The 124336-nt window shown below is 41.2% G+C and overlaps 3 protein-coding genes across 6 annotated transcripts; 2 read left to right on the top strand and 1 right to left on the bottom strand.

The window, feature by feature from the left end:
* The first annotated feature begins 10047 nt into the window (after positions 1-10047).
* Tbc1d23 (TBC1 domain family member 23) lies at positions 10048-67964 on the top strand. Of its 4 annotated transcripts, XM_051150078.1 has the most exons (19): positions 10049-10256; positions 24946-25057; positions 27256-27361; positions 29491-29695; positions 34319-34442; positions 37161-37285; positions 37381-37427; positions 37936-38039; positions 44725-44847; positions 46346-46438; positions 48812-48982; positions 53416-53458; positions 55008-55114; positions 56444-56583; positions 58083-58127; positions 61430-61518; positions 65152-65287; positions 66365-66559; positions 67838-67964. In XM_051150078.1, the coding sequence occupies exons 1-19, from the start codon at positions 10204-10206 to the stop codon at positions 67917-67919; spliced, it is 2100 nt and encodes a 699-aa protein (XP_051006035.1). In that variant the 5' UTR covers positions 10049-10203; the 3' UTR covers positions 67920-67964. The 4 variants fall into 4 exon arrangements, with proteins under 4 accessions (XP_051006036.1, XP_051006035.1, XP_051006037.1 ...); XM_051150079.1 differs by lacking the exon at positions 58083-58127 and having other exon boundaries at positions 10048-10256; XM_051150080.1 differs by lacking the exons at positions 10049-10256; positions 24946-25057 and having other exon boundaries at positions 29496-29695.
* Positions 67965-71275: 3311 nt separating this feature from the next.
* Nit2 (nitrilase family member 2) lies at positions 71276-85851 on the top strand. The gene is made up of 11 exons (XM_051150073.1): positions 71276-71364; positions 72457-72575; positions 74538-74658; positions 75580-75668; positions 77514-77607; positions 78060-78134; positions 79159-79237; positions 81028-81126; positions 83768-83823; positions 84142-84270; positions 85725-85851. Exons 1-10 carry the CDS (start codon positions 71358-71360, stop codon positions 84231-84233), a joined length of 831 nt encoding a protein of 276 aa, XP_051006030.1. The 5' UTR covers positions 71276-71357; the 3' UTR covers positions 84234-84270; positions 85725-85851.
* A 2010-nt stretch (positions 85852-87861) lies between these two features.
* Tomm70 (translocase of outer mitochondrial membrane 70) lies at positions 87862-123904 on the bottom strand. The gene is made up of 12 exons (XM_051150072.1): positions 123560-123904; positions 108358-108531; positions 106610-106736; positions 104872-104981; positions 103288-103436; positions 100827-101034; positions 99023-99157; positions 97896-98003; positions 95837-95953; positions 93210-93307; positions 90797-90919; positions 87862-88920 (listed from the first exon to the last, which is right to left on the bottom strand). Exons 1-12 carry the CDS (start codon positions 123887-123889, stop codon positions 88767-88769), a joined length of 1833 nt encoding a protein of 610 aa, XP_051006029.1. The 5' UTR covers positions 123890-123904; the 3' UTR covers positions 87862-88766.
* Between the last annotated feature and the right edge of the window lie 432 nt (positions 123905-124336).

Raw genomic sequence — 124336 nt, 5'->3', positions numbered from 1 at the left:
GAGTGGTATTCAGTCACACCCTTAGTACACACTTTAATCCCAAACAATGAAGGTCAAGTTAGTTTGGTAGAAGGAAGCATCTATGTTTGAAAGTAATGTCTAGTTGAGAGGCAGACAATGTGACTAATTAGAGAAGTATTTTACACACACACACACACACACACACACACACACACAGAGAGAGAGAGAGAGAGAGAGAGAGAGAGAGAGAGAGAGAGAGAGAGAGAGTGTGTGAGTGAGCAAAGAGCAGTTTTACTGGGACAGTTTTACAGAAACATTATAAAGAGAACAGGCTAGACACAGGTGAAGACAGAATGAGTCAGAGAATGAGAAGGAGCCAGAAGATTTGAACAGATTGCTAGAGTTAGTTTGAAGCCAAGCAGAGCAACCCAGTCAGAAGCTGAGAGAAGCCAGTTTGAGTCAGTCAGCTAGGAGAGGAGTTTGAACGAGAACAGCTGAGTTGAATCAGCCAGCCAGAGCTCAGAAAGAACTAGAAAGGGTGAGCTTATTCAGCAATAAGTCTCAGAGGTTGAAAACATTCTAGGCCTAGAGTAGATTGTATGGAGGCTAGAAGCTTCCAAGACTAGGCCTAGGTTAGCAGACAGAAGCAGCAAGCCTCAGAGATGACAATTCAGGTGAATAAGTTCCTTTTATGGCAGGAGCAGTGGCAATAGGCCTGTAATCCCAGCACTCAGGAGGCAGAGACAGGTAGCTTGCTGTGAGTTTGAGGCCAACCTGGTCTACAAAGCAAGTCTTGTACAGCCGATGCTACACAGAGAAACCCTGTCTCAAAAAAAAAAAAAAAAAAAAAGACACTTTTTACAAGATTTTGCCTTTTTCAGTATGAACTTCATTATGCAACAGGAAGTAAGCTGGATCTCTGAGAAACTGTTCTTGTGATTAAGGATGTACTCTGAACTCCTGCCCTTCCTTTCAAATTATTTGTATGTCTTTGTTTTCTTTTCCCACTTAATACAAACACAACCATCATTTCTCTTTTTAAAGAAATTCTTCTTAAGCCACGAGAAAATGTCTCGGCTGCTTTATTTACTTGAGGTTGGACTACATATTCATTCATTGCTGTTATCAGCTTGTTCACAAGATTGTGTGGGTTAGCATTTAACATACAGTAATTGCTGGGCAAGTGTTTACAGAATGCATCTTACATCCCTTCCTCCATTCAGCAAATGATAACTATGTATCAGGCACTGTACTAGGCTTTGGCAATGTAAAGATAAACTAGTCCCAAAGATATCATGTGTAATGGGGGAAACAAATGTAACCACATAATAAACATAAGGTCGATAAACAAAGTAATTGACGTATATTAAGAGATAGTGGTAGCAAATGCTGAAGTTGATTGGCTTAGGCAAAGGGGCAACAGAGGAAATACTGCTCAGGTCACACAGGAGCAGTTAACTGAGTGAGAATGGCAAGGAGACTGCAATGTGGCAGAAGGGCGAGGCTACAACAAACACAAAGCCGTGGTGTACCAGGGCACATCTGGGGCGTTTGGTGCCCGGTGGCTTATGTGAACGCTGAATGGGTAGATGGGAAAATACTTGAGTCGGACTGCAAGAGCATTTTTATCATCGGTGAGGAATTTGAGAATTCTTTCCTGGAGAATGCCACATCACTGAAGGATTTAAAGTGCACTTTCATCCTAAAACATGTGCAGCCATCGGCACAAATTCAAATACCTCCACTGAACGGAGCAAGTGACAAATGTGTAACTTGGGGTCTGCTCTAAGGCGATGAGGGGATGTAAGAGGAAGAACACTGAAACATGCGTGGAGACAGTCAGGTGATGGAAAACGATATGGTAAAAAAGCACTGTGGAAACTGGTCCTGAGGGCTGCACGTTTCCACTAGATAGAGGTCGTGTTAACTGCACAGAATGTGGAAGAGGGGAGAGACTAATTAAGGAATTTGTGTAAGGCACGATGAGGAAAAAAGGCAGCATGGGTGAATAGAAGGACCCCACAAAATAAACATTTAGGGGGAAGAAACTCATAGGGCTTGATTATCTGTGTGACTGAGAAGGAAAGAAAGAAGGCAGAATGGCAAACAATGCACACTCCTCAACAGTGTACACACAGCAGGAAGAGCCTCAGGTAAGCAGACAATGAATTTTGTTTTAGAAAAGTTAGTTCAGAGCATTTGTGAGCCACCCAAGCACATCCATAAAGCCGATGGCTAGATATATAGGGATAAAAAGCACAAAAGAAAGGCAGAACTGGCCGCCAGCGCCAGCGGGTGATGGCGGCACACCCCTTTAATCCCAGCACTCGGGAGGCAGAGGCAGCCGGATTGCTGTAAATTTGAGGCCAGCCTGGTCTACATAGTGAGTCCAGGGCAGCCAAGGCTAACAGAGAGAGACCCTGTCTTGAAAAACCAAAACCAAAACCAAAAAAAGAAAAAAAAAGAAAAAAGAAAAAAGAAAGAAAGAAAAAAAGAAAAGCAGAACTGGAAACACAAATTCAGGGGCTATCAGCTAAAAGAAGAGAATTAACAGGAGGAAATTTTTAGTTGTTGATTATCAGAAAAGTTTCAAAGATTTATTTATTTTCTGTGTATAAGTATGTCCACGTGTATGCATGTGTACCATGTGTGTGCCTGGTTATTGAGGTCAGAAGAGGGCGATGGGTCCACTGGAACTGAGTTCTGGATAGTGTGCTACTGTGTGGGTGCTGAGAACCAAACCCAGGTCCTTAGCAAGAGCGAGTGCTGTGTCAGGTCCCAAAGAAAGCTGGGACAAGGCTCGCTCAGTTCCTGTGGCTCCTCCCAGCACTTCTCACCTTGAAATATCTCTCCAGCCCATGGGCTGGCCTTCCCACCCCCAGCTCCCCATTCCTATAGAAACCTGTTACTTCATCCATGTGCTTTCTTGGTCCTCAGCTCCTCTCTTGGTCCTCTTGACCCCTCTCTTTTTCTCCTTCCTTTTCTTCTCTCCTCCCCTACCCCACCTCCCTCTTCTCACAGCGATGTTCAGTCTGGACCCTTCCAGATATCTTTGGCTGAGCTCTCCCTAATATCTACAATAAAATTCTTCCCCTTAACCAAACCTTGGAGCTGCCATGTCCTCATTTTCATTTGCTCTTAACCTCTGAGCCATTGCTCAAGGCCAGAGAAGAAAATCTCTATTGAAACCGGAGGTGTTCAACCATTTGACATTGCAACATAAAGTTCTCATATGCAGATGCGTTTGACTGCATTTGTAGCTGTTTTGGACCAATACAAGTTTTGCCCCTCTTGTTGTGTTTGTATTCATGATGTCTTAGGATTTTCTTTAAATTCTGTATTCTTTTCAAACAAATGTAGAATGTAGACATGATAGTGATAAGCCATCCAATTCAGCATGGACATTAAAGAAACAGCTTATAAATAAGCATATTTGTAGAAACTAGGGCACATTATTTTAAAGGCACATATCATATAATTCCCTCAACCTATGTTTGGCCATTCATTGATAACTTTCTTATTTTGAAGAGCATACACCTAAAAGGAAGGGTGTCTGGGATAAATAAAGACATTCCTTAGATACATGTATAATAACAACACAGCCATGTCCTATTTACAAACTATGTATCTGCAGAGGTATTAATTCACAAAAAGCCAGAATTTAACTCTTAGAGACAACTTTAGTTTAACTTGATACACTATTTACTACTGCTGTTCCTAACCAGGAGTGACTCAACCCCATGAAGAGGAGCATTTTGCTTAGAACACTTGGGAACACACTTGGGATAAGGGAAGAGTGAAACAGGCTCACACATTAAACACCCCGCACTCCAGATTGGGTCAACCTCTTCCCAAACGTCTCCTTTGGGTTCATCTATAGAGCCTATTAAAGAGTCGACTTTATTTAGAAAAGTCAACTACTAAAGACATAATGAAGAAGTATTATGGCTTCCAGCCTTGTTTTAATCACTGTTTGTTTAATACTTTTAACTTGATTAAAAGCAGATGTTGAAATTGCTGCCAACTATTTATTTCTCATCTGTGAATGGAAATTAACTTGTTTTTGTTCATCATTAAAATTAAACGTTAAACTTCAGTAGTTTAAAGTCTTGGAATTTCAATCCTTGATGGGATTTCAAGGTTACAAATACTTGAAATTCTTTTGACAACTGTGAAAACATTTGTCCTTATTAGATAAAAGGAGAAATTCCTGGAAATGTTTAAAGACTTGAAACTCCCACATGCTATCTTCACAAACAAAAATAAGAGTTTTGTTATGTAGCAAGAATGTTGAGTAACATCTATACTTTTAGCTTTGTATTTTGTGGCACTGGAGTCTAAGAACTTATAAATGGTTGGCTTTTTTCTTTTTTTTTTTAGAGGTAAATAATTCAAGATGCTATCTTACAAAATAAAATGACAAAGAACACAGAATGCTGTGTATGCCCAGAGGAAAGGTGTTGCTAAAAATCTTTTACAAGTATGGAGGAGGTAGAACATAAAAAAAAAAAAAAAAAAGGCTAAGATGATATGACCAGGGACCTCAGTAACAAACCCGAAGGGACAATGAAGTATGTGCAAAATTTAATGAGCATCTGGCCTTAAATATGGGGATTCTCATCTTTGGCGTCCAAGCCTCAGGTAGTTTTCCTCGGCACAACAGAGCTTATAAATAGGAGGTTGTGGGAGATAAATAGGATATAATGTGACCCTGACATCTAAGGCTAGAGCATAAACAAACAAACAAACAAAACTTGATTTTGGTTTCTTCTATTCAATTCTTTTCTTATTTTTTTTTATTACATGGTGTGTGTGTGTGTGTGTGTGTGTGTGTGTGTGTGTGTGTGTCAGAGAACCACTTGAGGGAGTTGGTTCCCACTTTCTCAGCTCAAACTCAGGTTGTTAGGCTTGCCGGTGGGCACCTTCAGCCTCTGAGCTATGTTGCCAGCCCCTCTGCTCAGCTCTTACTCTTGGGGACAGCAGTTGTCATGTAGAAAGGATATTCCATCAGGCCATGAAGAAGATCACATGTGGTGGGCTCCGACTTGTCAGCTGTGCAGCTGAGTGAGTGACCACTTAGCCTTCCTCTGACTTCATGACACCTTGTGGTGTCTTGATTGTGACTTCAAAAGACCCTGTAATCCCAACACTCAGGAGGTAGCAGCAGATGGATCTTTGTGAGTTGGAGGACAGCCTGGTCTATGTAGCCAGTTACAGGACAGCCAGGGCTACACAGTGAGACCTTGTCTCAAACAAAACAGAACAAAAACCCGAGCCTTAACATGCAGCTAAGCTGTCTCTAAATTTCTGATGCACAGAAATGGAGAGATAATGCTTCTGTCAAGTATCTGAGTTCTGAGGTAATTTGTTATGCAGAGGTAGACTACTATATGTTATTATGTCATCATTACCTGAGAGTGTGTATGAGTCACGAAGCAGCTATGTGAATGTGAGGTAAATGATCAAGGGTTGTAATTCATATATCCCCTGACTACACACACACACACACACACACACACACACACACACACACACACACACACGCACGCACGCACGCACGCACGCGCACGCACGCACGCGCACGCACGCACGCACGCACGCACGCACACGCACACGCACGCACGCACACACGCACGCACACGCACGCACGCACGCACGCACGCACACCCCGAATATGCTGTAATACTACAATGGAAAGTAAAGAATGCGAGCGTGGTAGCATGTGCTTCTATTCCCAGCTCCCCAGGAAGCTAAGGCAGGAGAATCAGGAATTTGAGGCGGACAAGACTTCATTTCAATAAGCAAGTAAGTAAACAAATGAATGAATAAATAAAACGAATAAATGAAACTACCATATAATTCAGTAACTATGACCACATAAGATCAGTTTATAATCCTAGTTGTTCTTGATATCAACCAGTGGTTTAATGGCTTTGTCTATTCTAAACATACTTTCCCAAATCCCTCCCTTCATTTAGCAAATATTTACTGAGGCTTTTCTATTTGTTGTAGAAATCATACGTATTAAGTATATATTACATAACATAAATCACAATTATATGAGCCCAAAACCAAATAGCAGATAAAAATATTTTTAAATGATTTATTTATCTTTATTTTGTGTGTGTTAGTGTTTTGCCTGTGTGAGGGTGTCAGGTTCCTTGGAACAGGAATTCCAGACAGTTGTCAGCTGTCTTGTGGGTGCTGGGAAGTAAACTCTGGTCTTTCGGAAGAGCAGCCGGTGCTCTTAACCACTGAACCATCTCTCCAGCCCCCAGCATTTTTTTGTTTGGTTGTTTTTGTTTTTGTTTGAGATGGTTTCTCTGTGCAGCCCTGGCTGTCCTGGAACTTGCTTTGTAGACCAGGCCGGTCTTGAACTCAGAGATCCACCTGCCTCTGCTGAGATTAAAAGCATGTGCCACCACACCCAGATGATAAAAACTTCTTCATGTTTTCTATCATTCATGTAGAATACTCTTTTTAAAAAATAAAATTTGATTTTATCCAAGGATAATGTGAAAAATGTTATACCTTTTCTTTAAGATGTGAGGACTACAATTAGAGGCATAAATTCAGGCTAGGGACACAACATCCCCACTGGATGGATGACGTTGTGACTGGACAGCATTATGCCCAGGTCATTACTATCAGTTCCACCTAAGCATAGTGCCAGGTTTATGAGAACAATAGAAAAAAAAAACTCTACACCCTCTGCTCCAGATAAAGAAATAGAAATGAAATGTTATAGTTAACAGAAAAAAGTGCAGTTATATGATTTCATTGTGAAGTCTCTTTATCTTAAGAGCTTTAGCTTTGGTTTGGTCTGAAGCAGAGAGGTCATTTATTAGAACTTAATACACTCTTTTGTCATTTCCTGCTAATAGTTTATGAGTGAGTGAATGAATGAATGAATGAATGAATGAATGAATAGTTATGGATGAAACAATCCAGGTAACTAGAAGGACCATTTCAATAATGGAAAGAACACTCACACGCGCACGAACACACACACACACACACACACACGTGCAGCCAATTAGGCAGTAAAAGCATTGTCATCTAAGGGAATGAAGCATACTGGGGAAAATATGGGAAAACCAGAGCCAGGGCAAAAACAAGGCCTTATGACAAGAGGACTCAACAGTCAGAGCTAGCCACACTATCTCAGCGATTTGGTATTTCAGAAGACCAAGCAAGGTGAGGAAAGATGTCCATGACGCCGCCCAGAAAGAACAAAAGGAAGTCAGAAATGGCGGAAGTCTGACTTACCGATGAAATGTGTGCTAGCTCAGCACTTTGGATGTTAACAACCCCAAAGGAGACAAACAGCATGGAGAATGAATCAGAGGGACCTATTTAAGAATGACAACCAAGGGCTGGAGAGATGGCTCAGAGGTTAAGAGCAGTGGCTGTTCTTCGAAAGGTCATGAGTTCAATTCCCAGCAACCACATGATGGCTCATAACCATCTATAATGAGATCTGGTGTCCTCTTTTGGCATGCAGGTGTTTCATGCAGGCAGAATACTATATACATAATAAATAAATAAATCTTAGAAAAGAAAAAAAAAAAAAGAATGGCAGCCAAGAGCATACTAAAGTGAGGAGCTGACTTCAAGAACACTGGAGGAGATGGGGTTCAGTATGAAGATCATGGTCTCGAAATGAAGAATACGGCAAACTTGGTGTGGGTAGATGAGCAATGAAGAAATGTCCTTGACATATTATTACCAAAGAGAAGCTCACTCCATTAGACATTAAGATGCCATCTACTTTATCTAGCAGCAGCTGTCCTAGTTGTGAGGACTGAAATTGTGCAAAATGAAAACAAGAAGACTCAGCTAGGTATGGCACCCAGGCCCTTAATCTGAACACTTAGAAGGCAGAGGCAGGTGGATCTCCGTGAGTTCTAGGCCAGCCTGCTCTATAGAGTGAGTTCCAGGACAGCCAAGGCTACACAGAGAAATCTTGTCTCAGAAAACAACAAAATAAAATAAATCAAAAACAGGAAAAGACTCTTTATTCCTAGTATTAATTTCAAGATGGCAGCAACAGATCATTCAAACAAGCAAAGTGCTTATCTAGGCCTGGGTTTTAGACTTGCACAGGTTGGATGCCTGCAGAGCTGGTTGTGGACAGATTTGAAAATATTAAATAATATATATATAATTCATTTAAAATATAAAATATAAAATTGTATAATATTATATATTTACTATCTTTAAAATGATAATTTTAATCTATATAATATGATATATATTTACTATCTTTAAAAATAAAACTTTAAAGTAATGAAAAATATATAAGTATATTATGTATAATTTTTTGGCACAGGGTTTCACTGTGTAGCCTTGGCTGTCCTGGAACTCATTCTGTAGACCAGTGTTAGGGTTACTTTTATAAGTGTACATGTTGCAGTTTCTCTCTTAACCCAGCTGCTCTTTTCTCATGTCTCCTGGTCCTCTGCCCACCGATTTCCCTACTTCCTCTCTCTCCTCTCCTTCTCTCCTGGGGCTGGCAGGAAGTCCAGTCCTATTCTTTCCCCTGCTCAGTGATTGGCTGTTAAGCTGCTTTATTGACCTATCAGGGGACAACTGGGTACTGAAGTTCAGACTGGAGATTCTCAGAACAAGGATTGCAACCAGATATTGGGTGGGGGAAGGGGGCAGGAGGACACAAGAATCTTTTTTTTTTTTTCCTAGACAGGGTTTCTCTGTGTAGCCTTGGCTGTCCTAGACTTGCTTTATAGACCAGGCTGGCCTCGAACTCACAGCGATCTGCCTCTGCCTCCCATGTGCTGGGATTAAAGGTGTATGCCACGACACCTGCTCAGCATTTGAATCTTTACACAATATGCAATAACAGTATACCTACAGACCAGGCTGGCCTGGAACTCAGAGATGCACCTGTCTCTGCCTCCTGGGTTGGGATTAAAGGCATGCGCCACCACTACCCCCAGCATTAGTAATATATTTTTAACAGGATATTTTACTGCACAGCCTATAATGCAGTTACTAACTTGGTTACAATAAAAATGATCAGCAACTGAAGGTTACAATCACCTTGACAGGTGAAAAATTCCTTTCATGTCACCGACTGAGTAGTTTTTAAAAAATTTTATTAACTTATTGAGATTACAACTCAATTGTTATCCCATCACTTGTATCCTCCCGTTCTTCCCTCCCTCCCGCTTTCCCCCTATCCCCCTCCCGTAGGTCTGTGACTGAGGGGGACCTCCTCCTCCACTATATGGTCATAGGCTATCAAGTCTCATCTTGGTAGCCTGCTTATTCTTTCTTTGAGTGCCATCAGGCCTCCCCACCAAGGGGAGGAGGTCCAATGGAGACTGAGTAGTTTTTGAGCCATTTTTCTGAAAACCAAAAAACCACCAGAGGAAGAAAGGCCTGTGTGTTATAGTGATGATCTAACCCAGTTTCACATTTTTAAAAATAATGGCTATCTACAGCCGCATTTTCTGTAAAAAGGAATCATTTGCAACGAACAACTGAACTTTACACATCAATTACCTGAGTAGACTTTAACTGCTTTCTTAAACTGAAACTTCAGTTTCAGAATCCTAACTAGAGTTGATTCTCCTGGCTGTTAGAAGACAATTTTACGGTAGAAGGCTAAAGCATGACTTTCTTTACTGAATAGCTCAACTTATAACTTTCAAGTATTCAGACATAAAGTATGTTGCCCTTCGTGTATTTTTATTTTCTTGTGGCCCTGGTGATTGAACCGAAGCACTGAGGACGTGGGCATCTACATTTCTGGACCTTTTTTTTTTTTTTTTTTTTTTTTTGGTCCTAACAAATGAGGGGTCTGCCCTTTCCTTATTTTCCATTGGCTCACGGACCTCGCCAAGCCAGGATGCTTTGGACTCACAGTGGCGCCTCCGAGCCCCGCCTTCTCGCCGTGCCCCGCCCCTCCCTTAGCCCCCCCTCGGGGCCGGCCCACCTGAAGCACCACCTACAACCTTTGTGCTCCGCCCACTCCCTTCGCGAGCCCACGGGCATCCTGGGATTTGTGGTTTTCTACAAGCGGCTGCCTCTTGCAAGACCCGGGCTCCGCCTTTCGCCCTAGAGACGCAGTGACGTTGCATCCTTCCAGTTCCTCGCCTCCTCCCTCTTTCGCTCTTGTGAATCTCTCAGACTTCATAACTCCTTTTACGACACTGAGTCTCAGAGACAGTCTCGGTGCCAGGTCCACTTTTCGGCAAAGTGACGTGGACGTCAACAGCAATGGCGGAAGGAGAAGAGCTTCTGCCACTGTCAACGTCGGGCGGGGACAACTGGTGAGTGCGAGCCCAGGTTTAATTCCCACTGGCCCCCTCTCTTCCTGTTCTCTATCCTTCCTGTCCCGGAGATGCGGTCTGGCGGGGCGTAGAGCAAAGCACCTGTCCTCCTCCGAGTCCCCTGCCCCGCCCCCTCTGCCTCCAGGTCCCCTCTGCCAGCGGGCTTGTGAGGCTGGGGCAGAATCCCAGGGACTCAGGGTTTCGTCCTGGATCTGCACCTAAGTCAAGTCCTGCTGCTTGGTCCGGCGGAGAACGTGGCTTCAAAACTGAGTTCGTTAAATCCCTAGCCAGGGAGTTGGAGTGGGCGTACTAAGGAGGAAGTTCTTGGAGAGCTCAGACCATTTGACAAGATCTTGAAATAACCACCGCGACCTTTGACAGTGCAGAGGTTATGAGATACACCCAGCGGGGTTCCTCCCACCTCTCACGTAGTTCAGTAGATGATGATGATGATGATGATTTGTCTCTCAACAGTTTCCAACATTTGTCTTTCTCAAGTGTTATTTTTCCTTCACACCACTTGACTCACAACTTGGCTTCATAGCTTTGGATGTCGTAGTAGACTTTGTTATGTTTCTCCCAAGATTTTGCATCTCTCTCTGGGGGTGGTGGGAAGAGTCTGTTCTTTAAGGGACTCATGGGCTGGCCTCGAGGCTTTCTGGGGGTGGCTGAGGATGACTGGAAACTTGTCGTGCACTTGCTTTCTTCTCTGGAGTGCTGGGTTATAGGTGAGCTCCCGCTTGCCTGGTTTATGGCGTGTTGGAGATCGAACCCAGGGCTTCATGCGTGCTAGGTCAAGCTCTCTACCAACTGTGACATATACATCCCCAACTCTGCCAATACTTTTTTGGTAGGGAATTTTTCTACCCAGGGTCATTAATTGTTGGCGATGGCTTCTACTTTTGAAGTTGTTGTGTGTGTGTGTGTCTTACAGCTGATCTAAGTATATATGTGTAATTCTCATGGATTTTTTTTTTCTGTGCACACTGTTTATATATCGGTCACTGGCACTGTTTACCTAAACACAATGCAAGGCTTTGGCAGATATGTACTTTACTGATTGAGGAAAATGGAAGTAGTAGGACGAGATAGATAATGCAGTATTGAGATGTTCAACTTAGCAGGCATCAGCATCTATTTTTGTTTTGTTTTTTGTTTTTTGAGACAGCGTTTCTCTGTGTAGCCTTGGCTGTCCTGGATTTGCTTTGCAGACCAGGCTGGCCTCGAACTCAGAGATCCGCCTGCCTCTGCCTCCCCAAGTGCTGGGATTAAAGGCATGCACCACCACACCCAGCTGACATCAGCATCTTAGTGCAAGATTTCTTCAAGGTGTAGGAGGAAAATGTAAAGCTTGTTTCTTTCAAGCATCTTATGGGACTTGGGAGACCAGGACAGGTACACAAAATAACAAGATAAGTTAATTTTCTTTTTTGAGATTGTGAGTAAAAGTGTTATGGGAGTTCAGAAGGGACAGAAACCTCTTTAACATGCATTACAAAACCTTCGTGGATACACTGGTGTTAGTTAGATCCTGAAGAATTAGTAAGATTTGTCTTAACACTGTTCAAAATAATCAGTATAATGTGAGCTACAGAAGTAATTAAAATGTTTTTCCCTTTGCCTTATTGAAAAAAAAAAAACAGATTGAACTTTTTACTGTATTAAAAAATATATTCAATACCAATATATTATTTGAACATGTATTCACTATTTAAAAACAGCTTTTCATTTATTTATTTATTTTGGGGTAGGGCCTCACTGTGTAGCTCTGACTGTCCTGGAACTTGCTATATAGCCTTGGCAGGACTCACAGAGACCCACTGACCTCTGTCTCCTAAGGGCTAGGATTAAAGGCGTGTACCACCACAGCCAGCTTCAGTTTTTAATTTTCACCCATATGAGAAACCCCAAGTACACTTTACATTTATCCTGAATTTTGGTTGTTCTAGCCACTTTTAAGTATTAAGTACCAGCCATGCGTGGTGGCACACGCCTGTAATACCAGCACTCTGGGAGCCAGAGGCAGATCTCTGTGAGTTTGAGGCCAGACTGGTCTACAAAGCCAGTTCAGGACAGCCACGACTACATAAAAGAAACCCTGACTTGAAAAACCAAACCAACCAAACAAACAAAAACACAACCTAAAAAACCAAGAAACCCAAACCCATACATGGGTAGTGGCTAAATACTGCATAGTACTTTATATGTACATATGTATATATAATGTAATGTACATAATGTACATAACATAATGTACATAAGTACATAAGTACATTATGAGACCAGAGAAATGGCAGAAGCAGAGGCATAGGCAAGACAACTGAGGATTATTTGGAAACTGATGACTAGAATTACCTGACTTAAGAGAAATACAGGTCTGGGAAATCAGTAAAACTTTTTTTTGAGGGCTGGGGATTGGTGCTGGGGAATCCCGCTAGGGTCTTGTACCTTGTAAACAGGTACTGTTCTTACACTGAGCTATATTGTCAGCTCAGTAAAAAGATTTTAACCCGTCATGGAAACCTTTTAAAAACCAGCGATACCGAACTTTCTAGAAAGTGACCTAGCTGGTTATAGCATGGAGTTTACAGTTTGGGAAGATTGCATTGTTATTACAAACTGCCTTTAGTCAGCTGACTGAGGACAATTGGGGGGGCGTGTTTTTCTGTGTTAAAACATTGTAAGGAAGTTCTTAGATTGGGATGCTGTGTGTGTGTGTGTGTGTGTGTGTGTGTGTGTGTGTGTTTGTGCGCCGCGTGAGCGAGCATGCGTGGTTGTGGGGCAAGAGCATGCTAGTGGACAGTTGCTAATCTTAGCATTTATTTTCTTAAAGATTTCTTTAAGGTCTGTGTCTATTTGTTGTTCTGTTTGTTTGTTTGGCTGGTTGTCCTGGCCTCAAATCCAGAGAGATCCATCTACCGCTACCTCCCAAGTGCTGGGATTAAAGGCTTACACCAGCACCAGGCAACTTGGGGAGAGGAAAGGGTTTTTTTTTGACTTACACTTCCTTTCCTTGTCATCACTGAAGGAAGTCAGGACAGGAACTCACACAGGGCAGGAACTTGGAGGCAGAAGCTGATGCAGAGGGCATGGAGAGGTGATGTTCACTGGCTTGCTCTACATAGCTTGCAGAGCCTGCTTTCCTGTAGAACCCAGGACCACCAGCCCAGGGAATGGCACCACCCACAATGGGCTGCTCTCCCCCCATCAATGTCTAATTAAAGAAGTTCGTTACAGGCTTGCCTGTAGGCAGATCTTACAGAGGCCTAAGCTCTCGCCTCTCAGGTGGCTTTGACAGGTATCAAGTTGACATAAAACTATCCAGCACAGTCTGTATATGTGGTGTATGCTCCCACTTTTACTTGTTTTATTTCCCTGAATGGAGGAGCCCTGACATGTTCGTTGGGATAGCTAGTGTCCCTCCATTCTCCTGTACTGGTTTTTCTGTTCAGTCCCACTCTTCCCCTGACAAGTTTCCATACAGTCAGGAAAGACCTTGGCGTTGGGAGCCACGGGTTAGAAAACCCACCTTTATGGGATTGTTACAGAACAGCTTTTATTTTAGCTGTCATGTTTCAATCTTTTTTATTTTATTTTATTTTATTAATTTATTCATATTACATCTCAATGGTTATCCCATTTCTTGTATCCTCCCATTCCTCCCTCCCTCCCATTTTCCCCTTACTCCCCTCCCCTATGACTGTGACTGAGGGGGACCTCCTCCCCCTGTATATGCTCATAGGGTATCAAGTCTCTTCTTGGTCATGTTTCAATCTTAACCTTTTCATTTGTAAAGTTTTTCAAAGTATATCTTGCTTGCTACCACCAACTTTAATGATTAAGGGTTATTCAGTTTACAAAAGGAGGTGTGTAAGAATAAAGCTAGCCTGGATATGGCCTAATCCCAGCATTAGTCACTCAGGAGACTGAGGCAGGGGAGTGGGTACAAGTTCAGGGTCAACCTTAGCTACATTGTGAATTTCAGGGCAGCCCGGGCTGCAGAGTGAGACCTTCCCTCAGAAACCACAGCTCATGAAATAGCTAAAGTGAGGGGAGGAAAGAAAGGGGTGAAAGAGGTGGGATGGACGGGAGAGGAGGAGAAGGAGGAGAGGGAGGAGAGGAGAGAGAACAACTTAGGCCCCTGTCCTCCAGGAATTTATGATCTAGATCAGAAGGCGCTTTTAAGAGCATCACCTAAATTGGGCCTGCTTGGAGCCCTGTGCCTCTGTGGGTTTGAGGCCTTCCTGGTTGACACAGTGAGCTCTAGGCTGGCCAGGGGTACATAGTAGGGCTCTGTCTCAACAAACAAAACAACAAAAAGAGCATCAACTTACTGTAACGCAGTGAGGCATTCGGGCCTTTTGTGTAGTTGGTACAGTAGATTAGTGTTGTTTTAAACAGCCTAGCATTACCATACCTTTTTCAAGCTGCTTTTTACTGGTTCCCCTCACCCCCACCCCATATTTTCCCTTTGTGGATAGTGAAATAGTATTTTCCAGTTTCCTTCCTAATAAGTGGAACTAGATAGTTGAGCTTGCTAAAAATATGTATATAGTGTTTAAAGGGCTCAGAAAGGGGCTTAAAGTCTTTTTTAAGGGGTTGGATTGATGGCTTAGAGGTTAAGAGCATCTGCCACTCGTGAAGAGGGCTGGATTCACTTCAGAGCATCCACAAATAACAGCTTTAGGGAATCCAACACGCTCTTCCGGCCTCGGCTGATGCTGGGCTCCACAGGGTGCACATACACACAGCAAACAAACATTCATCTACACAAAAAGTAAAGATAAATAAACCTTAATACATAGATTCTTTGACACAAAATTTACCTATTTACTGGTTTTCGGTTATGTTTTAAATCACTAGTTCTTCCTAAAATTTAAATATGTATTGGAATGACCTTAAAGCTTTAAAATATGGACACTGATTGAGCAGATGTTAGGTGGGATCTAAGAGTTCTTATCTCTAAGTAGTTCCTGTGTGATATCAGCTCTGTTTGTTCATGACCTGCACTCCAGCTAACAAAGTATGAATATTATATATCTCAGAATGAGTAAGGCAGAGGCATTTATCTTTTTGTATTATGTTATATTGCATAACTTAAAATACTAGGCTGTAATTTACACAAAGCTATTATTTATTTACTATTGTGTGTGTGTGCACGTGCATGTGTATGTATGTGTCCATGTGTTTAATTTATTGAGTGCAGTGGGGGCATGTGGAAATCTGTCAAGAATCTCTTTCCTCCATGTGTGTTCCGGTTATTGAACACAGGTAATGAGGCTTGGCAGTAAACACGTTAACTGCTGAGGTGCCTCACTTATTGCTGTGGAGATAGTGAACTTCTCAAGGGGGAGTGGCTGACAGCAGGTAACTCAGCCAGTGTTTGTTGGGTGAATGTATCTATGAATGAATGCCACCGTTTGTGTAGCCATGAGCAATGCATAAACTATTGTCTCATTTACGTTTCCTAACACGCCCGGAAGCTAAGTGCTGCCTAGTGTAATGCTCAGTCCCTTTAGACAGAAAGGTGATCAGAAACGGTTTAAGGCCTAGACACCCCCACCCCCCACCGCAAACTTTGGCCATGTGAACACAGAAAGTGTGGTGCAATCCTTCACAACATTTTTATATAAAATGATCTAATTTTAATTGAAAAACTAGTCTAGAATTTGGATTGATAAAATCAAAGTTAGGTTTTTGTGGTTGTTTTGTTTTTCATGACAAGGTTTTTCTGTGTAGCCCTGGCTGTCCTAGAACCCACTCTGTAAACCAGACTAGCCTCCAACTTCGAGATCTGTCTGCCTTTGCCCTCCTGAGCACTGGACTTAAGGAATGTACCACCACTACCTGGATAAATCAAACTTAAATTCTTAAAATTCAAAAGTCGCTAGTTAAAGAAAGAAGCCTTGGTTTTGTACATAGGCTTTTATTTTCTGAGTAATTCTTTCTTAAATAATCTTAGTGATCCAAAGCCATAACTGAACTTTTTCTTTTAATTATATAAATGTTGGCATTCTGAAATTATTTAATTCATAAATTTTATTCCACATGCACTTTAATTCATGATTCTAATGTTTTGTTCAATTCTTCTTGGAGTATTAAACTTTTTTTCAGTTGTAAAAGGATCAATTTTATAAGAAACATCTCTATATACTGTAGTGTACAGCCGGTTATGAAGAGGACAATTTTGAATTGAGTTGATAAACAATACTTGGCAGAGCATTTCTGCCACACAGTGCTGAAATGTGGCTTCTGTTTGGTGTCGACCGAAGACAATACCCACCCTTATGTATCTGAAAGCAAAAGGGTTTAGCAAAGTATTCATGGCTCAGCAACCATCCACTCAATGCGCTTTATACTCAGGCCACTGGGTAAGGTCTTAGGGGTAAAATGGAAGCAGTATTAAAGCCAGAGCTATGTGTTGCTTTAATTTGTCATTCTGTCAGAAGGGATAATACAAAATGGTGCCACAGTTTGAGGACCAAGTGTTCCAATGTGAGCCTGTGAGAAAGCATTGCAGAGTCCAGCCATCTCAGATGACGTTTACGAATTTTAGCAAGGAAATATAAGAAATGTTATAAGCATTTGTGTAGAGTTTTTCTTTTACATAGCCATGCACGCGCACACACACACACACACACACACACACGTGCATCTTATACATATGTGGAAGACAGGAAGCTCAGAATCACGTTAATACCTTCTTGGAGGTGAGAGGATGGACTGAGAGTGGTCATACATCAAATCTTGTCCGTAAAAGATCTGTACGTAATTGATGTCTCCTCTGTAAGCCCTGTGTTCCTTCTGATAGTGATTGCATTCAGTCATATATGCCACATGTCCCTTAATCGACTCCTAAAGAAAGGCCTTATAAAAATGTGGGTCAGATGTTGAATTAGCTATATACTTTGGAAAGCACAGTATTCAAAGATGTACAGTGTTGAGCATATATGTGTATTGACGGTTTGTGGATTCTGTATAGATACAAGGGTACATATGAGCTGTGTATATCATTAACTTATATCTCTGAGAAGAGATAATTCATGATTGCTATGATAGGATAATAAGGAGAAATTATATATATTTATACTATTATGTATATATATTTATAGACCTTTATTTTCATAATGCTGTGTACTCATGTGCCTTCTCCAACTCTTTGTTTTTGTTTTGAGACAGGGTTTCTCTGTGTAGTCTTGGCTGTCCTGAACTCACTTGTCGACCAGGCTGGCCTTGAACTCACAGAGATCTGCCTGCCTCTGCCTCCCGAGTGTTGGGCTTAAAGGCATGCGCCACCACACCTGGCTCCAAATCACAGTTTTTGGTTTTGCTTTTTAATTTAATGTATGGTTACCTACATTATCCAAATAGAAAGTACATTTTTAAATATTATATATTAATAGATACATGTATATAGTTAGATAAAAACATGTAATGTATTTATATTATGCTGTGTGCTAATATAACAAGTAATCTCTCATGTATTAAAAGATTAGCATATCTTTATTTGTGGTAATAGGACATGTAAGCAATTATACTGCTTTGATGGCCTTAAGAGCTCAGCAGTTTTTCTGTTGCTTTCATTCAATGATGGGGGAATAAGTAACTTAGTTGCTTTAAATACATAGGAAACTATGTATCATTTCCCATGTAAAGAGTTTCTTGCCTGTATTTATTTTTTAATTAGTGTGTGTGAGTGTGTGTCAGAGGACACATTTGTGGGGTTAGGTCTCCCCTTCCATGTGGGTTTGGGGTTGCGCTCAGGTCAGCAGGCTTGTACAGGAGCGTCTTTACCTGCTGAGTCATCTTCATGACCGCCTTCTGTGTTTTGAAGGATAAAAGGTAGAAAATGCACCCTCTCATCAATGTGCAATTGAATACCAGAAATTCTTTTTTGTCTGTGACAGGGTCTAGGCTAGCCTAGAACCCAGTGTGTTGGCCAGGCTGGCCTTGCGTTGGCGGCAGTCCTCCTGCCTCAGCACTAGGACGATGTGGGAACCATCATAGCTAGTGCATACCAAAACTTCTTGAAGTTTGTTTTGTAAATCCCATTAAGATTTAACAACCAAGATGAAGATAAGTGAGAGCAAGAGAAATCTTGATCAGTGCTTGGAATCCAGTTTTTAAAAGTAAATTTGGCATGTCTTTGGGAAAGAGCTTCCAGATGTTGCATAATGATGTCACTGTTCTTCCTGCAGATTATTATTTTCTAAGACAATGTTTACAGGAAACACAATACTGTAAAAAAAAAATCATTGTATTTTGGGTAAATTAGAAATTTGTAACATAACTGGGCATGGTGGCGCACACCTTTATCCCAGCCCTTGGGAGGCAGAGGCAGGCGGATCTCTGTGAGTTCGAGGGCAGCTTGGCCCACAAAGTGAGTTCCAGGACAGCCAGAGCGGTTACACAGAGAAACTCTGTTTTGAAAAACAAAAAACTCAAACCAAGCCTAAATAAATAAACAATAAATAAATAACATTGTAGCAGATATAGGTAATGTCTCTGAAAGACCTTTGCCATTTTCATCCCATTCTTTATTCTAGGCAAACAATTTGTTCTGTTTTTAAATTTCCATGTAGACTGCATTGGTTGAAAACATCTCTGTGGAAAGTGGGCTAGTGACGTAGCTCAGCCAGTAAAGATGCTTGCTTGCAAGCTTGACTGCCTGAGTTCGATCCCCAGGACCTCTTTGGTGGAGGAGAAACCTGACCCTGCACATACACAGGTACACCAGTGAAGAGGTGGGTAGGAAGATGCTGCGGACTTTTGTCTTAAGGAAGCATGGGGAAGTGGGCAGCAGTATAAGGCTACTGTCTATCAATGAGAAACTCCTCTGCATCTCAGTATGGAAAATCTTACAGCTGAGATGGACACAGTCCAGCATTACACACACAACTGTTAATCACCCCCACCACACACACACACACACACACACACACACACACACACAAGTAGTAACTCCATGAGTTTTTTGTCTTAGAAGAGGAAGGGCCACCTTGGGTACCACTGGCACAACTTGATCATCATGGCTTGTGAGTAAAAAAACAAGTCCTTAAAAAAGTCTTAATGGCATTTATTCCATTTGTAGTTGATTTTTAATTTTATAGATCTAAGCTTTTGTGACCCTCGCATCCTTCCCTGTTGCTTAGTGATGAAATCCTATAGCTGGCACACTTGTGTGGGCTGTCTGACCAAAACAACTATATTTAGCACCTTCTTTAACTTGATACAGGATTCTGGGAGAAATGGAAATGGAAAGTGAGTGTGATCAAGTGCGTTGTATGACACTGCCAAATAATTAATAAAAGTATTATGTTGGGGGAGAAAAGAAAAAAGAGTTTGGTATGGATATCTCGTGAGCTGTATAAAAGGAAACACTCAGAAGTACAGGGCACAAATGAAGCCATGAAACAACTGGAAACAAGTGCTAGCTGCTTGCCATACTGTTTGTCAGTGCTTATAGCTGGTTGGCTAGGTTTTTAAGAAGTAGGGACAACTTGTCAGGACGAAAGCTAGCAGTGCTGTATACATGATATATGTATAGTGGTGATCTGTCTGTCTGTCTGTCTATCTATCTATCTATCTATCTATCTATCTATCTATGTCTGTTGTGGCTTAATCTGTGCACATGGTGCCTTACGTTTAAACAAATCTGAATGAACTACAAGCCAGTAAGAGCCTCTCCCATCTCTTTAGTAGATTTGATTCTTACATTCTTCCTCAGCTCCTTAAGCATAAATCATATGTTGTTTTTAAACAAACCCCCAAATGTCCCATTTTTACCAATAAAGACTCAGGAGCCAGATGCTGAGTGAAAGCCTACTAGCTCAGAGAGGCAGAAAAAGCACTCATCTGACCTTCCTGCTCAGCCGACGTCCCAGAAGGAAAAAGCCCCTTCTTCTCCATGATGTCTTAAAACCCCTTCAAACCGAGTGTTCATCCTTTCTCCGGACTTCCTCTCACTCTCTTATGTTTTTTCCTATGTTCACTCCCTGTCAACTGGTTGCTTGTTCCGCCTCTTGACCTACGGTTAACTTTATTTAATCCTGTTTACAGAAAGCTCTTGGATTAAAAATGTGTGCAAGGGTTGAGCCACACCACACCTACCTGTTTACAACAAACAAAGTTGTTGGATTGAAAATGTGTGCTAGGAATGAGCCACACCACAACTAGAAATAGGATTTTCCAGTACACAGTATTGGGGTTCACAGTGTGCTCAAATATCTTACAACAACTATACAGTTACCCAGTTGAATTCTTGATATTTATTTTTAAGTTTAGTAAGTAATCCTAACACCCAACTTGAAACAACTCAAATGTACAAGAGACATGATATATTCATGCAGTTGGAGATTATTTGGAAGTAAGGCATGTGCTAATACATAGACTACAATGCTAGTGGAACTTGAAAACACAATGCTCACAGGAGAAACCAGGCGTTAAAGGTCACGTGTCATGATCGCATCTTCTGTGGTGGTCTCCATTTGCCGTAAAGAGAGGCTACTTTGATGAGGGGTGACAGCTACATTTTTCTGTGTGTAGAAGGATAAGGCTTAGAATATTGGAAGGGATTATCCTGGTTTAGCAAAGTGGTGGTCGGAGATTCTTTGCCTAGGTCCATGACCCCACTATCCGCAGGAAGCTGCCTAGATTCCAGTGCCAGGCAAGATCTCCCTGCTGTTGAGTGGGCTTTAAGTTCAATTAGCCATTGACATGCGAGGGCCATCCATGGCACCTTTATGTACCTCTGTCATTCTGGCCATTGTCACACTTCCTAGGTGTTGCAGCAGGGTAGGACTGGTCAGCTGTTCCTCATCCATGGGTGTCTGCAGAATATTTATATAGCACATCTGGAACGTGGAAGGGGCCAGGAAAGAGGTCAGGTCAGATTGAGCTCAGATCTTCCAAGTCCTATGTCTTAAGTAAGGGCTCACCCTTGCCGGGCATGGTGGGGAGGCAGAGGCAGGCGGATCTCTGTGAATTTGGGGCTAGCCTGGTCTACAAAGCAGTAGGACATATTACACATAGACATCCTGTCTTGAAACCGTTCCCCCCCCCCAAAAAAAAATAAAAAAAGAAATAAAAGAAAAGGAAAAAGGGTGGGGATGCTCACCCTCAACTCCTCAAAGGCAACCAGGGGTTACATTGATAATCTTTATTGTGTTGGGAGTGACATTTTTTATATGATTCAGTGAGTGGCTTATTTTTTAAAAAAGATTTATTTATGTATTATGTATACAGTGTTTCGACTGCATGTACACTTGCATGCCAGAAGAGGGCATCAGATCCCATTATAGATGGTTGTGAGCCACCATGTGGTTGCTGGGAATTGAACTCAGGACCCCTGGAAGAGCAGAAAGTGCTCTTCACCTCTGAGCCATCTCTCCAGCCTGAGTGGCTTTTTTTTTTTTTTTAAACAATTACACAATTTCCAGTTGTATTTAATGATCCTGGAAGTGCTAGGAGTGCAGATGAAGTTTGGAAGTGGCTGGAGTTCCACGCGCTACAGCTCCTACCTGGTGGGAGAGGCCCTAATTCAGCTGGAGTCTGAGCCCGCATCTGCCTGGCTGGAACTGTAATGCAGCCAGGGCTGAGTGCTTTCAGGGGTTTGCCACAGAACATCCGGTGAGGGGAAATTCCATTGCATTTTATTTTGGATGTAGGCATTACTTTCTTTTCTTTCTGTTTTTTTTTTTGGGGGGGAGGGGGTTGTTTTTGTTTGTTTGTTTTTGTATTTTGAGACAGGGTCTCATTCTGTAGTCCAGGCTGGCCCTGAACTCCCACAATCCTCCTGCCTTTCAGTCTCATGATTCCTGAGCTCACGGGTGTGAAACGCATTGCTGGATTTCTATTTTGTAAGCATGCTATCGGTAGCTCACTGAAGCACCCTGTTGCGTTAGGACATACAGTTTCAGAGTTACAGAGCCAGGAGGGAGGTGGTTTTCCCTGTTTCTAATCACAGAGCCTGTGTTCGCTGGGCCTTGGACTTACTGAGCAAAGGGCACCATTACTTATTTTTATGAACAAAGCCTGTATTTTTCTATTTGGGGCCCTTGTCTGCTCGTAAAGTCAGTTTGTACCAACCTTTAGCTTGTAAAGTCAGTTTGAAGTTTCATACAGTCCCACTCAACCTCACCAGACCCAGTTAGATACTGTGTGTTCAAAGGCCGAGGCCTGAGCCTATGGAGGGCTGAGTGCTGTGCGGAGCTCTCTTGTCTGCGAATCCCTCCATCCGATCTTCAACTGTAGTGTTTGCAGCTCTTTACTGCAGTTACACATGGCTGTGCTGAGAGTCTGGAAACTGAACCTTTGGCTTCCTCAGAAGACTCCGTTATTCTTAATTATTTAGGTTTGTGAGAAGTGTCTTTTACTAATTCAAGTATAGTATTGTTTGGCCTCTACAGTACTTGCTTAGAGTTGAACTGACGCCGCAGATGGTGGTCTCCTGGGCACAGCACCACAGAATCTAAGCCCCAGCTGCATCAGCAGGTGTGCTTGGACTCTGCTGTGCTCTAAAGATACTTGGAGGAATGGGCATTTTGGCTAAACGCTAGCTTTGTTGCCTCGAATAGTAAAGCATTTGGCACAGCCACTTCAGGAAGAAAATAAGGTTTTGCACTAAAATATTAGAAAAATTCTAAGTTCATTTATGTGATAAAATTCCATGCCAATTAAAGGATATGTTAATCATTTCATTTGTGCATTTCACAGTCACATGATATTTATTCATCAGGCATACATTGTATTTTGTTAATTTCGTAGTTATAAGCACTAGGCCTGCGCTTTCAACACTAAACTTGAAATCTCTCATTCTTTTTCCTTTTCGTCCAACTTTTCAGTGATTATTTACAAAAGACCGAAGTATGTCTTGTGTGGTCACAAGCGTGTCCGTTTTAATTTGGACGCTTCATGCTTGCCCAATGCTTTGCTGTTGCTTATAGCAAGTGATTGCATGTTCTTTGCCTCCTTCGTGTTAAGAGAGAACAACTCAATGGAACGTGCACGCTTAAACAGGCAGCCTTAGAGCTGCATCAGTGTGGGGAGCCTTCAGTTATTCAGGGTGCCTGGTTTTTCTTTAAAGCTACAGAAGTGAGACCGCACCTCGAGTTTCTGATCCAGCCACTCTACCTTTCTCCTTAAGTTGCTTTAAGAATGCTAGAAGTGCTGGGCGTGGTGGCGCACGCCTTTAATCCCAGCACTCGGGAGGTAGAGGCAGGCGGATCGCTGTAAGTTCGAGGCCAGCCTGGTCTACAAAGCAAATCCAGGGCAGCCAAGGCTACACAGAGAAACCCTGTCTCGAAAAGCCAAAAAAAAAAAAAAAAAAAAGAATGCTGGAAGTTACCTGGCTGAATTATGATTTTTTAAACATCTTTACAGATGTTAATATATGCTAAAATAATAAATGACTGGAACTTTAACCTTGGAAATTCCTAGGGAATTGACTTAGGTGGTATTTGTAGTTACAGAACAGTTCATACCCTGTGACAGGTCTTAACTGACTGTCTTTATTGTGCACAGTAGGAAGATGATGAACTTTCTGCTCCTCTCCTTACACATGGCAGGTTGAACATAGTTGCCCCTAGTTTGCTTGATGATGGTTTGTTATAATTTTGCTTTAATGGAACCTTCTTTTTGTTGTTTTTCCACTGACATTTATGAGACAGTGATTGTGAGTCAGGTTCTGCTCTGGCAATTACAGTGGTGCTATAATTATGTACTAAATAGTCTCAGGCCCCAGTGCTGTGGACTCTTGCTCGAATTTTAGGGTTTCTCATTTTTGCCACTATTTAGCATAATGTTATGGGCATGCATTTGGGATCTAGACTGCTAAAATTTGACTCTTGGCTTTGTTATTAATTATAGCCATGTGGTAGCAACTCATTAAACTGAAGAACAGTGATTTGGGGGGGGGGGGTTCAAGACAGGGTTTCTCTGTGTAGCCTTGGCTGTCCTGGACTCACTTTGTAGACCAGGCTAGCCTCGAATGCACAGAGCTCTGCCTCCCTCTGCCTCCCAAGTGCTGGGATTAAAGGTGTGCGCCACCACCACTCAGCTTGAACAATGATTTTTAATATCATCAGCTGGTTACTTCAGTTGTCTCCTAAGTGTTCATGACCCACCTTTGCCTCATTTTGCATCATATCTGCAGCCAGCGATGTGTGTCACTGTGGTGAGGATTAAAAAGAACACATGCAGACTGGGATGGTGTGTGCTCTGCAATCCCAGCTCTTGGAAGACGGAAGGAGCAGGAATAGGAGTTTAAGTTTGAGGCCAGCCTCTGGCATAAGCTTCTGTCTCTAAACCAACAGTGAACATATGTAAATGCTTTAGAGCAGCACCTGGCGCATGGTGAGCGCTGCGTCAAGCCGCCCCTGCTTCCATGAATATGTTACTGTGATTTGCCCTCATGAATTCATGGTACTAGCAACATGCTTATGCCATTTTCTCTTTAACAGTTCTGATCAATAATTTGTGATAAATAATTTATGTGAACGCGAATGTTAACCCTGGAGCAGAGCATATGGACTCTTCATGAGCCTTGCATTGTCGCATTCTGACCGCTGAAAAATTTTTCTTCTGAAATGTAGTCTTTAACTGGCCATGATTATGATGAATGTTGAACAAGGGGGAAACTGAGTCAAGAGTAGTTTTAATGAATATCGTTTTATTTATTTATTTATTTTAGGGAAAAAGATCTTGAAGAAGCCCTTGAAGCAGGAGGCTGTGACCTTGAAACTTTGAGAAATATAATTCAAGGGAGACCACTGCCCGCTGAGCTGAGGGCCAAGGTTTGGAAGGTAAGTAGAAACTGATGAGTGAAATGTAGTCACTTAGAAGATTTTTAAAAATTCGTTTTCAGTTCTCTGAAATGACTAGTATGCTGCAACTAGAAAGTTGATCTGAGCAACGAACTGAACATATGTTGCTGAGCCAGGTACATTACACGTGCCTTTAACCCCTGCCTGCCTGCACTGGGAAGCGTAGACAGGCAGATCTTGTTGTGTTGGAGCCTAGCCTGGTCTGTATAGTAAATTCCAGGACAGCAAGGAAGACATAATGAAACCCTATCTGAAAATGAATGTTTCTATAATGCTTTTTATACTTAATAATAACGTTTACAATGGTAATATTTTTACAGCCACTAGATATGACTGTAATCCTTATGAAGATTATTTAGTGAGTAGTAACAAGTGGGGAAATAAAAACAGTAAGGAAAATAGAACACATACACACACACGGAATGAACAAATATCTATATTGGTTTTTCAAGACAGGGTTTCTCTGTGTAGCTTTGACTGTCCTGAACTCACTTTGAAGACCAGGCTGGCCTTGAACTCACAGAGATCAGCCTACCTCGGCTCCCCGAGTGTTGGGCTTACAGGCTTGCACCCCCATGCCTGCCTGGTATATTAAAGTAAATACATCTGTGGGTATTGGGGTTATGGTTTTTCTTTCTTTTGCTTTCCCACCATTCTCTAATGTATGTGGGGGTTTTGCTTGTTGATATTCACTTTTTTGTTTTTGAAACAGGGTCTTGCTATTTCACTGGCTAGCCTTGAGATCCGCCTTCCTCAATCTCTGTTCCCCAGTGCTGAGATGACCCAAGGGCACCACACACCTGTGGATGTTAACTAACCCAGTAGTGCTTTCATCTGACAGTGTGTCACATTTTGATCGTATTCACCTCCTCTCCCCTCTCTTGTCCCTGCCCTTCCCTGCTGACCCTGCTCCTCTTTGCAGTTCGTTCCCTTCTACTTTGCTGTCTTTTTTCCTTTTGATGGGGATGGTGACCCAGTGTTCCCTTAGGGTTACTTATAGGAGCATGGGCAGTCTGAAACAATGGCTCGACCCACTAGCCATTAGCCGCCTAGAAAAAGAAATCCTGTAGCATCGAAATAATTTCTTTAGTTGTCTTATAAATGTATTTTTATATGTGATTTGCAAAGACTACTGTTGCGTTTGGTTGAGTTGTCACTTGAGTCTGTTAATTGCACTCCTCTAAACCCAGCACTCAGGAGGCAGAAGCAGTCAGATCTCTGTGTTCAAGGCTACTTAACATGTTCCAGGTCAGCAAGGGCTATGCAGAGAACAGTAATAATCTTGCCTTGGAATGTAGCTCAGTGGTAGGGTGCTTGCCTACCACATGCAGGGCTTCTAAGTTTGATCCCTGCACTGCCAATAAAATAAAATGAAATAATATAATATAAATTAAAATTTAAAAGTGTGTGCTCTACAAAGTGAGTCTAAGACAGCCAAGGCTATTACACAGAGAAACTCTGTCTCGAAAAACCTTAAAAAACAAAACAAAACAAAAAACATGTGGTGGCCAACCTCATCTACAGAGTTCCAAGATAGCCAGGGCTATGTAGGAAGACATTGTCTCAAACAAACAAAGAAACAGTTTTTATACATACTTGAAAAAACTTACAAAACCTGCTTGAGCTGGGCAGTGGTGGCGCACACCTTTAATCCCAGCACTTGGGAGGCAGAGGCAGGCGGATCTCTGTGAGTTCGATGCCAGCCTGGTCTACAGAGTGAGTTCCAGGACAGCCAGAGCTGTTACAGAGAAACCCTGTCTTGAAAAACAAAAAGAAACAAAAACATGCTTGAAAAAAAAAAAAAAAACCATACTGAATAATACTTCCTGAATTCATTAAATATTCTTTATAATTTTTTAATTATATCTGGAACAGGTATATTTTTATTTGGCAATATCATATTCTTGGTTTTTACATTTCAGAAAACAGTTGGCTTTAAATAAAGCCATGTTTGTAAATATACAATTATTTTATAATTTATTCTATCCATGAACATGAAGTGGAAAAATCTAATATAGGAGTCTTTTGTCACGTGGCGGTGGTGGCTCTTGGTGGTGTGCGGATACTTAAGCTTGGAATTTTTATTATTGTTCCTAGATCCTTGCTTTCCTTAGTGCATATTTTACAGGATGGAGAGCTAATAATGATGCTTGTTGCATTTAACATTTTTCTTCCAGATTGCTCTGAACGTTGCAGGAAAAGGTGATAGCTTGGCATCATGGGATGGTATTTTAGACTTGCCCGAGCAGGAAACTATTCATAAAGATTGCCTAGACTTTATTGGTAAGTTTGATAACTATGAAAAAAGTTATCTTGTTATAATATGGGACATGTTAAATTTATAAAGGTCTTGTCAATAGTTTTGTCCTTTAAAATTTTTTTTGAGACACATAATTTTGAGGAAAAGCCCAGTTTTTACTGTTCATTTTATGTTACTGATTTTTCATGAATGTTTACAGTTTTCTTGTGCTCTTCACCCTGTTTCTCATATTATTGTAGGCCCTCATGGTTACATATAGCCTTAAATTAGAAGAGACTGTCTTCTGAAAGTTTATAAATTACAGATCACAATCTACTGTTTTAAAATTGTTACAAATTGTAGGTTCATGATACAAGTTAAGCTGATTTCGGGGCTGGAGAGATGGCTCAGCGGTTAAGAGCACTGACTGTTCTTCCAGAGGTCATGAGTTCAATTCCCAGCAACCACATGGTGGTTCACAACCATCTATAATGTGATCTGATGCCCTCCTCCGGCCTGCAGGTGTACATATATAATACATAGTAATATGTTACATAATAATAAATAAATACTCTGTATACATAATAATAAATAATAAATCTTTAAAAAAAAGTTAAGCTAATTTCATTTATACCTGTCTTTTCTAATTCATTTATAGTATGTTGGACTCTTGTTTTTTCTTTCTGTTACATCATAGTTAATGCATTGGCTAAATAGGCCTCAGTGTACTAACTATTTGGAAACCATATCTGGGATGTAGCTCAGTGGCAGAGTGCTTGCCTGGCATGCACAAGAGCCTGGCTTCTGCCACCACACTGTAAACAGACAGACAGCCTTTACTGGCAGTGTGAACAAAAGAAAGGGAATTTGAACCAGGGATTTGAAAACTTTACATGATGTGTATCATATATTTCTCAGGTTGCCTTGATTTTAATAATAATAATGGTTATAGTTTTGTTCCTATTTAATTTGCATTTTTTTGTGCTTATTTTGTTTGATGCTACCAGTATGAAAAGTTATAGGTAGTTTTTCTTGTGCGTGTTTGATTAGCTGTATTATAAAATAAAAACTAAGGTTTAAGACAAAGGAAGGGAAGGAATAAAGTACTGGATTTTATGGCAGAGACTGAGATATCCTTCTGTTTGCCAAAGCTGCACGTTGTAGAGCAACTGGTAGTCTTGTGAGGAAACATCCTCGGCTTTCCAGCAACATGGGCTGCACCTGTCAGCTCCCACTGCTCTTAGGTTAACATGCATATGGCCAATATTACTAAGTACTGTTTGTTAGTAAACTGTCTTCTGTCTTCCCCCTTCTCCCAGGGCCAGGTAAGAAAATACACATTTACATGAAACTGATAGTTGTTCTGCAATAGCTATCTTGCTTTAAATTAAAAAGAAGGTTGGGAGAATGTCTTCAACATACAATGTATCATTTTATGACAATGTCCTTATGTCACAGGACTATGTACAATCAACATACACAATGACAGCTTTAAAAATTGAAACTGGAGATGCTGGAGAGATGACTCAGAGGTTAAGAGCACTGGCTGTTCCTCCAAAGGCCCTGAGTTCAATTCCCAGCAACCACATGGTGGCTCACAACCATCTGTTTGTTCTGCCATGCAGGCAGAGCACTGTATACATAATAAATAAATAAATAAATAGATAGATAGATAGATAGATAAATAAATAAATAATTGAAACTGGAATGTCCTAAAGAACTCTGGGGGCTGGAGAGATGGCTCAGTGGTTAAGAGTGCTGCCTGCTCTTCCAGAAGTCCTGAGTTCAATTCGCAGCAGCCACATGGTGGCTCACAACCATCTATAATGTGATCTGATGCCCTGTTCCACAGCTAAAGCACTCATATACAATAAATAAGTATGTGTTTCCTTAGATTTTGCATCTGTGAGCCAGTGTCTCTTAAATATGAAAAGGACTAGACACAGCTCAGCAATAACACATTTACCTAGCATATGCCAGGCCATGGTTTGATCTCACTACTGCAAAAAATAAAAATGAAAAAGGCGATTATGAGAAAAAGTGCTCTCGCAATCTTACTGCTTCTGTCATAGTTTAATACACTCACCTGGCATTTCTGTGATGTGGCATGGCCAGTTGCAGAGCCTCTGGAAGTTCCTTGATAACTTTCCTTCGTTTGATGCTTTATTTCTAGAGCAGCTCTCAGTGCCAGAGGAGAAGGCAGCAGAATTACTTCTGGACATTGAATCTGTAATTACTTTTTACTGTAAATCCCGCAATGTTAAATACAGCACATCCCTGAGCTGGACTCATCTACTGAAACCACTAGTGTGTCTGCAGCTGCCTCGCAGCGACCTGTACAACTGCTTTTATGCCATCATGAATAAGTACATCCCCAGGTAACAGATGATTTGCTTGTAGTTATAAAGGTCTGTTTCACTTTGAAATAAAGTTTGTTAAGTTTTGTTTGATGGCAGCATAAACAGGGCCGAGTACATTTTGAGATTGCTTGAGGAACACTTGCTATCTGACTTTGTTCTTGTGACAGACACTTTAAAAAATTATTTATTAGCCAGGCGGTGGTGGTGCACATCTTTAATCCCAGCACTTAGGAGGCAGAGACAGGTGGATTTCTGTGAGTTCAAGGCCAGCCTGGTCTACAGATCAAGTTCCAGGACAGCCAGAGCTGTTATACAAAAGAACCCTGTTTCAAAAAACCAAAACCAAAACCAAACAAACAGAAAATTATTTATTTATGTGTATGGGTGTTTTGCCTGCATTCATCTGTGTGTGTGTGTGTGTGTGTGTGTGTGTGTGTGTGTGTGTACACACCACATGAGTGCCTGGTGTCTGAGGAGGCCACAAGGGGGCGCCATATTCCTTGAACTCAATTCTAGAAAAGTACACTCACACTGAGCTGCACTCGTCTCTTGTTGCGATTTTTTTATTTGGATTTTACAGCTGGCTGATGATGTTAAGGATTTTTAAAAGACATTTATTGTTAAGTTCTTTACCCTTTTTGGAGAAATGTTTAGCCACAAAAATAAATCTATAGACAAAAGAAGAGCTAAAGAAGAAAAAAAAAATGTTGATTTGGCCAAAAGATCCAGGAGTTTAAGTCTAAGTACACTAGACTCATACATACATGTTTTTAAAGCTACCTGGAGGTTATGCTTAGGCCAGATTGGTGAGCCTCAGTGCTGCCTTGAAGCCATACTCCTCTAGATAAAGAAAACGGGTCCAAGGACACTAAGGAGAAGGCCATGGTCATGACAAAGCCAAAATTGGGACTCCCAGTTAGGAGTAATCCCATCATACTACATGTGTGAGCTGCCTGTGCTGGATTACTTATGGCCACCTGTCAGTGTAACAGAGCTAGTCATAGCAAGGGCCATGACGCCGGCTGGTAATGGCACACACCTTTAATCCCAGCACTTGGGAAGCAGAGGCAGGCAGATCTCTGAGTCCAAGGCTAGCCCGATCTACAGAGTGAGTTTTAGGACAGCCAAGGCTATAGAGAGAGAAACCCTGTCTCACCCCTCCCCACCCCCACCCCCCGGGAGAAAAAAAAAGACATGCTGTCCCAGCATCAGCTCTAAAGAATGGTAGCAGTGACAAGAATACAGTTGTAATGAGATGTGTCACACATCACCTTGTCACATTCTTCCAGTTTCTTTTCCTGTGGGCTCTGCGTTTAACATAGCACTGGAGCCGTTGCTGGTATAGAAAGCATCAATCCTCATGCAATGCTTATGGAAGATTCTCTTTTTAATATGTTGTCTCGCTACTGCTTGGGGCACAAGATGGGTAGAATTCTGTCCAGCTCAAACCCTTGTAGTCAAGAGTAACGTTGCAGTGTACACTGCCTTACTCCCAGCGGTGCTCACTGTGCAGAAGATGAGACCATTTACCTCAGCAACTGCTTGTGTTCCCCGCACATTCTTCCTCCTCTGAGTTCTACCTTATCATTCAGTTGCTCTGCATTGACCCAGCTGGGAAAGTACTCAGACTCAGGATTACTCTTACCAGGATGAATCCAGGTCTGTCTCTGGCCTTCTATGTGCTGCTAGTTTGTAATACCAAAGGGGGGTAGATTGAAAGGTGGGCCTAGGGGCTGGAGAGATGGCTCAGTGGTCAAGACCACTGGCAGCTCATGCAGAGCACCCAGGTTCCGCTCCCAGCACCCCCATGGCAGCTCACAACTTCCTGTAACTCTAGTTTCAGGAGTCTGACACCGTGTTCTGACCCCTGCAGGCACTGCCTACACATAGCACATAGTCTTACATGCAGGGAGAACATTCAAACACATAAAATAAAAATAAAAATTTAACATTAAAAACCAAGCTGGCAAGCTGTGACTTGCCTGTAATCCCAGCACTTGGAAGGGCTCTCAAGAGGATTGCTTGTGAATTCAAGGAGAGCCTGGACTGCACAGCAAGTCCTCAGCTAACTGGGGCTACAGAGTGAGACGCTGTCTCAAAGAACAAAAAATAACAAGACAGTGATGGTTGAGAGTAATAACTAACTATGGCAGTGATATAAAACAGTATATTTACCTAGCGAATGTTCACTTATTGCCTTTGCATAGTATTTTTACTTTTATTTTTGCAGTGCTGAGAATTGAACCTATATCCTCATATGTGTCAAATATATGTTCTATCACTGAACTAAACTATCTCTAAATAACATTTTTTTTTTTTAGAAAATATTTTTTCCCAAGACATAGTTTTTCCATGTAACAGCCCTGGTTGTCTTGGAACTTGCTTTGTAGACCAGGCTGGCCTCAAATTCACAGAGATCCGCCTGTCTCGGCCTCCCAAGTGCTGGGACTAAAGGCATGTGCTACCATGCCCAGCTTAGAAAAAAAATTTTTTTTTTGTCTGTTTGTCTGTGTGTTTGCTTGTTGTTGTTTTATTTATAGAGTATTCTGTCTGAATGTGTTCCTGCAGGCCAAAAGAGGGCACTAAATCTCATTGTAGACGCTTGTGAGCCACCATGTGGTTTCTGGGAATTGAACGCAGGACCTTTGGAAGAGCAGCCAGTGCTCTTAACCTCTGAGCCATCTCTCCAGCCCTAGAAATATTTTTAATGATGCATTTTAAGTTTTTTTAAAATTACATTTGTTTATGTATTGTGAATATATATGTGTTCACATGCATTCCTCAGTATGTGTATGGAGGTTCAAGTACAGCATGTGGGAATCTGTTCCTGGGGTTGGATTTATGGCGTGAGGCTTAATAGCATGTGCCCTCGCCCACGAGCTGTCTTCCTGACCCTGACGACGCTTCCGTGGTAAAGCTAGGGTGGTCACTTAGTGGGCTGCTGTAAGTGGAACCTTTTACTTCCTTTTCTTTACAGTTTGCTTTTTAAGACTGTGCCCCTGCAAAAATAGCCCATTGAACTATGAGCTAAGTTTTACATATGGAAAGATGGCAGTGTTTCTTTAATAAGTAATTGGCTTTTATTACGATAGCCTGGGCTTTAAATAGTTCATTGATATACCAGAGGGCCGTCTTGCCTCGTTCCTTTATATGGGAATGATGCATCTCAGTACAAAAGCAGAAGCCGTTTATGGAGGCTGATCCTTGAGTGAAACCTCCAGGCCTAAATGAAGAGTGAGCCAGCCATCACTGTTGATGGTAACACCCAACTGTAACAAGCCACGGGGCAAAGGAACCAGATTCAGTGTCGCCTTTTGTTGCTGTCTTTAAGATGTAATGAGAAAGAAGTAACACTGTCCCTTCAGAAACCAGCTGTCTTGTGGTAGGCTATTTCACCATGAAGTAACTCCATTCCGTTTTGAGGTGTTGAGAACACAAATACACTAAATAAAACGTGATGACGCAAGTGTCGCCAAATCTTTTTGTTGTTGTTGTTGGTTTTGTTTTTTGAGACAGGGTTTCTCTGTGTAGCCTTGGCTGTCCTGGACTCACTTTGTAGACCAGGCTGGCCTCGAACTCACAGTGATCCACCTGCCTCTGCCTCCTGAGTGCTGGGATTAAAGGCATGTACCACAATGCCTGGCTCTAGTGTCACCAAATCTTCAGCACCCAGATGATTTCCATGAATGCCACTCAGGTTGGACTGAAAGATGTGGTTCTGTCTTCCTGTCAGAGACAGCATGTGGCCAGGCAGAAGCAACCCTGTCACCTGAGTTGTGAGCCGGCATGTTGACCAGTCTGGCCTTGCTCCAGGTGGTGCAGATGTGTGGGTACCTTTAGAGGTCAGGGATTGCGTGACCCCCCGAGGCAGATGAGCCTTCTTGAAGCTGAAGGTGAGCTGCTTCCTGAGTTAGCAGCCAGAGGCCTCAGGGGATTCAAGCCTCTGCACATGGTTCTGTCCTTTTGCATTGTCCTTTTGAAGTTTCTGCATAAGAATGTGATGTTTCTTTGGGAAAAGGCCTTGTGATAATAAAAATGGCAGAGTATATATATTTGGTGCCTTTAACTTTGAAACAGTATATAGACTTAAATTTTTCACCTTACTTGCATTACTACCCTTTGAAGCTGCACGGTTTTTTCCCAGAATTTACCCTGGGTACCTGGTACCCAGGCCGCATTGATGATGTCTCAGGCTGGGAGGCCACTATTCTGAAATGTCATCTGTAGTCTCCAGAATTATACCTTTGCTAAAAGACATTCCTGTCCGAATATGTAAAGTTGGTGCAAACTTGACGTAGTCCAAGGACTTGCCCCTCACTTGGCAAGGACGGAGGAGGCCGAATTCATTCTGGTCCCTTTAGATCTTTGGGCACTCTAACTGTACCACAGTAATCTAAGTGCCGTATTCAGTGACCCCCACAGTCCTCTCTCTTGAGTGCTTCTGGGTTTACCTGGAAAAGCTCCCTCAAGTGGCAGTGTCGGCTGTAAGCCAGGTCTTTTGGAAGGTATTATAACGGGCTCGGCCTGGGTCTCAGGTGGGTTTGCTGTGCATACTGGGGTGTCCTGAGGGTGAAGAGTGGAAACGGTTACTTCAGGAGGACAGCCTCCCAGCACGCTCACGTTTGCTTCTCGCTCTCATAGGGATTGTTCTCTGAAGGGGAGGCCATTTCATCTCTTCCGACTGCTCATCCAGTACCATGAGCCTGAGCTCTGTTCTCTTCTTGATACGAAGAAAATCACTCCAGACTCCTATGCACTCAACTGGGTAATAAAGTGAAAGTAGGAACATTTAATGAAAAATAGTTTATATAAAACTGTAGTTGGTTAGAGGCTAGGCTGGGCTACATAGGAAAACCCTGAGTCCCCCCAAAATCACATTAGTCTCTTGTTATATTATACATATGTAGAAATAGCCATAATATTTCAAATATATTAGTAAATATTATGTATTTATATTCTTACATATGATATGTGTTAAAACTAATATCTATATTTTTGTAAATATAAGATGTTTGTAATTTATATGTATATGTGAGTTTTGCTTAAAACTCTGTGTTCAAACTGTTGATTGTGTTGGTAAGAATTGGTAAATAGTCACAAGGAAAGCTGAAATGACTAGGTGTTGATGTAAAGAATGTGAACTACAAATGAGTGCTTCTTCCCTATATTTATATTTTCAGTGGGATGTCTCATTCTAGGTCTCATTGTTTTTTGAAATCTTTGGGTCTCAGAACCTTATATACTCTTAAATTTTTTGAGATCCATTATGTTGATTAGAAGCTACAGCTAAAGAATTTTAATTGGTTTTAGCTCATTTAGAAAGTAATGCTAAATCTATTGTGTGCTAACATAATTAGTGATGCTAAATCTATTGTGTGCTTTAAAAATGACTGCATTTCCCAAAAGTATGTAGTGAGAACAGGACAATTGCCTTATATTTTCGCGTTTCACGTGTTTGCTTAAATCAAAGACGAATAGGCTCAGGTAACTACTTCTAATTTTATTCAGTTTGTAATGTTGTCTTGTAGTCTTCTGAGAATTCTGCTCAGCAGTGAGGGCACGGATGTGAAATAGGCAAGTAAAAGCTGTAGGAGTTGTGTGCCAGTAGGGGTGTGTTGCTAATGTCCCAGCACAGGGTCTGGGGGGTCTCTGGATCCTCGGAGCATACTCGAGAGTGCTCCACTTGCTGACTTCAGATCTTCCTACAGCACCGGCTGCGTGCTGGAAGACCAGTAAGGAGTTAAACATGTCTTTGGTCATGTTTTACTGACCATTTCTTTAGGGAGCTTCCTGCTTCTGCCTCTTGGTAACTGTATGAGCCAAGACACTTGGCTCTGACCTCCAGTTTCTTTCTCTGTAAAACAGAGATAATAACATAAAAATGTCCCAGAGGATGATGGGATGCATTTAAAAATCATAGCTGGTAGTTCGAGCCCCTAACTGGTTTCACGTCCAGACATTTTAATCTCATGGCCTCTTCCTCAGCTCTCTTGCCAGGCTTGTCATTTTGAGTTAAATAACAAAATTGCTAGAAAATTATAGCATCCCTGTTTATACGTTGCCATTAAACCTAATTATTTTTATTAAAATAAGGAATTATTTCTTAAGCATTTTAATGATTAATCTTGGTCTCTGCCTAGGAAATTGCATCTCCATTGCCAGAATTCTAAATTAATCATCTGCTGTTTAGGGCGTCAATGTGCTAAAACAACTGGTTCCATCCAGCTGGTCTGCTCCATAGTTTGTTCTTGCTGCTAGGGCTGATGACATTCAAGGTTTTTTGGAGTTTGTTTGTTTTTTATCATGAACTAAGGCAATTACAGTTACCTCCAGAGCCAGTGACTGAGGAAGGCAGTGGCAGCTGTAGTTTTGCTGAGGTTAAGGATGGTTGTCTGTTGTTACTCAGTTTATAGTCCCCCCTTCCTGCCGGCATTTGTTGTAGTAATTTTTCAAACAAAACCAGAAAGCATTTGCAGCATGTTGTGCCTTAGCCTTCCGGGTTGATATGCAGGCCTGGGCTGTGGAAGCCTGGTCCTCGCCTAGTCCCAGCAGCACTGCTCAGCTCTGTGGACTCAGGACAGCTGTACCATCCAAATCCAGTCCTTGTCCAGGAGAGAGGCTTAATGTGAGAACTAATGATAGTTCATAAACAATACATAACAGTAATTTAGTGCCTGATACAAAAATCTGTACTAAAATTTTATGTTCCCTTTAGCCATGAGAAATTTTAAATATAATCCTTTAGATGTAGCTATTTCTAAGGAAACTTAGCCAGTGAAATTAGCTCTTCATGTGCTTTAAAACACAATTAGGTAGTAAAGAAAGTGAGAAATTAATAGCTGCTTCTTCTTCTTCTTCTTCTTCTTCTTCTTCTTCTTCTTCTTCTTCTTCTTCTTCTTCTTCTTCTTCTTCTTCTTCTTCTTCTTCTTTTTTTTTTGAAACACAAAACCCAGAGGAAGAAATGGAAAAATCTGGATTTTGTCTGGAATTTCAGTGATTTGTTTATAAGTAAGCTTTGGGAGGAGCAGTTGGGACTGGTACTCAGTTGAGGTTTTCCTAGCATGCCTAAGCTGCTGTGTGAGAACAATTACCTTTTAAGCAGAATACTTGCTGTAATTAGTTAATGATGTGCTAAAGGTCCAAGTACCACTTGGACTGCGATGGCAGAGATAGAGCTTGACTGTGCTACATAAGCTAGGTTAACTATCTCTCTTCTCAGTACTGGAGAAAAATGAGTATTTTTGTGTGTGGTTTGTTTTTGTTTTTCACAGAAGTAGAAATGGAAGCTTTAATAAAGTTAAATGGCATGCGTTAAGTCACCCAGCTAGTTGAGTGACCCCAATGTTCTACCTTTGGGTTTCTATGCTAAAGTTGCACATTAAATACCAGGGGCTGATGATTCGATGTGCTGTTGCTGACTTGTCTGCCTCACTCACTTGAGAAGGCAGCTCCAGTGGTTTACGTCTCTCTCCACTGACTGTAGCTCGGGAGCCTTTTTGCACATTACTGTTCCATGGAGGTCACCCAGGCGATATGGGATGGATACCTACAGCAAGCGGATCCATTTTTTATTTATTTCTTAATGTTAATTATCCTTGTTAATACAAAGTAAGTATCATGTTGGTTAGATTCTTTTTTTTATTTTCAACTTTTGATATGGTGCTTTAATATTTAACTCAAGTTTACTCGATTCCTTTTTACAGAGAAGTTATTTTAGCACAAGAGTCTGACAGCAAAGAAGAAGTTATCCGTAAGTAGTAGCGAATACTATTTGAGGTCATTTTATCTGTTACCTACTTCAGAATGTTGCAAGAGTTCTGAGGTTCCCTCTGGGTATCATACACTTTTTTATTTTTCTTGAAGATTTATTTATTATATATCTGGTGCTCTGCCTGCATGTACACCTGCAGGCCAGAAGAGGGCATCAGATCACATTATAGATGATTGTGAGCCACCATGTGGTTGCTGGGAATTGAACTCAGGACCTTTGGAAGAGCAGTCAGTGCTCTTAACCTCTGAGCCATCTCTCCAGCCCTGAAGGTCTTGTGTTCTTAAACCCTCTGGTTAACATAAGGCCCTGGGTTCAGCTCCCAGCACTGGGTAAAGATGAAAACAGCTCGGCAAAGAATCACTGCTGAGAGTTTATTTATATGTTGCTTATGTTGGGGCTGTTTTAGCTTTAAATTTAAATAGTGCTAGTTACTATATTTTTCACAAATAATTTGTTAAGTGCTGTCATGTCTGAAATCACCTTTCAGACTTCTTGGAAAGTACTCCATCCAGCTTGAATCTAGAAGATATAGAAGATCTTTTCTCTTTGGCTCAGTATTACTGCAGTAAAACACCAGCCTCTTTTAGGAAGGTAAAAGATGAGAATGGCCAATTGGTCTATGTTGCATGTTTTGTTTACTTTTCTTATTTACGTTGTAGTCGCTTTGGTTAAAAATATTTCAATTATAGTTCTCAAAAATGTGTTAGTTTGTTTTTGTGATCTTTTACTGTAAATTCTCTCCCTATAGAGAAAACAGATTAAAAATTGCATCAATCGTCAACATGACTGCTGCTCTGTGGTATGGTTAAGGTGAAGGCTTTTATTTTAGATATGAGAGAGAGAACAGCCAGAGACATCTGGAAGAGTCCAGATGAGAGAATAGTAGACAGCACATGGACAGCAGACTTGACCCAGCCCTGAAAGCAGGAGCAATGCAGACAGAGAGGGGCATAGAGAAAGGAAGAGTGGGGGTGGGGGAGAGAGAGGGAGAGACAGAGAGAGACAGACAGACAGACACAAACACAGAGGGAGTGAGGGAGAAGGAGGCATACACACATACACACACAGGGAATGCACACACACACACACACACACACACACGAAAGGGAGGGAGGGAGAAAGAGAGAAGGAGGAAGGAGAGAGGAAGAGTCGGGGAGGGGAAAAGAAGAGAGAAAGAGAGAGAGAGACAGAGACAGACTGACACAAGTACAGAGGGAATGAGGGAGAAGGAGAGACACACACACACACACACACACACACACACACACACACACACACACGAGAGAGAGAGAGAGAGAGAGAGGAGAGAGGAGTAGGAGAGAGAGAGAGAGAGAGAGAGAGAGAGAGAGAGGGAGGGAGGAGGGGGAGACAAAGACATGCGCACAGAGACCACAGGAAGATGGAGGAGGAGGAGGTGAACAAAGAGGAGGACAAAGAGTGAGCATGGAGCATAGCAGGGTTATGAGTAACTTGCAAGAGGGGAGCTCCTGAGCTGGAGGGCACTTAGGGTAGGGGAGGTGGTGGGAAGGGCTAGGATGCAAGTGGGGACTTTGAAATGTGTAACAGGTGCTTGTGGCACTGAGGGAGCCTGGAGGCCAGCTTGTACTTTAGTATGCTAATAGGCACCACAGACAGCCACATGTTCCCTCGCCAGTGATGAGTGAAGTGACTCCTTTTGGTGGAGGGGAACTGGCTTCAAAAGTTCCTGAGGGATGCTGGCTTTTGTCCAACTGCCAGAATTTGGGGAAATGGCATTTCCTTTAGACCTGACAAATATAATAGAAGGAAGCATCTTGCCTTTGTTCTGATTCCTAGTTTCTAGTCACGGGGACTTTATTGCCTAAATTAGTGCTTTTGTAACTTCAGGAATTCTCTGAAGTTACATCGGACAAAGATCTGATGGTGGGTCCATAGTCAGGTCTCCTTTATGTGGAGTTTATCCTTGCATGGCCCTATATATGCAGAACTGCCTTATTAATGATGGCAGGGTCACTGTACATCTTAGAGGCATATATGTGCAATCCTAAATCTGTAAGTACAGCCTGGTCAGACCACACAGTGTTACTAGTGTGTGTGTTTCAGGGCTGACCACTTGGCTTTAGATAATAGGTGTGCTCTTCCCCAGGGAAGATTGTCTCTGCCACACCCAGCATTCCTTAGTTGCATGCAGTTTGTTTGTTTGTTTGTTTGTTTCTTTGTTTGTTTAGAGTGGAGGCCTCTTGAGCTTTCTCCCCTTTCCATGTTAGCATGTCTATTCCTGTCATTGTTCAGGTCATGTCTAGGCACTCGTGTCGGTGAGACTTTATGGGTGTAACTTGTGCCGTTTCTAGGAAACACATTCCCACAGTAACCTTCCGGTGCTTCTGCCTCCTACATTCTGTCTCCTGCTCTTACAGGATCCCCGAGCCTTGGGTGTGGGAGTTAATACGCAGCACTTGGGCCTGGGCTCCACAGACGTTCTGACCAGTTGTCGTTTTCTGTAATGGTGTCTGTGGCTAACTGAAGTTTCTTCAGTGAGGAGTGAAAGGATACACACCAGCAGATTTTATGAGTTATTTTTCTTTCCAGCTGAATAGTACTCTGCAGTGTATATGTATCACATTTTCATTATCCGTTTGTCAGTTGAAGGACATTTAGGTTTGTTTCCATTTTTTTCTTTCCTCCATTTACTTATTTATTATTTAATCACTTTACATCTTGATCCCAGCTCCAGCCCTCCTCTCCTCCTAGTCCCACCCTCTACCCCCTCCTCCCATTGCCCCATCTCCTTCCTCCCAGAGAGGTGGAAGCTCCCAGGTGGTGCCAGTCCACCCTGATATCTCAAGTCACTGCAGGACTGAGCACATCTTCTTCCGCCAGGGAGTGACAAGGCAGCCCAGCTAGGGGAAAGTGACCCAGGAGTAGGTAGCAGATTCAGAGACAGCCCCTATGCCTATGTTTAGGGGACCCACATGATGACCAAGCTGCACGTTTGCTGCATATGTATTGGTGGAGGGGGATCTAGGTTCTGACCATGCAAGCTCTTTGGTTGGTGGTTCAGTCTCTGTGAGCCTTTGTGGGTGTTTCCATGTTTTAGCTGTTGCGAATAGAGCAGCAATGGCATGGCTGAGCAAGTATCTGTAGAGTAGACTGTCAAGCCCTTTGGGCATAAAGGAGTGGGTAGCTGAAGCATATGGTAGAATTATTTTTAGCTTTTTGAGAATTCTCTACATTGGGTTCTAGAGTGGTTGAAACAGTTTGCAATCCCACCAACAGTGAATGAGGCTCCCTTTTTCTCATCTCCTCTCTAGCACTTACTGCCATTATGGCTGGGGTAAGATGAATCTCAAAGTTTTCTTGATTTGCATTTTCCTAATTCCTAGGGATGATTAAATTTTTTTGAGATATCTCTTACCATTTTTATGTATTCTTTTGAGAACTCTCTGTTTAGATTCCAAGCTTTTTTTTTTTTAATGGGTTATTTGTTGTTTTGAAGCTTTGTTTTTTGAGTTCTTTATATATTCTGGCTATCAATCCTCTGTCAGATGTATAGCTGTATAGCTGACAAGTTCCCTCCCAGTCTGTGGGATTTTTTTTTATTTTATCTTGGTGTCTGTTTTGTTATTGTTTGCGTAGGAGATTATATTTTTTTGTTGTTGTTGCTATTTTTTTCAAGACGGGGTTTCTATGTGTAGCCTTGGCTGTCCTGGACTCACTTTGTAGACCAGGCTGGCCTTCGAACTCACTGAGATCCACCTGCCTCTGCCTTCCAGAGTACTGGGATAACAGGCGTGCACCACTCCCAGCTAACCTAGTGTTTCTTTCTTTCTTTCTTTCTTTTTTGGTTTTTTGAGACAGGGTTTCTCTGTGTAGCCTTGGCTGTCCTGGACTCCCTTTGTAGACCAGGCTGGCCTTGAACTCACAGTGATCCGCCTGCCTCTGCCTCCCGAGTGCAGGGATTAAAGGCGTGCGCCACCATGCCCAGCAACCTAGTGTTTCTTTAGCTATGCACAGCCTTAATTCTTGGGCAAATGAAGTCCTATTTAGAAAGTCCTTTCCTACACCCATATCAGATATGGGCCTGCGTATGTCTTCTTTTAGCAGTTTTGGTATTTCAGGCTTCACATGGATGTCTTTAATATGTTGAAGTTAGTTTTTGTGCAAGGTAATAGATATGGATATAATTAAATTCTTCTGCACGTGGACATCAGTTTTCCCAGCATCATTTGTTAAACATTCTTTCTTTTCTCCAGCATATATTTTTAGCATCTTTGTCACTGCTGAATGGCTGAAGCCACATGCACTCATGTTTGGCTTTATTCCACTGGTCTGGATGTCTGTTTTGTGGCAGTGCCATATTATTTTTATTACTATGGCTTCTTAATATATGTTGAGCTCTAGAATGGTAATCTCTCCAGCATTGTTCTTTTTTCTCAAGTTTATTTGGGCTCTCCAAATATGGTTCCTTATGAATTTTTTTTCTATTCTGTCAAGAAATGGGGATTTTGATTGGGATTCTGTTAAATCTGTAGATGGCTTTTGGTGGAATAGTCATTTTCACAGTGTAAATTCTACCAAGGCACGAGCATCATGTCTTTCCATGTCTGTCTTTTTCTGCAGAGGTTTAAAGCTCTCATTGGAGAGGTCTTTCACTTCCTTGGTTATGCTTATTCCTAGGTAGTTTATTTTCTCGATGCTGTTATCACTGGGAGTATGGCCATCATCTCTTTTTCCATGTGTTTGTTCACGGGGTCTCTGTGACTATCACTCCCAGCAGAGTAGTGACCTGTGGGAGTCAAGAAGGTAGTTCGGTTCAACGCTCCTTAGTAGCCATTGTTGGTTCTGACTTCGTGAGTTTGACCTGAGTAGTTTATTTTACACATAGTAAAACACAACACAATTTGGGGAAATTTATCCTGGTGATAATTAACTCAATGCTGTATGCATAGTAAACCTGAAGATGTGATGACATTGAAACTCTCTATAAAGTACATGTGACACCTTTGGTAAAGATGGGCTCTACAGATAGACAAACTCACTGTAAGAGTCCAGGGGAGGATCCAGTGTGGTGTTAGCCACATAGGTAGCACAAAGGCCACCAGACTATTAGCCACAGCCACTCCCAGCCTTCTAGGTAGAAAAGAGAGATGGCTCAGAGGTTAAGAGCACCATCTGCTCTTCCAAAGGTCCCAAGTTCAATTCTCAGTAACCACATGGTAGCTCATGACCGTCTGTAATGAGATCTGGTGCCTTCTTGTGGCAGGCAGGCACACATTCGGGCATAATAGTATATAAATAATAAATACATCTTTTAAAAAAAGAAAGAAAATAGGTCATACTGTAATACTGAGACTGCCCAGTGTAATACCAGATCGTGAGACCCCCAAAATGACCACCAGGACTTGATACTGGTGCAACATACACAGGCCCTATATTACAGGCTCGAGCTTGGGTCACAATCCTTCCTGACGCAGCAGGATAGGAGAGTGACCCAGAGCCTCAAGGTCAGTGGGTTCATAAAGGGAAACGGGGCCTGTAGGTCACAGAAATGTCGATCTTTAGGCAGGTTGGGTCCAGGAGGCTGAATGTCCAGGAAGTTGTTTTATCTCAGAGGCTCATTGGGAGTTAATTGTATCTAATCGTTCCGGTGGAGTTTCTGGAGACTGCTGGCAGGTCTAGTTTATGGCAGTGCATAGTTCAGTCACCTGGAGGACAAGTTCTCACAGAACATTCACAGCCCACAGCATTAGTTGCAGAATATACATTATGTATAGAATATGGCATTAATTTTGCCCTTACAATACATCTCTCCCTAGGAAGAGACCACCCATGTCTTTTAGCGTTCCTTGTTCCCCTAATGCTTATCTATGAAGATAAGAACCTCTATTCCTCCTGCGTTTGTTTTTGATGGATAGAAAAAGTACTGATTTGTGCAAGTTGATTCCTTATCCTCCCATGTTGCTGAACTCATTATTTTTAGAAGTGTTCTGGTAGAATTTGGGGGCTCTCTTGTGTGTGTCATCTGCAAATAGGGATGGCTTGACTTCTTTTCCTATTTGTAGCCCTTTAATTTCCTGCTCTTGCTTTATCACTCCAGCTAGTGCTTTGAGAACAAAATTTTGGTTGGTTGGGCCAAGCATCTGTCCACCTTGCTTATCTTCTTAAAGAACCAGCTCTTAGATTCGATAGTTCTTTGTATTGTTTTCTTTGTTTCTATTTCATTCATTTCTGCTCTGATTCTTATAATTTCTTGCTAATGACTCAGTTTGGATTTGGTTTGTTCTTGTTTTTCCAAATTTTTGTTGTTTTTGTTTTTTGAGATGAAATTTCTCCATGTAGCCCTGGATGTCCTAGAATTTGCTTTGTAGACCAGGCTGGCCTTGAACTCAGTGATCCACCTGCCTTTGCCTTTCAAGTGCTGGGATTAAAGGTGCGCGCTATCACTGCCTGGCTGCAATTTTTAAAATAACATTATTAGGTCATTTATTTGTGCTCTTTTGTCTTTTTAAGTATAGGCGGTTAGAACTGTAAATTTTTCTCGTATGACTGCGTTCATTGTGCCCCAGAGGTTTTCTTGGGTTGTTTTCATTTTCATTTAGTTCCAGGAACTTTTAAATTTCTTCTTTGATCCATCCATCATTGTCCTCTCCCCCAGTGCTAGGGTTTAAGCCCATAACCTTTTAAAAATCTTTTTTGGGACAGGTCTTGCTCTATAGCCTGACTGGCCTGGCACTTCCTATGTAGCCCAGGCTGGTCTGTAACTCCTACAATGCTCCTGTCTCACCTTCCCAGTTAACAGGGTGCACCAATGTACTAGGCAAATCCAGTGTCTTGAGCAAACTGGGTAAGCTTATTCTACTACTGGTGTTTTCAGCCCGGTCAAGATTTAATGTGGATCTTGATATAGAACTTTGTAAATTATTTTATTTTGCTTAGTCTTTTATTTTGTGTGAATTCTGACAGAGACTTTGACACACACATGTATCTTATAAAGTTTGAGATTATATAATATTATTAAGTTTTAAAAAATCAATTAGATAGCCAGGGATGGTGGCACATGACTCGGGAGGCAGAGGCAGGTGAATCTCTATGAGTTCAGGGTCAGCCTGGTCTGCAAAGGGAGTCCAGGACAGCTAAGGCCACATATATAGAAACCCTGTCTCAAAAAACAAAAACAAAAAATCAACTAGGCTTAGGTGGTAACAATTATTTCACATTTTATTAAAGTTTAATAAATACTTTTAGGGAGAACATTTTGATTTTTCTTTGTAATGTTTACAGTGTTCTCTTTGTGTAGGATAACCATCATCTCTTTGGTAGCACTCTGTTGGGGATCAAGGATGACGAGGCTGATCTGAGCCAGGCTCTATGTCTGGCTGTTTCAGTGTCAGAGATCCTTCAAGCCAATCAGCTGCAAGGGGTAAGCAGGAGAAACCCGTCCACAGGGGGGAGCTGTGCCCCTTAACATGTAAAGAGCAGGGGCTGGTTACAGCTCCCTGTTAGAGCTTGCGCTCTGCGTGCTTGAGGCTCTGGTTCAATACTTGCTGCCAAAACACATAATGAACATGCCCTCAGCGTCATCCATTCCGACAAAACTAGCTTGTCCTTACTTTGTCTTTGTGGACAAGTATATCACATCTCCTGTCCATATGGCCATTTTCAGCATCCAGCTTTTGTGTTATTTTTGATTGCCAACAATTATTTTTGTCTCTCTTGCAACCAGTTTTACAAGTTGGCCTTTTTCACAGATCATTAAAGCAACTAAACATAGCACCGTATGAAGAACTTAAGGGGGTATGCTTAGCCTCTACAGTTAAATTCTGGGCAGTTACACAGCTTGTTGAATTATACGGTTTAATGCCATAAAGCAAGCGAAAGAAAATTAGAAGAATATGTCATAGCTAGGCAGTGGTGGCACACGCCTTTGATCCCAGCACTCGGGAAGCAGAGGCAGGTGGATCTCTGAGTTCAAGGCCGACCTGGTCTACAGAGCAAGTCCAGGACAGCCAAGGCACACAGAGAAACTCTGTCTCAGGAAAAAACAAAACAAAAAAGTCAGGATTTTCTATTATGGTCTTCATCAAAATATGAATAGTTTAATCAGTGAGCTTTCTTAGTATGTGCTGAAATACATTGCTGTAGCTAAGCTTTGGAATTTGTGCTGTATTTCCAAGATTGTTCTTGGAAGAGGCTTAGATATGAGAAGACTACCTTTTACAGAACATCTGTTAAACTTCTTACTGTATTTTTAATTTTCTGTCCACCCTTTTAAATAATCACTCACATATTTCTTTTTATAAGTAACATTAAAAAGAAAATAAAGTCTAAGTTAAAAAGACACATATGAAGCAGAGTGGTGGTCCACACCTTTAATCCCAGCATTCGGTAGGCACAGGTACATGGATCTCTGTGAGTTCGAAGCCAACCTGGTCTATAAAATGAGTTACAGGACAGCCAAAGATACACAGAGAAACCCTGTCTTGAAAAACCTAGATGAAGAAAAAACAAAAACAAACAAAACACACACACACACACACACACACACACACACACACACACACGAACCTGGCTCCTCCATATACAAGAAAAATATTAGGTTCAGTTTGTAGACCTGAAAATAAGTTTATCTAGCATTGGGTTTAATGCAATGTCAGTTTCCAATATATTTAGTATTTTTGCTCAGATTGCCAGACTCTTGTTACATATTGAGACTTTCAAACTCATTGCATTAAAAAATGTATTTAGATCCTAAAGGTTGCTTTTTTGTATGTATACAAATTGGGTCTTCCTAATTCTCTGTGAAATTCATTGAAAAACAACATGTTACCCTTCTCTTGGTTTATTTTTATTGTTCTGTCATGTTATAAGAACTTCACGTCCTGTTCCAGAATATCAAATGGTGTTTGTTTCCCTTTTAGGAAGGAGTCCGGTTCTTCGTGGTGGACTGCCGTCCTGCAGAACAGTACAATGCGGGGCACTTGTCAACTGCGTTCCACTTAGACTCAGACCTGGTCAGTATAAGTGCAGCGAGTGTTGTGTGAGGGCCACAGTGCCTTTCCCCTTGGCTCATAACTAGATTGACATGACCCAGTGGTGACACTTTCCTTTTCCTTCTGGCAGAGTCTCTGCCGCTGGGGAGGGCCTGAGTTCCCTTTTCTCCTAGAGTCAGTTGTCATCATAAAGAGCCAGTGACACCTGTTAACTGTGGCTCACTCTTCCTTCCCATTGTTACGTCAGTGCATTCTGCACTTGCTGTGAGCTGTCTCAGAGGCCGGTCACTTAGCATCGTGCCTTGCACCTAGTAAGTACTGCGGACACATGAGCTCTTAGCATAATTGGTTAAGAATCCTAGAAATTTTTGCTGTAAGCCATCTTTAAAGCTTAGGAGTGTGTCTGTAGCACACTAATATGCAGGCAAAGTCATATCTGACATGTGAGTGCTCAGTTGTTAGGGTAATTTCTGATGGAGGAGTGGATTAAATAAATATGGTCAGAAGTGAGGTTTAGAGCTGTTGGTAACACTGAGACTGGCTCTATGTAAGCCACGGAGGTTGTTAGAGCCTCAGAGGTGGGGAGCAGACATAGGAATAGGGAGGTACCCTCCCTCCCCAGCCCCACCCCCACCCCCACTCACTGTCCCCACCAGCTGACTATGCAGCGTTCCATCCTCCTCCTCCTCTTGTCTGGAAATGTTGGTCCTGGAGGCGGGAGGCTGCGTCTAAGGGCTAGGTGGTACTGAGAGGAAACTAACGGAAAATGAAGGCAGGACTCCAAATGTTGACGTCATGGGTGAGAAGGGACGAGCTGGCCTGTTTGGGTCCTCTGTGTGAATGCCTGCCTCTTCCTCCTTGATTGCTTTCGTGCTTGTTCTTAGAACTTACGCGTGACTCATGGGTGCCTTTAGTTTCATGAAGTAACATTTCTTTCAGAGAATATTCGGAATCAGCGCTGTCACCGCCTGCCCAGTCTCCGCCTTTAATACACACGTGCATATTCCTTCTTTTGCCACTTTGCTCAGCAGTTTCTTGGAGACATTTCCATTTAAACACATTTCCTTTAATGTTTCATAGAGGTCCATGGCACAGATACTTCCATAGTTTGTTGTTTGATTAATGTATATTTAAATTGCTTTCAGTTTTTGTGTTCCAAAGCTGCTATTGGGAATTTTGTACATATTTTGTATAATTTTGCAAATAGTTCTGTAGACTCTTCAAAATAGAATTCTTGGGTTGAGGGATATGGACATACAAATTTTATTGCTCTTTACCTCACTACTGCATCTAGTTGCTTGCTTTGTATCATTAGCAAACATTCTTGGGTGTTCTTTGTTTTCTAGAATGATGGCTGAAAATAGAGGTATTCAAGTAAGGTGCAAACACCTTTTCCCTCTCTTTTTAAAGTTGCTTTTCCCGTGGCCGGATGTGGTGGTGCACGGTGCACGCCTTTAATCCCAGCACTCAGGAGGCAGAGGCAGGCGGATCGCTGTGAGTTCAAGGCTAGCCTAGTCTACAAAGTGAGTCCAGGACAGCCAAGGCTACACAGAGAAACCCTATCTCAAAAAATAAATAAATAAATAAATAAATAAATAAATAAATAAATAAAAGTTGCTTTTCCCTTGGGCTGGAGAGATGGCTAAGAGGTTAAGAGTAGTGCTGATGTTGCAGAGGACATGAATTTGTTTTCAAGCACCCCGTGACACCTGAAAACCAGCTGTAACTCCAGCTCCAGGGGGTCTGACCCGTCTTCTGACCCCCATAAACCGCTGCATGTGTTGGTGCACACACATACATGCAGTCACTCACACAGAGCAATCTTCAGAACTAATAGACGAAATTGATCTTTTCTCTGATCTGCCCATTTTTATATTGGATTTTTACTGTACTTTGTGATTTCAGTAATAAAAGCTTAGAATTTTTGTAGTTATTGGCATATCTAGCTCATTGGGGATAAGAAATGAATTTTGATCTTTGTTTTACCAATACTTAAAGTGAACGATAAGTAATGGTCTCTAGTGTTTCTCATGTCTTCGAAGAAATACATGGGCTGCCTTGTAAGTGGAAACTGAAAAACAAAGCTGTTTTGATCTGTAGCTTTTACTTACTCTGTTCAGAGCTAAACTCTGTCCGCCATCATGACTAAGAATTACTGTTGCTGGGCTTTCTTGTATGGGATACAATTTCCCCCTCTAATCAAGTAGTACTTTTCTCAGCCTTGGTTTCAAGGTATACATAAAAGTTTTGTCCCTGGAATTTTACTTACTTAAGCATTTTCATTTTCCATCCCTTTTGTGCTTGGTTTGTTAGTGTTGGCAGTTTGCTTGGAAATTCATTTCCGGTTTTACAAATGTATGTTTGCCAAGTTTCTGCTTTTTAAAAATCATCTAGATGCTCCAGAATCCATCCGAGTTTGCACAGTCAGTCAAGTCCCTGCTGGAAGCACAGAAGCAGTCCATTGAGTCTGGCTCCATCGCCGGCGGGGAGCACCTCTGCTTTATGGGCAGTGGGCGAGAGGAGGAAGACATGTACATGAACATGGTCCTGGCTCACTTCCTACAGGTACGCTGTTGTGACAGGTATGCTGGTGTGACGATAGGTATGCTGGCATGGCAGGTACGCTGGCGTGACGGCAGGTACGCTGGTGTGACAGGTACGCTGGCGTGACAGGTATGCTGGCGTGACAGTACACTGGCATGGGTTCTGCAGCTAGCCAGTTACTGCTGCCACCTTGAAGAAATCCATGGCTAATGGTCTTTTACTTTTATATGCTCTATCCAATTTATCTGTGTCTTGATTTTGGTAACAGTGTCTTGATTTTTTGTCTTATTAAGAAAGTTCTTTTGCCTGGCATGGTGGTGCACGCCGTTAATTCTAGCACTCGGGCAGAGGCAGAGGCAGGCGGATCTCTGCGAGTTTGAGGCCAGCCTGGGCTACAGAGCGAGTCCAGGATAGCCAGGACTACAAGAGAAACCATGTCTTAAACAAACCAAAACCAAAACCAAAACAAACAAACAAAAAAGTTTTTTTTTTCTCCTCAGTAGTTTTCTTACATACTTATATTAGTTTTTAAACTATCAGTATTATCAGTAGGCCCAGCTAGCAATCAATTAAGACATAGACACTTGTTATATTTTAGAATAGCCTTAGTTAATCTGGGCAGGGCAGACACTAATCTTCTAAATTACTTCCCATAGTAGGGCATGTATGGGATCTCTGCCTCAATCCCATGCCATCTGCTTCTAGTAATTTCCATCAAGCTACCTCCCATCCATAATCCCAAATACTTGCTAATGCTCTTCATCTGGGCCGGATTCTCTGTCCACGCCAGCCATGTGCTTCTCCTCCATCTAACCCATGGTGGCCTTCCTCTCTTCCCTCTTAGGACTCTCTCCTCTGGTCTCTTCTCCTTCCTTGTGGTGATAGTTTTCTTCTTCCCAGGATTCCTCTTTCTAAGTCCCACCTATCTCCTTTGCCCTGCCCGGGTGGGATGCCTTTTTATTAAGCAAAATGTGAGTCACAGAGACAGCAAGCAGTAATTAGCATCAGAATACATCAGACCATCCCCCAATATCTCCCCTCTTCTGCCTAAATAAAGAGACCACTTTTTATATGCAGTAAGTACAATTATAAAAAATTATAAGAACCAATAGGTTAAGACTTACATACATAATATCTAATCAAAAGGTATTTGGCAACCTTGTAGAAAATATTATCTATTTTATCTTGGTGAGTCTAAAGTTCTGAACTGAATCAATATCTATTAAAGCTTATATCTGTCAACCTAAAAATATATATGTAGACATAAAAGTATCTTCTTAACTCCTAAAATTATGTGGTCTTCAACCCCATCAGAGACTTGAGAAGGAATAAATTTAATTACCTGATTAAACAGGAAGTGCAGTTTGGCAGCTTCCAAAATGAAAAATATGACAGAGACAGTTTACTGCCTGAACAGACACCCAAAACTCTCTATAACATTGGAGCATCATCTTCAGCCTTCTGGCCCAATATATCTGATAGACATATTTGTGAAGCAGGAACCATTGAGGACTTGCTTACCCTGTCTTGGCAGAGTCTGTCTGTATCTAAGCTTGTCCATTTTAGGTAGAACTTTGTCTTTGGGAGAAATGACATTTTTGTCCAGTGGCTGTTTTGCCACACTCAAAGCCATCTCCACAAGGAAGTTCTTCAATGCTCATCATCTTCTTTATGGAGGCTGGGTATTGTCAGGAGTTAACCTGTCTTATTGTCAAAGAATCCTTAAAATAGTAAAAATACTTTTAAATGTCATATTCTGAGTTTGAGGCCAGCCTGGTCTATAAAATGAGTCCAGGACAGCCAGGACTACAAGAGAAACTATGTCTTAAAAAACAAACAAACACAAAAAGTTTTTTTCTCCTCAGTAGTTTTCTTACAGGCTTATGTGATAAACGTTTGGCCCTACACTCAATTTTTTTTTCTTAATTTTAAGTTACTAACCATATGGAATGTGTTTTGAGTAAGAAGTGAGGTAGGAAGTGGTTTTTTTGTTTGTTTGTTTTTTTCCAGGTAGGAAAACAACTGTGCTATCGATCACTATGTTGAGTTTTCTTTTTCTTTTGTTTTCTTTTCTTTTTGGTTTTGATTCATTTTGAGACAAGGTTTCTCTATATAGCCGTGGCTGTCCTGGAACTTATTCTGTAGACCAGGCTGGCCTCAAACTGAGATTGCCAGCCTTGGCCTCCCAAGGGGTAGGATTGAATGCATGCACCACCATCACCCAGCTCCTTTAAACATTCTTAAAAGAAAGAACTACAAGTTTACAAGCTTATTCAGAGAGTAAAGAGTCCCAGAGACTGACCTTAGTAATAACCCTAACTGACCCTTTTAACATGCTCCAGGATAAGCTATGCTGTAAGGGATGCCTGTGGCAGGAGGTTGGGCTATTAGGAACTTTGTCTCATAATTGTTTTGTAAATTCTTGGTGCAGTTTTAGAATTCCTTCCCTCCAATTTTCATCACAAGAATTGTAAAGAAATGGCAATGTAGGACAATTGGGGGCCTAGGGAGATGGCTTATAAAGTGCTTGCCACAGAGTCTTGAGGCCCTGCACTCAGTCCCCAGTGCTCACATAAAAGGTTGGATGTGATCGTGTAAACCTGCAGTCCCAGAGTGGTGGGAGGTAGAGACAGAGACTGAAAGATCCCTGGAGCACCCAGCTAGATCCAGACTCAACAAAGGACCTTGTCTCAAAAAAGATGGCAAGCAGTCGAAGACATCATTGGCTTTTGGCTTCTACGCAAACACACACACACACACACACACACACACACACACACACAGAGACTTGTGGCTTCTACTTGAACACACACACAGACACACACACACACTCACACACACACACACACTCTCACACATACACACACACACACACACAACATGCGTACACACACTCTGAGATGGCTCCCCAGTAAAAAATGAGGGTGCTCCATCAGAGGACCTGACTTTGGTTCCCAGCACCCATTTCAGACAGCTTGCATCATCCTTTAACCCCAGCTCCGGGGAGCTGCTGTTTCTGCACTCATATGCACATGCCCACACAAATACACATAAGATTTTTGCTTTTGGTTTTGTTTTTGAGTCTTTAACTTTTTTGTTTTTCTTGTTTTTGTTTTTTTTTTTAAGGCAAGATCTCTCTACATAGATCTGGCTGTCCTGGAACTTACTATGTAGACCAGGCTGGCCTCAAACTGACATATATCCACCTACCTCTGCCTCCCAAGTGCTGGCATTAAAGGTATGTGCCACCACACCCAGCTAATTTTTTCTCAAGTGGGAAAACAGACTTATAAGAATCTTTAAAACATGATAATACTGTCATACCTTAGTATAAAAAGGCATCTAGCTAGTATGCAAGTTTCCTTGCTTTCCCTAGTGTCTAAAACATGGCATTACTAATGTTTTTAACATATGGGTTCCCAGCTTCTAATTTTATCTTTGCATGTATTTGTTGAAACAACCCAGTTCATTTGTCCTTGTAGCTTCCCACGCTCTTCCCATGTATTTTGCTGTGTATGTTCATGTCATGTCATTTCGGTCTCATTTTTTACCCTTTGCTTTGTCACTATTTAGGTCCATTATGCATTTTTGTTTTTGTTGTTTTTTAATTAAAATATGACATCCTACTTAATTTGTTTATATGTGCACAAGTGTACACTTACACGCATGACACATAACACAAGTGGAGCAGATGGCTCGTGAGAGTTGGTTCTGGGAATCACACTCAGGTCGTTAGGCTTGGTGGCAAAGACCTTTACTTCCTGGGCCATCTTTCTGCTCCTAGTTTTTTGTCGATTTATTTATTTATTTTTCTTTTCATGTGGCCCAGGCTAGTCTCAGATTTGAGATTCTGAGGACTTAGATTTGAAAGCAACACATTTGACTTTGAAAAAGTTTTTAGTGCCAGGCATGGTGGCGCACACCTTTAATCCCATCACTCGGGAGGCAGAGGCAGGTGGATCGCTGTGAGTTCAAGGCCAGCCTGTTCTACAAAGTGAGTCCAGGACAGCCAAGACTATACAGAGAAACCCTGTCTTAAAAAACCAAAAAAAGTTTTTAGTAGTTTGCAAAATGGTAATCTGTCATTTCCTTTTTTACAATCAGCTATGATACTTTTGTACTCTTTTTAGTAAAAGACACAAAATATTTGAAGCTTTGAAAACCTACTTTGATTATATTCTAAATTGTCATTTCTTTCACTTTGGCTTGACTGTGGAGGCAGTAACACAAATGAAAGCACAGTTGTAATAGACGTGACGCTGTTCCCTTCTGTGGTTCAGGCACTAGCTGCTACAACATGGAAGAGCAATACACGTGTGTGTGGAAGTCCAGACTGTCAAGGAAACAAGATATGCTAGCAATTTAATATGTATCTGTATTGTGTTTGGCAATGCTATCTGGAGCTTTAACTAAACTGCATTTTTAAATAACTTAAAATTTGTCTTTCATTACAGAAAAACAAGGAATATGTTAGTATTGCCAGTGGAGGATTTATGGGTAAGCCTTTAATGCATTAATTTAGTTGCTTATACTTAAATCAGAAGAGCTGATTTAGAGTTATGGAACTGGTTAAAGTGTACTTTTGTCTCCAGTTATTTTGTATTCTCAGAAAAGTGAAGGCAAAGCAGAACATACAGACAGCAGCTAACACAGGCAATTGAGATGAGCCAGTATTGACTATTTAGACAAGTGAATGTCTCTCCTTTATTTAGCTTCTATTTCAAAACCTTTTGCTTTTATTTTACAAGGTGCTTGAGAGTGAACCCAGGGGCTCACGCATGCAAGGCAAGCACTTTACCACTGAGTTTATTCTCTAGCTCCTAATCCTTCTGTCTCAGCATTTTAAGTGGATCAGGAGCTTGAGAGCCAACTTACTGTGTGCTACATGGTGAGTTCCAGGCCAGCCTAAGCTATATAGCAAACCGCTTCTCAAAAGATAAAAACAAATAGCAACACGCACACACCTCTACCGCAAAACAATAGAAAAACCTAGCCACCATCAACAACAGAAAAGATGCACGTGCCTGTGTGTTCATTCATGCATGTGTCTGTCTGTCTGTCTGTCAGTTTAAATGAGAGTTGGGGCTATAGCTCAGTTTGTGGAGTGCTTGCCTAGTATGCACACGGCCCTTGGATTTACTCCTCAGCCTACCTATAATTCCAGCACTCAGGAGGATCAGAAGTTCAAGGCCATCCTCTACTACCTAGTAAATGTAAGACCATGTAGGGACAAATGAGACTCTGTCTCAAAAAACAAAAACAAACAAACAAACAAAAAAGATGAAACTACATCGTTGCCATTTAAGGTCAAGAGGCAGGTGGATCTCTGTGAATTTGAGGCCAGTCAGGGCTACATAGAGAAGTCCAGTTTTTAAAAAAAAAAAAAAAGTTAAATAATAAGGTGTTGATTCCTTGCCTACTGTTAATTAGAAATCCTGATAACACAATACAAAAGTTGGCTACTACTCATATAATTCTCAAGATTGTTCAGAAGAAGCATTATTTTATAATATATACTAGATTAAAAAAATAAGGCCTTGCTCTTTCTCTCCATCCTGAGCTGGCCTGACCCAGGCATTCCATGTGATTCAGACACATGGCCCTCGCCCTTAGATTCCTGAGTGCAGACTGTAGGTGGGTGTCACCATGGCCAGCTAGAGTCTAGAGTTCTAGACAGCTTTTTAAAGTAAAAAGGTTTTTTTTTCCCCCTCTATTAATCTTTCTCTGACCACTAATACCCCAGTCTGCGTTGTTATGGGGAAATTTTTATGTCTCCTCGCTTTTTTTTTTATGACTTCTCCGTGTCTTGAAATTCTGCATGTATTATCTGTTAGTACCTGAAAGATTGCTTTCTCATCACACTCTGGGAACTTCTCAGGGGGCTTTCGAGAGATGGAGGAGAAGGTTTGCTGTGGCCTGGAGCTTTCCCTAGTGGGGGCTGCAGGACAAGGCCACTGCTGCGATGTGCCTGTCACACTGCTCTGCTATTCCATCTTTCCAGAGGCTCCCACTAAAGCTTTTGTCCATTTGTTTTGTTTCCTTGAAGCCCTGCAGCAGCACCTGGCAGACATAAACGTGGAGGGCCCAGAGAGTGGGTACGGCCATTGGATTGCCAGCACCTCAGGCTCAAGGGGCAGCATCAGCTCCGTCGATGTAAGTACGTGGGTGGAGCGTGCTGCATCGCTTTCCAGGAAAGGTGCCTAGCTCCTCAACTGCCAGCGTCACAGAAAAGATGCACAAGGATTTAGTACTCAGTGAATTACTGCAAGGTTACTGACATGATGGTGCGGTAGAGCTAGTCTATTTGGTGCTTAGTTATTGTGACGTGAATTAATGTGTGGTTTTGCTATATGGAGTAAGAATGTCTGGGCAAAAAGTCTTGACACTTGTATTAGGTGTCATTACATCCGTTTCTTCACAAATAAGTCATTTATAAATGTTTATTCTGTAAAACAGAGACAGAAAACTGCTGTACAGGATCACAGTTGCTTATTTGGACTTAGGTCTCTGCCATTCTTGGGTCCAGAATTGATCCATACAACTTCCCCTCTTTATGATTTCCAGTAAGACCTTTCAGCTGTGGTTTCTCCACCCATGCAATAAACTGATAACAGAGTATTTATCTGTGCCTGAAGACCAAGTGAGCAAGCATATGCATAGTACTACACTGAAGGTGCTTTGAGGTTCATTTTCAGGCATGTGGTCAAATCAGATCATTGTTAAGTTATTTGCAGATAAAGCTTCTCTGAGAATTTGCTTTTACCTTGAGCCTCTCTGTGTATAAGAAGAGCTAAATAACATTCCATTGTACTCTAGTTTATTTGGCTAATACTCTGTTACTAAATACTTACATTGCTTCCCACCTTTTTCTGTTACAAATACCACTTCATATGTGTGTGCTCGTTCCTATGCCAGAGGTCGGCATCTGTCATTTTCAGGCACTCTCTAACTTACTGTTTTGAGACAGGGCCTCTTTCTGAACCTGGACTTACCAATTCAGATAGTTTGCACAGTCAGTGACAGGCATCCTCATGTGTGTCCTGCCCCTTCCTATCCCCGTGCTGGGGTTCAGAAGCATACTGCTGTGCTTTGATTTCACATGGGTCCTGGGGACCCGAACTCACATCATCCTGCTTGCATGGTGGGCACTTTTATCAACTGAGCAATCTCCCCGGCCTCTAACATTTGAGTACTCTGTACTCTGTGTGAACATCTGCACATATATAGGAAAATACAAAAGTGTACAGCCTCCCCTCCCCCAATAAATAGAATCAAACTTACCTTGACCTAATGTAATTGCACTTGTTTCTTTAAAGGCCTTTGTTCAATACAGTGGCATAGTCTGTGATACACTGTATTTCAGTTCTTCAGCATCAATTTGGTGGGGAGACATTTCTGTCTATGGTAGATGTATGTATTAATTATTTGAAGAGCCGTTCATCTGTGGGTTGTTTTGTTTTGTTTTGTTTTGTTTTGTTTCAGGGTGAATCTTGTAATGGCTCAAATGATCGAGGGATGAAGTCCCTTGTAAATAAAATGACTGTGGCTCTAAAGACGAAGTCTGTTAACGTCAGGGAAAAGGTCATCAGTTTTATTGAGAATACATCAACTCCTGTGGACCGGTGAGTCTAATACAGCACGAACTTATGGTGAAGACTTAAAACTAAAGAAATGTTTAGGGCGTGAATTTGAGCTGGAGTACTTAGAAGGGGATCACACACATCCCCTGACAGCTCTGATCACGTCATCTCAGTGAAGGCTGTGCTTACTGCTTAAGGTTTGCTCCACAGATCCCGTTCCCCGTTTGCAGAGGGGGACATGGCTAAGTTTGCCCCCAGTGCGCAGTTCATAGAGCAGCAGCTTCTCAAGTGCAACCACAGTTACCTCACAGCAGGAACTTCTCCAAGAATTTAAAACCTAGATAATTTGCTCATGTTCTATACAATGGAGTCAGGCTGCAGAGATGGCTCAGTGGTTAAGAGCACTGACTGTTCTTCTGGAGGTCCTGAGTTCAATTCCCAGCAACCATATTGTACTCACAACCATCTATAATGTAATTTGATGCCCACTTCTGGCTTGCAGCTGTACATGGAGGCAGAGTACTGTATACATTATAGGAAATAAATAAATCTTTTTTTTTAAATCAATACAACGGAACCTGGTGATTCACATGTTATAGGAATTTGTTTTAAAATATAAACAAACTCCGTCTTTCCATGACATAGGAAGGGACATGGTGAACAACTGGCAAGCAAATTAAAGGACATTTGTTTGGCTGTTTGTTCCAAGTATATGACACACTCTTTTGCATTAGTGTGCTTCAGGCATGTGCATTTTGCATCTGGGATAGCTGTGAGTGTGGGCAAAGCCCACACTGTGAACTTACTTAAAACATCTGAGCTGTCTTTGTAATATCTGTACCTTGATTGCACAGTTCTCAAGTGTGAACTTTGTAGATGACATCATGTCACAATGATAAACACTGAAAGATTCTTTCCAGTTCAAATACGGACTTTGTTTCTGAGCAAGCCAGCTTGTGGGCGGATGTCAGTGTGTGGTTCCCCTCTCCTCTCCTGTCTTCCTTGCAGTATCATGGGCGAGGAGGAACAGTTGGTTTGAGGAACTTAATGTCCCTTTCTGGTATACTGCATATGCATACAAAAGTCTATCCTGTTTAATAAGTACAAAGATAACAAATAGGTTATCTTCACCAATCCAAAAATGGTACCTTGTCTAAAATACTCTGATAAAAAATACTAAAGCATTTGATTGAGCCTGAAAGATTTTATTGCTCAGTAAAGTTACGCCTGCTCTCAGAAGCCAAACTTTCGTATGGTGCTTCTGAGTCCCTGGACTTTTGCTGCTACATTTTGTTTTTAAGTGCACTGGTTCACTTTTAAGATCGACTAATGATAACCGTAAGATAAAAAGACTGCTGTCTGCTGAAGTGTCACGAAAAACTGGCTTGTCTTTGTTTTCCTTTGTGCTTGAGATGATTGAAATATTTTCTTTATAATGTGGATGCTGGGTTGCAGAACTGAGTTGATTATGTATTTTCTAAAGTGTCTGAATTTTTTTTTTATAATCATTCTGTTCTGTCCTCTGCCTTGATTTGCTATAGAATGTCTTTCAATCTTCCTTGGCCAGACAGATCCTGTGCTGAGCGGTAAGCCAATGGGAGAGCAGCTCCACCGAGCCACAGGCTCCCTCTAGCATGCCTCTCGCTGTGTGTGAGCCTCATGCCAACTTGGTTAAAGTTTCATGCTGCTGTTTGCGAAGCTAACCTTTCCCCAGTCTGCTTACGGAAGGGTGCCGCCCTGACACTGTGCTTTCCGCTTTGTGCCTGGTCTTTTTTCACAACCTTGCATGTTTCTGTCTCCCAGTCCTCAGATGAAAATCAAACTTGCTCAAACCCAAGGACTTTATAAGTTCTGCAGTTTTTGTTCTGAAGCAGGGAAAGGTAAAATATCCACAGTCAGGAGTTAGCAGGGCATTAATATTCTAATAATTCACCATTCTCTCCTGCCCTTATGCAAAATTACAGTACCTAAATCTAGAATCAGTTCATGATGCTGATACAAGTTTTTTGTCAGTGGCCACATCCCCAGCATTGAAATGTTAACTCATGTACTGATATAAATTTAAAATATTTCCAGATTCTTCTTAGTAAGAAGTATGTGTTTAGGTTGATGAATTAATATATAAAAATCTGTTTGAAAACTATAGTTCTAGGGTTCAGCATTTGGTTTTTCCCTGAAGGATATCATGGGAGACATTTTACTGTCTAATCCATTTCTTTTTCTGTCCTCAGTAAGATGGTGGGTTATAGGTGGTACAAAGATTTAAGGTTTGAAACTCTGAGTCTTCAAGCTAGGCTAAGCAAATGAACACTACCAACCTAACAACGCCATGCAGCATTGTAATATTCATTCTTGCAGAATTTTTCTTCACTTTAACTTAAGATATTAATATGAAATAATGGAACATTTACAGAAGAAAGTGTAAGGCCCGTGAGATGGCTGAGCAAGTGAAGACACTTGTTGCCAAGCTGGACAACCTGAATTTGATCCCGGGCCCATGTGCTGAGAAGAGAGAAGCAACTGCCACCAGCTGTTCTGGCTGCTGCTTACACTCCATTGCACATGTGCAAGTCCATGTACACACAGCAAATAATGGAATAAAATTTTTAAAGAGTCTGATCACACATTGAATAGAAATTAAGCCATTTTGGGCTAGTTTTGGGTGTATTTTTTTTTATAATTTCAACATTTTCAGTGATTGAAAATAGCATTTAAAAAATAACAGTTGAATAACTTGAATATTTTTGACTATTCCTACATAAGGCAATTATAAGACAACCTTTAAATTTTACCTTAGGCTATTTTAAAGAAAATAGTTCTTTTGGGGAATTGTAATCTCCTTGTGAACCATCCTTCTATAAGATCCTTGAGTTGGCCTCCAGGGCAGTTTAAATCTGTTTTTCTCTTAAATTATTAATATTATTTTTCTGAGACAGGGCTTCTCTATGTAGCCTTGGCTGTCATGGACCTACTTTGTAGACCAGGCTGGCCTCGAACTCACAGAGATCCACCTGCCTCTGCCTCCCTGAGTGCTGGGATTATAGGTGTGTACTACTGCACCTGGCTTCTCTAAATTCTTAATTTTCCTTTTACTTTTCTGTGATTCACATAATAGGTGTATTGGATTAGAAAGTACAGTTTACTTAGCAGTTTGAATGATTCAAGTTTATTTCTGAGCTCAGCAAGTTAAAATTTGTCCAAACTATTACTGTATATGTTTAAGATAAATAGTCCAAACAAACCAGTGTAAATAGAAACACCGTTGTAAGCTGGGCGTGGTGGCGCACGCCTGTTATCCAAGCTCTGTGGAGGCAGAGGCAGATGGATCACTGTGAGTTTGAGGCCAGACTGGTCTACAAAGCGAGTCCAGGACAACTAAGGCTACACAGAGAAACCCTGTCTTGGAAAAATGAACAAAAAACAAAACAAACAAACAAACAAAAAAAAAACCACCACTGAATTTCATTAAATTTGTGAGAATTTAAAGAAATGTTACAGAACTATTCTTTAGCTCATAGTACCTTTCCCTGTAGGCTAGAGAGAAACCTAGCCAGTAAAATGCTTGCCCTGGAAGCACAGGGACCTGAATTCAACCCTAGAAGCTTACATTAGAACAGAAGCTGAGCATGGCGGCTTATGATACAGTCCCAGCACTAGGGAAGGAAGGACAAGTGGATTGCTGGGACTCACTGGCTGTCCAGCCTAGCTGCTTGGCAAGCCCCAGGCCAGTGGGAAACCTTTAGATCATAAAGCAAAGTGGTTAGTGCCTAACAACACAAAAGATTGTTCCCTGGCCTCTATGCATGCACATATAGGTGCACATAGCATACATGCACGCGCGCACACACACACACACACACACACACAGAATATACACCAGTGTTTGAAGGCCTTCCAGTAGGCCTTGCCTCTTGAAGTTCCAAACAGCGCCATTCCAGATGTAAATTCTAACACACTCTAGTGAACATGGTTTGCCCTCTTACAGGATAATTTTGCATTAGAAATGTTGTAACAAAATTTTGACTGCTAAATCAATGAAAATTTAACCTAATTTCTTAGGTTATCCTAACTTGTAATTCTAAGTGTTTGCCTGCTTGCTTACTTTGAGGAGGTTAGATTTTAAAGTAAATATATAAATGAAGACTTTTTTAAATTGGTGATTTCCCCCCAAGATTACGAGTCTTGAAAAATAGAAGAATATGAGTGTTTTTATGTTAGATGAAGGACTATTCTAGCCTTCTTTGTAGTGGGTGGTTATCCTACAAAGGAAACAGTTAACTCCTCACCCCCACAGAACTGCGTAGTATTTTATGGAAACATTTTAATTTGTGCAAAAGAAGTAGCATTTCCGAGTGGTCTAAACAGAAGCAGCAGTAATGAAAACCGAGCAAAATTGCTGAGAAACTTGTAGCTATCAAAGGATTCTTGCACCTTCCTCTTGGGCTCTTGGTACTGTGTTGCTGCTGTGCAGTCAGCTTGTACAGCGGCCTGTAGACTGCGTGCTGTTCTCGGGCCTTCGTAAAGGCAAGAGGATAGCTGGGTTAATTTTAACAGAAATCCTGAAGGGCGAAAGCTTTTGCTATTACTGGTTATCAAACGAGGAAACAGTGCAGGGGTAACATCCCCAGGCCCAGACGCATGTAACCACTGGCTTATAAGTAGGAGCGTTGAAATTGTTTAACTTGGCTGCACATAATGGCACATGCCTTTTTGCTTACATAATTTATATTCTTTCAGATTTCTTAATATAGTTGTCCTAAAGCTGTGTGTGCTCTGTGAATGGCAAAGAGCATTTACATTTTGTTGGGACACTCAGTGGATGCTTTTTAGTTAAAACCCTTTGATTACTTTGTAGTGATATTGCCTTCCTAAAATTGTTTGAGTACAGGCATGTGAGCAGCAGTGACAGAGTGGGCAAGCCTTACCGAGGAGTAAAGCCAGTGTTCAGCATCGGGGACGAAGAGGAATACGACACAGGTTGAGTAATACTCTAATCTACAGCCGGTTTTGCTCAGCCCCTCAGTGACAGTCAGTCGTTCTGGGACTAGCAGACAAGTGCTTCATGGGAGAAACTTCTGTAGCCACAGGGCCTATGGCAGTGCTTCTCAGCCTTCTGCTGCTGTGATTCTATAATACAGTTCCTCGTGTTGTGGTGACCCTGCCATATCATGTTTGTTGCTATTCCATAACTGTAATTTTGCTACTGTTATGCTACTTGTAATGGAAATATGAGTGTTCCAAAGGTCTTAGGTGATCAACGCCCCCTCCCCCCCCCATGGTTTCTAGTAATGCTTTGGTTTTAGAATTCTTGAATTGTGCCTACTAGAAATCTAAGCAGAAATTTTGCTTAGATTTCAACTAACAGCAGTTTGAAGTAGTTGTATTTAAGCCCACGCCTTTGTATTTAAATCCCTTTGAACATTCACCCACTTACTGCCTGAGAGTTGTGGGCCTGGATGAAGGCACAGAGATCCTTATAGGCCACCAGATGGCACTATGGTACCTGGGAGATTTAGTTTACCTAGGAATGCCTTTATGTTTAAAAAAAAATGAATTTATTATTTTTACTTATAATTCCACAGCCTAAATTATGCAACTAGTAATCATAGTTAATATGTATATTGAGTTAGAAAGGTTATGTTAACATATATGAAGAAAAGACTCCTAAATGTCATTGCCCTTTCTACTTAGTAATCTGTTTACTCTTTTTTCTAAAAAAAAACTTTTTATTTTATGTACATTGGTGTTCTGCCTCCATGTATGTCTATGTGGGGGCGTCAGATCCCCTGGAACAGGAGTCACAGACAGTTGTGAGCCGCCATGTGGGTGCTGGGTCCTCTAGAGGAACAGCCAGTGCTCTTAACCAATGAGCCACCTTTCTAGACCTGCTTGTCCTCTTTCCATCGTGGATAATCACCTATTTGCCTAGTCTTAGGATTCAACTCTGGTAGTCTTCTAATTTTTGTCAGTTTTGAGCGGCTCCCTTATTATACATGTCAAGATGGACTTTGAAAATATATCTAGAGAGTTAGCTCTTAGCAGTAAGATTGCTACAGAGAAGCATATTTCATGTCAATAAATATTACAAAATTGACTGCTAGAAAAACTTGCATTGAAGCCACTATGATATTTCCAGTTGTTTCTTTTCCCCTCTGTGTTGCCATCTTCCTGTGGCTATGGTTTTCTTTGTTTTTCTGAGATTTTTATCTTCCTTCATGAGCAAAAGGAAAGGCAGTACACAAGTAGACTGCAGTTTATTTAACGGTCTGTCCCCAGAGGAGGAAACTGGAACTGCGTGTGTCAGTATGCATGTATGCAACAGTGTTGGGAGACGGGTAGCAGTCACGGGCGAGTGCAGTTCTGCTGCCTCCCTCATAGGAATGTGAGCTGTTCCTGCATGGTTATTAGCATGAGCTTATTGATTACAGAAAAGACACAGGAAGTCACAGAATGTCCCCTTCTCATGTCATGAAAGGGACACGAGGGATGGAGTCTTGACATGTGACATTTTCCATAGCCTTGTACATCCATTTGAACTAGTTATTGAAAGAGGCTGGAAAGATAGCCCAGTCTGTAAAGGCTTGCACCTGAGTTCAGTCTCCTCTGCCGCCTAACTCTGCTGGGTGGTGTCAGTGCACGCCTTTAATCCCAGTGGCAGAGGCAGGGGGTCTCTCAGTCCCAGGCCAGCCTGGCCTGGAAAGTGAGTCCCTGAGCAGCCACAGCTACACAGAGAAACCCTGTCTCAACAAACAAACAAGCAATGCCTGCCAAACTTAGGTTCAATTGCTGTGATAAAACACCATGACCAAAGCAACTTGGCAAGGAAAGGGTTTATCCTGTCCCACAGCTCTCAGGTCCCACTTCATCTCTGAGGGAAGCGGAAGCCATGGAGAGTGCTGCTTCTTGGCTGGCTCTTCCTGGACTGCTCAGCCTGTGTTCTTAGAGCACCAAGAAGCACCAGCCCAGGGGTGCAACCACATACAGTGATCTGGCCCCACCACACCAATCAGTAATAAAACTCACCACAGGCATGCTCAGGCCAATCTAATGGGGCCTTCTCTTTCAGAATTTACTCTATGTTATTATAAAACTAGTCAGCAGAGCTGCCTGTCCTGGTAATCCCAGCAACAAGGATACAGAGACAAGTGCATCCCTGGACTCTGTCCACTTGCCAGTCAGCCTAGTCTGCTTACTGAGCTCTAACCCAGGGATGGTTGGGCAGGGGGATGCAGGAAGGGGCGCAGGAAGGCCAGATGTTTCAGCAGGTTCAGCAGGAGCGTGCTGCAAAGCATGGTAACTTGAGTTCAAGATGTACATAATAGAAAGTTAGAACCAATTCTTTTTTTTTTAATTAATTTATTCAGACTACATCTAAATTGTTATCCCCTTACTTGTCTCCTCCCATTCCTCCCTCCCTCCCTCTTTCACGCTATTGCCCTCCCCTAGGTCAGTGACAGAAGGGGACATCCTCCCCCACCATATGGTCACAGCCTATCAAGTCTCATCTTGGCAGCCTGCTTATCCTTTCCCTGAGTGCCACCAGCCTCCCCACCATGGGGAGGTGGTCAAATATGGGGCACCAAGTTCATGTCAGAGTCAGTCCCTGCTCTCCACACAACTGTGGAGAATGTCCTGTCCATTGGCTAGATCAGAGTAGGGGTAGATGCAATTCTTACAAGAGAATCCTTGCATCTATACCTCACGCCCACACACATGCACACACTCAAGTGTACACACGCACCCACATGTGAAAAATAAATAGTGCTGGAGTGATGGCTCAGCAGTTCAGAGCACTTGCCACTTTTCTAGAGGACCTGAGTTTGTGTCCCAGCACCCCATGGTAGGTGGCACACAAATGCTTCTAACTACAACCTCAGCAATCCAGTGTTCTCTCCTGTCTCACACATGGTGTAGACTGACACACACATGCGCACATGTAAATAAAAATTCTAACAATAAAAAATACATAAATGTAAAAATTAAAAAATGTAAAAAAATAGCTTCTGAGGAATGATGGCAGAGGTTATCCTCTGGCCTCCGCAGGCACATGCATGCACACGTGCGTGCGCACACACACATGTGCTCACACACATGCACACACACATGTGCACACACACAGGCACACACATGTGCACTCATATGTGCACTCACAGGAGCACACACATAAAAACAAAGTGAGGAACATTAACCCTAGGCACTGTAATTTCTTTTTCTTAAATTAGAAAAACAGAATTAGAGAGCTTTTTTCCACGAAAAATATTTTTCTGATGTAATGAATACTGAAATTAGTGTTATTTTCTATTTAAAAGCCAGACACTGGTGAAGGAAGGCACTGCCCTCAGGAGAGATGCTTATTGCTGATGACAGCTCAGGCCATAGTTGGGCCGTCGTTAGCCACATTCTCAAAATATACTCCCAGGACTTACTTTGACTTGACTTCCGTAGTGTAAAAGTGCTGTTTCCTAACATTTCTATATTGTAGCCAGTAGGAACAGAATTGCGCTGATTCTCCCTCCCATCTGTTCAGGGCCACAGTGAGATGTTTCAGGTTGCTGAGAAGTGTGTCTGGGTTGCTGGTGGCGCCTCTTTAATGCGCTCCTTCCTTTCCAGATGAAATTGACAGCTCTTCCATGTCAGACGATGATAGGAAAGAAGTTGTAAACATCCAGACCTGGATCAACAAGCCGGACATCAAGCATCACTTTCCCTGTAAAGAAGTAAAGGAGAGTGGCCACATGTTTCCGAGGTACTTCTGAAGATGTCCAGTGGGCGAAGTTAGCATAAAGGTTTTTGTCAGGGACTTACATTCAAGTGCAAAAAGACATAATTCCCCACTGTCAACTTATGTAAAGTGTCAGTTTTTAAAGTTCTTAAACAATTTGTCCTTTGAAAATTGAGACAGAACACAGACTAGTGCACTGCACACCCAGGAACCCGTGTCTTGCACGTGCCTGCTGTTGGCAGCTCTTCACTGTCCCCATAAGCGTGACGTACACTCAGGCCATTCAGAAGCAGCTCAGGCGATAGCTACTTCACCCTAAATGCTTCAGCACTTATCCCTAGACTAAGAGCGCTTCTGACGTAACTCCAATGCCGTCACTTCATCGACTGTTATGAAACTAATGCTGCCCAATGTGTAGACCATCCCCTGAGTATTCAATGCCCACAAGTTAACTTTGGCAGCCCGTTTCTCTTCCGGGTCTGTATTACATCGTCTGCTACTGCTTTTTCTCACACAGTGTATGGTAAGACTTTCCATTTTCTCCTGCTCACCTGCTCTCCTCATGAGTCTAGGATAGTTATCTTGCAAAATGTTTCACATTCCAGGCAGGTGAAATAATTTGCCCTTTTGTTATGTTAAAAGTGAGCTAAGATATAAGAGTTTGAGGTCTTCAGTTTTATTTTATTTATTATTTATTTTTAATCTATGCCCATTTTGCCTTCAGGATGTAGTGGCAGAATATTATAAAATATGTAAGGAACCCAACAATTGCCTAGTGGCCTTCGTTATTAGGCTATAGTGTATAGACAGAATAGTTCTGGATATAGATAATCCTGTTAAAACAATTTGAGAATGGCAGGATAGTCCATTAAAGCTAAAAATTATTTACATGTTGCACAGGACTTCTTATTATAAAATATACCTTTACTCTTAAATAATTGTGGTATTTTCTATTAAAACAATTTTGCACACAATTAAATGAAAACATATACAGCTTGTTTATAGAGTATATTCATAGATAACTCAACTATTCTGCAGTAATTGGGGCTGTTGTGCTAACATGTCTGATTTGTATTCTTCTGCACTTTCTTTTCTCTCAAGCCATCTTTTGGTCACTGCGACACATATGTACTGCCTAAGGGAGATTCTTTCGAGGAAAGGACTGGCTTACATCCAGTCTCGACAAGCACTAAATTCTGTAGTTAAAATTACGTCCAAAAAAAAACATCCTGAGCTAATTACCTTCAAGTATGGAAACAGCAGTGCTTCCGGGATAGAAATCTTGGCTGTTGAAAGGTAAGATTCTTTTTTTTTTTTATATTATCTGAATTAATGTACCTTATTAAGCACAGGTTCCTTCTTGGGTTTGGTGAGTGGGTGTTGTTGACACTGAGGTGCTCCGCTCTCGTCACAGTGTCCTTTGTAATCTTCTTTCTATCATCTGTTCATATGTGGCTTCCACATTGCTACATGATTTCAGTTATGCTGTGGCAGAGTCCTCACCACAGTCATTAAGAATAATCTAAGGATGAGGTGAGGTGGCTCAGCCGATCAAGGTGACCTCCCATTAACACCCCATGATATGAGCACACCCCCCCACACCCTCACCCCCCCCCCCCAGCCCCAATAAGTGAGTATAATAGAAAAATAAAACCAAAAGAAACCCTGCAACAGTCTGGAGACTCTGCTCTGGAATGAGGAGTAGAGCTCAGTTGTCAGTGCCCAGAGCCCACGTTCACTGGCTCCTAGGTGCTTACCTCCACCTGCAAGACACCAGCCGGGCCATCACAGGGACGTGGGCCTCTGTGAGCTCGAGGCCAGCCTGGTCACACAGGGAGTCCAAGACAGCCAAGGCTATATAGAGAAACCCTGTCTTGAAAAACCAAAAAAAGAAAAAAGAAAGAAAGAAAGAAAAAAGAAAAAAATGTTAGTTTTTTTTTTAGCTTTTATTTATTTTATGTATATGAGTACTCTGTTTGCATATACACCTGCATGACAGAAGAGGGCATTAAATTTCATTATAGATGATTGTGAGCCACCATGTGGTTGTTGGGAATTGAACTCAGGACCTCTGGAAGAGCAGACAGTGCTCTTATCTGATGAGCCATCTCTCCAGCCCCAGTATTTTATTTTCCATCATTGAAACTTCGTAAGCTGAAGGTGGTTGAGATCTGTTTTCGACAACTTAATGTTTTGCTAAAGGTCAAACTAGAAAGTAAGAGAGTTGCCATTGTCTTTGGTATTGGATGTCATTGGTTTATAACTGGAGTAGATTAAATTAGATCGGTACTACACAGCAAGTACAGTGGCGTACCTGTGTTTTATTTTGGCATTATACATAATTATTAATAGTTCAGAGAATCTCACCTGTGCAATATATGAAAAGTCCCATCACTTTGACTTTTTGATTTCCAAGTACCATTTCGATTGTCTGTTGAAGTTTATGGAGTGCACAGGAACACATCTCTGCTCCCTTCATGGGTCAAGGAAAGTTGCTCATCAGTGATGACATCTCAGCAGAGCTCTGAAGGGGGCGTGCTGTATTAATACATATGTGTGTCTTTTCCCTCGTAGGTATCTGATTCCAAATGCAGGAGATGCTACCAGAGCCATAAAACAGCAGATCATGAAAGTGTTGGATGCTTTGGAAAGTTAATGTAAAAGACAGTTATTTAAGTGAAATTAAGGCAACCAAGAGAAACATGAAAATATATTTCCTGACTCAATACTAACCAGAGAGACCTTTCATTTGCTCATGGGGGTGCCTGAGTAGAGGGTCTAAATGCAAATTATTGTAATAAATCTTGGGGTGGGTACACTTTTTTTAAAAATTTCTTTTGCATCTTTGGTTTTATAAGATGATTTATTATAAAGGTCAGTTATTAAATGACTTTGAAGTAACTGGCCATGAGCCCTGTTGATCAAGGGCACAGAATGCAGTTCTGTTTTGAAGAGCTGTTTTACGGGACATGCATCACTTTCAGATTTTAAAACAACTGTGCACATACATATTTGCAATGTCTTCACTGAAATTTAGAGATAGAATTAGTTGAAGAGAATTCATTGCCACATTGAGTTTTACTACAATGAGCAATATCCGAAAATAAAAGTATAGATTAATAGTTAGCTCACTGTTTCTGTTCTTAAAAAAAAAAAAAAAAAAAAAGGAAGTCCATTTAAGGGAATGGGTGGAGATCCTAGCCAACTCAAACTCCAGCCCCTGAAGACACACTGAAGCAGCAGCTGCACCCCATCTTCACTCCAGGAGGTGACTCTGCAGACTAATTGCCTCAGAGGTGGTAAGCTTCATCGCAGCGGTTGCTAAGGAACAGTTAACAGCATTAGAAGTAAGTAGGCATGTTAAGGTTAAAATTAGCAGTTGGGGGACAGAATTGTATCTGTAAAAATGTCATTGGTCTCTTGACAAATGGGTCATTTGGTCTAGGAGATTTCAAAATGTCTTAAACACACTGAATACCCTCCTTGAGGTGGTCATGACCACGCTAATGTCCAGTTTTTAAAAAAGAGAGATAATCAGCGAGCCATAGAAACTTCCTTGTTTTTCTATCACTTTCTAAAAATGTTCTTTTGGTTTTGTCTTCTCAGTAAAATTTCAGTAGTTGCAGCTATTTTTATTCTTATACTCTGAAAACAAACAAACAAGAAAACCTTGAAGCTGTCTGATTTGCTTTGCAGCTTGCTCAGATTAATTTCTGTGGTCCATATTTGTCACATGTGATGGGAGATCCAGAACATCTTTTGGACCATGGGATGATTTTCATAAAATCTGTTTGAAAAATAGGAAATATAACCTGCCATGTCATAAAATGTAATAGATTTTCTCTAGGGGTTTGGTTGATAGAAATATCTAGATGTACCCCAGTAGTAGCCAGTTGTTTTAATTTGCTTAATGGAAATCAAGTGACTAAAAGATAACATAATTAAAAGAACTTTATTCTGAGATCTAAATAACAATTTATTTGAGTGGTTGAAGACATTTGCATGAAATTGTACCTTGTGCAGTACTTGGTATTTATAACTCTTCCCCCAAACTGTTGTATTTCATTTTTTCCATTTTCTTGAATCCCTCTCTAAAATGTCCTGAAGTCTCATTTTTCAACCATCTCAGCTATGGGGCTTTTTTTCATATATTAATATAAAGATGTTTGTGTTACTGTTTATAAATTACAATTGTAAATAAACTGATACAAGTTTGCTCAAAACTTCTGTTCTCAATGCTGTGTATTTTCTTTCTTTTATTAGCATTTTATCTGGAAACTAAACATTTTGTGTTATATTCCTATTTCTGTTCATGTACTTGGGTAGCTTAAGACTAACAGCACTTTCTGGGTGCTGGGGTGGTCATAGCCCCAGCTGTTGAAGGAGACTGAGGCAGGAGGGTCACTTGAGCTCAGGTGATGAGGATCCTGTGACCTTTCCATCCTATTTTTACTAGAGTGGGTCAATAGAACCGTCACCATAGACCTGGCTTTCTCTGTAGTAGTTGCCATGGCTGCCAGGCCAGTGCAGTTTCTAATGTAAGATGCTGCAACACACTCCCACACATCTTCCTTTCGCTCGTACATTCTTCACCCCTCTGCCCCAGTGTCCCTAGATTCTTGGAAGAGGTGATGCATTAAGAGATGATTCTGTGATCCCTTGGAAACATGATGTGGGTGCTGGGACCCAAACCCAGGTCCTTTGCAAGGGCAGTGAACGACCTTAACCACTGAGTCATATCTCCAGCCCGTTCTTTGGCCTTTTAAACTGCGGTTCATGGCTGTTTCTTCTTTTCCTCTAGAAATGTCACACCCCAGAGTTTGTAAAAAGCTTAACAACTCCCAGTGGATACTTTTTGGCTACTTTTTTTTTTTAAGTGGGGGAGGGTCTGGTCCCCAGGCTTTCTGTTTCTGTTTCAGTCTTGTCCCAGGTCTATAATGTCCTTGTTTCCAGGCTCTGAAAATGTGACAAGATATGTACTTTGAACTGCAAACCTACAAAAATTAGAAAGCAGTTGGCACACACCTGTAATCCCAGCACTCAGGGAGGCAGAGGCAGGTGGATCTCTGAGTTTGCGGCTAGCCTGGACTACAAAGTGAATCCAGGACAGCCAAGACTACACAGAGAAAACCTTGCCTGGAAAAACAAAAAAGCAACAAAACTAAAGTGTTAGAAAGCAATGTAGCTGGGTGTGTTGGTCCATGACACAATCCCTGTATTCAGGATTGGAGACAGGACGTTTAAGAGTCAAGGAGGGCCTCAGCTACATAGTAAGTTAAAGTACAGTCTGGGGGCTGGAGAAATGGCTCAGAGGTTAAAAGCAGCTTCTGCTGGCTGCTCTTCCAAAGGTCCTGAGTTCAGTTCCCAGCAACCACATGGTGGCTCACAACCATCCGTGGTGAGATCTGATGCCCTCTTCTGGCCTGTAGGAAGAGTGCTCTATACATAATAAGTAAATAAATCTTAAAAAAAAAAGTATAGTCTGGGCTACATGAGACTTTCTGAAAACCAGGAAAGACCAACAAAAACAAAACAAACAACCCCCCCCCCCCAACAAATTAAATAGCACAAACTGCCTAGCACCAATTCGACCCATCTTGTTCCCCGGCTCCGTTAGGAGCAAGCTTGTGAAGTCCTGTAGCCTAAATCAACCACTTTAAGTCCTTTGTGCAACACGAAGGGTCTTTTCTACCCCAGAGATCCCACTCTTTAACCATTCATGGCACACCACCAAAACAAGCTGCTCTTTGATCTTGCTTTTGAAGGCCTTTTGTATAGAATTTGCAATTACCCCTTCCTTCTTGGTGTCTCCAAAAGTGCCAAGGGTGAGCCATTCTTAGTAGGAAGCCGAGGCAAGGATGTAGCTCAGTGGCAGACAAGTACCGAACATGCACAAAGCCAGAGGCTTTCTCATCAGCACAAAACAAGGTACAACAAAAAACAAGTAATTCCCAAAACTCGTCGAGGCTCCACCCCTCGGCCCAGCTTTTGGTCACGCCCATTCTGCGCGCGCGGCTCAGCCCCGCCTTCCGCGCTCCACGAAAGGGATTGACGGCTGCGTTCCCCGTGGCGTTTGGTGCTTCGTGGAACAGCCATGGCTAGTAAGTGGCTGGCGGCCTGGTCTTCGAGCTCTCGGCGGGAGCGGAAGCGTCGGCGCGGCGGTGCAGATGAGCCGTATGGGTCCTTGCGTCCCCGGGTCAACCATGCCGGTGGCTCCTGTCTCCGGCGTCCGCGGCTCCGGGAAGCCTAGGCTAGCGCGAGCACAGGCCTCCGCGCCAAGCGTCCTGCGCTGTAGGAGCTGATCGGCCTGCGGGTCCCAGAGCTGTGGGTTGGGTGGTGGGGTCACCGACGGTGGTTAATCTCATCTCACTCCACGGTCCCAGACGTTAGCCTGATTGTTGTGCCATTTCGTCCAGTGCCTTGGTGCGGCTTTCCCACAGCAAGCTTCCAGGTCCGTAAAAGTTTACAGGTGGAGCGACCTGGCGTATTCACGTAAATGTTCCCATAACGGGCCCTTCCCTTGCTGTGTTTTGCGTGCTCCTCCATCCATTTGTTCATCCTCATTGTCAGGTTCTTGGCGGGGGGGCAGGGATCTTCAAAGTCATATATCTTTCCTGAGAAGGTGAAGAAGCAACAAGCCCTGCGCTCCAGTCCTAATAGAGGGGTTTCCCTGCGTTAGCCTGCAGGGGGCGCTTTCCACCAGCCCCAAACCTGGGTCGGGACCTTATCCCTATGGGTGGGCTTGTGGGAAAGTGGAACCTAGAAACAAAACCGTCAGTAAGTTTTATCCTCCCCTCCCTCTGAAGCAGAGGCAGCCCAACTTCTTAGGTTTAGGGGAGCCCTTAGTGAGTTTCTGTGATGCTCTGGTGACAGCTCAAGGTATGTTAGCTTCAAAATAATGCCAGATTGTGGCTTTTGTTTTTCATCTAGATTCTATCGCTGTTGAGTAAGAGGCATTCGGGGATGCAATGTAATTTTTCTTTGAAATTTAGGATAACCCAGGGAATGAGCGATCGTAGTTTTTATACTTTTAAGGTTAGTTTTGGCCTTCCTTGGAGGCAGGTTTTGTCAATGTTGGTGATTGTCAGTCAATCCATGTCTGAACGCTGCCAGGTACCGTTTTAGAGAATCCTGGTTCTGGCTGAAGTTAGTGGGCACATCTGACGACTGTTTCCTTCTGTCTCTGTCCTCAGCCTTCCGCCTGGCCCTTATCCAGCTCCACGTTTCTTCCATTAAGTCAGATAACATTACCAGGGCTTGTAGCCTAGTCCGGGAGGCAGCAAAGCAAGGTGCCAAAGTCATTTCTCTGCCGGTAAGTATAGGGGCAGCCCACCCTTTCTAGGAGCCGTGGACGGGTAGTGCTTGCTGGCGGTGGTTCTCCTGTGCTCCCCTCCAGCAATGTCCTTTGGAACCCTAGTATTGTTTTGTATTTGTCTCTTCTGTCACAGAGACTAGCAGGGAGCCTTGTCATAAGATGTCAACACACGGTGACAGGTTTTTAGCAAGATCACCTACCCTGAACACAAAATCCACTCAGGGGACTGACTTAAAGATAACACTCTCTGGAGCCAACCTGGCCTACAAAGTGAGTCCTGGGCAACCAGGGCTACACAGAGAAACCCTGTCTTGGGGGTGGGGGTGGGAAGATAACACACTCAGGGCTTGTATGCTTACTTTATTCCTTACATAGTTACAGCTTTTTGTTGTTATGTTTTAGGTCAGACCATGTTGTTTTAGCACTGTTTGACAGTTTTTGAAAAATTGTTTTGAGGTTTTAGTTGACGGTTGTATCATGCTTGGTGGGAAGTACAGCCTCGGAGTTCCTGGATGAGCAAGGGTCTTTAACAAAGGGAGTCAATCTTACTGCTAATTGTGTGTGTGTGTGTGTGTGTGTGTGTGTGTGTGTGTACATGTATGCACACACGTACCCTGAGAGGCCAGAGGTCACTCTTGGATGTCATTCTACAGTAACAGGCCACTTTGGTGGTTGTTTTTTCAAGACAGAGGTTTCTCTGTGTAGCCCTCTCTGTAGATCAGGCTGGCCTTGAACTCAGAGATTGGCCTGCTTCTGCCTCTCTACTGTTGGAATATGAATGTTTGTGCCACCACTGTCTAGCTCTGTTTTTCTTTTAAAGGCAAGGTCTCCCACTGGGACTTGGGGCTTAGGTTAGTTCAGCTAGCCAGCAAGCCTCAGGGATCCACCCCTCACCCCATCCCTAGTGCTGGGATCCTGAATGCATCTCCTCATGCCTGGCTTTTTTATGTAGGTGCTGGGGATCAAACTCGCGTCCTCACACTTTTGTGGCCGGCGCTTTAGTGACTGAGACATCTCTCCAGCACAACCCAGTCTCCCTTTTTTGGACAGAGTCTCCCTGTGTAACCACGCCAGGCCTGGCACTCACCGTGTAGAGCGAGCCCCGGGGTTGGCTGTGCATCAGTTACAGGATGTATTTGTACTTGGTACCTAACTGTGGTCTCTTGTTAGCTTATATCCATGAGATGAAGTAGAAGTCTAGGAGGGAAAGTGCTTGAGCTCTGCGTCTGCTTACTTAGTTCACTCACCCTTGACATCATCCTGTACATGCTGGTCATTTTTAGCATGGTGCCTGGTATATGGACACTATCGTCGAATGCAAAGTGAGTGGACTTGAATAGAAATTCCATAAATTTTTACCATTGCTTTCTGACATGTCAAAAGACTGTTGAAGGCAGATGTGCATTGTGTGTGTGTTAGTGTGTTAGTGTCATTGTCGTTTTTGGTGTCTGTGCCCCATCGCTATCTTCTTTTCATCGACACCCATATTTTTCCTGTCCACGAAAGACATCATAGGATCATATAATATCAGAATGGAATTAGAGACAGTTTGTTTACAGTTAACAAAACACTAACTTCTGTGGCTTTCAGAACTATCTATGCATACGTTTTATTGCTTAACCTAATTGGTATAATCCTGAGCTCCAGAATTCATCTCAGGATTCAAAACCACAGAGTAAGCCTGATTTGTCATGGCCCTGGATGTCCAAGAACTGGTCGCTCCACGGCTCCAGGTCTAGCCTTCTGCCAGGGTCACCAAGGATGAGTCTCCTCTCTCTTTGTGTCGGAGAGTTGCCGCCTGCCTTTGGTTGCATGTGCCTTAGTCCCCCGCCTTTTCCTGGTGGTGGTTTACCCTCGCAGGCAGGACTGGGATTGGAAGTAGCATGTTTCTGCTTTCTGCAGAACTTTAAATGGTTTGCCTGCTTTCTCCCCTTGGCTTCTCCTCTGACATCATTCTAGGAATGCTTTAATTCTCCATATGGAACAAACTACTTTCCTGAATATGCAGAGAAGATTCCTGGAGAGTCCACACAGAAGCTTTCTGAGGTAGCCAAGGAGAGCAGTGTATACCTCATTGGAGGTAATCTCTTCCAGGTGCTGTGACATCTAAGCATGACTGTTACTTTTAAACTTCAGCCTTTGAAAAGAATGAGGTTGCCAGGGGTGGTGGCATACACTTATAATCCCAGCACTTGGAAAGCCTAGGCAGGAGGATTGTACATTCAAGGTCAATTTGGGGGTACACTTTAAGATATACTGAGTGTAGAATGCAAGCTCAGCATTTCTGAACATATTTGCCCTTTAGCTTACTGTATACTTTCACATAGTTACGTACCTGAAGGCCTTGTAAATACTGTGGAAACAAACATGTCAAACGGATACTGATGACTTTCCCTGTAAAAGCAGTGGATAAAGGGCTAGATAGAATGTGGCAAGAGAAATCTTCCCTGTGTTCTATGTGCGGACTTAGAACAAAAGGACAATGAACCTCTAGGGTTCACTCATAAATATAACGAACAGGAATATCCTATGTCATGGCTGTTACGGTAACTGAGGACTGGAAATGGCTAGGCAGTGGCCATGCATGGAGCATATGTGGAATTGGTTCTGAACTTGAGGATGGCTTGTTTGTGTCTTAACATTGTCATCCCGGGGCCTGGGGAACTCAGTTTTGGTGTACAACCTGATGAATTTGAGCAACGACAGATTCCTGGTTTTGCTCTAATGTTACGTATTAACTATTGCTCAATATCATGGCTGAATTTCAGGGGCAGTTTGGTTATATTTTAAACCTTTCTATGACATCTGGACTAGTTATAACGCATCAATAATTTGGCACTTGATCATTGAAAGATACATTTAAGGGGGGAAAAGAATGCTTAGAAAAAACTTTATTATTTGACCCAAATGACTATTTATCAGGCCTTTACCTAGTATCACAAAGTTAATGGCCTGTTCCTTTCTATTATTTTGTGTGACTGTGTATTTCTTTCAATGGAAGGCTCCATCCCTGAAGAGGATGCGGGGAGACTGTATAACACCTGTGCTGTGTTTGGGCCTGACGGAAATTTACTGGTAAAGCACAGAAAGGTCAGTATGGGATGTGCAAATCTCGTCTTTCATTTTCTGTTTCTTGCAAGGATATAGAAATATAACTAATTTAATCTACTGGTTTTGTATGTAGCAACCTTGTTGAACTTGCTCATTAATTCTAATTTAATTTTGAGTGCCATTATACAGTCTGAGGATGACAGCCTCACCTTTCTTCTGTTTACACCCTTCACTCCTTTTTCTCATTGTTCCATGAAGGAGCTCAGGCACATCATTCAATAATTGTTTTCCTTACCTGGGCAGTGATAGCTCACACTTTTGTTTTTCTTTTTCGAGACAGGGTTTCTCTGTGTAGCCCTGGCTCTCCTGGAAATTGTTCTGTAGACCAGGCTAGCCTCAAACTCAGAGATCTACTGATTCATGCATGGGCTTTAATCCCAGCACTCAGGAGTGCTGAGTTTGAGGCCAGCCTGGGCTACAGAATGAGGTCCAGCCATGGCTACATGGAGAAACCTGTCTCAAAACAAACAAAAAGAAAAGAAAAGGTGTCCTTATCTTGTTTCCAGTCTCAGCAGGAAGACATTCCTTAATCTACCCCTAAATATGTTTGTTTTAGTATTGCTTAATACGACTAGTAGATGAAGAGTTCCCTTCCTAGAAAAATCTTGCTGCTTCGTTTTTAAAACCATGTTGTAGAAGTTTACCAGAGACAGGCTGGAGATAAAACTCAGTGGTAGAGTGCCTTTCATATCACGAGTAAGGCCTGGGTTCACTCACAGCCATTGCCACATAAATTACTAAGGCTCAGTGTGTAGCCTTGAGGTCATATGGCTCTTTTTCTTTACTAATGTGATAAGTTACATTGGTTGATTTTTCTGATATCAAGTCACATTTGCTTTCCTTGAAAAAAAAATCTCATTTTAGCTGGGTAGTGGTGGTGCATACCTTTAATCCCAGCACTTGGAAGGCTGAGGCAGGTGGATCTCTGAGTTGGAGGCCAGCCTGGGCTACAGAGTGAGTTCCAGGACATCCAGGGCTACAAAAAGAAACACCATCTCGAAAAGGGGGGGGGGGGAAGAAAGAAAAATATTCTTATTTGGAAGAGATACATTACTATATATGCATTGCTGACTTTGTTTTGCAAAATTGTACCCGGATTTTGTATTTGTTTTGTTTTGAGACAAGGTCTTTCGGTGTAGCCTAGGCTGACTTTGAACTTGTGGCAATCCTCCTCTCCAAGTATCCTTAATGCTAGGAGTACAGGTGTGTGCCACCATGACAGCTTACCTGGTTTAAGTACTGTACTTTCTTTTCATTTTCTTTGCTCTTGCTGTGTTTTTGTTTTTTTGGGGTAGGGGTGGGATAGGGAATGATACAGAGTCTCTCTATGTAGCCCTGGCTATCTTTGTAGACCAGGCTGGCCTCAAATTCATAGAGATATGCCTGTCTCTGCCTCTCAAGTGTCTTTTCTTCTTTTGCCAGCTTTGTCAGTTCGCTTCTGTTCTGAGAAATCTTCCTTAGCATCTATAGTGAGTAAAAGCAGCATCCACGATGAGCCCGCGCATTTTGCACACCTGTAGAGAGGGTTATAAACCCTCATCATTTCCCTGAGGATAGGTAAAGTGTTGGGTCTGTTCCTTCAGAGACTGAAAACAAGATAAAGGCACCTATTATTATTTAATACCATGTCTGAGATCCCCAACAGAGCAATAAGATAAGGGGTTGGAAGTCTGTCAGCTGTAGGTACAATATAGGCAAACTGGGGATGCTGTCTGTTTTGTCAGTCTTAGAGGATTTTCCTATTTGACCCCTGGGGGCTATCTGCTGCTATTGCTGTGAGGCCTGTGGGAAAAGAGGTAACCAAATCAATTATTTGTGATGCAGGTCCATCTGTTTGACATTGATGTTCCTGGGAAAATTACATTTCAAGAATCTAAAACATTGAGTCCTGGTGATAGTTTCTCCACATTTGATACTCGTACGTACCAGATAAGTTTGCCTCTTACAGTAATCCCTTAAAAAAGAAGGTATTTTCTACTTTATGTCTATCTCCAACTTTTTCACATGTCTTTACTGAAAGTTCAGAATTGAGGAAAGTAAGCAGTCAGAGATCTAGGAAGTTTGGGTGGAAGTGAAACCTAGAGTTTTGACATATGGCTCTTCCGTTGGGTTACAGCCTCCTGGCCATCGCATCCAGAGTGTTGCTCTGGGGCCACAGTTGACCTTCTTAGATAATGCGCATTACTCAGAATGAACCTCTCCTAGCTGTCTGGAGATTGTGAATGACGTCTTCGAACAATGTCCCAGTAGGCTTGAACTTACAAATTGTCTGTATATAGTAGTCCTGTGTTAATTCTTCCCAGCCAGTGTTTTGCGATCACAGCTTTACCCTCCCACTTCTCATTTGTGTGTTTTTCTGTTTGGAAACAGCTTACTGCAGAGTGGGCCTGGGCATCTGCTACGATATGCGCTTTGCGGAGCTTGCACAAGTCTATGCACAAAGAGGTGAGACAGTGCCACCGATGGGTTCCGGAGCTGCTTGGAGGTTTGAGTATGGGAAGGTCTCTGTGGCAGGAAGGGAGACCTTAACACAAAGATGCTCAAAGACTCTGTACAGCATGTCAGGGATAGAGTGTTAATGCCTTCATGTCCAGCTGTTCCACAGCATCGTACTAACCAGACTCCTGCGCGCAGGGATGATAAGGCTAGTCAGAGATGTGACCCCACAGACTATGTAGCTAAGGCAGAAACTTTGTTCTGGAATATCCCCTCTACCCTTTGAGTCCCTAGCATCACTGTGTTTGGAGTTACATGGAGCAGTGGTCTGTACTCTCGTCAATTTCAATACTTGCATATATAGTCTGTAGTATTTTGGTCTAGACAAGGAGACTTACTGTCTGTGAAAGAGAATGAGCCAAGTCAGGAGATCTGAATGCTGGCTCTAACTCTCTCCCTAAGTTGGCACAGTACACTGACCAATCATTTTACCTCTCTGAAGAGGGTTCTAGTTCTCTCAGAGAACTGCTATGACAAATGATTATGGAAAGAACTTACAAAACACTTCTGGTGTTACTCACCGCCTGACAGCGTCCTTACTGAGCAATTAAAGCCACTGCCATTTAACTAAGTGAAGTGGTGGACGATCTGACAGCTGACTAGCAGATGAGGTGCATGCATTCTGGACTTAACAGTGTCTGAAGCCGTACTGCCCCCAATTGTTTGAAAAGTCACATCACACGCTTCTTCACTATGTGGTGCTGACCGTCTGGTGCCGAGCGACATTTTGATAACAGCTTTTTTTAAAGCGAAGGTACAAGTTCTGACATCGATCTCCTTTTTCTTGTGGCTGTGTTTCATGGGTGTGTATCTCTAAAAGTCTTTAATTCAGAGTCAGTCAATGTCTTACTAGGTTGACCTCTTTGTGTGTGGAAAAGTTTAAGTTTGGCTTAAACTTGGATAAGGCATAGAGGGAGAGAGGGGCCTAGGTCATTGAATGCTCACCGCTGTATTTTGTTGTTCCCTCCTGAAGGCTGCCAGCTCTTGGTCTATCCAGGAGCTTTCAATCTGACCACTGGACCAGCCCACTGGGAGTTGCTTCAGCGAGCCCGGTAAGCTAGGAATCAAGCATCTCAGTGATGATCGGTCTTAAATGGAACTCTGCCCTGCCCCAGCCTGCCCTGGTACCCAGATGCACTTTAGAAAGGATGACTCTGCATAGAGAGCCCTGCTATGTACTGTCTCCAATGCCAGAGCAGTGGCCTCAAGAGATGCTAGGGTTAAAGGTGTGTGCCCCATCACCATGTCTGGCTTAGGAGATCGTTTTTTTTTTTTTTCCTTCATTTTTAGATTATACATATGGCTCTTCTTTCTTTCTCTCCTTCCTTCTTCCTTCCTTTTCTTGTGCCTGGACTATTTTACCAAGCATAGTGACTTCCAGTTCCATCCTTTTCTGCAGTGGCTGAGTGCCATTCTGTTGTGCATGAGTACAGACGCAGGATGTTTGTGTTTCAGGGCTCTTGTGATAGACCAGTGATGCTGAGGGTCAGGTGACTCTTTTTCCTGTGCTGTTTCATTTCCTTTAGATGTATACTTGAGTAGGATTTCTGGACTACACTTTCTGTTTCTAACTTTTGGAGGCAACTTCACTGCTTTCTACAACGGCTGTACTACTTTACAGCTCCACTAATAGTGTGCACTGGGCTTTTCTCTACACCCTCATGGGGACTAACAAGTTACCCTTAGGCTTCTTGATAATTAATGGCCATTTGAACTAGAATGAGGTTGTTTTGTGGTTGGTCATCATGGTTTTGAGTTGCCCAATGATTAGTGCCATTGGGCATTTTAAAAACACATATGCTGGCCATGTGTTTGTCAGCTGCCTATCGTTGCGACAAAATGCCCTCGGTAAAGAACTTAGAAGGATGGAAAGTTTATTTCTACTGTTCTTTCGGAGGCTTCATTTCACACCTGACTGGAGAGCATTGCAGGCCTTCTCACCCTGGGCAGAAAAGAGGAGGGGCCAGGGTCTTCATGTTCTTCATGAAGGGCACCCCTAAGAGCCTAATTTGTTCTCTCCGTGCCTTACTACCTGTAAAGGTTGGGCAAACTCCCCTCCCAGGAGTGCTGTGGGCTGAGAACCAGCCTTCAACAGAACCTTTGGAGAATTGTACCATTTGCTTGACTTCTTTTTAGTGCTATTGCTCTTCCTTGAACGTCTCACTGAGTAGCCCAGGCTGACTTTGAACTTTGATTCCTCTTGCTTCAGCCTCCTGATTGGTGGGATTACAGACGTACTTTATCGTTTTTTGAGATAGGTTTTCTCTGTCATTTTGGCTGTCCTGAACTCCCTTCGTAGACCAGGCTGGTCTTGAATTCATAGGGATCTGCCTCTGCCTCCCTGAGTACTTGGATTAAAGGCATGTGTCACCATACCCAGCTATTGCCACATTAGAGCTGTTTTTTCCCCCCTACCATTCTGAAGGTTTTCTTGGTACCTTCATTTGCTGAAGAAGCTTCTTAGTTTCATTGTAATCCCATGTGCCTATTTTGTGTTTCTTTTCTCTCTGCCTGCCTCTCTCTCCTTTTCAGAGATAGGGTTTCTCTGTGTACCTCTGTCTGTTCTGGAACTCACTCTAGATCAGGCTGGCCTCAAACTCACAGAGATCCATCTGCTTCTGCCACCCTAGGGCTGGGATTAAAGTCGTATGCCGCCACGGCCTGGCTTATTTTTCTTTTGGTGTCTTATTCCCCAAAACCTTTGCTCGTTGAATGTCAAGAAGCCTTTCTCTGTGCTTTCACAGTTTGTTTGTTCTGAAAGAACTATATATACTTGGTTAAAAACATGCTCTAGGATGAAAACAGCAGTGCAAGATATTTGCTTTCTGTCTCTCAACTACAGGGCTGTTGATAATCAGGTGTACGTGGCTACAGCCTCTCCTGCCCGAGATGACAAAGCCTCCTATGTGGCCTGGGGACACAGCACTGTTGTGGATCCTTGGTGAGTATGTCTTAGGCTAAGCTCAGCTGGAAGTTGAAATATGACACATGATCATCTCCCCGCGTCTCCTACCCGCCTTTACCCGCATATCCTGGCAGGCATAAGGGAAACTTCGATTTGCATTCATGTGAGAAAGAAACCATCCTACCAGCCAGGTTGAGTCCTTGGCCTTTGCCCTCCTCTGTTTGTCTAAGTCACTGTCTTGGCAGTCATACAAAATGAACAAGGCAGCAGCAACAGGCGGGCAGTTAGCTTAGTAAAAGCTCCCCGAATTCTTTGTAGAAGAATTCTAAATCAGAACATGGCTGCTCTGGCAAGAGATTACCTCCAAAGACTCTCTAAATCTGTGTGATCCAGCTGGTCCACGTGTAGGGATACATGCCTTTAATCCCAAATGAAGGTAAAGGCAATTTGTACAAAGAAGCACCCATGTTTGAAAGTGATGTCTAATTGAGTGGCTGAAAAAGTGACAAATCAGAGAAAGATCTGACAGAATAGGATATTTCCAACTCTCAAGAGAAGAGAGAGGAAAGGGAAGCTACTTAAGGGGCAGTGCAGAGAGAGAGGCAGCAGTTTTTACTGGGACAGTAATAGACACGTTGCAAAGACTCAGCTAGACTCAGGTGAAGACCAAATGAGCCAGAGTATGAGAAGAAGCCAAGAGATTAGAGCAGAATGCTTAGTTTGAGGCTAAGCAGAGCAATTAAGGGGCCAAGAGAAAAGCCAGATTGACTAAATCAGCTGGGAAAGGAATTTGAGCCAGAACAGCTGAGTTGAATCAGCCAGCCAGAGCTCAGAAAGAAGAAAGGGTGAGCTTATTAAGCAGTAAGTCTCAGAGGCTGAAAGTATTCCAGGCCTTGGTTAGATTGTACAGAGGCTAGAAGCTTCCAGGACTAGGCCTAGGTTAGCAGACAGAGGCAGTAATCCCGAGACAATTGAATCGGGAGAATAAAAGTTCCTTTTACAATTCTAAGTTAGCTTTTGGCTAAAGTTTAGGCTGAGTGACTGAGTCTACGGCAGGAGTGAGAAGTTAAGGCAAGAACATTCTTAACTCCCCACTGAATGATTAGAGATGAGTTAAAGCAGTGGTTCTCAACCTGTGGGTCACGACCCTTCACAGGTGTCACATTATCAGATATCCACATTACGATTCGTAACAGTAGCAAAGTTAGTTATGAAGTAGCAACAAAAATAATATTTATGGATGGGGTACCACAACAGGAGGAATTGTCCTAAAGCATCATAGTATTAGGCGAGGCTGCGTACCACTGGGCTAAAAGAATCTGGCTGTCCCTATGAAAAGGGAAAGCATTTTACTTCTGAGTAAACACAACACATCGGTCCAGTCGTACTCGTTTCTCCATGGACAAACCATGTGGGTGGCAACTGCAGGTGTAAATTTACATGGTCACACATAGGCTCTCAACTCAGACACACGCACGTTCTTACAACTTTGTGGACTTCAAAAGTTGGCTTCTGTCTATGTACACACTCATGTACAAAACAGCATTTGTGTAATTTCAGAATGAACAGAATAGTCACCAAACCAAAAGAAGCTTAAAGTTTAAGTGATCACTAAGGGATCCCGGGGGTTGGGGGGCTCTGCCAGTGAGTGTGTGGTACATAGCCTTTACAGGACGTGCCTACTGATGCTCAGTAGTTCACACGTCAGTTTGTGACGCACACTGGAGAACTAGAAGGGTTAGACTGGCCTCTGTCCTTCTTGTTCCTGCCTAGATGGTGACAGACTACAGACAGTTCTGATGGCTAGCTAGAGTCGCTGTTTGTCACCAAGTGTGTGTACCACGTGCTCTTACATTTTACTTCTTCTGAAGGGTTTTGGGGTGCCTGGTGCCTGGGGGGTTACATTAGAGGAAACTGAATTTGGCAGGGCAGATGGGTGGGAATTAGAAAAGGATTTAATAGACGAAATGAGTGGTATTGGTATCTCATCCTTGCCGAGAGTCTAGCTATCTGATAAGGACAACTGGTTACTGTGCTAGATGGTTTGCTTTGATGTATTATCCAGAAATGAATCATTTCTCTAGGTGTGCTTCTGAGCCCCTGCCTTGGGCCAAAAGGCCAGGTACTGTAAATAGTTTCCCACATTAGCCTTTGCTGTTGCTCCTGACAGCATATAGACCTATACCACTTTTTTCAGACTCTGGGCTAAAAATCTTTTCCTCCAATCTCAAACTTATTAGCATAGGGAGCCATGGATCTCAGCCACATAGGCAGAGGCTCTAGTAGATCTGAGTCCCTCCGTGCACAGGTCCAGCCACACTACCCTCAGGTGTCGTTGCAGTTGGGAAGGCACGAGAACAGATGGAGACCTACCTTCGAAGAGGAAGTAGTATTGGCTTCCTGTTGGCTATTGGCAGCTCTGTTCCCAGATGCTTCTAATCGTGGACTAGCTTTCGTGTTCTAGCACTGTGCAGTTTATTAAACATATTTCATACTTTGCTCACCAAGCTCCACAGAGCTCTTATGTGCCACAAATTCTTTTCTTTTTCACAAATTCTTACATAAATAATGGAACCAGACTTTATACTTTTTTTTTTTGGCCTGTTACACAAAGAGGAAAATGTAGAGAAGTTGACTATCAGCAGACTTCTCAAGTCATTCTCTGAATCTCCTTTAGGGGGCAGGTCCTCGCCAAAGCTGGCACTGAAGAAATGATCCTGTACTCAGACATAGGTAAGCTCTACCCTGCTGTGGGTCAGGTTTCTGCGTTGAGGCCACGCTCTGTTGCTGGTCCCTTGGAAGGGTTCCTTTCTGCTCTGCTCTCCTGGTTGCTATTCTGGATCTGCTTCTGAGGATGAACTCTGGAGTTCACACTGGGCTTTCTTTGGTGGGAATTAACCATGGGACCAGCACCAGGTCAACAGCATCCGGACTGGGCAAATGTTCCTGAATCATTTGCTGAGACTTAAGTCACCTTTTGTTTGGGGAAGAAATCTCATTGGTTGGTAAGGAGCTGCAAATTACTAATCCTGTGTGTGCTTGTTTTTGCAGACCTGAAGAAGCTGGCTGAAGTCCGGCAGCAAATCCCCATTTTAAATCAGAAGAGAGCAGACCTCTATGCAGTGGAGGCGAAGAAGCCCTGAAGTTGTTTCTAACATGTCACAAGCAGGATGATACTGTGTAAGATGATCAACTCTCCTAAGCCCTCTTTCAGGACAGTGCTGTGAGTGAACCCAGGCACTTACACATTAATTCTGCCACTGACCTGGGTCACAAGCCCCCTATTGAATTACCCTTGTAAAGCATGGTTGGAGGCAGTGTTCTAGCTCCTCTGACAAAGCACTTAGTCTGGTGGTTCTTAGGCACTTCAGTTTCAACATCCTTTTGCACAATTAAAAACTGAAGCATCTAAGGGTTTTTGTTTGCATGTATAGGTAGTGGCGGGCTTGTTGTGGTACTAATATCCCATCAACATGACACTTTCAAAAATCAGTAAAAATTGTTTTCATGTATTTTGATGTTTTCCCCTTCCCTAATTCCTCCCTACTCACCTAAGTTTATGTTCTCTTTCTCTTTCGAAAACAAAAAGTCCACAAAAATGATAATCAAAACTAACAAGGAAACAAAAAATCCACAGAAAAAGAAAACAATGAAGTTTAATGTGCCCCTGTAAACAGGAACAGATGTGCAGCTGGGTCCTGTGACTCTAACACACCACTGCACAGTACATAATAGCTCAGTACATAACAGCTACTTACCATACATTAAGTCAAAAAAAGTATGTGTGCATACATACATATGTTATATATGTGTGTGTAGATAGTCTATTATTGTGGTTACTTAATGTAAGAGTAACAAAATCAAGTGAAACAAAACAACACAACCCCAGAATTATGATTTGGTAAAAACCTGGTACACATATTCAACTATGAAATGCCAATCAAGATAGTGGATAGATGTACTAACATTGGAAGTTTCCCTATAAGCTTTTTAAAATATATAGTATTGTTGGGAGGGGTGGTATTTGCAGGTGCTCTGAGGCCACAGTACCCTAGGGCTGGAGTTAGAGGTGTTCGTGAGCTGCCCACTGTGGGTGATAGGGATTGAACTCAGTTCTCTCCCAGAGGAGCAAGCACTCTTAACTGCTGGGCCATCTCTTCAGCCCCTCCCTATAATCTTGTAAACTCTGTAGCTGTTAATCACTGGTAAGCTTTATCACCATAGAGTACCTTGAATTTTCTAGCATTGTATCTGAGGTACTTTTCTTGGCACAGTTTCTTACCTGTGCATCACTGATGTATTACTTGTTGATGAACATCTGAGTTCTCTCTGGCTTTCAAATGAAGCAGTTAGAAACTTCTATTTGACCATCAGATTGTTTTCTAAAGTGGTTACATTGCTGCCAACAATTGGCTGAGTTCTAGTTGTCACCTGTTCCCTATCCCCAACATTCAGTATGGTTAAACTTACATTGATTTTACTTTTTGGAGACAGTGCCTTGCTACGTAGCCCACACTGGCCTTGAGGTGTCAAGTGCTGGGTTTATAGGCACAGTCCCATGACCGACTTCTTCACTGTAAACGTAATATTTCTTGGGCAAATTGGCTCAGTGGATAAAAGCATTTGCTTTGCAGGCCTGATCACCTGAGTTCAATCTTTGGGACCTACGATGGAAGAAACCAATCCTGGAAAGTTGCCCTCCACATGTATGCCTTGCAATAATAAAAAACGAATTTTAGAACCCATTTCTCTACTCACTGATACATCATTTCATATTTATCTCTGGTGAAATATCACTTGATACCCTTTGCCTTTATTTTTGTGGTGTTATTTATCATCAAGTGATAATCATGTCGAGTACTGTTTTGAAGTCTCCTGCTCTAAAGGGGGAAATTGGCACTTACCTCTTCCCACACTAGGGATTGGGGATTAATCCCATATCTCACATGCTAAACATTCTCTTCACCTGTTCTTAGTATTTTGTTGCTTTGTAGCATGCTCTGTGATGCTCCCACCCCTGTCATCTAAGTACTGAGATTACAAGCTTATGCCACCATGCTAAGTAATTTTCATTTCTTTCTTCCTTGTGGTTTATCAAGACAGGGTTTTTGTATAGCCTCGACTGTCCTAGAACTCTGTAGACCAGGCTGGCCTTGAATGCAGAGATCCTCCTGCTTCTGCCTCAGTGCTGGGATTAAGGTGGGTGCCACCATCATCCGGCTTATTTTTCATTTCTTAAAACATGTATTATTTGAGGAACAAACTGTATATTTTCACAAAGGCGAAGCTATTGTTATTTTTTATTCTTTTAAAATGACTATTCTTGTGTGTGTAGTTATTTGCCCCCATGCATGTCTGCACTGTACATATCTGATGCCTGAGGATGCAGAGGTATCATATCACCTGGAAGAGCTGCCAATGGGTGCAGTCCTGGGAACCAAACCTCTCCAGCTCTCTCATTTCCTTTTGAAGTTATCCTTTTTCTGTTGTATATAAAGCCATCAAACCCAAGTCCCTGAGGCTTTGTGTCCTCTCACTTACATCCACAAGTTCTCCCCATGGTTGAGAGCTGATGGAAGTCCCTGTGGAATCAATATGAAGAACTCAGTAACATGGTAACAACTGACAGAAGGAGTAACACGCGGAAGGGCTCTGCTGCTACTGCTCACACAGAGCTTTGTTTCACTGTTAGAGAAATAGTCTCAGGAAATGTCATGGCCATACCAACAAAAACTTGTATATATGCCTATGTTCAAAGGTAAGGTTTGAACCAATGAGAGACTGACCATCAGTTAATAAACGAACAAATTTCCTATCTTTCTGTTCCAAGAATAGGTAGGAAAGCTTGGATGTAGTATTTATTTTGTGAATTTACATGTGAAGCAATTTACAAAAGGAAAGATACAGACAGACGTAGCTTTCAGTGCAGTTTCAAATATGTTCACAACAGGCAAAAAGTCTGTGAGTATTTGGAATGATAGTATTGAATGGCACATGCTTCAGTTTCCTACCCAACCCCAACAAGGAAGGAGCAGAGTAGAAAATGTCAGTATTAATGTAAATACAGCCATGCAAATAAAAACTTTTTAAGCAAAGAGGTCACATTCAGAGATGTAGGACATTTCTGTATTTAGGGCCATCATTGGAGAATTATTTCAGAACAAAATGAAGATCTCTCCAACTTCCCATTGTCCCAATCACATTAAATTAACTGCCCCTACTGAAATTAGCTACAGGCTTACTGATATCGTCCAAAGACTGACTTTATAAGAGGAGTCATTTCTAAGAGTTTCTAAAAAGACACCATTTGTAGACAAAGTCATTTTGGTTTCAATGGGAAAAAGCACCCTTGTAAATAAGAGTGTAAAATGCTTCTTTACTCTCAACAATGTAAACTATAATTAGACTTAATGTCCATTAAATCTTAGCAGACTTGCTTTTTTTTTTTTTTTTGTAACTTCACTTAAATAAACCTCAACCTGTCCTGGATCCTGGAAACAGACTTACTAACTACATATTCTTCCCCCTCCAGAAAAATCCAGCATATAAATAAGTAAAAGGATAGTCTGTGAAAGTGATGAACGGAAACATAGCTTAGTGATTCCAAAGAGAGGATGAGGTACAGATAAAAATGAACAGAACAAAAGTAAAGTCAGCTGTCAGGATCCCTGGAGATGTGGACATGGACCATCAGTCCTTAGAGGTCAGGGTTACCTCAATACAAAAAGTGCTGTATGTATTGGGCATCTCTGAAAACACTGGCTCGAATCCCTTAAGTTAATACAGCCACAGCTAAAGCACTAAACTTGCCATTTCAAAAAAGGATAGTCTGGCTCCAGGACTGACACCCTTCTGAACCTTTACAATATTCCTGTCACTAGAAAATTTAAGCTAATTAAATATTCCTATATTATCATCACATGTACTCCATCTGTATGTGGGCTGTTCACATACACCCACTTTCTTTAAAAAGCATACCATTAAATAGTACTTACTATGGAATAGGCACGGGCAAGTATATACAGGTCTCTTTCATCTTACCTTCCTTTGTTCAGTCCTCATTAACTGTCTTCCTGTACAAGTGTCAATCAGAATATTTTGCTTCTGCATAATTTACTAAAGTTCTACAGAATCAGAGGCACTGTGCATGCTGACAATAGCTTACAATCTTTCAGTTTTACTGAAATCCATATTGAAGCTTTCATCCTTCAAAAAAATTAAAAAGGATTAATTGAATACAAAAGAAGTCTATTTTACAGCACTTACTATGTTAAAGACCAACATACTATAAAACACTCATATATTATACAAACAGCTATAAAAACAAAATCATTCAGAACATAATCCCCACCCCATTAAAAAAAAAAAAAACAAATCAACAAATCAAAGTTTTTATTTGCATGGCCAATTACTATTTGTATTCTACAACTTTGTTTTAATATCCCTTTAACAGGTTCTAAGCTCTTGTTGCACAGGGAATAAAAGCTGCAAGGCTGCAAACTTCCTTCAACAGCCACGCCCACAACACCTAAACATGAAACAGATGTAACGAATGACAACATCACAAAGGGAATCCTAAGTTCCACCATTCAACAATTCATGACAGTGTCTTCAGGGTTCAGTTGAAGAGGGGGTAAACTTCTTTTAAAAAGAGTCAGTCTGTTTTCCCCTGGTTTTTATAATGTCGGTGGTTTTAATCCGTATTTCTTTGCTACTTCTGTCTGGGCATGGGCAGCATCGCAAAGTGAATACAGGTGAGCCATCTCCATTTCTGACTTGGCCAGGTTGATAGCTTTGTTGAACATGTCAATGGCTTTCTCCATGTTTCCTCTAAAAGAGCAAAATTTCAAAGATTCTTTAACAAGGAGTTCTCAATAACCAATAGTGTAACTGTAATGCATGAAACCTTCAAGTATAATTGTGATAAAATGTTCCTTTCATAATAAACAAGACTGCCCAGCACAGCACACTGAAAGCACCAGTGAATCCTAACTATTCCCACCCCCACCCCCCCAGACAGAGTTTCTCTGTGTAGCCTTGATTGTCCTGGACTTGCTTTGTAGACCAGGCTGGCCTCGAACTCACAGCGATCCTCTTGTCTCTGCCTCCCAAGAGTATGCCACCACACCTGGCTCCAACTATTCTTAAAAGTACTATATCTGCATTATCTTGCATCCTTGCTGAAATACAGGGAGAATAGGGCAACTAAGTTGGTTATTTAAGATCATTAATTCTTCCTGTTTGCTAAGTCTGCATGTTTCTGGTGAAATGTGAGGCTCCTGGCAACAGAGAACACGAGTAGCCCCCAAATGCTTGCCCCTTAAAAGATAGAGTAAGCCACACCCTTACTGTCTCATTTCTTATCCAATGCCCAAACCTGTGACCCTCTCCAGTTACAGGTCAACTTCAGCTTCTTGATCATGCCAGAGCTGATGCCAAAGAGCCTCAGAATACTGCCTCTGCTTAACTCTGATCAAACCCCTGCCTTCTAGGGCTCACTTCAAATGCAGTACTTGAATACTCTCCCACCTTCTCTTCCCAGAAGAATTAAACACTTTATTCCTAATATTACTCAGAGTTCTAGTATCCCTGTAAACACAGGCAGACGAATGTCTGCATTATCTTACTACCTCCAACAACTAAGTACAAATTTTAAATGCTATCTGCTTTTGAATAAATGGATGAACGTAAAATTTATCTCTTCTATTTAAGCGTGGCTAGGTTTTATAGTTACTAAGGAACAACTGTTCAAGGTAGTCTTAGCTATGTATGTGTGCATGTGCCTAATACTTAACTACATGTGTGTAATCCTGCTACCAAGATCAAAGTCAATACTAGATAACTGTCGGTGCCCCTAAAGGTGACCATATTTAACTTCCTACAGTATATGGCTAGCACAATTAACTATTTAAAGAGTTCATATGGAGCTGTTTTGTCTATAACTAGAAGATCTTCAAAATATTAGCATAACCAGGAATGTCAATCACTTAATTTTAAGGTAGGATTTAGAATGAACTTCGTGTGTTTGTGTGGGGAGGGGGGCGTGGTGGTGGGAGGTGGGTTAATGACAAGATTTCTAGCCCAACCTTGCCTTAAATTCCCTATGTAGCTTAGGAGAACCCTGAACATCTCGGATCCTCCTGCATCAGCCTCCAGAGGTTGTTCATGCCTGTCCCATGCCTAGCTGTAGTGCTAGGCATTGAGCTCAGAGCCTCAGGCATGCTAGGTACGGGACAACACAGGTGAAAAAGGAAACCATACACAAGAGATAAAGACCTAGCCTTACTATTTAAGGCACAAGCCTGACAGCTTTTATAAGTGAAACTTTTAATTTGGAAAAATAATAAAATGAGGTAAGTCCAAATTCCCTAATTTTTTAGGGACGCCTACATCAAAAGTACAGCAAACTTTTACATTTTTTAATGGCAGGGCTGGTGAAATGGCTCAGAGGTTAAGAGCACTGGCTGCTCCTCCAAAAGTCCTGAGTTCAATTCCCAGCAACCACATGGTGGCTCACAACCATCTGTAATGAGATCTGGTGCCCTCTTCTGGCATGCAGGCAGAACACTGTATACATAATATATAAATCTTTTAAAAAATATTTTTAAAATGGCTATCGATTGACAATGAAATGTATTTAATGAGAATAAAACACAATAATCTATGATGCTTCACTTCATTTCTAAGAAGCAACTCTAGAAGATACCTTTGCACTTCAATAGTTCCCATGGTTTCATATGCAAAATCACATTTGTTGTCAATTTCAATAGCTTTGCTGATAAGCTCCAAACCTTTATCCAAATCTTGTTTCCACTGAAGTTGAAGTAAACTAAAAAGAGAAAAGAAAAAAAGAAAAAAAAAAAAAAAAAAAAAAAAAAAAAAAAGGCAGTTAGATGGACACAGTACTGATAGATGTAGGATTGGTTCCTGCCCTCAGCAAATACACAGCAGTTTATAAGTAGAGCAAAGACTAAAGCAGAACTCATGAGCACCACATGAAGTCTTTGGTCTCTATTTGTGATGCTGATGTGCATGGCCCCACCTTTCTACATCATCATCCTGTCTTGCCTCTGTGTTTCTAAGAAACAGAGACATCTGATTTTGTAAGCAAACACCAAGCCCCCGTGTTTCACTCCCTTCTACTCCTGTCCCGGGACCACTGACTGAGGAGTCCAGTCCTGGTTTTCACCCCTTGGCAGCCTGCCCCAGAGAAGAGTTTTGTGGGTTTAGGTCTCTTTTCTACTCTGCTAATGGCACTGGCTGATTTCTACTGTACACTCACTGAGCCTGTAGTCTCAGTTGTGTTTGGTTCCATTTCACAGAAATAAAAAGTATGTTAGAAACATATTGCCAAAAAAATTGTTCTGTAAATTAAGGTTGCTTCTCCTTTTACTCTAACTTGTTTGGTCCTTACAAAAATAAAGTTGTTGCAATATTTTCAACTTACTGAATATATTAAACTGAATAATTTGATACAAATGTCTCAAAAAAATTAAATGTATAAAATACTTGTTTTATAGCCTTTATATTTTTTGTCATCTACATGTATGTATGTTTCTGTGAATTTATGACACATACATTCAAGTGCTGGTAGATGCCAAAAGAGGGTGTCAGACCCCTGGAGCTGGAATTATAGGTGGTTTTGAGTTGTCTAACAACATGGGTTCTGGGAATTCAACTTGGAGCCTCTAGAAAGCCATTCAGCCTTTGACTGTCTGTCTTTGTTTCTTAAACTTTACCCATAGATGCATATCATAACATTATAACAATTATTTTAAGCTTTTTAGTTTTTTGAGAAAGGGTCTCACTAGGTCATGATGGTTTTAAACTCAAGATGTTCCTGCCTCAGCTTCTCCATATTTTAATCTTTATATAGTTTACTTTTCTACAAGTATACATGTATATATATACATACATATGTATATATATTCTATAAATACTTTATATTTATATTACAAATTAATTTTGCAGATAGCCATGACGGTACACTTTTATCATAGCACTTGCTGGGCAGAAGGAAGTTATCTTTGTGTTCAAAGTCAGCCATGACTACATAGTACCATTGTTTCTAAATACACAAACTTGCATTGTTAAGAGTTCTTTACAATGTAGTATAATTAAGATTATTACTATCATATAATTACAGTAACAGAAATACTATGAACTTATAAACTCATTAAATTTGAAAAGTAAAACAACAGATATTTATCTAAATGATACCATTAGGCTGTGTATCAAATTAACACTCTACAACCAATGATTACTTTTCAAATTCTATATTGGCTAGTGTTGCATAATATTCTTGTGGACTGTGTACAGTTTTACACTTGTTCATTCAAATGTTGATTTCTCCATCCTACTCTCTGGATCAATCAGGACATTGCACTGTAATGTTTATTCTATCTCCAGTTTCAAGTTTGTATAAACACATCACCATTTGTTCTCTATGTTGTCAATAAAAACAAACTAGCCAATGCTGAACAATAATAGACAATAGGGTGGGACATCCTGGTCCAGTGAGCGGAGAAGGAAGGAGAGGATGGAGCCACAAGGAGAAGACCAGGAAATACCAGGAGAAATGAACTGAGCTGGGGGATGATTTAGAAGCAAGTATAAAGTGGGAAATCAGAATGGGAGGAAACTATACAGGCACAGAGGTTTAGGATGGAGTAATAATTGTGCAGCACCATGCTCTAGGCTAATTAAATAGATCTTGACTTTCTGTGTGGTTACTTCGGCATAAAGGTGGTTAAGGAGAAGGAGTAACTGCTGATTTCACTAAAATAATAATTCAATATTAAATATTAATAATTCTTCAGCAGGCTGGGTAAGGAGGCTGAAGGAGACATTAGACCCTGTCTCAAACAAGGTAGAAAGTGAGGCCTGACACCCAAATTGTCCTCTCGTCTCCACTGTGGCAAGCATGTGTCCACATTCACAGATATGACATGTTCATATGCACAAAGATAAAAAACAATCTATATACTGTAAGAAGTTGATCAATTAATTCATTGATAAGTCTACTGTACTCTAAATAATTTCTGTAAGGCTAGAAGAAATATATTACTGTGAAAGAAATCCAGTATTTTACTGAAACAAAAGAACCAAAAAATACATACCCTTTATGAACATAAGTTGTAGCATTATCTGGTTCCAAATCAATACATTTATCATACATTTCATCAGCTTTACCAAACTGTTGTTGATCTGTTAATGCCTATGTGAAGAAAAACTAAAGTTATATATTAACCTGAAAATTTAAAGTATACTGCTTAAGTATTAAAATTTATTTATGCAACACCCAATTCCTGCTTGAAATTAGTTTAAACCAGTTTAAAATGATGTCTTAATTATTCAAGTTTTCATTTTTAAAAAATATTTTATTTTATATGAGTGCTCTATATGCATGCACACCTTTATGCCAGAAGAGTGATTAGATCACATTATAGATGGTTGTGAGCCATCATGTGGTTGCTAACTCAGGACCTCTGGAAGAGCAGACAGTGCTCTTAACCACTGAGCCATCTCTCCAGCCCCAATTACTTGAGTTTTTAGGCTGTACCTGCCATGGGCTCCTGACTGTCCTCTTTTCATGGAGGAGCTAAATGGAATCAAGAGTTTGGGAAACTGCAGAATATAGAAGAGCCTACTTTTCTTTCTTTCTTTCCTTTCTTCCCTCCCTCCCTTCCTTTCTTTCTATTTCAATACAGGATTTCTTTTTGTACCCTTGGCTGTCCTGGACTTGTTTTATAGACCAGGCTAGCCTTGAACTTACAGAGATATGCCTGCTTCTGCCTCCTAAGTGCTGGGATTACAGATGTGTGTCACCACACCCATGTGAAGAGCCTGCTTTTAATAAGACTTTCACAAGTCTATACTTGTATTTGTAAATTATCACACTAATATTAAGGGCTGGAGTCATTTCAAAGGGTACATTATAAATATGTTAACTCCTATCAATCACCACTTAACTACTATTGACATGGTTGAAGTAAGACTTAAGCCCAAGCTTTGAGAGTTAAACAATTTATACCATATAGCTTTTACAGAAGCTATGGAAAGCAAGTTTTAAATTTAATAGGTGTATGTGTAGTTACATTAAATCTTCAGTGAAATAATGCTGGTGCTGATGTGAAAGACTTTCTATGAAGCACACCTATTTTAAACATGCTGCAGAAAGGCCAGGCCTTCCCTCTATCAGCTTCACTAAAGGGCAGTGTCTTTGCGTTCTTAGCGCCTCACAGAAATTTGTACCCAAATTCCTGAATTCTATAGCCAAAGTAAGGATGGTTACTGTACAACTACATTACTAATGTCCATTTATCTTAGTTTATCTTTATATAGTTTTACATAGAGCATGCTTTTATACTTTAGTGTGCATGCATAGTAAGCAACATTTCATTTTTATAAAAAATGGAAAGAGTTAAGAGTGAATGTTCCAGGTTATCAGCTGTTGCCCAGTGATGTGTAGGACACTTTGGAAGATAAGTCCCACATGATCAGCCTCTCACAGGCCTCCTTCAATAAACACTCCAAGTCTTTATGAAATGTCACTCAAAAGCATGAAGGAAAGTCAGATAAAACTAGCAATCTTAAGAAAGGATTAGGGGAGGAGCCTAATAAAGATAATGACATTTTAAGGTTTCCTATTTCTATGAAAGATGGGGAAAGCTCTTAGGGTTTTCTTTTGTAATTAAAAAAAAAGTTAGAATCCAGGCATGATGGTAAAGGCTCAGAACATCAGCACTTGGGAGACCCAGTCAGGAAGATCATGGGTTCAAGACCAGTCAGGGTTGAAGTTTAAATCCTGCTTTTTGTAGCTTCAACTCCAAAAAAAAAAAAAAAAAAAAAAAAACCCAAGAACTTTTAAGGAGGCTTAGTGGTGCATGCTTTTAATCCAGCACCCAGGATGCAGAGATGATAGATTTCTATGAGTTCAAAGCCAGCTTAGCCTATCTATATAGTGAGTTCTATGCCAGCCAAACCTACATAGTCTAATAAAATAAAGTGGTAGCTGGAGAGAAGTGCTCAGTGGCAGCTAACAACTATCAGCAAGTCTGGTTTTGGGGGGGGGGGGGGGGGCGACGACGACACTTTATACAATTCTTACTTTGGCAGCACATATATTAAGTTAGGACGTTCTAGGAAAGACTAGTACATTCTCCTGTACAAGGATGACATGCAATTTCATTAAGTAAATAGTTCTGAACACTTTTATTAAGTGAGGTAAGCTAGTCTCAGAAAGAAAATATCACATCTACCTCATATGCACTTCCCAGCTTTGAATTTTTATATGTTTATATGAATTAAGTGTTGATTCGGGTCATGAAAGTAGGGAGGGTTTCTAGAGTGTAAAACCATAAGAGTGTTAAAAGAGGTTCTAAGGGAAAAAGAAGGGTAACAGAATACATGTGACACAGCTTAGACAACCATTTAAAGGGCCCTGGTCAAACAAAAAAGAACCCCATGTTGTAGATATTGTCACCAACATTTAGGAGAAAACTTTCTGAAGGAAATTACTGCTTGCCCTGAGTTTCTCCACCTTCTGAGCTTAGGGTTCCAGGTTCCAGACTGTACGACTCAGGAGCTTCTCCTGAGGTGATTCAAGATCATGCATGCCATGAGCCTTTAAATCAAAGCTGCCTGCTTCCATAGAAACTGTCATCAGGCTAGCACAAACCCACATTGAATTCAGCTTATAAATGCACTTGTTAATTTTTCATTTATTTATTTTTTTAACACTTACCTGAGCGTAAAGTGCATAGCCTTCAGCACACCTTGGAAATTTCTTTATGACCTCTTCAAAACCTTTCATAGCTGCCTGGACTTGTGAAGAATTGTTTGCTGTATATGCCTGGCGATACTATTTAAAAATCAAAACATTCCAGTTAGAGAACAAAAAGTCTTCTGGAATCTTAACATATTATAAAAGCCGCAGAATATTATATAAGCATTTCCAGAAAAGCAGGTATGTGGTGAGCATTTTGGTTTCCTAAAAAACCCAGTTATATTATGTGAATATGTTGTTTTAATCCCAGTTGTGAGATATGGAGCTGCTTTAGACTGTCCATGGCAGCTAATTATGATGTGTCCTGTGCTCTGGCAGGGCCGTGATTTATGCCAGCTGCAAATACTTTAACTGGGAACTCTTGAGAGAGAATAAATGTGAGAGCCCCAAGAGAGCCTGTGGCAGCTGCTGTTGGCCTTCACTATTGCTGGATCACTGGTGTGCTGAGCTACTGGAGATTCTGACGACAAAGACTAGACTCTATGTCTCTAATCACAGCAGGAAGTAGCCTATAGAAAGGTAGGTCTATACCCCCTTTCCCCTCTAATCTTCTTTCTCTCCTACCTGGTGTTGGAAGGGATTGGAGTGGAGAAGGACAGTAGAAAGAAGAAACCAAATAAAATAGATTAAAAAAAAAAAAAAAAAAAAGCAGCTACACAGGTGACTTGCTAATACACTTTGCTGCATCCTGCACTGAAAAAGAATCCAAGGAACAACTGAGCAGTAGGGAACCAAACAACTATGTCAGAGCTGCAGGCCCACTGTGCAGTCTGCAGAGACTCCTAAGGCCCTGTGGTGGTCTGAGTGAGAATGGCCCCACAGGGTCATATATTTGAATGTTCAAGTCACCAGTTTTTTCCGTTTTTGGTTTTTGTGTGTGTGTGTGTGTGTGTGTGAAAAGGATTTGGAGAAGTAGCCTTGCTGGAATTAGTGTGCCACCAGGGGCTGGAGGTTTCAAAAGCCCATGCCAGGTCCAGTGTGTGTCTCTGTCTGTCTGTCTCTATCTGTCTCTGCCTATCTGTCTCTGCCTGTATGTCTCTGCCTGTCTGTCTGTCTGTCTGTCTGCCTGTGTCTGTCTCTCTCTGCCTGTCTCTTTGTCTGTCTATGTCTGTCAGTCTGTCTCTATCTGTCTCTGCCTGTCTGTCTTCTGTCTCTGTCTGTCTCTGTCTGTCTCTGCCTGTATGTCTCTGTCTGTCTGTCTGTCTCTGTCTCTCTCTGCCTGTCTCTCTTTGTCTCTCTGTCTGTCTGTCTCTGTCTGTCTGTTTGTCTGTCTCTGGTCTCTATCCTACTTATGGATCAGATGTAAGGTCTTAACTACCACTCCAGTCTCCAGTACCTTGCTTCCCTGCCTTTTGCCATGCTCTCTGACATGAAGATAATGGACTAACCTTTTGAAACTGTGGCCCCCAATTAAATGCTTACTTTTATAAGCTGCCCTGCTTATGATGCCTCTTCATAGCAATAGAAAGCTAAGACATGTTAACTGAGCACATAGATGGCATAATTTTTATTTATTTACTTTTTGCAGTGCCAGAATTCAAAACAAGGACCTTACACTATCACCAAGATATATCCCACCTACAGACTTTTTAATGTAGTAATTTTATTTTCATCTTAAACCTATAACATTATTTATGACACAATTTTCTTTAGAGGGAAATTTATTTTAGGACTGGCTAGAAGGAAAACAAAAGCATTTAAGTCACGCCATAAATATAAATTTTCTCTGATTGTTTTTTGAATCCTTCATACTAGTTCACGGTAGAGAAGCAATTCTATGCATTCAGGAGTTGGGTGTGCAATGCGTACCTGCACCACTAACCCACATGAGAGGCTGGGGCAGGAGGGCTGTGAGTCCAAGGCCAGCTACATACTCATTGGCATGCTTTTAAAATATCTTTCCTCCTTGAAATCACCATTTTGGGAAAAAATGGCTGATTCTATAGACACTAAGATACTCATTTTGCTGGATAGCATAAAGTACAAATGTGACATCACAAGTGAAAATGAAACCTACCAGTGCAAAACACTTCTGAGCTTGTGCCAGAGCAAACTTGGGTCTTAATCTAATGCATGCATCAAAATCTGCCACTGCTTCTTCAACTAGATCCAGCAGAATTTTCAGCTGGGAAAAGAATAAGTAATTAAATACGATCAAAAGAACAGGCTCAACATTTACGTTGTATGTTTGTTTTCTGCTATCACAGTTAGTACTCAGCACTTATTAATTATTCAACATAAAATTACTTTGCAGGAAAAAATAAAAAGCCACAATTCTAAAACCTTAAAACTGGTGTCTGATTTTAAAATAATCTTTTTCGTAGTCACTGCAATTTGGATAAAAAAATAAGAAAAAAAAAATTAAGTGCCTCTGTACTTAATTTCAAAGCAGGTTAAGACTTTACATAATTGTCATTCAATTAATTTCAAAATACTAAAAGATGGATACGGCAAAAAAATTTTTAATTGTTATTTCAATACTTTATAACAGAAACACAGAACAAAATTCTTCCCTACGAAGAACTTCAAGCCAGGTACATCTATAATCCCAGTACTCAGGCTGTTGAGGCAGGTAGACTGAGCTGAGATGAGCTTGCACATCAAGTGAGACTTAGGTCTAAAATAAATAAACAAGTATACATATTTTCAGTTGTTATAGAACCTATTTCTACTTTGTACTATACTATAAGAAGCCATGCTAAGCAAACCAGACAAGACCAGGTGTATTCTAGGTGTTTGGTTCCTTACATATGTGTTGGGTAGCTCACAATTGCCTATAACTCCAGATCCAGGGGATGTGATAGATACCTCTGGCCTCCCTGAGAGGCTGCAATCATGGGCATAAATCCCCGCAGACACATAAAAGTAATTACAAAGAGTCATGACAGTGTTTACTAAATGGGATTAGTGTTTACTCAATGAAAGCCTACAAACTAGGATACCCAAAAAACTAGCTGATCTGCCAAGCCCATGTTTTTTTACCTTCCTTTTCTTCCACAATATCAAAATTAATATAAATAAAATTCAAGATGTAAGTAAATAAAGGCCAATCCAATCTGTAAAACATTCCAGAATTCACATGATGTTAAGAAAACTTCAAGAAAAGCAGTCATCAACCTCAGCTCTAAGTAAGATCAGATCTACCTGTCCTCGGTGGTGATACACGTCTGAGTTCTGAGGATCGATCTCAGCAGCCATGTTGAAGTCTTGCGTAGACAGCATGGGCTGCTGCTGCTGCATGCACATGGTGCCTCTTTTGATGAGGGCGTTTGCTCGAAGCTAACACCCAAAATGAGAAAAGGGTCCTGGTTAATTTTAAAATACAATTTAGTTTAAGAGAAAAAAAAAATCTGTAATGGTTACTATAAAGTTCACCCTTTTAAAGACTATATGCAAGTTTGTTAGTCTATTAACTAAATAGAAGGTTGATCATTACAAATTTCAGAGCAGTTTTATTGGATCTAAAGAACACACACATAAGTATAACACCTCTAACCCAGATGCCCAGAAACTACTTAACTCCAGTCTATTTCTACACATTTGTACATTATGAATGTTTTATATACAATATACTCTTTTTTCTGATTTTCATCAAATGTGATATGTATGAATCTTCCTTCTTATGACAGTACTTCAGTGTAGGTAGTGAACATATGGGTTATTTCTACCTTTTGAGTATCATGATTAATATTGCTGTGAATATTCAGTTGTGTGTGTGCATGCCTTAAATTCTGTGGAAGCAGCATTCATAGATTACACGGCAATTATATGTTTTAACATTTTGAAGATTAGCCAAACTGGTTTTGGTTGACACTATCCTAACAGGTAATGGGACAGGAGCACTTTTTTCATGCTGTCACTGGTCATTTGTAGAACATTCTTTGTTTGGTGAGTTGTCCACAACTTTTGTACATTTTAAAATTAGCTTTCCTTTTCAGTGCTGGGTTCTAAGCGTTTATTCTTGATTACAAAGCCTTTATATCACATAAACAGTTCATGCCTATTTTCTTCCTTCTATGGAAGGTGTTCTCAGTTTTCTCATAGCATTCTGTCGAGTACAGGCCTAAAGCGGTCTTCCAGCCTCAGCCATGCAAATCCAAGCCACATGCCTGGCTCAGAAGCTGTTACTTTTCTCTTTCTTCCACTGACTTATTTACTGTGTGCATGAAGAGCATGTGCCGCAGGGGAACAACCTGCCTGAGTTCGTCCTTTCTCCTACCATGTGGACACCAGGGATTGAACTGAATGGTAGCCGTGGCAGCAAGTTCTTTAGTGAGCCATCTTGCTGGCGCTCTTTTCATTTTTGAAGTTATATTTTAGGCATCGTATCTGAGAAGCCCCTTCCTGATACAAGATAACTAATAACTTATTCCTATGTTTTTCTAAGAGTTTTGCTTTGAGTTCTTACATTTAGGTTTCTGGTTCGTTTTGAGGTAATTTTTATACACGCAGTACAGTAGATATTGTTACTCCTTGCTGTTAAAGCTAAAAGTCGCGATCATAAACTTTGACTGCTTCTTCAAGGCAACAATAAAGACTTTATAGCAGAATATAATAGTTTTTTTTTTATTAGGAAATCAGTGCAAAGAGATTAAGGAAAAATTTGCAGGGTAACTTCGGTATCAAGACTTAATTTCAAAAGGATTTTAATGCTTAGAAGAGTATCATGAACCACCTGCTGTCACTACTATCCAGATACTACGCCATGGCCACGAGTGGGCTCAACCAGTACTAAATGCTATAGAAAAAAGTTGTTTATTTTCTTACCTGAAGATAAATATTACTGCCTCCGACTCACTACACAATATTATTAAAGGCAGAGTCCTCAAAATAGAAAACAGCTTTCAAGGAACTGCTAGTGCAATGCTGAGGTATCAGGCCCAGCAACTGCACAAGTAACCATGTTCGCGTTCTAGCTTTCCACACGCACACACACTCCAACCTGTACCTTCACATTGGCTTCCTTCAGACTGATGACCTTATCCAAGTCAGGTTTGGCAGCGTTGGCACTGCCAATGAGCAGGTAGAAGGTGGCTCGCAGTAGTAACGCTTCTGCCATGTATTTGCCTTGACCATCTATTTCCTTTGAGCATTCACTTATAATTTTGTCATAGTTTTCTTCTTCCATATATTGTTTAGCTTTCAAATATCCAGAACTGAAGATGAAAACAAATATAGGAAAATAATCACTGAGGAAAGACCAAATGCTAAAACTTGTCATATATGGCGCTCTGAAATATCCTTTCCTCCTACCCAGATCTAAACATTAGCTATCGTGAGGTGAGCTAATTGTAACATGGATGAGGGCCTTGTCTTACTTTCTGCCTGGGGCATTATCAGTAGTACTCAACAGCTGTTTAAAGGCCGAAAGAACAAGGAAGGAAGCAGACAACAATAAAGGCAAAAGGAGTGGCCAGATACGTGTTTTGTGCAGATCAATGTTTTGTGTAGAGTGGACTAAGGAAGAAAGATGAAGTAAAAACCCTTAAATGCCTCAAACAGATTAATATTCCACCTTAAAAAGTAGAAGTAGAATTAACTAAGGTCAGCAGACTTGTGAGGCGAGCACACTTACCCCACAGGCTATCTTACAGAACCCCTGGAACAACCTCTTTTCAAAATGAAGTAAATATAACATTACTTCCTCTTGTGTGTGTGTGTGTGTGTGGTTTTTGTTGTTGTTGTTTGTTTGTTTGTTTGTTTGTTCTGGAGATAAGGTTTCTTTCTCTGTGTATCTTTGACTGTCCTGGAACTTCTTCTATAGACCAGGCTGGCCAGGAACTCAAACATCTATTTGTCTCTGCCTCCTGAGTGCTGGGATTAAAGGCATACACCACAGCACCACTCAGCTACAACATTCTTCTAAGATGACGATTGCTACCAGAGGTACTTAATGAAGAGGTTTCTGACAGAAAAAAGTATACTAAAGGACTTCTAAGGCATTTGACCTATGACAGTTGGACATTAACATGATGTGAAAATGACATACTTTAGAAGTACATGATTTTTATCTTGCCTTGGAATAGAGACATGTGGTGCATTCCTGTCCAGCAAGCCACAGCTCACAAGCATTCACAGGGTTACAAGGGTAAATAACTGCTTCTCTATGTTACTCAGTGGGTTATGTATTAAAGTAACTACACATTTGACAACATATTTTCAACTTACAATGTACGTATAGGGGTATGACCCCTCAGAACTTTGAGAGCATCTGTATTAAAGAGCACCGCAAGTTAAAGTACAATGTCTCATTTCAGTTTTTCTATTCTAGATAGAGAAAACTAGTATGTGACTTACAAGAAAAACTATAAATTCTTCTAACTTCACACTAACCTTTTATTCTCTATTTTGTTCAGATTACCAGGGCAAGAAAACAGGAGCAAGTATATTAAAATCAGACTGAAGACAGGGGAGGTAATTATATAGGGCACTAAATCTTCAAACAGTACAGTCGGCTAAGAATCAGAAGTACTGGTTTCCTCACAATGATGATGATGACAGCGCTAAGGCTCAGAGACTGAACTACAAACTACAAGCTGCTGCAATGGTTCTAGTTGTGAGCTCTTATGATTCTGATTCACTGTCATCTCTCAGCACAGCTCACAGAAGGTGACTAACTTTCCTCTTGCTTATGGGATGAGGACTGTTTACTGTTTCTGTATCACTGTTACTAAAGTTATGTGACATCTGAAACATGCATTTCCCAACCAGGACTTTAGAGTATATACCAGTTAATATGCACACACCTTGCTGTAATTATGCACATTTCCTGAAAACTCAGCTATGCTTTACTGCAGGGAACAGCAATTCCCTTCCTTCCACACACATTAATATACACCCAATTAGCAACACTACTAATTCACATCAGGGCGGAGTTACCCTAACCGAACCCACAAGCACTGGTAAATATGAATGAACAGGCTAGATGGCGTATCTATCAAGGTCTCCAGCCATAAAGACACGTGTCCTTTGATTTCAGCTCTCTAGACTATCAAGCACAAGATTATCACTGTCCTGGACAAGTAGAAAAAAAATGTATACCATTCCTAAGCATTCATCAGTTTACAAATTACCCTGCTTAAAACATCTGGAACTTGAACTACATATAATGTAAGGTGGCACTCTTAATTCAAACTGCCTGCCACCTGCACCAATTGACACTTAAGGGGCGTTTTCTTGAAAATTTCACTAAGACTAAAAAAGCAGGGTAGATTCTGACAAAAAAAAATCTTAAGTACCAGAGAAATAATAGACATCTGTTAGAGAGGTATCTCTATAATAATTAATAATATACAATTTAAGGTTATGTCTAGTTACATCTGTACATGAACTGTGAACCTACTTGTGCTCCAGGCAAATTTTCTTGGCATCAAAGCCCATCCGGCAAACACTGTGCTCGGCATACTTACTTTTCTTTTACTTCTAAAGCTTCTCCTTCCTTGTCTTTATCTTCGTCAGACTTCTCTCCTTTAAGCATTGGTTGAGAAATTATATCATCCGTGAAAGAACTAAAGTAAGACTTAATAAACTGTGGAGATGGCATCAGAGGCTCACGGTTCTGAAATTCAATCATGTTAAAGCTTCTTTTTAAAATGAGAAAGCTCTAATCAAAGAAGCAAGTACAATGCAGAATAAAATGACTTATGACAAGTAGGTTTTCATATTAAATAACAATATTAAGCTCTAAGCCACAGAATAAGACTGGGAATCTAACACGTTTCAGAGGTAATTTTAAAGAATCCCATAATGAATTACTGGTGAAAGGCAAAAAGTTCTGAGCCCTAATACAGTTAGTTCTATTGCTCTTGGATTCACAGTACATGCTAATACATGAAAGCCTACGTTAAAGAAACCTGCTAAGTATTGTTTTGAGAAAGGGTCTCACTCTATACAGACTAGCTGGTCTTTAACTTGTAATCCTCTTGTAACTGAATTATAGGCATGTGCCAACTAAGCCCCGCTGTAGAGATTAGTTACAAACATCAGCTTAGGAGAAAATGGAGTCATCAGTAAAGGAAAACGGGACAACTGCCTTAAAATTTCTGAAACTCAGCAGTGAATCTTTGGTGATTTTTAGCTAAGCTGACATTCTTCCAGCACTCTCCTTACTTTTCCCTTCCAATAGTTAACCATATTAGGTCTTTTATACTTAGTAACATGTGTCCCATTAAAATGAAACCCTTTAAGGGAAGGGACCGTGCCCTTTCTTCCTCTTTTTAAAAGAGAGGGTCTCATTTTGTAACACAAGCTGGCCTCACATTTGTGGTGCTCCTCCTACTCTTGTCTCCCAAGTGCTTGAATTACAAGAGCTGAGATCTGGAACCATGTGTTTGTGTCCAATGCTCTAGCACAGAACTTTGTTTAATTGTCAAATTAAACTATGTGACTAATGTCCATTGATATACCATATTTTCCAGCATAAAAGATGACCTCCAACTTTACTTTTCCCAGTTAAATACAGAGTTTGGAATATACTCACTATATAAGACTACCCCTCTTCCAGTGCACACCCTGTGCAGCCAACTCAGGTTGCAAACTCTGTATTTTAAATGGAAAGGTTAACATTCAAGTTGGGTGTTGTCTCATACACCAGAAAAAGTTTACCTTTAAAAACTAATGCTACAGAGCAGGAGTTGGCAAATAGGTTTCTACAAAAGGTCAGGTAGTATACAGTTTAGGCATTGTATACTACACAGACTTTGCATACTTAGAAAAATCACTCAACTGTGTTGTAGTGGCACAAAAGTAGCCCCAAACAATATGCAAGCGGCTAACAGAGGAAGCAGACTGGATTTGGTCTCTGGGCTACTTTGTGACAGTCCCTAATTCATAAAATAAATTATATTCTCTACGTACAATTTTAGACTCACAGAAATTGGATATGCTGTAAGAATCTAAGTTCTATACAACTGAGTTCTAATTTCAATTGTTGTCATACACAGTATTTCCAGTTTCACGCAGTACTGAACTACTACCAATTGACAGTAATTTACCTTATATTTTTCTTTGGCATTTTCTTTCCCAAGAAGTTTCAAAACTTTGTCAGCTAACAGCATGCTCTGTTCATTTTGGAACCCTTCTAATATACACACAGCAGTGACATCTGGAAATGAATGAAAAGTTGAATTATGAAACTATTGTGAGGATGGCCAGCAGCATTAAATAGATACAAATAAACTATAAAAGTGAAACAACTCAAAGCAAGACGGGACTGTTTCTTAAAGAAATTGTCAAACTGTACTTTGGTGGGGTTTGTTTTTCACCTGTAAAATGAATGGGCTTAATCCTGTTTACTTTCTGATGTCTCTCAATGCTCTAATATTCTGTAGGTAACAAAGAATACAAGGAATCCAGAATATTCTGTTCTGACTAGTGACACAGTACGCTCACACCTTGCTATGCTGCCACCCAATTAATCCTCTTGTCTCACCTCATATGTAGCTTTTTAAAGGTCTTTGAGTTATTCTGTCTCCAAAACTACCTTGCCACAGAACCCACAATCCCCCTGAAAATGCCACATTTATTCAAAATGTTCAAGTAGCAGCCGTGACCCCTCTTCCTAAGCTCCACTCTTCACAACCCCACACCCTTACTCTTCCAAACAAGCCAGTCAGTGAACTCTGGCTGAGGCTAATGCCACTGTTCACTTCTTGCTCCATTTCTTTGATCTAAAACTCTTCTCTGACAACTATTACCTGCTAATAACTGCAAGGTCTAGTCCAAAACTTAGCACTCCCACTTTAAAAACATTTTTCAACCATCACACGACATCAGAAAACTTTTAAATTTTCTAACATGACCTAAAATATCCTCATCCTTTTAAAGAACTCATTCCTTTAAAAACAAAATAAACCCCAAAAAAGCGTTTTGGGCTCAACTCAGTGACGGAAACTATGCTTTCCATCTGTATGTGAGATCCTGAGTTTTATTTCCCGGTATCAACCCACAAAAGTTTTAAAAGATTAATTATGGCTAAATTTTATTACTGATGTTTTTAAAGGACATGTGGACATGTACTGAAAGTACTTTTAGACTGTAGAAATTACACTTTGGTTTAGCGACCCATCACTTAGAAAAACGAACTTTAAAAGCCTGTGACCTATACTTTAATTGCAGTTTTGGAAGCAGATATGGCCCATTAGAGGCAGAAGAACATTTATAGTATTTTCTGAGAATGACAATTTCACTTGGATATTTTATAGCAATTATACAATCTGCAATCATGTAATATAATATCTGAAAATATGAAGGGCAAAAAGTATTTTCCTTAATGACTCATCTCCAAGTTATTTCACACTTATACAATAAGTCAGTAAAAATATGTCAACACTAACCTGCTAAAAACGACTTTTCTGATTTTCTTAGACTTAATACCCATTGATAATTCCTGAGTTGAGGCTGGGCACAGTGGCACACACTTTTAGTCTTAGCACTTGGGAGGCAGAGGCAGGTAGATCTCTGTGAGTTCGATGTCAGCTGGTCTACACCATGAGTTGCAGGAGAGTCAAGGCTATGAAGAGAGACCCTGGCCCCCAAAACCCAGTGAACAAACAAATAAATACCTCACAATGGAAAACTGAGATAGAACTTATGTACCAGTAACTTTAATTTAAATTAGAGAACAAAGTCTCAACTGGGGAACAGTTTAATACTGAAAGACAATTAGCTGGTTTCCCGGCTCACAGGCAGTTTCACAGTCCTTTTCTCATGGAAACACAGACACACCCTCACCTTCTAAACACTCCTTCTTATTGTCGAGCTTCTCATGGGCTTTTGCACGTCTAAAGAGAGCTTTCACATATTTGGGGTTAAGTTCAACAGCCTTTGTACAATCTTGTGCCACTTCTTTCCATTTTTGCTGTAATTGAAAGCATGAAAAGAAAAAGAAAAAAGTTACACTGAAAACAGAACTATTAATCAGAATTGAGTTTTCAAAACTAATAGCTCCAATATACTAAATCTCAATCTCTCTCTCTCCCCTTCTCTCTCTCTCTCTCTGTCTCTCTGTCTCTCTCTCATATGAAATAAAGACACTATACTGGATTTTTAAAAAATAGGCTCTCTTTCTACCTTAAACCTACTTGTGGCTTTGCACTCAAAGCAAGTTTCACTCCTTTCTCACTGGTGAGCTGGATGCATACCTTCCCCACAACCTTTACTCTTTCAGCTACTCCTTCTCTGCAACCCCACCTCTCTTCTGGACCATCCCCTGACAAGGACTCATGCTCAGACTGTTACTCTCCTTATAGTTAGTTACTACCCCACTCAGCAGCCATCTGCCATTAGTCCACCTTGTCACTTGACTTGCTACCCACTACATTACTGGCTGCCCCTTCTCAATCTATTTGGCTGAATACTTCCTTATATTTGACTGCTACACGCAGAAATCTCCAAAGACTCACCTCTCCTCCCTATGTGATTGTCTGGCTTCAAATAACATCTAAAACCCAGGTGATTAACATTAGCTCTAGCCAGCTAGCAAATATGTGTTAACTATCTCCTTAGCTGTCTCTCTCTTCCTCCACCCTGAAATTATTAAAATTCTTGCTTGTCTTCACTTTCCATACCCAACGCAATAGCAAATTTTGCTATTTTTCAGCTTTCCTTTATGTGTTGTGTAGGCTATGGCAACAATATACTTACCTGGTCTCCCTGTCACCCTTTCTGATTCCAATATATTCTTGACAGAACAGTAGGAAAAAAATCTTTGATGATATTCCTCCCCTGCCAAAATCCCTTAAATACTTGCATTGTACTCAGAACCAATTGCTAATTCATTTGTTTCACTTATTCATCATTTTCTTCAGCCAAGGTCTTGCTATGTTACCCCCACTGGCCATTAACTCATGATCCCCTACCTCCTAAGTACTGAGAACACAGGAATAGACCGTAATACTTGGCTCAAGTCTAAACTCATTGCCTACAGGCTTTTCCTGACTTGGTCCCTGCTTACTTCCACTTTCATTTCTCTGTACTGAGAAACGTACTTTTTAAAACACCAGCTGCTCATCTCAGAGTAAGTGCATGTCTTAGTTTACCTATAGCTTCCTCTTCTCCACTGTTCCCATGCGTAAATCTTCCATAAAAGCATACAAAACTACAGTCTTTAGTAAGAATCAGAGATTCGGCTATACTAACACTAAAAACTATGCAAGGCATGATAATAACAAAAGCACGCCACAAACAATATGTGTAAAAGGAACTCATCTTTTTCTTCTTTTGGCATGTTATAGACACAGAGACAAAAAATGAACAAGTAGTCTCAAACTGTTGTGGAGGGCAGGATCATTATAAAACTTTAACCTCTGATTACCTGATTTTACTAAAACACATAGAATTTTGTTCTATGGTTTTGGCTAGCAAAACTGAAATGAAAAATTATTAAAATTTCAAATCTCCCTCAGAAAATGCATCAGATCTGAGTAGAATTAACTGAAACTTTAAACAGACAAACAGAGGAAATAACCTGGAGTACATACCAACTGTTCAAAGGCAGCAGCTCTGTTCTGATAAAATGTAGAAAGGTCTACATTCTTCTCAGTAGGGCACAGACTAATAGCCTCAGTGTAACACTGAATGGCTTGCTCATATTTTCCGGCCTTGAAATATTTGTTGCCTTTGTTTTTGGCTGCTTGGGCTCTATCCAGAGAGCTCTGAAATGAGAGAAAACAACTATTAAGAACTAACTGACATTCACGAATAAATTCAGACCACAGTGATTAGACAAGCTGATAAAAGAATATGGGAAGATAGGATTGTTGTTTACACTTCAAAACCACTATAGACTTTTCCCACCGAAGACTAACACATTAATGTGTCATCTCTCTATCATTTCTGACAACATTAGAAGTGGTCATTTTAATTTTGCCAACCATATGGGTTGTTTCTCAGCTGAGATAATTTAAACCCCTTGTTTTGGAAAAATCTAGTTTCAAGTCTATGAAACCAGTCACCATAGCTGAGTGTGGTAGCACAAACTTGTAATCCTAGCAATAAAAAGTCTAAGGCAAGAGTTCAAAGCCAATGTAGGCTAAAGAGAAAGATTCAAAAGCAAATAGCAACAACGGGGGGGGGGGGGGGGGGGGGGGGGTGAGGCCAACAGATCCTGAACTTCCTATTTTGGGCAGTAGCAAGAAGGATCCTTACACCAAAGCAGAAGGGGTAGACAATGGTAGGTAAAGCAAGCCAAGAGAACAATAACTGGTCTCTCTCAAAATTATTATTGTGTTTATTATTGGTTATGTCATAGTAAAGGCAACTCTGGCAGGCAAGGGTCGTTATCACCAAGATGATAGGGTCATGTCAAGGTGGAGGACTTTGACAATGGCTGGAAACATTTCTACCATTCTATTTTCTTTTGAAGGTACTAGGAGTCAAACCCAGGGCTTCCCACATGCTAGCAAGCTCCTGCTTACTCTATGTTGCTCTTTAGCATCGTCATAGTGATAGGGTTTTATTGTTGTTGTTGTTATTTCTAGTACAGTGTACAAAGAAAGATTTATGTGTAACTCAAACTATTATTCATAAAAACATAACAATTTAAGCTAGACAATGCTAGCAAGAAATATATGTATTTTTAAAACCAAGATGTAGGCTAAAAGGAACCAAGAACACTAATAGATGAATAAAAATCTTCCATTTGTCAACAGATTTATTCAGCTTCTAAAAGCTTCCCTGTATAAGTCAGATAGCAAACATGAAACATATTTTAAAGATAAATAGGTTATAGAAATATCCCACCTACAGCCTAGGCCTCAAGTATCCTAGGATAGCAAGGAATGCAGCCAAACATAAGCTTACTTAAAACCTTATGATTTTTTGGTGGGAGGCATATTCATGGGACTATGAAAACATGCTGGAACCAACAAGTAAAGACATGCCTTTAATGCCAGTGTTTGGGAGGCAGAGGCAGATTGATCTATGAGCTGGAAGCCAGCCTAGTCTACTGAGCAAGTTCCAGGATAGACAGAGCTACACAGAGAAACCCTGACATGAAAAAAGAAACAAAGTAAAAAAAAAAAAAAAAAAACCTGGGAAGAAAGGAAAGAAGGAAGGAAGGAAGGAAAGAAGGAAGAATAAAACCCTTGTGTGGCATTTGGAAGACAACCATCAGGGTGATAACTGTATAGCTTGCACTTAGGATAGCCTCATTAATCCCCTTTTCTCTATTGGAAAAAAAGCACAAGTCAGACTGCAATATGGCTGTGTCATTCTGAAGGGAGGACGGTCCTCTTTCCAAAGCACCACACAAAGAGGAACTGCTAGCCAGGTGTGGTGGTGCATACCTGTAATCCCGGAAGGCAGAGGCAGGCAGATCTCCGTGAATTCGAGGTCAACCTGGTCTATAAAGTGAGTCCAGGACAGCCAAAGCTACACGGAGACCCTGTCTCAGGGGGTGGGGGAGTGGGGGGGGGGGATAGGGGTAGGTGGGGTGAGAGGGGAGAGAAGTGCTAACACTGAAAGAAGGTCAATGCACAAAGAGGGTCACCCAACTCAAACAGAAAACTATTATTCCAATAGAAAACAAAAAGCAAACAATCAATCAAACAAACAAAACTGAACTGCAAATGAGAGCAGATGGGGAGAAGCTGCTGGGGCCAAACTCAGGGCCTTTTACATGCAAAGCACAAATTCTACCACTGAACTATAAAATGCCTACACTCCTCAATTAGACACCTTGAAAGGAAAAAAAGAGAATTATTATAACTAATTTAAAAGGGGCTGTATTACAACAAACACAGCTAAGGAACAAATTAAGTACAAGGTGTGACCAAGGAAGCTTTCAGAATGCAATGAAAACAGGACAGGGGTGAGAAGTTTGAAGAAAATAAGTTCCAACTCTATCCAACAAGGTTATAGAAGTAAAGACATAGTTTAAAAGAGTATAAGAAAATATTAAAAAAACAAACACCACAGAGCCGGTGTGGTGGCGCACGCCTTTAATCCCAGCACTCGGGAGGCAGAGGCCAGCCTGGTCTACAAAGTGAGTCCAGGACAGCCAAGGCTACACAGAGAAACCCTGTCTCAAAAAACCAAAAAAAAACAAAAAAACAAAAAAACAAAAACAAAAACAAACACCACAAACTTTCCAACACATTATGCTTGATGGTTGTTGTGCATGCCTTAATCCCAACACTTGGAGGCAAAGGCTGGTGGATCTCTGTTAGTTCAAGGTCAGCCTGGTCTATGAAGTAAGTACAGCATAGCTAGGGCTCTGTTACACAGGAAAAAAAAAAAAACCCAAAAAATATGTTATGCTGAAATTTACAGCAAAAATCCCAAAAATATTTAAGTAGAAAAGAAAATCAGATTACCCATAGACGAAAAATAACAAATCAGGTACAAACTGTCAACATTAGTTCCTATTAACCAATAATCTCAAAGCCCTGAAGCAAGACGTTCAATGTAAAATTCTGTAATTTGACAAACTAGTGCCTCAAGTTAAACACAACATAGACACAACAGTATTAGTGCTAAAATGAACCTAGAGCAGATGAATGAAGGATTTAAACAGGAAGGAAAAATGGCACAAGAGCCATAGTCATCACACTAATCAGCAACAATAAATGTGAAAAGATGAGTCTGATTGATTTTCAAATTGTTTAAAGGTAAAAGTAAATGCTACCTAAATAGATGACTTAAAGCAAAATGACACAGCAACATCTTAGAAAGGAAAAAATAGGCACTATCAAAGACACTATAACACAAAAGAACAGGAGCTGAAGAACACTGTAAAAAGCTGCAGATGGAACATAGTTCTATTGACAAAGGTACAATTTGTATTATCGATCTTTGTGCTTAATAAAACTTTAAAATAAACAATCTTGACTGCCTTTGATAGTAAATAAAAATGAAAGAAAACACTATTTAGCACAGTAAATTTTCATTGTTTCTGAGTCACCAGAAACTTACCTAATACCCTAAAGCATTAGGGGCTATTTATGCAGAAAAAATGTGGCATAACTATCAGCATATTTCAGTTATTCAGTATTTTAACTACAGATTTCCAGATTAAATAAAAAGAGCACTCACTGGCCAAAGCACAGACCCTTTCTGTTCACTGGCACAAGTAGGTAATGAGCTCTTCTTACCACTGCCGTCTAAGTCTGAACAAAACTACAGAATGTGGGGAGGGGCAGCTAGAGCTGGGATTGACAGAGGATGGAGAGGAATCTGGACAAAGGGGTACAGATTTCTAAGAAAGAGGACAGAGTCTAAATGTGCTAAGCCCCACAAACTGAATTTCAGTTGGCTATTTAATTTTATGTGTATGGGTGTGTGGCATGCATGTATGTCTATGCACCACATAAGGCAAAAAAAAAAAAAAAAAAAAGTTATCAGTCTTCTGGAACTGGAATAAGATATGGTTATTAGTCACTAATAATTGAACCCAGGTCCTTTCAATAAGAGCAACAAATGCCATCTCTCCAGCCCCTCATTTAAGTTTTATAATAATAATTTCCTTTTAAAATTATCCTGATTTCTTAAGTCTACTTAATTCCCTTATTGTACTACTGGAAATAAATGGTATTCTGAAGACAGTTGAAAAAGAATACAATTACATAGGCAAACGAACTGGCAAGCTCTCCATTATGATCCCTCTGCTTCTCCACTGTGGACAGCCCCCTAATTACAACTGGGCGTAGCACCAGGTCGACTAACATCATTTCACCTTCTGATTACCTCAACTCCCATTATTTTTTGATCCATAGCTTTTCCTCAATAAAAATGCAGAGAAAAATGGCAACACAACATAGTAGTGAAAAGCTACCTTTTTGTACACAATAGAATTTATCACAAAAAAAAACCCTGGAAATCAACAGACACTAGCCTTGTGCCACACCCAAACTAGGCTCCTCAGACAAAAATTAAACGTACTGAGGGAAAAGAGAAGACCTTAATAAACATTATAATCATTGTTTTAATACAAGAAGTTTTAATTCCACCCCACAGAAATCTTTTTTGTATTACTTTTCAAAGGTAAGTCCTTCACTGTCTACTCTCTTAAGTTACACTAAATACTTTTAGAATTAAAATAAGAATTAGAAAAAATACCACCTCAAAACAATTTTGAAAATGTTTTCACAAATGAGAGGTGAAGACAAGATCTCAAACATAATGGGAGCAGCATGAGAAGCTAGTTCAGTTTTTTAAATGTAGCCTACTGGTCTACTGAAAAGCTACCAAAGTTACTAAAAGAAACCACAAGGTCACTTAACATTACTGGAAGCAACTTGATTTGGTAGTCTTTCTGGAGTGCTATAAACTTTGTAATTAAGTTTGTATGAGTCTTTTATCACAATGAGTTTCATTACATCCTAGCCTTACACATGCAACTCTGGCAGGTTTAAAGAACATTAATCTTCGTGGCTCAGTCACAGAGAGCATGCTGGTACTTGCGTAATCCCAGAAGTGGGGAGTCAGAGACAGGAGACTCCCTGGGGCTTCCTGGCTGGCCAGCCACCTTAGTGTAATCAGAGTCCCAGGTCCCAGTGAGAGAACCTGTATCAGGAAACATGGTAGATGGGCCAGAGAGATGGCTCAGCAGTTAAGAGCAGTTGCTGCTCTTGCAGAGGTCCCAAGTTCAATTCCCAGCAACCACATGGTGGCTCACAACCATCTATGCCCTCTTCTGGCATGCAGGTGTACATGCAGCTAGAGCACTTGTATACATAATAATAAAAAATAAATCTTAAGAAAAAAAGAAAAGAAACATGGTAGATTGGCTTCTGAGAAGTGAAACCCAAAGTTGACCTCTAACCTTCGCAGCCACGTGTGTGTGTGTGTGCATGTACACACAAACGTTAATCTCACCACAAGCTAGCCCATACAACATCACTTGATAACCATTAGAAAGGTGGCCAGTTCAGCCACTTTGGCAATCCTCATTTAATATTAAAACACAAAACTAAAGGGCTGGAGAGATGGCTCAATGGTTAAGAGCACTGGCTGCTCTTCCAAAGAACCTGAGTTCAATTCCCAGCACCCTTATGGCAGCTTACAACTGTCTGTAGCTCTAGATCCACCCTCACACAGACATGCAGGCAGAATACCAATGCACATAAAAATAAGTAAATAGGAAAACAAAACAAAACAAACCCCCCTCAGTCCCTTAGAAGAATACAGTCTGAAGAGACTAAGTCATATGTATTCTTTCCTCAAAGAGGGCAATACAAGGACATACATTTAATCTCTGTGAATACTGGAGAGAACACAAGTAACTAAGAATGTTTCTTTGCCCCATCATGTTATACTATCAATTACTTAAAATTCCAAAATTCAGCATTTTCTACCCCAGATTTGAGTAAGTTCCTTCTCACAATGACTAATCACCAGCAGTTGTGGCAATGTGATTCTGATAAATCAATCCAACAAATGTCTGGATCCAAAACTTAAGAGAGGATCGTGGAAATGATGCATGAAGCAAGTTATCAGTTACTGTCAGAACTGTTTATGACATGTTCTTAAGAGCTCCATCCTAAAGGCATAAGAGGAGCACCTAAAGACATAAGAGCTCCATCCTAAAGCCATAAGAGGAGCACCTAAAGCCATAAGAGGAGCACCTAAAGCCATAAGAGGAGCACCTAAAGACATAGGAGCTCCATCCTAAAGACATAAGAGGTGTACCTAAAGACATAAGAGCTCTATCCTAAAGACATAAGAGGAGCACCTAAAGAACATAAGAGCTCCATCCTAAAGACATGAGAGCTCCATCCTAAAGACATAAGAGGAGCACCTAAAGACATAGGAGCTCCATCCTAAAGACATAAGAGGAGCACCTAAAGACATAAGAGCTCCATCCTAAAGCCATAAGAGGAGCACCTAAAGCCATAAGAGGAGCACCTAAAGACATAGGAGCTCCATCCTAAAGACATAAGAGGTGCACCTAAAGCCTTAAGAGCTCTTTCCTAAAGACATAAGAGGAGCACCTAAAGACATAAGAGCTCCATCCTAAAGCCATAAGAGGAGCACCTAAAGCCATAAGAGGAGCACCTAAAGACATAGGAGCTCCATCCTAAAGACATAAGAGGTGTACCTAAAGACATAAGAGCTCTATCCTAAAGACATAAGAGCTCCATCCTAAAGACATAAGAGGAGCACCTAAAGCCGTGCACTCAGTCTCATTCTATGCACAAAAACCCGACAAAATTAAAAATATGTCCAAGGCAGAATTCAAGCTCCACGGATTTGACTTAACAACATGTTACTTCCACACTGTATGGATGGCATAGCTGGCTTGTTTTTATGAAGGATGCCTTATGAAAAGTAAGAATCTTCATCAAAAGAACACTTACAATTCCCATCCATTTGCCTGCCTGCACACACAAGCCAAAAACAAAACAAAATGAAACAAAGAAAATACCTGATGCTTATGCACTGGAGCTGAACAAGGAAACACTTAGGTATGATGATCACTACAGACTTATTCCATACAGATAGAACCACCAGCACAATCAGATCTTTTTCTTTTTTCCAGGAAAGTATAATTTAGTTCACTCTGTTGTGTGTTTGATGTTGGGGTATCACCCTCAGCTGCTTGGAGATAGTGTCTCTCACTGAACCTGATACCAGTTTTGCCTAGACAGGCTGGCCAATGAGGCCGCAGGATGGATGCATCTGCCTCTGCTCCCTCAGTGGGAGGGTCTACAACTGCCTTCTACAGAGCCTAGGAATCTGAGCTCATACTTTATCAGTAAGCACATTACCTTCTGAGTCATACATTCTCCAAGCCCCAAATTCATCACTAAGCATTTGGCCCTCCATATCCATGAATCCAACAAACTGTGGAATGAAAATATTCCAAGGGAGAAAACAATAACAACAAAGAACTCTACAGTCGGTATATGTTGTGACATATATGCTGTTGATATATATTAGGCCTAAAATGGATCTGTATCAGACCTTGAATCTGTATTACACATACATACTTTTGTTTTATTATTCCAAAAATATTTACCTAACATCTACTGTGCACTAGGTATGACAGAAATGTCGAGATGTCTTCAGCATGAGTATCATATCAAGTATGATGTATACTTTATACAAGCACACACACATAAATAAGGCACTCAAGCGTCATAGATTTGGATATCCCTAGCGCCAATCCTTTTAGGCACAGGGACAGTTATACAACAACCAACGGGGTAGTCTCAATCCTGAAGGAACATGCTACACGCCTGTATAGAAAACAAGTAAATGGCCACTTATCAAATTAATTACTACTAATCAAGTACTGAAATTCGAATCTACATAAGAAACACTTAAGTGCCAGGTGCAGTGGCACACCCATGTAATTCCAACACTTGGGATCTCTGTAAGTTCGAGGCCTGCCTGGTCTACAAAACGAGTCCATGACAGCCAAAGCTACACAGAGAAACCTTGTCTAGAAAATCCAAAATCAAGAAAGAGGAAACACATAGCTGACAAAATTATCAGTCCAAGGAACAGCAACTACATACACAGCCAAGTGGGATAAAACACAATCAAAAGCAAGTACCTCAGGCTATACATTTAGGAAACAATGAAAAGCACTGAACATGTCTTTTCTCTCTTCAACAAGCATGGCTAGGCATTAAAACTTGTCAAATAAGAAACAAATGTCGGGCCGGGCATGGTGGCAGGAGGATCGCTGTGAGTTCCTGGCCAGCCCGGTCTACAAAGCCAGTCTAAGACAGCCAAGATAACAGAGAAACCCTGTCTTGAAAAACCAAAATAAAACCCTGTCTCAAAACAAACAAACAAAAAAACAAAAACAAAACAAAATAAAATAAAATAGAGCAGACTCCAGAGTAAACAGGTTCAAGTATCAAAAGCAGAAATAAGAAACTCTAGTACCTCCTAGATAAGGAGACAGGCGATGGAAAGAAATAAAGGGACATACAGAAATATATAGGAATGATAGAACAAAAAGTAGATTATTGGATCTACTCCTCAACTTAAGGCCTTGTTACTCACAAATGTTATTTTTAATTCATTGGTATAGAATTTTGTATTTTGATGGAAAATAAGTTTAATATTGATATGTTGGCATAGAATTCAAATTTAAGATTATTCTTCACACATACACATATATATATATTTCTACTCTAACATGAGGTATTGGACCCATCCAACTCAATTATAATATAAGGTTTACTTCCATTACCTTGAAAGTGGTATTGCAGGCTGTGTAGGATAATTAATACAAGCTATCTGTTAGTTGATCAAATCATGGTCATGTGAATTACTAGTCTACTTTTATCAAGGAATATATATCCTAGGTCTAACAGATAGATATGATTCTATAGATAGAAGGTAAAATAGTTACTTAAAGTCTTCAAAAGTCTCAGAGATCTACTGAATATGGCATTTAAAGATGTTTTTATTATTCTAAAGATTCTTTGACAACAAGACAGGTTAACTCCTGGCAATACCCAGCTTACCTCAAAGAAGAACTTCCTTATGAAGATGGCTTCAAAGGTGGCAAACTAGCCACTGGGCAAAACGTCCTTGTTTCTACCAGACAGAATTCTGCCAAAAAATGGGCAAGCTTGGATGCAGGCAGAGTTCGCGGCCAAACTCTGCCAGGTCAGGCTACGCAAGTCCTCAATAGTTCCTGCCTCACAAATGTCTGTCAGATATATTGGGCCAGAAGGCTGAAAATGATGCTCCAATGTTATAGAGAATTTTGGGTGACTGTTCAGGTAGTAAACTGTCTGTCATTTTTTATTTTGGAAGCTGCTAACCTGCACTCTTGGCATACTCAGGTAATTAAGTTTTATTCCTTCTCGAGTTTCTGACGGGGTTGAAGACTAGATAGTTTAGTCTTACAATGAAGCTTAGTTGGTTAGGGGTTAAGATGTTTTTAGGTCTAGATAGAGGTTTTAAGTTAACAGTGATGAGATGTGATAGATATTGATTTTCATTCAGAATTTTAGTCTCACCAAGATAGGAAAGATGTTTACTTCAAGTTTGCCAAATACAAGTAGCCAAAACACTATCAATAACATTTACATAATCCAGGATAGTTCTTCCTGCTGTTTGTAGTTTATCTTATTCATGTGTAATAATATAAATGTATATGTTTTTAAAATACAATAAAAATGTAAATTTAAAAAAATATATTAGAAACCCAGAAAAAAAAAAAAAAAGAAACTCTAGTACCGCATAAGTGCCACAGCCTAGGGAATTATGCAATCATATAGGCAAGGATCCGGAAAAGGTGAGATGTCCTCACCAGTGTGTCTTTTACAAGGAGTATGTGAGAATGTTCACAGACCATCCAAAGACTGGAATCAACAGCCAATTGCAGCTGACTGTGGTAACATAGTCCTGTAATTACAGTACTCAGGCAGAAAGATAGAACAGCAAGCTTACAGAGTAATTAACTCCATGGAGAAACATCATTCAAGTTAAACAGAACGTTATCTGCATTGAAAAGCTTTGTCATTTTGCGTGTGGGACTCATGAGATTTAATCTAATAGGGGAAGTGAAGTAGAAGACTATAGTTGACCTTCAATCTCCACAGTGGATTAGCTCTAGAACCTCCTCAGCCCATACCAAAATCTGTGGCTGTTCAAACCCCCTACACAGTCTTTCCAAATTACTTGGGTTTCAGCGACAGTCATGTTTTCTTGCCGAGGCTGGCTCAAGTAATCCAGTCAAGCAGCTGCGACTACAGCTCTATGTGCTGCTTCACATGTAATGGAACCATGAGCCTCTGATCCTCCTTCCTCTACCTCTTAAGTGCTAGGATTATAAGCACACACCACACCTAGTTTTATGAAGTGCTGGGGATCAAACTAAGGGCTTTGTGTAAGCTAAGGTAACCAAACCTTCTACCAACCAAGCTACAATGTCCTGCCCTCTCCTGTGTACTTTCAGTCATCTCTAGATACTCATTACCTGGTACAATGTAAGTGCTACGTAAATCATTACTGTGTTGTTATCTAGGGAATGGTAAGAAAAATAAACTACATGTTCAATGGTTGTGCAAGTCCCCCCAGGACATTTGTTGGATGCAGGGATGCAGGAAACACGGACAGAGCTGACTGTAATTTTAAAACAATAATAAATAAATAAATGACAGTAGCCACTCAGTTGAGAAATGATAGCAATGGAGATGGACTAGTCACCTATTAAGACATGATATTCCTGCTTTTATTCACTGATTAGACATGGAGAACATAAAAGTGGTAAGAGATAGTGATGACACCTAAGGTTCTGCTTGGGACTTTTTGTGTGACATTCCAACTAAGAAAAGAAATGATTAGGAAAGAGAAGAGACTAAAATACTTGTAAGACAATTGAAGATTCCCTTTAAATTAGACCTTGTGAAAAGTCTGGCTAACATCCATGAAACTGGTAGAATATGAAAAATTCTTAAAACAGAACCATGAAGGTTTTTAAAAGAAAAAAAAAGGAGAAGAGACTGGAGATAATATTAATAATCAATGATATTTTAAAAAGATAAAATGAAGAATATGTGTCTTAGCAACAGAAAAAGTTATTAAGAGGGCAGTGTAAAATATTACTAAATGTTAAGAAAAGTATTAATTATAATAGGAGTGTCACCAGCAATCCATGGTAATTTTCTTTTAAAGTGACTAGAGTTAGTTAGGCCTGACAGTGTATGCCTTTAATCTCACTACTTGGAAAGTGGACTCAAGCTCTGAGTCTGACCAGGGCTACACAGTGAGACACTGCCTTAAAAAAAAAAAAAAAAAGAAAGAAAGAGGGGTTAGGTGTGGTGGTGGAGACAGCTTGAGAGCATAAACAACTGCTCTTTTAATGGACCTGAATTTTGTTGCAGCACCCATGTAGAGCGACTCCCAAACACGTCTAATCCCAGCTCCAGCAGCACCTTCACTCATGTGCATATAGCCATACTTGTACCCACACAAACATGTAAGTAAAAATAAAACAAAAGACTAAAGAAAGGAATTTAGGGAAAGAGAACAATTATGGTTCCCAAACTCTTTACGTGGGATATCTGTATAATGGCTAAAAACCTTGAACATTACAACTATTACAACTGTTACAACTGTTAAGAGCTATTTTCTCTTAATATTGAATTTAAAGCATAACTGAATAAAAAGTAACTATGAAATTAATAAATTTATGAAGTCAATACTGCTACTAAACTAATGCACATTTATTAGTGAAGCTTGGATGTCAGGCTTAGCGTGCAGTTGTTAGTCCTTTGAGGTAGCTCAAATCTAGAGTGAGAAATGTCATGGATAAAATAAGCAATCATCCAATTTTGAAAATCTGTAATTCAATTTTGAAAAAAACTAGTGGATAAGATGGAACACTGGTAAATTTTACAACCGCTTAAATGGAATATGGTTTAATACTTAAACTATAAAGTGCCAGATGTTTTCTTTAATGATATCTTGAAATCCTCATTACTTAAAACCAACATAAATAGCGGTAAGTGGATATGGCCCACATCACACACATAAACATCTATCACTAGTTCGTTTTACATTTGGGCAAGCGTAAGTCCAAAGACAAAACGAAAAAGGTTTTCCGTTCAATCTGCTAACACTGAACCCTGAAAAGACATTTATTTTCTGACTCCTTAATCCTCTTAAAATGTAGTTAGTTATTGTTCACCTGGAGAAATAACACAGCATCAGAAACCTAGTTTTTCCTTCAGCTGGAACAAACGCTAATCTATTCAAATGCAAAGCAGTTTCTCTAACCACAGGTAATATATAAATTAGGATGAACAGTCGGTTACATTCATAATGACTAAGGAAAATCATTTTAAAATGTCTGAAGTAAAAAATAGCCATAAAAGTGTATTGTTAAGCTGGGCGTGGTGGCGCACACCTTTAATCCCAGCACTCGGGAGGTAGAGTCAGGCGGATCACTGTGAGTTCGAGGCCAGCCTGGTCTACAAAGCAAGTCTAGGACAGCCAAGGCTACACAGAGAAGCCCTGTCTCGAAAAACCAAAAAAAAAAAAAAAAAAAAAAAAAAGTATTGTTTACTGACAGCTAGGAGTATACATATCCATTAAAAAGTATGAAGATTTGTAATGTTGCCTTGCTAAACAATAGTAATTCCAAGCAAGATTTCAGGAACACATTCTTAAATTCTACATGGTAAGGTAAGAAAATGGTATATACAAGTGTTTTACTCAGTTTTGTTTTAGAACAAATGTAATAAATCATTTTAAAGCAGTTCAAGTTACAGACAATTCAACAGAAGTCAGGTCAATCAAAATTATTCTTTATAAAAACTATAAGCCATTTATAAACATGAAAATCATTAGTACTGCTGTAAACAATACTGCAATACTGAAAAGAAAATTTAAAGAAATCTAAATTCTAAATGAGAATTTACTAATTCTTTCAAAACCATAGTACAAGCATGCCTGGGATAGGGGATGTGCCTAAAACTACAGTGTAATGCTCAAGCAAATCTTATATTGAAAACTACTCTTATTTTAAATTATCTGTACACACACATACCCAAGTGCAGATAGCCTTGAAGGCTGGAGGTACGGATCCCTTTGGAGCTAGAATTATAGGCATGAGCTGTCAGACATGTGTGCTGGGAATCAAATTCTTGTCTTCTTCAAGAATAGTGTGCATTCTTAACTGTCGAGCCACCTCTCCTGGCCAGCTCCCCTTATTTTTAATTCAATCTTATTGATGACTACTATAGAACTAAGAAGTTTTATGTAACTTTCATTTATCTACTATTACAGATTAAAATTAAACAGGAACTTTATATATGAAACTTTCACATGTATAAATATCATATATGGGAACACTAACAATAACTAATAGCTAATCATGACAACCACCTTCACTGGCACTCCCAATCAAACCATTTCTGAAACAGGCACTTAGAAGCTGTTTTTGCTAAAAATGCCTTTAAGTCTCACTTTGGCACAAAAGGTAACTGAAAAGTAGGACAAAAACTTAAGTCTGTATTCATTTTGTGTCTGTCACCTTCAGCTCAACTAAATGCACTGAGGTTAAGCCATTGTCATTGGCCTTCCCCCTGCCCCCACCCCCGAGTCACCTTGGATTCCAGGAAGAACAAAACTTCAGAGGGCACAGCACCCTTCAGATGAGAGTAATTATCCTGGATGCTGAGCCCACCACACGCTGGAACTTAGGTAATCATCTTGTAGGAAGCAGACTAATCCCCTTAGGAGCCCTTCACTGAGCCCTCCCACCACTCCTCCTGCAGGATCAGACCTGAGGCAGAGGCCAACCACACCACTTCTTGACCAAAGCTGCTTTTAATTGTGCATACCTCTTGCCCTGATTCTCCCTCTATTTAAACCTTGAAGTTCTTGTGAGTAACCTAAAGACAAACTTTGGGGGTTACTGGAACCTTCTATACACTCCTCTTTCCAATGTGGCTGCACTAAACAAATCTCTGCTTTTTACTATTACTTATCTTCTGTAACTGGCTTCCTGGGGTTGGGTGGCCCACATAGCTTGCTGGAGCTGCCAGGGTCAGGCTTTCATCCTAAAAACTCTGGCTTAACATTGTTAGTGCTGGATTAATCCTCTTAGCCTACTAGGATGAGAGTGAGATAAACTGGCCTCATCAAAATAACAGTGCTGGACAGGCCAATCTAGAACGACATATCCTCAGCTCTCAAAGATCATCGTTCCCCCAACATTGTAACTCCTAGTTAGAAATGTGCTGTTTAATTTCCCCACAGGAGAGAACCAGCACACGGCAAACACTAACCCTATACATCAGAGCTTGCTCTGCATCTACTCAGTGAAAGAACAATGTGCCTTCCGTCTGGATGGGATGAAAACGACTGTCATTCACCTAACTGTATACAGTTTTTCTCATGACCATAACTGTATACAGGTTGCACGTGTATAAGGAATTTACTTGTGCATATTCCTGGGAGCCATTTAAGTTTCTCTGAACCGGATTCACTCTGGTGATACCACTGTACAATTCCAGACCCAGATAAAGTCCCTCTTACTCCATCTCAGGCTGTGCCAATTCCCTACTCAGGTGTCAAACTTGTCAAAAAGATTTACTAGTCAGATCACCAGATCAAATAAGCACTTCACCATTTGCTCTATGAGGTGCTATCAGGCTTGGATACATCCAGGTGAAAGAGAAACATTTAAGATGTTTTCAGCCAAAGTGTATGTGTGTTGCGGGGGGGGGGGGGGGGTGCACCACCATTTTACTCCTAAGAAACTGGCATATTTCCTATACACAAAGCTACCTAATGAGTTGTTGTTTTTTTCCCCTTAGTTTTGTCACTGTAATTGCTCATCCTCCCCTTCAGGAGAAAATAAGTCCAAAAGAGGAATGGCTTGTTAGTTATTAAACAGTACTAAGTTCCGGCCTCGGTAATCACAAGAACTCACGTCACAACGCCGATCCTTTCGTGAAATTTACCTTTCTTCGCTTAACAGAATTACTATGTGTGTACATGTTCCCATACACCGCTAGAGATAAATGCTGTGTCACGAGAAGAAAACCAAAAGATTCTGCCCTTTGCTGAGGAACATCTCTAAGCCAGCCTGTCCCGAGCTGCTACTCTATTCCCTATTTTAAAAAAACAACCAGAAACGACTCTAAAGTCCTCTGAGGCCACAGGGCAGTTTCCGACCGGTGGGAGGGCCCCTCACCCGCACAACGGGTCAAGGAAAAACTGCATCCGCTCGCTTCCACCTCTATGGTCCGGGTGGCTTCTCACCATTTCCAGGGAGTCACCAGAACCGTCGGGGTGGCCGCTGCCCAGGGCCGGACTGGCCCTGCCCTCCGGGGTCTTTCGTTCACTGTTTCGCTTCAGGCCGCTGGCGTCGCCCCGGCCTCCCGCCTCGCGGCGCCTCCGCCTTCGGCTCCACAGGTACACAGCCCCAGCACCCAGCAACAGGGGCGCGCCGATGGCCAGCGCCACGTGCCATCGCGGCAGGGTCCCCGCGCCCGAGCCCCCAGTCCCGCCGCCACCGCCCACTCCATTTCCAGAACCGGGCGCAGCCGCCGCCGCCGCCATCGCCGCCTCCACGGGCTTAGAGGCGGCCATGACGACTGTCCTCCGCCGCCGCCGCCGCCGCGCCGGTCGCGGGCGCCACGGTCACCGGGCAGCGTGGGGAGGAAGCCGGGAGCGTGGAGGGAGGCAACGCGCGAGCGAGCACGCCAGGCAGCAGGAGCGGACGACAGAAAAGGGCCAGAGGTCACCGGAAGCCCGGGGTATGCTGGGCTAGACTCGCGGCTGTGCCCGCCTCTATCGGGTGCACAGGGGAGAATCACTTCCGGGGTCAGAAGGCCGAGTTTGCGCCAGGCGTTCTGGGTAGCCTTTCCATTTCCTTTGGCAGGCGGTTGCTTAAAATCACTTGGGAGGTCTTGGGCCTTCCTTGACAGCTGACCTCTTCTCCAGGACGGAAGGACCTGTAGCACTGTCGCCCGTGGGGCGAGGAGGGGGCGCTGTAGACAGCGATTTCGGGGTGCGCGAAGGACAGCTCCCAGAGGC

The sequence above is a fragment of the Acomys russatus genome, chromosome 8 (assembly GCF_903995435.1).
Source record: "Acomys russatus chromosome 8, mAcoRus1.1, whole genome shotgun sequence".
In the NCBI taxonomy this organism is placed as follows: domain Eukaryota; kingdom Metazoa; phylum Chordata; class Mammalia; order Rodentia; family Muridae; genus Acomys; species Acomys russatus.
Note: the sequence above shows the minus strand (reverse complement) of the source record. Positions and strands in the feature narration are given on the sequence as shown.

Coding starts and splice junctions, on each gene's coding strand:
- Tbc1d23 (XM_051150078.1), top strand. CDS start 10,204: ATGGCGGAAGGAGAAGAGCTTCTGCCACTGTCAACGTCGGGCGGGGAC. Junction 27,362..29,490: donor AGATTGCCTAGACTTTATTG/GTAAGTTTGATA, acceptor CTTTATTTCTAG/AGCAGCTCTCAGTGCCAGAG. Junction 38,040..44,724: donor CACCAGCCTCTTTTAGGAAG/GTAAAAGATGAG, acceptor CTCTTTGTGTAG/GATAACCATCATCTCTTTGG.
- Nit2 (XM_051150073.1), top strand. Junction 74,659..75,579: donor CAGTGTATACCTCATTGGAG/GTAATCTCTTCC, acceptor TTTCAATGGAAG/GCTCCATCCCTGAAGAGGAT. Junction 77,608..78,059: donor TTTCTCCACATTTGATACTC/GTACGTACCAGA, acceptor GTTTGGAAACAG/CTTACTGCAGAGTGGGCCTG.
- Tomm70 (XM_051150072.1), bottom strand. CDS start 123,889: ATGGCCGCCTCTAAGCCCGTGGAGGCGGCGATGGCGGCGGCGGCGGCT. Junction 95,954..97,895: donor CTCAGAAGTGTTTTGCACTG/GTAGGTTTCATT, acceptor ATTTTTAAATAG/TATCGCCAGGCATATACAGC. Junction 88,921..90,796: donor GGAACTATTGAAGTGCAAAG/GTATCTTCTAGA, acceptor TTGCTCTTTTAG/AGGAAACATGGAGAAAGCCA.